Source organism: Acomys russatus, chromosome 29 (genome assembly GCF_903995435.1).
Source record: "Acomys russatus chromosome 29, mAcoRus1.1, whole genome shotgun sequence".
Classification (NCBI taxonomy): domain Eukaryota; kingdom Metazoa; phylum Chordata; class Mammalia; order Rodentia; family Muridae; genus Acomys; species Acomys russatus.
The window spans coordinates 16120618-16232677 of NC_067165.1; the positions used below are offsets into that span (position 1 = coordinate 16120618).

The window sequence follows — 112060 nt, forward strand, 5'->3', positions numbered from 1 at the left end:
AAAATTTTCTCACATCCATGTCATACGCTAAGTGCACATCAACAGAAAGCATTTAGAGAAAAGTAAACAATTTTTACCATCTAATATTGCTTTGTTTTTGTATTTTTGAGACAGGGTTTCTCTGTATAGCCTTGACTGCCCTGGACTCGCTTTGTAAACTGGGCTGGCCTCAAACTCACAGTGATCCTCCTGCTTCTGCCTCTAGAGTGCTGGGATTAGAGGTGTGCGCCACTATGCTGGGCTCTAATATTGCTTCTTAACTGAAAACATAATGCCACTATTTGGACATATTGTGAATTTGTCCTCACATTGGCTTGTGAACAAAATTTAGTTCATATATAGATGTGGTTTTTTATTTAAGTTGTTTATTAACACTTTTTTGAAACATCACACACTTATTGCTTTGTATATTAACATGAGTTGACCAGCTAGGATTTTGGCTGTATGAGAAGTATAGAGCAGACTTAGAAGTCCTGTAATTGCTTTTAAAAATAAAACCTTTTCAGGGGCTAGGGAGATGCTCACCAGGTAAAATGCTTGTCGTGTAAACACGAGGACCTGAATTTAGAACCACAGCATACCCACAGGAAAAGCTGAGTGTCTGGGTGTGCTGGTGCGCACTGTGATCCCAGTCCCGGGAGGCAGAGGCAGAAGTCCCCAGGGCCTTGCCTACTCAGCTAGCCTAGCCCAATTGATGAGTCCCAGGCTCAGTGAGAGACCTTGTGTGCAATTAAAGTGGAGGGCAATAGAGTAGTAAAGTGTTTGACATACCTTTGGCCTGTGCACATATAGGTGCATATGTCCCAATTCACATGTGCAAACACATGCATGTAACCACACACCTAAGCACATCAAAGAATAAAGCTCTTTGAGAAATTTCAACAGAGTGTGTAGGTCTACTAAAAGTATTTCCACCATCAGTTATAATTATATAATGAAAGCCATTCATAGAGTATGTCTTTCAGGTATAGTCTGTAAATATTATCTAATGACCTCAGAGGTCCTCTTGCTGTAGAAAACTTAGAAACTGTTGTTAAACAAATACCTATAGAACTATAAATTATCTTGTTAATTTCTTGTTCAATAACCCAGTCAGCAAATCCTCCAACTCTGAATTCTCAGATTTTTACCACTCTTGCAACTGACTTAAAGCAGTATTAATTAATGACAAAGCAACTACATTGAACAGGGCAAATCCTACTGTTGAGCCAATGTGTAGAGTTGTTTTTATGTTGACCTTGATAGTTCATTGTTACTCTTAACTTCTTGAGAACTGCTAGTTGAGTTGTTGAAATGATTTATCTTTATTTTTTCTACCTTTATTTTATTTTATTTGCTTAATTTAAAACAAGACAGATTGAATAGCTTTGTGATAGAACACTTGTTTGGCATGTATAAGGCCATGAGTCTGAGATCTGGAATGAAATGAAAGATGAGTTAAAACTTAACACAACAGTTTTCTATTAAATTCAGTGCAAGTTTTGAATATATTTATTTTGAAATGTAACTTCATTTTATTTATTAGAATGCATTGATTTTAACACATTGATGTGATATTTCAATACTGCAGTGTGTATAATCAAATCCAGCCCTTTTTTTGTCTAGCCAGCCCCCTTCCTCACCCTCTTGAAACCACTAGTCTATAGTTAAGACTACCATGTTTCCCTTTTCTTTGAGCCTCCCATAGATGAGAGAGAACATACAGTAATTGTCTTTCTGTGCATGTCTTATTTCACTACAGTCTTGTTTCATTTATCTTGCTGCAGATGACAGGATTTCATTCTTTTTCATTGCTTAAAAATAATCTATCCATATTCACACACACATGAGTGGATGGATGCATGCTGTCCTAGTTTAATTCTCGGTTGCTGTGATAAAACACTAATCAAAGCCAACTTAGGGGAGGAGAGGGTGTATTTCAGTTGCTAGGTTACAGACCATCTTTGAGGGAAGCAGGGGCAGGAGCTCAAGGGTGGAAGCCGGAGCTTAAGGTAAGAACTGAAACAGAGAGACCATGGAGGAATTCTGTTTACTGACCAGCTTGTCTTTTCGCATAGTCCAAGACCACCAGCCCAAGGGTAGCTATCCTGGACTGGGCTCTCCACATTAGCCACTAATCAAGAAAATGCTCCCCCAGACTTCCTGCAGACCAAGTCTGAGAGAGCCAGTGTCTCAAGTGAGGTTCCCTCAGCCCAGGTGACTCTAACTTACGTAAAGCTGACAGAAACTAGCCAGTCAGACACCATATTTTCTTTGCCCATTCATCTGATGGGCACCTCACTTGATTCTTTGTATTTGCTGTTGCGAATAGTGCTTCAGTGAACATAGACATGGAATCATCCCTATGGTAAGCTAATCACATTTCTTTCCAATGTGTTTCATATAGTAATTTTCAAAAGTATACATTGATTGTACAAAATAGCACATTGGTTATGACTGTTTCATGTGTGTATATCGTGTGCTTTGGTCATTTCCTTTCCCGTTATATCGTCTATCTTTATGTAGGTCCCCCACCTCCAGCAAATGGTACTCCTCCTATTCCATATCTTTTTAAACCTCTAGATTCTGTATATTAGAGGAACATGTGATGACTGTCTTTCTGTATCTAGCTTATTTCACTTAGTGTGATGAGAATTTCAGGCCAACTAGGGTGACATAGTCTGTCTCAAAAGAAAAGAAAAGCTATTCACATGTGGGAAAATGAAACTAGATTCCCGTTCCTCAGCTTCAAATGAATTAAAGACCTTAATGTAAACTCTGAAACTGTTAGAGGAAGAAGCACAGAAAATGATTCAATATATTGGCTACCCTGTCTGTCAACAGAGGAATTAATAAAAATTGTGATATTTATACATAATGGGTTTTTCATCTGTGAACAATAAGGGAGTTATGTCATGTGACTATACTTATTTATAACCCATAATAATTACACTTATTAATGTTCCCACCACAGTGTACAGAGTTCCTTTTTCTCTACATTCTCTCTCTCTCTCTCTCTCTCTCTCTCTCTCTCTCTCTCTCTGTGTGTGTGTGTGTGTGTGTGTGTGTGTAGGTCAGAAGGTAACCTCAAGTGTTGTTTCTTAGGAGTTGTCCATTCCCCTCCATCTTTTTTATTCTTAAAACGGGATCTTTCCTAAATAAAATTCCAAATCTTTTCTTCTAATGATTTGAATCTGGCACAAGTAAGCTCCTAGATATGTCCTATCCTGGGAGAGAACTGACTAGAACAGTTCTAGACAGAACTGTCTAAAAGGCAAGTTACCTGCTTGCAAGATACAGTGGTAGGGCAGTCACAGGATAGAGTTCCAACAAAAATGGGAGAAATCTTTTTATTGATTGTTGGGAAATTTTATATAATGTAACCCAATCTCTCACTCATTTCTTAGTCCTTCCATATCCACCCTCCATCCTGTAACCCTCTCTAAAAGAAAATAAGAATTAAAGAATATCTTGCCGACCCCTCTGGGCACAACCTGCTTCTCTGTCACTTGCAGCCTTCCCTCATAAAAGCTCTACATGACTGAAATTGTCATGTCTCCAGTTCTGCCATCCTTGTAGCATTCCACTCTTCTGTCTTTCCTGCCTCTCCATCACATACTCATTTGTTGCAGTAGCATTGGGAGCTGTGGTTTGTCACCTAGTATACCCTTGTACCCAAACAGCTTTACCTATGAATGTTTACTGCAATGAATGAGTCCTTGGTCTGGTTCAAAGCCTCTGGCATCAGCTAAACTATCAGGACTGGTTATCCTGATGCTGCTCAGAGTCATGGAGATCCTATGGTTATGGTGACACAGGACCCGTCACGTGCTCCAGCAGCTCCTAGATGGGGTAGATGTTGGGCCAACTCTAGGCCCTGGATCTAGGCCTGGGTGGTAGCTGAATTAGTCAGCTTAGTTCTCTGCCCTGTCTCCTCCCCCCAGCTCTCCTTATGCTGATCCATGGAGGGGTGGACCAGCTGTCCCTACCCCAACTGCCTATGCAATGGAGCTATTGAGCTCCCCGCATTTGCATCACTGCCTGTACTACCAGCTAGTGAGGGGCAGTGCTAGCACTCCCATGCCCACACCACAAGGGATGGGGCCAGCTCAAGGGAGAAGGTTTTTAAGAATAAAAGAGCCCCTAGTTTGGGGGTTGGGGAGTATTAGTATTGCTCAGTGGTAGAGCACCTGCATAGAGCATACTTGAAGCACTGGGATAAATTCCCAGCACCTTGGGGATAATGTATCACTAGTCTAGAGTAAGTTCTCAATTCTGCAGAAGACATTACATTCAATTCCAAGATAAGAGAATAGTACTTTGTGGTTAATTGTGTCTTCTGAGCCCTACCCTTTCATTCCAAGAAGATCTCATTGGCCTATGATTCTGCATCTGTGACTACCTTCAGAAGCTGTACACTTTTATAGTGTTCTACTTCTGTCCCTTTGGTCCAGTCTGGAGGCATTTCTGCTGGTGTGAGATTCTCAAAACCTTGTCAGTCTTCGCATGACATGTACTGGTATCCATGCCATTTGATGAGACTTCTTTACATATTTTTCCTATATAATGTATTCCTATATCTGACTTTTGCTGAGGTGCTTGAATAAATGGCACACAAATGATTGTCCAGCTGCATTTTTTACCTTGCTTTCAGAGTGCACTCTTTGAATGAGCACAGAATTTTCCAAGTTATCAGTTGATGGTTTCTTTTTGCTGACTGTTTTCTCAATTTGTATTTTGTCTTCTGTCTTCTACGGTTTCTTTTAATCATCAAGAAGACTCAAGATAAGCATCTCAGTTAATCACTTTTCCTTTCTAGAAAAATCCAGCTGCTAAACACAATTCAAAGTTTTCTGCCATTTTATTATAACAGAGTTTTCTCAAAGATGTCCAATAACTTGTATTTTATTTCCTTCTAAGGTCCCACCATAAATACCTTTAGTGTTCACAGTTTGTAACCACCTGTCCCATCAAGTTAAGGTGTTTTCTATTAAGGACCTTGAACTTCTTCCATCTCCTCCTCATAACTTAATTCCAGGATCAAGTTCTGATTTTTTAACTGTATTAAGCAGCATTCCATTTTTGGTAGAAACATCATTATTAGTTTCCTAGGGCTGCTAGAGCTGAAAGGCAAGGAGGGCTCTTCCCCTGCAGGCATTAGAGAGCACATAGCTTGGTGTCAGACATCAGCCACTGTAGCAGGGTACACTCTAGAGCTGCTACAGAGCACAGCAGCCCTGGGGAAAGCAAATGGGATTGTTATCTGGATGCTGCGCTCATCAGTGCAAGGCAGTGAGCACCAAGTTTAGAGGCCTTTGAGACTTCTGAGTCCTAGGTTGACAGGCATGTGCCACTATGCCGGCCTCCTTTGTCTGTCTTCATGAGAACCTATAGTTTTTGTGCCTTTTAAAAAAAAAAAATTATTGCTTTCTGAGACGCGGTGGTGCGTGCAGCGGAGCTCTGTTCACTCTGCTCCGGTCCTGACTCACCGCTGTTCGTTCCTGCTGAGGAACAAGTCGGTCAGGAAGCCGCGCCGCAGCCATGGCTTTTAAAGATACCGGAAAGACGCTCATGGAACCCGAGGTGGCCATTCACCGAATTCGAATCCCGCTCACCAGCCGCAACGTAAAGTCGCTGGAGAAAGTGTGTGCCGACTTGATCAGAGGCGCAAAGGAAAAGAATCTGAAAGTGAAAGGACCGGTGCGCATGCCTACCAAGACACCGAGAATCACTACCAGAAAGACTCCTTGTGGTGAAGGTTCCAAGACTTGGGATCGTTTCCAGATGAGAATCCACAAGCGACTCATTGATTTATTTACACAGTCCTTCTGAGATTGTTAAGCAGATTACTTCCATCAGTATTGAGCCAGGAGTGGAAGTTGAAGTCACCATTGCAGCCGCCTAAGTCAACTATCTTAATAGATTGGCTTAACCGGTTTAAAAAAAATTATTTTTAGTATTAACATCAATGTTGAAGATCTTTTAGAATACTATATAAATATTGTTTTCCACTAAGACTTATCCATGGTACTTCTGGTGGGAGAAAGCTCTAGTGATATGAAATGTTGGTTGCCAGGACCATCAGTTCAATTTACTTTACTTGCATTGAGCATATTCATAAATTGCCATGGTGGTAATATGAAAGTAACGAACCTTCTAGAGGCCAGCTGGGGCACAGAGCACCAACAGAGACCTGCACGGCAGCTGCCACTGTTGTGCACAATTCACCTAAAAGGTTTAAGGTTTCTGTCTTATTCCCTTTGAAACACATACTTTGCAAAATCCAAATACTGTGTTTTAGTACTGTGTGCTTCTAACTTTAAATTTTATTCAGTTTAAATTTTTTTAACTTATTTTTGAGAGAATTATAATGTGATTTACGCGCTCTAAGTGTGAGCCATATATAACTGTAGTATAGAAGAGAAATTCTTTACTAAGGAAAAGGAGTCAGGAGGGCTGAAAGAGAGGGTTCTCTAATTTCTAGGTTAAATTGTAAAGGATGAGTTTGGTGTATAGCAGATGAGTCAAAGTGTTACAAATCTTTTAGAACAGCTTGGAAGAAGAAAGGAAAGAGACAAGCTGAAGCAGAGTGTAAAACTTTGATAGGCAGTGATGGCGCACACCTTTCCTCCTCGCACTCAGGAGACAGAGGTGGGCAGGTCTTTGAGTTTGAGGCCAGCCTGGTCTACACTACACACAGAAACCCTGTCTCAAAAAAAGATTTTTTTTTTTTTTTGAATCTTGTATTGAAGTGATTATACATTCTGAAGAACACATTTAGAGTGGGAGTTTTTACATTCTAGTCTTTGCCTTTTACCCCTTTATGTAACTTTTAAGATGAATAAAAACAACATGGCACAATTTGGACCTAGTAGTCTCATGACTATCTCTGCAGCCATAGCTTCCATGCACAGAGTGGGGTGCTAAATGGAGTTTGGAATCTTAGTTCTTCCCAGCCTCTCTCCTCAGGAAAGTTGGACCTTTTAGTGCAGCCAAGTAATAAACAGGTTTTGTTTGTTTGTTTACTGTGTATGTTTAGAGATACTCAGCTTTGAATGATTTTTTTTTTCTAAAAAGCCCTGTTTGTGTTTTATATTACAGAAGTTCTTCCAGGTTTCTGGTTCTCTGGTGACACTCTTCCCTATTTCCAGCGCTATAATATACGTGTATGATATCTTTTAAAAATCTTTTGTCATTTCAATGCATGGCTTTTAAAAGGCTTTTAATCAGCTAGAATTTGCCTTTGTGTCACATAGATTTCCTTAATAAGTTGTGAAAACTGTATTCAGAAGTCTTTGTAAGGCTGAATTATAATCATGATTATGTTACTCAACTCCTTTCATCATGAAAGTACTTTTAAATAATCCTATCAAGTCACAGTGACTTACAGATATTAAAGTAGCCATCTTATTTTTGTTTAATTTTAGAAGGTTTTCATTAACTATTTTTCTTTCAGAAACCTATTCATGGTTTCTAATTACAATCCTTCTAGGTAAAATATTTTAAAAATTCAAACATGATTACTATGTTTATTCTTATCCTATTTTTTAAAAAAATTGTACCATTTTTCTTAGCTATTGGAGTACTTTCATTAATTCATAAATACTGTCTCCTTGGCGCCAGGCATATTCTAGGTGTTGAGATCTAGGACTGAGTAAATAGCACAGGCAAGGCCATGTTGAGAGAGGCAGATAAATAGAGGTAGAAATATTTCAATGGTGTTAGTAACAATGTAGATAACTAAACAATAATATAACAGAGAAGGTATGAATGACAACCTTTGCGCAAGAGGTCAGGGGAGGTTTCTCTGAGGAGCTTACGTTTAAACTGAGACCTGGAAAAATAAAAAGTTAGCCAAGTGAATAGAAGAATGAAACATTCCAGGTGACACAGAGATTCTTGGCCACTCAGTTGAGGTGGAGAAGACTCCTGTGGCTGGAGAATGGAGGGACTAGTGAGCTAGGGCATGGGATACAAGAGAGGCAGCTCATGGCCACATCCCATTGTACTGTGTAGGCCATGGGAAGGCACTTGCAGCCTTTGAAGATTTTAAGTGAGAGTGATCTGATCAAATTTACATTAATATATAATCAAGACACGACTATAAAATGGTCAGTACTGAGAACCTCTCATATGCAAAAGCAAATGCAAAAGATAGCATTTTCCACAAAGTAAAATAGAGTATTCTGGTTTTCTTGAAAACACTAAACCTTAGAGGTAAGAAATTTGTCCAGATTCTATTGCTTTTGAGTAAACTTGCACCGTTAACTAAATGTGTAAACTTGAACAAATTTTCAGACCTTTTGAAATGACTTCCTCAACTCTACTGTGAAAATAATAGCACTTGCCTTGTAGAGTAAGCACAGAATAAAATTAAACATTTTAATACATGTGAAATGTTTAGAGAAAATTTGGTACATAATAAACCTTAATAGATGTCTATTGCTAATATTCATTCTTTCAAGCTTTTGCCCCATAAGCTGTGCTCTTACGCTTTGAGCTATGTATTTGTTGGTATGGAATTATGTTTTATCCAAAACCAAAGGGGTTGTCTTCTCCTAGTGAGTCTTCAGAAGCATATTTGACACATCTGTTTTCCAGGTTCATGTTCTTCTTTCCTATTCCTTTGGACCACTTTTTCCTAACCTCTTTTTGTTTGTATGTATGTCCCATCCTATTGTTTCTTTTATATTTTCCAAGCTTTATGAACAGTTGAAACATGGGACCTATGGCATTCTACATTTAATCTAGCTTTATTTTTTAAAAAGCAATTCACCCTGCTGATCATAGTCAGTATCCAGATTGAGGTAACAAACATGTTAGAAACATGGGTTTCCTTCTGTCGTTTTTGAGGGGATGTAGAACAGCATAGAGATCGGAGATACTATAGTTAAACATAGTTGGAGAGATGCTGGAGATGTCACTCAGTGGTCAAGAGCACTTGCTACTTTTGCAGAGCACCTGAGTTTGGTCCCCAGCACTCGTATCAGGTAGTTCTCAACTGCCTGTAACTGTAGCTCCAGAGGATCCAACACCGTCTTCTGACTTCCACAGGTACCCACACACATGTTCATAAACACAAACACATGCAGTACATCAATAAAAAACAGGGCTGGAGAGATGGCTCAGTGGTTAAGAGCACGTACTGTTTATTTTTGGAGAAGACCCAAGTTTGCTTCCCAACACCCAGACCTACCTGTAACTCTAGGGAATCTGATGCTTCTGGTCTCTGCAGGCATCTGCACTCATACGCACATAACCAACACACATACACATAATTGAAACTAAAATTTTAGTACATAAACAAAAATGGCTTAAGTCACTTATGAAAAGGGATTTTTTTAAATAAAAAAATAAAATGAAAATAAAAATAAGTTTTTTTGTTTTAAAGAATATTGTTTGGGTTCAAATTCTGATTTTTCTTTTCTCCTTCCTTCTCCTCCTCCTTCTTCTTCTTTTTCATCTTCCTCTTCTTCCTCCTCCTCTTCCTCTTCTTCCTCTTCTTCTTTCTCCTCCTCCTCCTCTTCTTCTTCCTCTTCCTCTCCTCCTTCTTCTTCTCCTTCTCCTTCTGTTTTGGTTTTTCAAGACAGGGTTTCTCTATGTAGCCGTGGATGTCTTGAACTCACTCTGTATACCAGAATGGCCTCAGACTCACAGAAATCCATCTACTTCTGCCTCCCCAAGTGGTAAGATTACAAATGTGCACCACTGCGCTCAGCTAAATCTGATTTTTCTAACAAAAGAAAGTTAATTGACCTTTCTTGGTATCACTTCCTTAGTAGTAAAAGGAGATAATGATATTATGCCATATGGTGAATATTCAACTAGATAGTATCTGTCAGTGAAATACTTAGTATGCTACCTAGTATATTGTGGACACTTTAATGATAGCTATATAACATTAAGAATTAATATTAAGGGCTGGAGAGTTGGCTCAGAGGTTAAGAACACTGGCTGCTTTTCCAAAGGTCCTGAGTTCAATTCCCAGCAACCACATGTGGCTCACAACCATCTATAATGAGACCTGGTGCCTTCCTCTGGCCTGCAGGTGTACACGCAGGCAAAACACTGTGTACATAATAAATGAAATAAAATAAAGAATTAATATTAATATATGTAACAGTTTACAACTGATTTTTATAGTATCATATGCTGAATTTGTCCAAGCTTTCTTGGTTTCAGGAGTGGTCAGAATGATGTTTTATCACATTTAGAAAAAATGCTGCCATAGTCCTGTTGATATTTCAACCACATTTCTTTCTTTTAAAAATTTACAGTAATACATGCAAGTGTAGTGGAACGTGCATAGAATCCTACCACTTGGAAGCCTGAGAAAGTGGATTGTGAATTCAAGGCAAGCCTGGGCTACATACATATCAAGTCTGAGGCTTATATAGTGAAAATTTGTCTCAGAAAAAACAAGACAAAAAAACAAAACAAACAAAACAAAACAAAAAAAACCAAAAAACTTTTCAAAATTATCAAAATCTCTCTCTCTCTGTAATGTCCAATACAGTTGCTACTAACCCCTATCACTGTGATTTCATTTTACAGTAATTACCACCATATAAAATCTAACACCATGGTTGGAGAGATGGCTCAGCAATCAAGAGTACTGACTGCTCTTCCAGAGGACCCAGGTTCAATTCCAGCACCCACATGGCAGCTCACAACTGTCTGTAACTTCAAGATCTGATACCCACAGACTTATATGCAAGCAAAACACCAATGCACATAAAACGAAAATAAAATTTCAAAACCTAACTCCAAATACATTCAAATTGTGGGGTTAAGTTTTCAAAATATGTATAGTGGGAGTTTAGTTCATAACTCATATTAATAGGCTTTTGTGACTTTCGGATTTTCTGGCTTTCTTTGGTTAGTTGAAGACTGTTTATATTCAGTATTTGCATAGGAACAAATAAAGAAAACATCTTTACTTATTTCTATGAGTACAGAGTTTAGTTGTACTTGTGGCACTTTTTATAAGGTTGTAAATGGAGCTTTTATTCTCCTGTTTCCCTTGCTGTCTTGGAGGCTTACTGCCTCTGTCTGCCAACCTAGGTGTAGTCCTGGAAGCTTCTAGCCTCTGTACAATCTAACCTAGGCCTAGAATGTTTTCAATCTCTGAGATTTATAGTTTAATAAGCTCACTCTTTCTTGTTCTTACTGAGCTCTGGGCTGCTGGTTCAATGCCGCTGTTTGGCTCAAACTCCTCTCCCAGCTGACTTACTCAATCTGCTTTCTCCCTCATCCCCTGAATTGCTCTGCTTGGCCTCAAACTGACTCCAGCAATTTTTTCTAGTCTTCTGGCTCTTTCTCATTCTCTGGCCCATTCTGTTTTCATCTATGTCTAGCTTGTTCTCCTATTCAACCTTTCTCTGTAAAACTTTCCTGGTAAAACTGCTTCCTCTCTCTGTCTGCATAAGGTGATACTCTAATAACAATATATATATATATTATTTTTAAATGTATTTAAATGCGTTATTTTGCCAAGCAGTGGTGGTACACGCCTTTAATCCCAGCACATGGGAGGCAGTGGCAGAGGCAGTGGATCTCTGTGAGTTTGAGGCCTACCTGGTCTACAGAGTGAGTTCCAGGACAGCTAAGGCTACACAGAGAAAGCCTGTCTCAGAAAAAGAAAGGAAGAGAGGGAGGGAGGGAGGGAAGGAAGGAGGAAGGAAGAGAAAAGAAAAGAAAAGAAGGAAAGAAAAGGAAGGAAGGAAAGAAAGAAATGCATCTTAACACTGCAGCCCAGCATTAGCACTTACAGGTCTCACTGTAGGATTTTAATTGTCTTCTTTCTCTCCACTCCCTTTCTTTACAGATGGAGAAATTAACCTACAGAGAAACTGTCAGAGGTTAGAACAAGATATAGGTGGATCCAGGAATAAGTTCCAAGCCTCATCACTCCTTGCTTAGTTTTAGTCCATTGACTATGCAGCCTAGTGGTAAGTATTCACTCATGCTATCCTATCAATAAGTAGAATTAAGGAGACCTACAAAGGAGTAAGAAATTCCTTTTTACTAATTAGATTCACTATTATGTTCTACATACTTTATTTTTAAGTTTGGTGTATGCATCTGCATGTGGATTTGTACAAATGAGTGCAGGTGCCTATAGAGGTCGGAGGAGGGCATTGGATCCCCTGGAGCTGGAGTAACAGGAGCTACAGCCATCTGACTTGGGCATTGGGAACCAAACTCTGGTCTTCTATAAAAGCAGTAAATGTTTTTAATGGCTGAGCCATCTCTCTAACCTCCTTTCTCTTTCTTTATACCTATACTGGGTTTTGTTGTTGTTGTTGTTGTTAACAGAATTTTCCAAGTTGCGAAAGGAAATGGGAAGTTTTGCTTTTTAAAAAAAATTTATTTATTTATTATTATGTATACAGTATTCTGCCTGCATTTACACCTGCAGGTCAAAAGAGGGCATCAGATCACATTATAGATGGTTGTGAGCCACCATGTGGTTGCTGGGAATTGAACTCAGGACCTCTGGAGGACCAGTCAGTGTCCTTAACCTCTGAGCCATCTCTCTAGCCTGGAAGTTTTGCTTTTTAAATAGCTAAAACTATTTTTCTGTTTGGCCAGACTAGGGATTATTAAGGGGGAAAAAAAACAACCAAAAACCTAAACTCTAGTAAATTTCTTATCTGTGTGAACACCACATTCTAAGCATTTTATTTTAGATTTTTGAGACAAGGTTTCAATATGAGGTCTAGCTGCCCTGGAGCTTGATGTGTAAACCAGACTGGCCTTGAACTCACAGAGATTTGTAGCACTCATTTTTTAAAACTTTGGGGTGTTTAAGCCTGAACCTCCTTTCCAACCTCCCAGCCCTACATAGGAGAGAGAAAGTTAGTTGCGGGGAGGAGCCCCTTTACTTCTCCAGGCTGTTTAGGGTCTAAGGGTCTTTGGGGCTATACCAATCTCCATCAACAACAGACACAGCCAGCAGTCTCCTCTAAGCCATTGAGCCCAAAGCGTTTCTCTCTGCTCCAAACCACCATGCCATCCATCTCTAATCTCTTCAAACTGCTACACACCACATGTCAACACTGCAGGCCACACCACACTCTCTCTGGGCTCTCATTTGTATCCTCAGAGCCTAGACCATGCTTCCCCTGGTGCCACACAGGGAAGGCCTTACCAGCTGGCAAAAGCCATGCCTCGCATGAGACAATTAACAAGAGTGGACAAACTAAGCTCAAACTGAAATCCCACACTTGAGATTAAAACAAAGAACATAATTATATAACAACAACTGAGTTTATGAAGAAACCAAAACTTCCATTACAGATATTCATCTGCCTCTGTCTCCTAGGTGCTAGGATTAAAGGGTACTCCATCGCTCCCAGCCCTTCATGCTAACTAAGCACTTTGTTTCAACTTACTTAAATATCATTAAAATGTATAGTCATGCTTTTACACATAAGGCCTTATTCCCTGGCCACACTGAAGCACAGCTGTCCAACGTGGCATTCTCCAGCAGAAGACCAGTACAATAGCATATATAATTTAGAACTTTTCCATTAGTCACATTAAAAAGATAAGAAACATGGGAAATTATTTTATACTGTACTTGATTTTTCTATCTAAAAGATTATTTTGACATGTGACCAACATAAAAGTAATAAAAGGGTGTTTAGAATCTATTTAGCATATCTTAAATCAGGTCCTAGATTTTATCAGAAATACTTGAATTTGTATTTAGATTTTTAAAATGATTTCAAGCTGAAGAGGTGTGTAGGCTTAGATTTTTCACAATCCTACCATATTTAGGGTTCTTAAACCCTTCTATCTCCCTTCCAACCCCCAACCAGAGGTAGGAGAGAACACAGGTTAATAGGGGTGGGGGATGTGGACCTTTTTAGACATAGTTCCTTGCGCTAATTCCACTCTGCATTGTCAGGTTACCAGCTGTCCAGTCCAATAACAAACACCAAACAGCAACACAAATCGGCAGAGGCACCATCCACCAAAAATAGCAAGGCTCTACCAAATTAGTACAAGTCAGCGAAAACATCCAGAGTCAGCTGTAGTACCATGAGAAGTTCTCTGGAGCATTTCTCTCTGTGAAGGGAAGACCAGCAAAGCAATGTCAACTGTTGAAATGCGTAGCGATGCAAAGGCGTTGTCTCACTGTCCGTGGGCTTCTACTTATATTCTTTCTAAATATCACGCTCCCTCTCTTGTGTCTGTTTCAGCAAAACATCACACGCCCTCTCATAAGACAGCTTCCAGAAACACATCGCATGCTCTCGCACAAGAATGCTTCCAGCAAAATATCCAGTGCCCTCTCATGAGTCTGTTTTCCATTAACAAAGGTCACATGCGTCTCCGAGTCTGTTTTCAGGTGACCAAGATCATATGCCTCCTCACAAGTTTGCTTTCAACTGAGGATAAACACATTGCACAACCCACATTTGGGACCAAAACAAAAAAGAAACATCTGAAAGAAACCAAAACTTTCATTACAAGGTGGCTCACCAGTTGGGAGCACCTGCTGTTCCTGCAGAGGATGAAAGTTTGGTTCCTGGTAACCACACAGTGGCTCACACCATTTGTAGGCACACACATTGTAAAAGCATGCAGGCAAACTCTCTTGCACATAAAATCAATAAATCTAAAAGAGAAAAAAGATCACAGTTGGAAAAGTAAGTTCACATATCACATTTTGTTCCAAATATTAAGGCTGGCAGATCTGGGCCCAAGGGGGCCTGCAGTAACTGTTGCACCAACCAAGGACAATGCATGCAGTAAACCTAGACCCTTGTTCAGATCCAGCCAATGGTTGAGGAGAGAGCAGGGACTGCCTCTGACATGCACTCTGGTGCCTCCATCTGATCACTTCCCCTTGGTGGGGAGACCCAGCAGCACACAGAGGAAGGGGAAGCAGGCTATCCGGATGAGACCTGATAGGCTGTGGTCATATGGTGGGGGAGGAGGTCCCCTTCTGTCAGAGGTCTAGAGGAGGGGAATAGGGCAGAAGCGCGAGGGAGGGTGGGAATGGGAAGATAGATACAAGCGAGGGGATAGCAACCAGGTTATAATCTGAATAAACTATAATAAATTAAAATTTAAAAAGATTTTCTCAGATATACGAAAGTTTTCTCAGTAGCTGTAGTCAGTTTTTAAATTTAAATTAATAAAAAATACACAAAACAGCCGGGCGTGGTGGCGCACGCCTATAATCCCAGCACTCAGGAGGCAGAGGCAGGTAGATCGCTGTGAGTTCGAGGCCAGCCTGGTCTACAAAGTGAGTCTAGGATGGCCAAGGCTACACAGAGAAACCCTGTCTCGAAAAACCAAAAAAAAAAAAAATATATATATATATATATATATATATATATATATATATATACAAAACTGCATATTTACTTCTTCAGTTACCACAGCCACATTGCCAGTACTCAGTTCTTCACGTGGCCAGTGCCGCCATGTGAAACTGAGCAGTAATGCAGTGCTTCATTCCTTCTTGACTCACTTCACTTCGTGGCTTGGCTTTGCTGTCAGTACGCCAGCTCCAGCTCCAGCTCCAAGGCTCAGCACAAGTGTGTCTTTTCTTTAAATTCTTACTTCTTCCACCCCTGTTCTAGAAATGGCTCTTCACCCGTGTCTTCTCCTGAGTCCCCATACTTAGTTATAAAGTAATATGTGTAATACTTTAATGTGTTTATTTATGTGTTTTTCTCTCTTTACTAGACCAAAAAGTAGATGTCCTGTTATTTTTTGAGTTCTAATTACCTAACACAAGGCTGGGACCTATGTGGAATCAATGAATTTTTATTTTAAGCATGAAGGAGCAGTTTCCATAAGGAATTAGTAGACACTTTAGAGAATTATTTTGAAAATAGTAAGTTTGAAATTGAATTTAAATATAATACTGAATGACAGAATATGAAGGATTCGCTGTTTTTCTATCCATTCATTTCACTGAATGGATGTATGATATATGATAGAGGAGACGGCATAGTCTGTGTGGGTTAGTGGCTCTTAGTCGGGAGAGACACATGCTCTTAGATACAATTGGTACAAAATGTGTCATTGCCCAGGATGTTCTTTGGTTCTTAATGAAAGAGAATTCCAAGGTTTCCTAGGATCTTAGTAGTTTATTTAGTTACTTCCCTTGTCCAACCCATGGATTCCTTCTCAGCTCAGAAAGTTTTCCATATCCTTTGTAATAAGTGTTACCCAGCCTTTCTGATTGCCCATTTTTGGGTATGAATAATCACAGGACAAGTCTCATTATCTGAGTTTCTGACATGTACAATGAAGGTTCTTTAAGATGCCTCAAATAAGGGTCTGGGGAGATGGCTCAGCAGTTAAGAGCACTTGATGCTCTTCCAAAGGACTGGAGTTTGAATTCTAGACCCATGACATACGACTCGCAACTACCTGTAATTTTAAATCCAGGGGCCTAATGCCCTCTTTTGACCTCTGTAGGCACCCACATACATGTGTGTATACAGATACACCCGTGCCACACACATGCACACATACATTCCTATAACCCTGCATGCCTCAGCCAGACAATGGTGGCACAGACCTTTGATCCCAGCACTCTGGAGGCAGAGGCAGGTACATCTCTGAGTTCAAGGCCAGCCTGGTCTACAGAGTGAGTTCCAGTACAGCTAGGGCTAAACAGAAAAACCCTATTTTGAAAAACAAACAAACAAACAAACAGACAAAGATGCTGCTAATAAAAAAAATATGTTTTTTTGAAGTTCTTGGTGAGCACACCATATAATATTATCTGGAACAGGGCTCTTTATCTGCTTTATTCAGTGATAAATCTCAGTATTTAAAGTAGTGACTGATAAATAGCAGATGATAAATATTTGCTGAATGAATAAACCTACATAAGCATGGTTACAGGTGTTATTTCTATTTTTCTTATTCTTCAGTAGTTTCATATATGTATATAATTAATTTAAATCATTTTACTTCCATTTCCCTTGCTTATTTTCTCTCCCTCTCTTGCTAAATCCTTTCTTCTTCCTAAGATATCCCCTTTTTACTTTCATGTTGTTTATGCTTACATGAGCCTAAGTCAGGGATTTTTTAAAAATTATTTATTTATTATGTAAACAATGCTCTGCCTGCATGTATGCTTACAGGCCAGAAGAGGGCACCAGATCACATTATAGATGGTTGTGAGCCACCATGTGGTTGCTAGGAATTGAACTCAGGACCTTTGGAAGAGCAGCCAGTGCTCTTAACCTCTGAGCCATCTCTCCAGCCCAAGTCAGGGATTATTTACTGTAGTGTGGACAACTTTCCACTGAAGAAAATGACACCTCCCTCACCAGCACCCATTATCTGCCAATAGTATCTCAGGTAAAGGATGGATGGGAGCTCATGAACTTTTCCTCTGTCCATGGTGAAATGTTGACTGGCCCAATCTTGGCTGGTGTTCATCATATAACTACAGTGGCTGTGGCTCATCAATGTGTTGGCCATGTTGGCTTCTTAAGACTTTTCACATCACACCTCCTCATCCTCTGGCTCTTTTATGTTTTCTGTCCCCACTTCCATAATGTTTCCTGGGTCTTAGAAGTGGTAATGTAGATGTCCTGTTTAGGGTAGAGCACTGTCAGCTTATTCTTGTTGACAAGTTTGGATTTCTTCATTAACTGTTTCCAGCACCAATAAGAAGCTTCTCTGACAAGACTTGAAAACAGCACCAATCTGTGCGTATAAACGCTAATAGTTACAAAGCAATTTGGCAACTTGTTTATTTAGCAGAAAAATACCAGTAAGTTCCCCTGTAGGGCCTGTGATCCTCCCCAGTCATGGGCTTTTTACTAGGCTTACAGTACCAGCCACGGGTTTCCGTCTGTGGACTGGGCCTCAAATGACTCTCTTGGCAGGCTGCTTCTGGAGCTTGCAAGGTTCACAGCTGGGTAAGACACGTTGATTGCTTTTTTCTCATGGTAGTCTCCATCGTGCCCTCTGACACAATGAGAGCTGGCCAGCAGGAAGGAAGCTTCTAGCTCAGTTCTAGCTTGAGTTCTGTAAGTGTGTGGCTACATTTACAGGGTCCTCCCATCAAGTTCTCGTGGGTACCCAAGGACAGTGGCAAAAATCAGTATTCTAGCATCTGTAGGTGTCTCCTAACCAAATAGAGAGTTATCCTCCTAGGTATTATTTCAGCTTACCTGTGGATTAATTTTTTGTATAATGTTATTGTATATTTATCTTTCTTTGCTCTTGCCCAACCAATCCTTCTTCTTAATCTTACTGCACCCTAATTCTCACCTCTAAAAAGATACTGATAATGCCCGATATGACATATATGAGACAGTTTCTTTGGCCTAGGACATGAGTATAGTAGATGTTAGTTGAACCTGAAATGAAATTAATGCATAAATGTCTTAGCCTTCCTTCATCCCGAGATGCCCTGTCACCCTCCTGAGCAAGTTAACAGTCTTATAGCTAAGAACTGAGGATTTGTTTGCTATAGGTAGACTGTTTTGTGAGTCAGGCTCTGAAGGGATATGGAAAGCTAGCCCACGTGAGTAGTTCTGTGTGCTGACAGAGTACTGCATTAGATTCCACAGCATATTTCATAAGATTCTGTGTAGCTTGTTTTCTGAAAAGACATGGAGGAGATGAGGCAGGGCTTATTTCCTCTTGCTTGCTGTCTTAGGCTCTGGGTCACAGTGTAGATCTCTCTAGAACTCCTATGCTGCTCCTGCTAGCAATTTCCTGGTGGACAATTATACTGATCAGCTGGGTCTTTGACAGCCTACTTACAGGAACAGGCAAGGTTCACATACACGTGGGTCTATTAGTAGATGTTTGCTGGTGTGTACAGAAAACATTCGTCAGTGAGTAAGGGAGTTAGTGGGAATGTCTTAAAGCAGTAGCATAGCAGCCTTAGTTATTCTTCTGTCAACTATATTCTATTCATCCTCTCATGCAGACAGAGCTGCTAATCTGCAATCTTACCTGGAAGTTCTTAATTTGAACTTTCAAATCATTATAAGAAGCTTATCTTGTTTTCTACTTTTTATTCAGTCTAGGAAACCAGCCCATGGCATGGTACCTCCCACATTTGTTGGTGATGATGGAGTCTTCTCAACTTAACCCAATCTAGAAACCAGAAAGACATTCCTAGAAATTTTAAGTGATCCTAGATCTAGTCAAGTTGACAATAATAACTATCAAAAGTCTGTCCCTTGCCAGCTTGACATCCGAATACATCACTTTAAGCCTGTGCCATAGTCTCATGGCCATCTGATAAGGCAGGATGTGTTCAGTCCGACTTCAAAACAAAACAAAACAAAACAAAAACCTAGTCTTTAACAGATATAAAAGTATAAATGCAGCCTTTTCTGAGACTCATGCAGTCCCTAACTGTGAATGCCTATAAACAGCTTCTCTACATCCAATATTCAGTGGTACAGAGTACACACTCTGACTCCAAAAGAAGGGAATGGGAGTATGCCAAGGAAGAGCCAACTAGAGCAAGCCTAAGCACACAGAGGATACCAAATACTGAAACTCTTGCCTTTTTCTGTTATTACATAGAAAATCTGAACATTTTCCAGTAAAACCTTTTTTCTGTCTTTGTACTATTTCCTTAGAATGAAATCTCCAAGGTGCATTTCTTTGCTAAGAACTACTAATGCATACTGCCACAAATATTGCATCTTGTATTTTCTTTCCTCATGACTTACCCTTATCTCTCTCTGTGACAATAGGCTGGAGTGATGTGAGAAGACATAAAGATGGTCACCTGTCAGAGTCTGCATCTCAGTGTCAAGGTAAGAAAAACTATTTAGCATAAAAATTGTATTCAATAGTTTTTGCCAGTTCTTAGAGGTCTGTGTTTGTAGTTATTTGACTGGCTAAATCAAAAGCATATATTATCATTTATGGAGGTATTTGTCAAAAGCCATATATATTCTTTTGATCTGGAAATCTAGATTCTGAGTATAAATAATTGCAAACTAGTATTATTGCACTAGGCACAGTTGTTCAGCCTCTGTACTTCCATTTTTACTCACTTAGGCTCAGAAGGAAAGCAAAATTGAATGCTATGCTTCTGCAGTTTTTAATAAACATTTATTTATTTGTTTTTGTTTTGTTTTTCGAGACAGAGTTTCTCTATGTAACCTTGACTGTCCTGCACTCACTTTGTAGACCAGGCTGGCCTTGAACTCATAGCAATCTGCCTGCCTCTGCCTCTCGAGTGCTGGGATTTAGGTGTGTGCCACCACGCCTGGATTAATAAACTTTTAAAATGAAATAATTATACTAGATAAACTTTGATTCAACCTCCTATTTTTTATTCCATAACTTTATCTTTCTATCATTCAGTTACATATGACCTATTGTTAACATTTGTTTTCTTTAATAGAACCTGTTAACATCCTGGAGCTAGGTAAGATATTTTTCTTTTTCTGTTAAATAAGGGATTTAGCAGACCAGAGATCTGATTGTAAGTAGTTCTAATCCACTAGGAAAAGAAGCCCACGGGTCTTATTTCATAATCCATGGAATCGCTATTTGCCTAATTAGCACATAATAACCTAGATGTCATATCAAGTCCTACTTATCAGGAGACTATAGGCCAAGATAACATGGCTAATGATATGGAGTATAGGTAAGACAGGAAGCCAAACCAAACTGAGGGGAATAGGCAGAAGAAGGAGGGAGAGAATGGGAAGATAAGGGAAGGGATAACAATCAGAGTGTAATGTGAATAATAAATTATAATAAATAAAATACACATTTAAAATTTCTGAGTGCGTGGGGGGTGGGGGAGGGTGCATGTCACAGAGACTGATGGACCAACCAAGGACCATGCATGGTGAGGACCTAGACCCTCTGCTCAGATGTGCTAGACAGACAGCACAGTCTCCTTGTGGGTTCCACAATATGGGGAGTAGAGACTACTTCTGACATGGACTCTGGCCCCCCAGTGTTGATCACTTCCCCCTGGCAGGGTGGTCTTGCCAGGCCACAGAGGAAAATGATACAGGTTGTATGGACAAGACTTGATAGGCTGAGGTCAGATCTTAGGGGAGAAGGGCTCCCCTTTCTGAGGATTAGGGGAGGGAGGGAGGATGGGATTGGGATGAGAGAGGGATTGGGATGAGAGAGGGGGCTACAATCAGGATGTAAAGAATTCAAACTTAAGAACAAGCAGGTAACATATTGCTAATCCCACTGCATGGGAACAGCTCTGAGACTGGCTGACACAGGAATGTCTCTGCATAGACAAGGCTTCTTGTTGGTTGCAGAATCCCTGTGAGCTATTAGATGCCATTCTTTGTATGGCATGAATGAAGATTTACAGATGGAAGTAACTTCTTATCTACCAAGCCCAAGCTAAAAACAAGCCTCCATTGTCCATAATACATTTAGTGAGATTTTTCTAAAAGAAATTATTAATAGGATAGGTTGAACAAAAATTAAATGTAAAGATATCTTTCACTTATAAACCACAGAAAAACACATATACATGTAACAAATCATATTGATACTGAATTTGTTTTTCATCTTGCATAGTGTATTTCAGGACTAATATTTGGGAAATAAAACTAATACTTAGGTTCTCAGTCAGCTTTTAAGGTTTCTACATAAACACCAGTCTGTTTCCTAGTCCTGTGATGTCCTGTGTATCACCTATGTTGATATCCTTGTATCTTTACCAAATTTTGCTCAAGATTTTGATATATTTTGTTACTATGATCCCATGTTCTCAGCAGTATTATAGTTTTTGTCTGCTTTCTTCCTCTTGTCTTTTCTTCTATATTTCTGTCAATCCTGATACAGAAAATAAAATTGAAAACTAGAGAAAGAATCCAGCAGAATTCCAGTGTTGTGGAGAGCTGGCTCTCCCATTAGTCACTGTGTGACTCTGGCCCCTGGTTTTATCATTATGGAACAATGCCCTCACCCTGTGTGCTCGCTCACAGGCTTGGGACGATCACATGAGCTAGTGCATGTGAAAACATCGTAAACCTTCCTGTGCCTTTAAACTGGAGAATTGTACTGTTTTCATTCTTCTCAGCAGCTAAGCTTACTCTCTAAGTCCAGTCTGACATTGTTGAAGTGAAGCATTAAGAATGTGAGCTGAACAGTGAGTGACGTGAAATGATGAAGGGCAAAGTACCTGGGACTTGGTAAACAAGTGACAGACATTACTTTGTTCTTTACATTTTTCTGCAAGCTTTTATGGTACTAATGTGTAAATGGGCATTGAGATGGACAGGCTTGCTTCAGTTCCTACTCCCAACCCATCAGTTTTATAACTTCAAGCAAATTAATCTTTCTGGCATAATTCCTCATCTTTAAAATGAACATGAAACAGATGTGATCAGGCAAAAGGGGCACAGTCATAGCTGCTGATGATTTTGGTCTTGTTACTAACATTAATAGTGATAACAATTGTAGCTCACTTGACAGCCTTGGACATTATGTCAACAGTGTGTTTGTTGACAGGGAGTTTCTTCCTCATTTTATGCGAGGTGTATCAGTTAGCAATGGAGTTTATAATTTGAAAGTACAATTTTCCTCATGAGAGTAATTGGTGGCACGGGCATATTCTCTGATATATATTAAAGCTGTGTGACCTATTTTTTTTCCGTGAGAATTAAAAGTAGAGGATTTCTGGATCCTTCATTCTGAACAAGATCCTAAAATAATCTGCTTTGGAAGACTGGGCTATAACTCAGTGAGTTATAGAGTGTTTTCCTGGCGTGCTCAATGCCCTGGGTTTGATACTAAGAATAATAATTATTATTTGCTTTGGCGTAGCATTTCAAAAATTGACATTTCAAATTGCTTATTGAATGTCTTGAGTACCTCAAAGTGTTAGGAATTAAGTAGCCGCTTCAGGAAATTGCTTTATATTAGCTATCTATTGAGCCAAATATGTTTCTTCATAATTTCTGTTAACCACGTTATTTCAGGGCTATACAGAAGAGAGTTGGCTTTCTGGTTATTAGATGGTTGTTCTAGGGACCGCCTTCTCTCTGCCGCTCTGCCCCTTCCATAGTGCATCACTGTGGTTTCACACCTAGGTTTTTGGCATAGCTCCCTAACTGGTCTTCCAGCCTCCAGCCTCATCCCTCTCCAGTCCGTTTTTAATGCTGCACTCTAAACTTAGCAGTGTTCTATTTCCCACCAACGTGGTGAGTTAGTTCTTTGCCTTGATGCTGTAGCAAGATACTTGACAAAAGCGGTTTAGGAAGAAAGAAAGGTTCATTTGGTCTGGGTTCAGGGTTATGAACAGGGCATGCACAGAGCAGGACAATAGTGTTGTCGGGGCTTGAGACGGACAGCCGTGTCCACAACCGGGAGGCGGAGGGAGGTAAATGCCTCTGCTAAGCCAACTTTTCCCGTCTTCTGTAGTCTGGAACCTGCTGAGTGGTGTCATTCACATTTAGTTAGGTGTCAACTAACCTAATCTAGATAAAGCTCTTCAGACATGCCCAGAAATGTGTTTCTATGGTCCCTCTAGATCCTGTTGGCTTGACTGTATTAACCATGTGCTATAAAGAGTGCTTTGATGCCCAGACACTTTTTCTGTCTACAACCTCTTTTTGAAGCGTTTCTCTAAAACAGCTTGCTTTTGCTTTGACTCCTTATCTTATCCTTTTATACTTAGGAGCCCGAACGTTACTGCCTCTGGGAAGCCTTCCACAAACCTTCTGCCTGCTCCTACAGCACCCTCCACCTCTCCACGTGCAGCCCTCACTACACTTTTCCGCCATGGATCCTTTAGTTTCTGTCCCTCACTAGACTGAAGCTCCCAAGAACGAGGGCAATATTTTGATCATGGTTGCATCTCCATGCCCAGCACAATACTGTAAATAATTCTTGGAAGAATGGGTGAGGAAATGACTCTAAGAGTTTGCTTTCTTACTCATGATTAATGTTAATGGAGTGAATCTCTAGCACAAAGACACCATTTTTATTCTTTGTGTTGTATCTCTCTCTAGTCAAGCCCAGCTTACTGGCCACGTGTGATAGAAGGGTAGAAGTGGGACTTGTACGCTTCTTTCTTGCTTTCATTCAACCAGAAACTTGGGCTGAGCCTACACTAAGCTTCAAGGCTCTATGTTAAACAGTGAGAGTTAAAAAGGAATAAATAGTTCCCACCCATGAAGAATTTAAACAGCTCATCACAGTGATGGGATGGGATGAGTATGAAAGGATCGTAATGGAGATAAGGAAAACCAGAAGGCTTTGCAGAGAAAACAGTCTTTTTGTTGAGTGTCTGTTGATGTATAGTGGTGGTGTGGACAAAGGTACAAGACCGAAGTATCTAAAAGTTTGTTTTAGGAAACTGTTAAGCTTCCACCTACCTAAGTGCCATGATCCTGAGCCTGTGAAGCCTCTCCAACCCAGACCTTTTTCACTGCAGGTTCCCTGCCTGAGCTCTCCAGAAAGCTTATCATTACCCGAAAAGATCAGTAATGTTGCTTTAGATGCTTTATTTTTTTTAAATAATAATACCTCAAGTGACTTTTCTTTTCATTTTTTTTCCCTCACTACATTAAAATGTTATTCAGGGGCCTGGGGAGATGGCTCAGTGGTTAAGAGCACTGGCTGATCTTCCAGGGGTCCTGAGTTCAATTCCCAGCAACCACATGGTGGCTCACAACCATCTATAATCTGATCTGATGTCTTCTTTTGGACTGCTGGTGTACATGCAGACAGAGCACTTAAACACATACAGTATACATAAATAAATAGTTTAAATGTTTTATTTATGTATAATAATATAAATGTGTATGCCAAAAAATTTAAATCTTTAGAAAAAAGAAGAAAATGTTACTCAGTGTCACAGGCAAAACTTTTTGTTTATTTGGGCTCGTTTTGTTTGAGGTTTTTGTTGTTGTTTTAGGGTTGGTTTGGATATTTCGTTTGATTTTGCCCAACTTTCTGCTCTAGTTTTGTGGTATTTGATGAAGACTGTACACTCTAATAACACTTCTCTGTGCATGAATATTTTAAAGCCCCAAACCAGATGACTGGAATGTATATTAATGAACTCTATTGCATTGATTCTGGGAGTGGCGCTTCCACTTGAAACTTCCTCTTTTAGGCAGGGTATTTGATGAGCACTTCGCTTTTAACTAAGAGGTTTCTTTGTGGTATATTTGAAAGGACACTAGTAATATAATTTTGTTCCTGTTATTTGTTTTCAGAAATTGTTTTTGGTTAGTTTTTTATTTTTAGCTGTCCCATTAAAATAGCAAACTAATAATTTAAAAGGGTTTGGATGTTTTGAGAGAACCATTTAACATTAGACATTTTAGAATAAGTGGATTTTATTAGAGCTATATATGCTATCATTTATTAATCATATGAAAATGCCAAGAACACATAGTATGGAAGATATGAATTATTAAAAGAGCTCAGTCCAGCAAATTATTTAAGCTGGTTATAAAATTATATGGAACAGTGTTCCTGATGCAGGGGTAGACAGACTAATGAGAATGAAATGGCATCTAGAAATAGATCTAAGAACGTATAAAAAATTAATATAAGATCAAGGTGATTTCAAATCTGTGGAGAGAAGATGGCTATTCAGTAAATGACATTATTGGGCGGGGAGTTGCAAAAGGAAAGCTAGATGTTTGCCTCATTTATTTCATAAACTAAATTACAAAAAGATCAAATGCTTATGTATAAAAAACAAAACAAACATTCTTTAAGAAAACATGGGTTAATATTTTTATAATATTGAAGTGAGGAAAGTGTGGTATAAGAACCAAGAAGCCATAAAAGAGATGATGGAGACACATGAGGGCAAACCCTACCAAATAAGACAAGCATCTTAGTCATGCAGATGAAGAGCTAATATTAATCTGCAAAGACCTTAGAAGCTGTAAGAAATGCAAGTTTATGTTACCAGAAAGATGGCAAAAAATAAAAATTAGTTAATAAGCTTCTAAAGATCATCAACCTTATTACTAATTAAAGAACTGTCCAAGAAAAGTAAACACATTTAATTTTGTTTTGCATTGTTTTTGTTTTTGTTTTTTAGTGTTAAGATCTATCACATTTCCCAGCAGTTCGGAAGCTAAGGTGGGATCACTGCTAGTTTGAGGTCAGCCTAGATTAAATACCACGTTCCAGGCCAGACTGGGCTATATAAGTGAGACCTTGTCTCAAAAATATATATTAAAACCTAGAAATTGCCAAACCATAATTTTAGCAAAAGCATGAAATACATACACATATATACTTTGTATTTTTTATCTAATTTTTGGGAATTTCATATATGTATACAATGTGTTCTGGTGATATCTAACACCTCTTTATTCATATACTTGTGATAGTAATAGAAATTGTATACTCTTCCTAGAGACTATTCCAGCAATATATATTGTGTCAGAACTTAAAATATCCAGTTTGTCTATTAGGCCTACTCTTTGGTATTCCCTAGGAAGACTCTTAGTCAGACCTTCATCACTGACTAAAACCTGAGAGAGTAGGAGGCAAGAGAAGGCAGTGGTGGGACTACGATCAAAACGCTTTATATGGATACACAAAATACCCTAATGAAACACATTATGTATAATTAATACATGTTAGCATAAAGAGTTAAATAAATAATAAACAAGTACACAAGAGAATTTAAGGGAGGAAAGATTTATTTTGGGTTGTTGTTCCAGAGGTTTTTGTCCATAGTCAGCTCTATTGCTTTTAGATCTATGGGAAAGTAGATGTATCATAAAGGAAGGAATGAAACTGACTATCTCATTGTAAACAGGCAAAGAGGAGTAACAGAAAGGATCCAGAGACAAGACAACCCCTCAAAGGCACACACCAAGTAACTAGCTTCTTAGCTAGATTCCATCTTCCACACTTGGACCCCACACCTGGAATCCTTTGACAGTTTGAATCTATCAACAGCTTAAATCATTGATTAAGTCAAAGCCTTCCTGATGTATTCGCCTGTGGGAACGCCCTCACAGATGCCCAAGATGATGCCTTAATAATCTCCTAGGCTAACAACTAATATTAACCATCACAGTGATCATTTTAGAAGTACTCAAAGTATACACAAAGAAATGCGTTTTAAAAACTAGGCAATATTTAAATGACCATCACAAGTTGTTAGGGTCTACTAAGTTACAGTGTATATGCACAATGAAACAATGTTTAGACAGTAATCTTGGTGTAGAATTTCTAATCCAGACATTGATCATTATAGTTGCCCTCAAGGATTTTTCTTTCTAATCTAAGTAAATCAAAGTAGAGTTCTTAAAGAAGAACATAACTAGAATAGTAGCCAGCTAGAGTAGCTGATGAGAACATCAATAAGGTTGCCTCTTTGCTTGCTACATCTTCTTCCACACCACTTTATTCCTTTCAAATGCTTATCAACTTTTTTATTTCTGTGCTAATTGTGTCTTAACATGCACCAGAATGCAGTGTAAATTCCATAAGCTCTCCCTGTTAAACTGCCCACTCTATGAAACATGCTAGGTAAACATGTTTTACATAAGTAATTGAAAACTCAATTACAATATTTGAATGTTTTCAGTAATATGTTAACAATTTGAAACACTTGTTTTATATGTGCTTAAATTATAAAACATTGTATGTCTGTTAGTAATATTAGTTCAATGATTGCAGATCCTAAGAAGGAACTAAATTTCCATACCCTGAGGTTGGAGAGCTGGCTCAACAATTAAGAGCACTTGCTGCTCCTAAAGAGGACCACAGTTTTGTTCCTAGCACCCAGGTCAGGTGGCTCACCTGTAACTCTAACTCTAAGGGGATCTGAGGCCCTCTTTTTGTACATACTTAAACACTGACATAGCACACATAATTAAAATAACAAAAATGAAATAATTAAATTTTCCTGTACTACGCTCTCATAGTGATCTGTTCCACTTTGTTGACTTAAACTTACCTTGATTACAATAGTATTTGTGCAAGTAAGCTCAAGATTCTGCCTATATAGTAACCGAAAGTGTCATGATAACATTTAATGCAGTTCTTTATGCTTGAAAAGTCATGTTTATCGAATGAAAAATTGATATACAGTTGTATGTGTTATATATACAACTATCTCCATCTTTCAACTGATGCTTGGAAGGTTAAATTTGCCCCAGACATTTGCCATAAAAGCAACATTTCTTTTTTACTTTCGGTATATCTTCTAAAATTACCCGTAGTCTAAAAATACAGATTCAAGTACTCTGGTACTTGAAGCTACTGAGTGAAAACTTTTAACTGTGAAGAAATGACAGCACTTAGGAACATGGCTGTGGAATCAACAGTTTAGACCCTATGTTGTAAAACTGTGCTGTGCGTGGCCCATGCTGAGTCAGCTATCTGCTTTTGCCAAGGTTTCATAAAATACTGGCTTTCTCCTTCATTTTCCAATTGTTTGTTAGTTCTGTGACACTACCACAATGGCTGCGTTTAACAGCTGTTACATAGACTGTGTAGTTTGCAAAGTATAATAGTTCTTTTTTCTAAACTAATTCTTGATCTATACCTTGCTTACTACAATTTCTTTTGTGATTCTTTTAATGCTTGCAGATGCCAAAGTCATGATATCTGACTTTTTAATAAATATGAAATAATGTGTCTAAATAGTCTGATTAGGTTAATTAAAATGATCTCATTTTAAAATTTACCCAGGCAGTCATGTAGGGGAAAAAAGGTATGGTTCAAATCAGTCAACCATTCTGGTGGGTGGGCTGTTTTTAACATACTCCTCTTTACTCAGCAATAGATTTTCTATGTGGCATATGCCTGAAGTTTTTGGCCTTCTTACTTTACAGCATAGGAATTGATTAGCATGGTTGATAATGTGTAATAGGCAACTGTAATTATAATTAATGCTGCTATAATTCTTAAAACCAAAGTCTCTTGGGTACTTTTGATCAGAACTCATGCTAATAAAAGCAATTACCTAGAGTTGGCCAAGCTTTAAACCTAACACATTAGCTATGAGTCATATGCATATTTTAAAATTATTTGAAGTTAAATAAAATTTAGAATATAGTTCCTTACACTAGTCACAGTTAAAATGTTCAGAAGTTATATGTAGCTAGAATTATCTCATTAGAATAGCACGGATACATAGTTCATTTCTGTCTTCACAGAAAAGTTGAACTGGACTTGCTGCTTTAGATGGTAGAGAGCTTAAGGGTCTTAGTCCAGTGAAATCCAAGACTTAAAACTTGACTTAGATCTTTCTTTTGTAAAGATGTTATAGTAATTTGCAATGTTTTCTTTTTCTAATAAGCAAGTAATGATACATTATTCAGTCCTCAACTTAATAGTTATAACTAATAATAATAGTTATAACTAATAACTCAACTAATAGTTATAACTAATAATAATATCAAAATTAAATTTTTATAACCTCATTAAATCTTCACTCCAGAAAATTACCCTCTTATTTACTATGGACTGTCTGGTCCTGTTGTTAAATCATTGACTGGCTTGTGAAATATTTCAGAACTGATTGGGATTTCTGGCCAAAGCTATTTGCTTAGTTAAGGGTGGTGGGAAAGGGACCAATTTTAAAATAGAAGCTATTAAGTCAATAGAGTGTAAAGTCTTACCATCGTCTTTGTAGAGATTTAGATATCTATTCAGTGACTCATTTTTATTCCCAGCAGCTAGTGTTTTTTGCATGGCCCAAAGGGGCCCTGTGCTGCTCCACTACAGAGGAAACTTCAAGAAATGCTGGTTTTCTACAGTGTTTTAGCTTGTGAGAGTCTCTGGGACCTTCCCTGCTCCATCATGGGGTCACCTCTAGGTGGGTATTAGGGGGAAACTGTAAATTGCTATAACTTTGAAATAAAGAACTTGGTAATCTTTTGTGGTCCAATGGTATTTGTATATAACAGCCTATGCCTTTCCATATTGTCCTGGCCCCAGGATAGTGTTCCCTTAAAGAGTGCTGCTCAGGTTCATTGTTCGTTACACTTAGAGATAGTTTGGCAATATCAAGAGACTAAAGACTCTTTAGACAACCCTTCTTATCGTCAGAATTGCTTCCCAAGCCCTGCTTTGGGCTAAATTATCACACACTATATTCCATTCCTCAGTGCAGCATTTTGTAGCTGGAGTGGCAGGTTAAAAAGTGAGGACTAGAGCGTATTCACGTACGTTGCTCCCCGCCCCGAAGTCTTCTGGCCCATGTCTCTTTATACTTCCTAAGCCTCGGTGTGGGATCGAGCCATATTGGGTGGTAAGTTGTGTTATCTGACAGCAGTGCAGGGCCTCTCTAGGAGTCAGATTGTTCAAAATGAACAGTTCCCTCACTACCTTCTGCCTTCTCGGCTTTCCATGGGCTTCTGGGTGCTTTTTTGAGATAATATTATGCTCTACTCCAGAATTTTCAGTTAATTTAGGGACTAACATAAAAAACAATGTAAGTCATCTTAAGACTGATTTTAAAACATTAATTTAAGAAGATTCACCCATGGTACTTGGATTCTTCCCTCTAAGATTACCTTTGATTAAGATCAAATAGAAATAAAGGGTTTAAACCAGTCTACTAGTGCCTTGCTTGATGTTTAGTGCAGAGTACGTCCTAAAGCGTTTTTTAAGGAAGCTGACTGTGATAGAGATTTCTATTTCCTTTACAGGTCATTTTACCTGGGACAAATACCTAAAAGAAACATGTTCAGTCCCAGCGCCTGTCCATTGCTTCAAGCAGGTAATTGATTTTCAACATGGTAGTAGGTGGGAGGCAGTGTTTTCTGGTGCTTGAGTAATCAGAACATGAGGTAGGAGCCCTTTGACTTCTTACCTGAGGATCCCAAAATAAATTTGTATGAGAAGAACTCAAGAAAAAGTTGGTCACTGAGTTTTAGCATCAGCCATCTTTCCAACTTTCATTCCAAGAAATGCCTTTCCTCCAAGGTTATTATTCTGTTACTGAAGAAAAAAAAACTTTATTTTTTTTGTAGCTATTAACTCAGAGAGATAGGAAAGAAAACTGGGTGTGCTAGATGGTTCTTGAATGTGGAGCAGTGTTCCTTTTCCTGTGGTCAACACCTCTACAGCAATCTTACTGGGGGACATTTTTAAGACTGGGGGACATAAAATTAAGTGTCCAGACAATGTGCAGGTGTTGTTGCCCTGTCAGTGTGTAATAAGGTGGGTAAGTCAGCAAGGCGCCATTGCTAAACACCGGGTGCCACAGACAGTGTGCAGGTGTTGTTGCCCTGTCAGTGTGTAATAAGGTGGGTAAGTCAGCAAGGCGCCATTGCTAAACACGGGTGCCACAGGCTCTCTCTGTTGATCTTCCTTTAGTCACCAATTACTTCCTTATCAGTGTTTCACTTTGTTTCATCTATTTCTAAGAAAAAATTACAAATTTATGTTTATTTGAAATAATATAGTCTAAATTTGTACTTTTACCTAAAACATTCTTAAGTCAAATATACTAAGCAATCAATAGCTTTCAAGTCACCAAAGATGAGGCAACTGAACTGATCTGAGAAATGGGAAACAAATGGTCTAAGCCTGTGTGACTTGCCAGCTCACTGCCTGGATCCAGATCATGTCCCAAGGAAGGTGAGTGTTAGGTTGAGCCATCAGGCTCCCTAATTCAAGGATATGGAACTGAGAGTCCAGACACAGTCAGGTAACTAGAATTTATAGGTCAGTGTGTCAGAAGATGGATGCTTACCATAGCAAACCCCAACAGGTCTGCAGAGGATCATCTTCAGTTATTCAGGAAAGTACTGCTGTTGAGTGATGAGGAACCTACTTACAGCCAGTGGGAAAATCCATCTGAAAATATTAGAAGAGAGCCTGATAGTCACAAGACATGGGCATAGTTCCTGGAAAATCGCTTCATTAATTGGGCATTGGGAGAATACTCAAGAAGGCCCTTTAGATAATAAGAAATAGTCATACTCTGAACTCTGCTCCAGACTTGCCTTTAAAAAAAAAATCATTAGAGTAATACTTGAAAGGATTAAACTGTCCCTAGGAAATTTTATCTAGAACAAATCATAAGAAATCTTTAGCTGGGTGTCATGGCACATGCCTTTAATCCCAGCACTCAGGAGGCAGAGGCAGGCAGATCTCTGTGAGTTCGAGGCCAGCCTGGTCTACAAAGTGAGTCCAGGACAGCCAGGGCTACACAGAGGAACCTAGTCTTGAAAAAATTAAAATAAAAGGAGGGACTGAGGATATGGCTTAGTTATTAAAACGCTTGTTGCTCAAACATGAGGATCTGACTTCAGATTCCCTAGCACCCACATGAAAACCAAGTGTGATGGCCCATGCCTGCAGCCTCAAGCTCCAGGTTCAGTGAAAGGCCCTTTCTCAAAATAAGGTGGAGAGTGATAGCGGAGACGTCCTGATTTCAGCCTCTGACTTCCACATACACACACTCAGTAAGAAAGCAATTGAAGACATCTGGCATTGACCTCCAGCCTACACATGCATACTTATACATGTGCACACACATGCACAGACATGAACATGTACACGTGCATGCACCACATACACAAAAACACAGGAAAATTTCAGAATTATAAACTTCTGTTTTTCAAAAGCCATACCCAAAATTTGTAGAAGAATCAGAAGAGAAACAGATGAAGTAGATGCTGAAAGAAGAGTAACACGAATAACAAGCCTTAGATAGAAGAAGAGTGAGGGCCCAGGTGAAATTCCTGATGAAAGTGGAAACACACAGCTTAGACAACAAGAATTCAAAGAGTCTAGAAACTGTTTTTGAACCATATGCTAAAAACTTGGAAATTATAATAAAAATAGAAAATTAAAACCTGTATAACCTACCAAAGTTGAAACAAGATATTTTAAAGGCCAATACAAAACAAACAAAAAACAGAATGGGGAGCTGGGAAGATGGCTCGGTTGCTAAGAGCACTTGTATGAGGACCTGAATGCCTACATAAAAAGCCATGCATGCATGTGTGCCTGTAACTCTTGTAAAGCTTCAAAGTCAGTGAGAGACAGTCTCAAGAGTATATGACGGAGAAGGATACAGCAGGACACCCACTGGCATCTTCTGGCCGCTGTGGATGTATGCTTACACATATGCACTTACACCACAGGCATACCTGTACACACCCAAAAATGTAGATCAATAATACTGATAGATTGAATCAGAAATAAAGTCTCAATAAAAGCCCAGGAACAGATTGTTACTGAATTTAATGCAACTTTTAAGACATTTCCTTTCCTTTTTCTTTTTCTTTTCTTTTCCTTTTTTCTTTCTTTTTCTTTTTCTTTTCTTTTCTTTTTTTTTTTGAGGGGGTGCATAGTCTTATATATTCCAAGTTGGCCTCAAACACTATATAGCTTAGGATGACCTTGAACTTCTGATCCTCCTTCATCCACATCCAATTTTATGCAATATTGAGAGTTGAATTTCAGAACTTTATACACAGTAGGCAAGCACTCTACCAAGTGAACCACATCTCAAGCTCCTGATTTTATCCAAACTTTTAAAGAACACTAATGTGTCTCAAACCGTGAGAGAAGACAAGGATCATTGTGTGTGTGTCCACCACAAGGGAGCTGGGGTGAGAGGTAAAGAACAGCAAAAGTGTATTTTGAAAATGTTACAATGTTACCTAGCACCTGTGGGGGGATCCTTCTCAACATCTCAGTTGAGATTGAAATACCTGTTACCACAGCCTGACAACACAACAAAAGAAAACCATAGAACAATGACCCTGAATGACAAAAATGCAAGTATCCTCCAGAAAATAGTTATAAATTAAAATCAAAAGCTTGTCAGAAAAATCATACACCATGTTCAAGTTGATTTCTTTCCAGGGATGCAAAAATGGTTCAGAATATGCAAATAAAACACATATTATATAATGTATACATAATATATTACCTAAATGGAATAAATTATAAAAAAATCATATGATCATCTCAGTGGATGCAGAAACAGCAGTGATTTCATCCAGTATTATTCATGATAAAAGTTCTGAACATAGTAGCTATAGCAAGATTGTGCCTTAATACAATAAAGCCTGTATGTGACAGACAGTTAGGCAGCGTCCTACTGAATGAAGACAACTGAAAATATTTTCTCTCAGGCAAGAATCGGAAAACATCCTGCTAGTGTGGTTTATATGGCTCTTAGTATGTGTTAAAGTTTTGTATTGCCACAGGTCTTATTTAATATAATACTACAAATTATAACCAGAGCACTTAGGCAAAAGAAAGAGAAAAGTATATCCTACTCTTAGCAGATGATATAATTCTGTCATGGTGAGGGGACAGGGACATCTCTCCACACTGTTGCTCTCAGCAGCCTGAGGAGTTCCCTAATCTTTTAAGACCTTGACTCAAGACAGACTGGGATTCCTGGCTTTGATGAGAAGAGAATTTCAGAATTAAGTATTATGAAACAGTTGTGTATTTTCATTATTAAATAGTTTAATCTAGACTTTGTATGAAACAGACATACCTAAGTGAGGGTGTGGACTCTCCAAGAGAAAGTTGTAATTACTTTTCTTAATATTAGCCATATGTATTATCCAAAGAGGAAACAATGCAAATGTCTATCAATGATAAATAAGCAAAATGGAGTGTGTCCATACCAAATTAAGTAATAGTTTCTAAGGTCTTTGCAGAGAGGGAAATGGAAAATCACTCCTTGCAGTGATGGGGTTTCTGTTAGGATGGTGAAGAAGATGTTATGAAATAGGTATGGTATTTGTACAGCTATGGCTGTGCTAACAAGCATTGAGTTGTATGCTGTAAAGGAGTTAACTTCTGGTGTATGGCTTACACACAGATCCACCCACATCACCCAGCCAACCCACTGTTAGAAGTTTGCACAAGACAAAAAAAAAAAAAAAAAAGTGGCCTCCATCTGCAGATACTGTATCCGTAGATGGGATGAACAGCAGATCACAAATGTTTGGGGAAAGCCGGGTGTGGAGTTGTACATCTATAATCCCAATAGTGTGGAGGCTGAGGCAGCAGGACTGCAGGAATCAGGCCTGTCTAAGCAACACAGGTCTAGGTCCAGCTGGAGTACGGTTGAGATACTTATCTTAAAAGAAAAATGGGAGTGCGTGGGTAAAAGGGTTTCTGTACTAATGTATACAGAAGGTATTTGTTGTTGTTACCTAAACAATACAATGACAAATATGTATATAGATCTATTAGTTATTATAAGTAATGTACAGATGCTGAGAGCATGACATAGTAGCATTTGCCGTATTCTCAGCACTCAAGAGGATCATGAATTCTAACAGTCTGGACTGCATAGTGAGACTGAATCAAGAAAAACAAAAAAGTAAATGGCAGGATGTTCATAGACTACACACCAACACTGCACAATTTTATATGTGGGGTTTGAACATCTACTGGAATATTAATTCCTTGTAGATATGAATAGACTGTTGCATATTTCCATACAAAGATTTGTTTATGAATGTATATATCCATGGATTCGTAAGAGCCAAAACTAAACCAAATGGTCTTCTACTTATCAGTAAAAGAAAATGCATATCAGATCCAAGGTCATTAAACTTTTGAAATTGCAAGTGTTTTAATTTTGGAATATTTTACTATATAATAAAGTATACTATGGATATGACCCATCTAAGCATGCAATTTATTATTGTTTCTTACATGCCTTATGCCCATGGTCTAAAGGTAATTATTATACAACATTTTAATGGTCTGTATTTTGACTTCAACACATCATATAATGCTAAATACAGAATTTTCTTGTACCAGCATGTCAGTGTTAAATCATTTTGAATTTCATATTTTTAGATTAGGTATTCTCTACTTGTACTGACATAATCAATACTATTGAGAATATAAGAATAGTTATACTGACTAAAAAACTGACAGTAAAAACAGTACTCCTCTGTGGGTCTGTCTAAGACTAGAAGGGGAGGAGCTGGAAAAGGTAATTGCAATGAAGCATGTGAGAACTTGAAGATGATGGCATGTGCAGTGTTTTGATCATAATGGTGTTTTTAGGGGTAGATAGTACATGTGATGTCATGTCAAGACTTACCAACTATACAGTTTACTGTATGTCAGTTATGTTAGTTGATTTATGAGTTACTATTAAAGTAAGAAAAAGTGAACCCCCAGTAGTCTGTATGGTAGATGTAGAAAAGCAAATGAGCAGCAGACGCCATCAGACAGCTGTACCTTTTCTTGTACTGGTGTGAGTCAATGTTTGATATGTCAGAGGAAAGTAACTTTTCCCTTCGTCCCGCTTTGCCATGCTTCGTTTGTACAAAGCCTTTCTGAAACGTTAGGGGACAAGCAAGGCCGGTTGTTCTTGACCGTCTATAACCAATTTGAATCTAATGTATATATTTTCAAGTTCTCTTTAACATTCCTCTTTAAATAGAGTTCATGCTTAGTCTGCCTGATTCCCTTGGTTTGTTCTCCTCAGTCCTATACACCTCCAAGCAATGAGTTCAAGATCAGCATGAAATTGGAAGCACAGGATCCCAGAAACACAACATCCACCTGTATTGCCACAGTAGTCGGACTGACAGGTGCCAGACTCCGTCTGCGCCTTGATGGCAGTGACAACAAGAATGATTTCTGGAGACTTGTTGACTCCTCTGAAATCCAACCAATTGGAAACTGTGAGAAGAATGGTGGGATGCTGCAACCCCCTCTAGGTGAGTAACCAGAGCCTTGCTCTCCCTGGCAAATCAGGTAGGTTCCAAAAAGTATACATTGTAATATGGCAAAGCCTTGGAACACATGCCTACTGTTTCTTTTTCATAGAGTATCTCCTTAAAAGCCCACCTAAAATACGACGCTTTCTCTTTACATTAGTGTAGGGTGTCTAGTCCTCACACAGCCTTTTTTTAACTTAACAAGAAATCATACTCTTTCTCATTTATGGCAGTGCTCATTTATCCTGAAATTTAAAAATGGAAGGTAATTGTTTCATTTAACCTAACTCAAAAAAACATAAAGGCAACTAACTGCACACACACACCGTAAATCTCTTACCAAATTAAAAAAAAACAAAAGGCAAAAGACAAAAAACAAGAGAGAAAACTCTCCTGGAAGAAAGGATAGCTGCTAAAGAGTGTTTTATGTCCTCTCTCCCATTGTTATTTCTCTCCTAGTTCTTAGATGGTCCTTGGAATTTTCTCATTAGGAAGTCATTCTTAAAGAAGTCTATTCTTTGAGGTAAACTAATAATCATACTTCTCTTTCAGATCATAATCATCCTTTCCTGCCCCAATGACTGAGAAAATCAGGCCATCTTGTCAGTTATTGACAGTTACTATTGATTGCAATGAGTCTTCATGAGTGATAAGTTAAACATTTTGGGATGTGTTCCCTGCAGGATGCTGAACATTATTAATTTAGCTTAGGAGATATGTATTATTTAAGAGAACTTAACAATGTGTGGGAAAATTTCAAATATGTATAAAAGTAAAGAAAAATATATAATTACATCAGTCTATTGTTATAAGTATCAGTGTGTACTCAATTTTATTTTATCTATATTTGATTGTGCCTTAAAGTACAAATATAGTGCCACTTTATCATGAAATGGTATATCTCTCCCATGGGCAAGGATATTTTAAAAACATAACTATACCACCATTATCACATATGACTAAATTTTATTTGTTTATTTTTTTGTTTTTTGAGACAGAGTTTCTCTGTGTAACCCTGGCTGTCCAGCAACTTGCTCTGTAGACCACACGGGCCTTGAACTCAGAGATCTGCCTGCCTCTGCCTCCCAAGTGCTGAGATTAAAGGCCCATGCCACTACTGCCAGGCTTTTTTCCTCTCTGAGACAGGGTTTCTCTGGCTGCCCTGGAACTCACCCTGTAGACCAGGCTAGCCTTAATTAAAGGCATGCACAACCACTATCCGACTCAGCTTATTTCTTAATACCAGTAAATATTTGGTGTTTAAATTTTCTTACTACCATGCCACCTTTACTCCTTTCTTTCCTCCCCTTGTTTTGAGACTTACTGGACTAAAGAGGCAGAATCTACTTTTTTTTTCCCTTTCTTGGATAACATTCATTCATTTTGATGTATCCTATTTAAATTCATACTTGTCTACTTGCCTCTGTTGAATTACATCTTCTTTCTACCCTAATATAAACAAAGTAACTTGTTTTAGTCCACAGCAGCAGTGGGCTCAGACTCTTAGCCAGCTGTCACCTTTGTGACTATGGATACTGTTTTAGTTATTTGCATTTTTCTTAACTCTCAAGGCAAATGCAGACTGTAAGGTTATTTGGGTTAATTTTTTTCTGGCTGGCTGTGTCACTAACTTAAGAATTAAATTTCATTTATTTATATTGGAGAATCACTTTATTTTATTGGGTTTACAAACACAAAAGTATATCCATTTTAAAGTAAGGTTTATGAAACAAAGTATTCTTACAAAAATTCCTTCCAGTGTAGTTTTTCTTTTCGAATATGTAACCACTATACTTTACTTTATTGTTTTTCATTAAAAATATATAGCCTGAGGGGGTCTGCTCAACCTACTGTACCAACCAAGGACAATACATGGAGTAAACATTGAACCCCTATTCATATCTAGACAATGGAAAGGACATTCTCCACAGTTGTGTGGAGAGCAGGGACTGACTCTGACATGAACTCGGGTGCCCCATATTTGACCACTTCCCCTTGGTGGGGAGGTCTGGTGGCACCCAGAAAAAGAATAAGCAGGCTACAAGATGAGACTTGATAGGCTGTAACCATATGGTGGGGAAAAAGGTCCCCTTGTGTCACAGACCTAGGGGAAGGGAAAAGGGTGAAAGAGGGAGGGAGGGAGGAATTTGAAGATTAAAGTGAGGGGATAACAACTGAGAAAATCTGAATAAATTAATAAAATAAATTTAAAAGACTATAGCCATGAACTTGGGACATAGTTCAGAGATGGAACATTTGCCTATCATACACAAGATCCTGAATTTATTACCTAACACTGAAAAAGTATAATAGCAAACAAAACATTTAGGTAAATATATGTGTATACACATGTATGTAACTTACATATTAATATGTATATATTTGTGCAAGAAGCTTAATTACTATTAATAACTATATCAAGGATTAAAAGTAATGAAAATATGTCTATATACATATGTAAATGTGTATATACACGTTTGCCTAAGAAAGATAGCATACTTTACGTACTTGTCTTAGCTTTGTCTTTTTTTTGTTTACTGGTATGTCCTAAAGATGAGTTCACAGTGAAATAGAACTATTCCTGTTGCTTCTTACATGGTGCTGTGTTACTGTACTACTTCTGGGTAGCAGTGTAGAGCATCTTGCTGAGGATATAGCTCAGTTGGTAGGATGCTTGCCTAGCCTGCATGAGTCTCTGGGCTCAATCTCCAGCACTTCAAAAACAACCACAACAAAGCAAACAGCAATAACAAAAGGAAATTATTTTATGAACTGGGAATATAACTCAGTGGTAGGCAACTTCACACTTGCATACCATATATGAAACTCTAGGTTCAATTCCCAGCACAACAAAAAAAAGAAAAATCTTTAGTACTGAGAATGTAGCTCAGTTGGTAGAGAGATTACCTAGCATCTGTGATACTGAATCCTTGGTTCAACCCCAAGTACTGAATAAACTGGGTGTGGTGGGTCATATTATAATCTCAGCATTGCAGGAGATAGAGGTAAGAGGACCAGAAGTTCAACGTCATTGTTGTCTACATAGTGAGTTCAAGGCCAGCTTGGGATTCATGGGGCCATGACAAAACAATAGAATAGAAGCGTCTTCAGAGATTATTAAAACTATAAATTCTCAGTGATAATAATGAGTATCTAAATAAGATCACTTAAACCTATAAATCTGTATAAGAGAGCCTTTCTGAAACCCAGAATCCCAACAATCCTTCCCAAGTAAAAACAGACCTATAGTCTCCTCCTCAGCACTTCTCTTCTAGTTCTGTTTTTCCTTTCTTCCACTCAAGGTGAAATTTTGATAACTCCAAAGCAGGCTTGGAAGTATTGCTTTGGGTGAGTGTCCAGCCTGGCAAATAGAAAAACAGGGAAATGAAATGAAAGTCCATAGGACTAATAATGCCACACTTCTGTATGTACATTCATATGCGAGGTTCTTTAGGGAGGAGAACCTAGGCAAGGAGCCATGAAGACAATGGTAATGGTAGAGTGGAAGTGGACCCACCTATTAACTGTAGTGAATGGTATTCTATTGTGTGCCACTAGAGGGTACAAATTATAATTATAGTAGAGCTTTAATGGACCCTGATGTTAAGGTCAGAGTCTGGCATTATCGGATAGCCGCTGAGCTCAGTGCAAAAATGCTGGAGTCCCTTCCTCAGATGGGTTCCCTCTTCTCGGCCTGATCTGGGGAAACCTCAGATACAGGCCCAACCCTTTCCTGATAAGAAACCCATTCAGTGTGCACCTGGGGATTCCTGGAAATACTCCCCAGGCTATTGAGATGTCTTGGTACCTTAGCTTTCAGCCAATGACTTCTTTCCATCCTTCTAACCATACCTGCATCCTAGCCCCAGTGAATCAAACACATTCACCCCTAAAACCCCTCCCACGGCCGAAAGTTTATAATGTCCCTGATTCACAAAATAAACTCTGTCTCACTCTATTCCTCTGTCATGACTGTCTGAGATTCATCCTTTATTCTGTGGAAGGAATTGCTGGCTCCCCTCCTCCCTGAAGGATTTGTCGTGTCTTTCTCATGCTGCTCTTCCCACTGCAGTGCCCATCTGTGAAGGTAGACACCCATTTAACAAATGGAGGTCTTTTCCTTCAATAAAACGCTTATCACTCTTACTCTAGTTAAATAAAACATATATTAAGATTTATTGTCTTTTTATATTTTATTAGAATGTATTAATATGACATTTTCATACATGCATGTAGTATATTTTTATTATATTCATTCACTTTATTACCCCTCCCATTCCTACTGATCCACTTTCTCTTTCATACTAGTCCCCCTTCTGTTTTAATGTCTTTAATTATTTATTGGTGATACAAATAGTTTCGTAGGGATTGTGAATAAGCATGGGCAAGGGATTTATAAGGGGATGGGTACCTTACCAGTGGCTACACAACTAAAAAAACAAAATGATTTTCCCTCCCCCAGAAACCATTAACTGCTTATATGTCTTCAAAGAGGGGTTAAGCGTTATGAATGTCTTCCCATTCCATAACAGAATATTGACAGACCCAACCCTGTGTAGGTTCTATAAGTAGTACCGCTGAGATCCTGAGTATAGCATCCATGCTGTGCCACGGAGACAGTGCTGCACAACACTCTACCCTGCTTTCCTTCCTTTTGTGTGTGTCTGTCTTTTGAGACAGGCATTCTCTGTACAGCTGTCCTGAACTCACTCTGTAGATCAGGTTGGCCTTGAACTCAGAGATCCATGCTGCCTCTGCCTCTGCCCTGTGCCTCTTTGCTGGGATTAAAGGCATGTACCACTGCCTTTAATCTGGATCTTTTTTTTTTATCCCCTCTTTCACAGTGTTCCCTGAGCTTCAGATGGAGTAATATAGAGGGGATAGAAACACTAAGAATGCTGCATTAGGTTTACTCACTGTGAGTTCTTTTATGCATCTAACAGTTATGGAAGAAGGCAGCTAGTCAGGGCACAGGTCTGGGCTAGAGATAGAGATGGGCAGTCAAGTATGGGGACCAAGACATGACAAGACCAGTGACTGAGGTACTTTCACATTTAGAGGCTAAAGATCATTGTTTAACCTGAAAGTTTCATATTGTTTTTATCACATTTCTCTTCCCTGTTTCACAGCTTTGTAAACCCCAGCTCTTCTTACCAAGTTATGTGTGTGTGCTGATTGGTTTTTCTATCAACTTGATACACGCTAGAGTCATTTGGAAAGAGAGAACACCATTTGAGACGGTGCCCCCCCCCCCCGTTGGCCTATTGGCAAGCCTGTGGTGCATTTTCTTGATTGATGTAGGAGTGCCCACCTCACTGGGGGTAGTGCCACCTCTGGGCCTGTTACAAGAAAGCAGACTGAATAAGCCACAGGGTGCAGGCCAGTAAGCAGCAGTCCTTCATTCCTATCTCTGGTTTCCTGCCTAATTTCCTTTGACAATAGATTGTAACCTGAGAGTTGTAAGCGAGAATAAAGCCTTTCCTCCCCAAGTTGTTTTTGGTCATGATGTTTTATCACAGCAGTAGTAACCCAAACTGAGACAGTGTGGTAGAAGTAGTTAATAAAATCATTGAAGGTATTAGCATGATGGGTGGTGATGGAGACTGGAGATAGAAGGGCTGGGTTCACAGCCTGGCTTTCCTGTTTCCTAGCTTACTAACCTGATGTTTTACCCAGTTTCTCTAAAGCCTCAGTCTTCATCTCTAGTAATAAAAATAATAGTCATAATTTATTCAATACTATATGCTTGGCCCTATTTTATGTCCTTTTCATATATTAACTTAATACCTAGTTCTACCTTTATCCCACTTCATTAAGGAAACTGAGCTTAAAGAGGTATTTTAGTTTGCCAAATACTATATACCTAGGACACAGCAAGCTACACCTCAACTAGGCTATCTGCCACTAGAAGCAGGGCCACTTTTATAGTCTCTAAGTCAGACCTGTGTCTAGAATTAAAGGAGATCACACACTTAAAGTGCTTAGTAGTTCAGTGGAGCTTGACACATATATGTATAGTAAACATTACCTTTTGGAGCTAGCCTAGTGGGTGAAGGAGAGAGATAAGGCAGGGGGACCAATGAAGCTTCCTGGATAGCCGGTATAGCCAATTAGTGAGCTCCAGGTTCAGTGAGAGAGTCCCTGAGTCAAAAAAATAAAGTGAAGCGATTCCAACCTTCATATACGCATGAAGTCACCACGTTCACATGCACCTATACTCAAACACAGACACACACACACACACACACACACACACACACACACACACAAGTCCTAGGATTCCAGCAGAACAACAAGAGCAGCTTGAGTGGCTATGAAGAGTTTCTTGCCTTCTCTAAACTTTAGTTTTGTTTTCTACAACATAAAATCTTTGAGTAGCTCACCTCCAAGCTCCTTTTCAATGTAAAACTCAGATCTACGCCTTCCAAGAATATTGAAACAAATTACCTATTTTCTTGAATTTGGATGGGGAAATAGATCTACATCACCTTGCACGTCCTGGAATAAGACTCCTTACTATTGCCTTGCTGGCACGTGTATCTTGTCGTTCTACACCTAAAGGTGCTTGCTAGGAGGCAATGAAACAAAGAACTATAAACTACAGAGCTAACAAACATTAGGTGGAGCTTGATGAGTCCTGTAGAAGAAGGAAGGAAGAATTGTAGAAGAGAGGGGTCAGAGATACCAAAGAAAACCCTTAGAATCAACTAAGCTGGGCTCATAGAGACTGAACCAACAATCAGGGAGCCTGCATAGGTCTGACATAGGCCCTTTGCATATATGTTATGCTTGGGTAGCATGGTCTTCTTGCAGGACACCTAAGATTGGGAGCAAAAGCGGTCTCTGACTCTGTTGCCTGCCTTTCAGACCCTTTTCCTCCTACTAGATTGTCTCATCCAGTCTTAATATGAGGGGAGGTGCCTAGTCTTGTTAACTTGGCATGCCATGTTTGGTTGATATCTCTGAGAGGGTTGCCCTTTTCTGAAGGGAAACAGAAGAGGAGTCAATGGAGGGTGGGGGTGGGGGCAGACAACTGTTTGGAGATGTAATATATGAGATAACAAGTAAATTTTTAAAAAAGATACAGGGCAAACATCACATATTGAGATCTATCCCCACCACACTAGTATGACCTTGGACAACCTACCTCTCTCTTTCCATTTCATCTTCTATAACCTAGGGATAAATCATTTTGTTTGTCTTATGATATTTCAAATGTTTAATAGCATGTGAAGTGGCTAATACATTCAATACACATTGGCTATTGTGCTGATAGCTTTATATGATATATTGCTGAAAGGATTTTTAAGCTGTTCAAGTTCCAAGTGAGATAGAAGACTCTCAGTGACCCTTTCTTTAAAAATGAGGTTGAAGGGGCCTGGAGAGATGGCTCAGAGGTTAAGAGCCTGGCTGTTCTTCCAGAGGCCCTGAGTTCAATTCCCAGTAACCACATGGTGGCTCACAACCATCTATAATGATGAAATTTGGTGCCCTCTTGTGGCACACAGAGGAACACTATATGTAATTCATAAATAAATCTTTTTTTTTAATGGAATTGAATTACGTGGAGAACACGCTAGTTAATAGAAACTAAGGATATAAAACCAAAATTTCTTTTTCTTCTTCTTTTTTTTCGTTAGTTTTTCGAGACAGGGTTTCTCTGTGTAACCTTGGCTGTCCTGGACTTCGTTTGTAGGCCAGGCTGGCCTCGAACTCATAACGATCCACCTGCCTCTGCCTCCCGAGTGCTGAGATTAAAGGCGTGCGCCACTACCACCTGGCTCCTAAATTACTTAATTGTACAGGTGTCTAATTGAGTATGCCTCCATGCTGTCTCTTTTACACACACACCCTGAACTTCTGGAAGACTTTGATTTAAAAAACAAAAAACAAAAACTATGATCAAAACAAGAGTAGCAGTCTAAAACTTAGCTCAAGCCAGATTAGAGAAAGAAAAAAAAGGAGGCAAGAGTTATTTAACTATATATAAACAAGAAGGCCAAGAAATTATGTGGTGTTATGTCCGAACAGATTGTTTTAAATGCTTTAGTTCTCTCCATCCCTGGCCTGCTGTGGTCGTACGTGGGTATGTTTGCCACGCTGAGTCTATACATGTTCTCATAGCTGTGATCTTTCCTAGCATAGCTCAGATGATATCCTGTCCATACTTTGAAACCTTAAGTGGTGTGCTTTACTGTTGCCTCCTTCCTCGTCTATAGAATGAAGATAATATCTATGTCTTGAGCCTGTCTTAAGGAATCAACAGTCAGTGGAGAGTGATTGACACAGAGCTTCACACTCACACTCAATTGCAATTTCTCTCCATTAGTTCCATATGTGCAACTTCAACCCAGACTGTCAACCTTCTGACTGTGATGAGAAGCCTGAGGTTGAAAGACAGTTTTAAAACCATTTCAGGATAGGGTGTTGAAAGGCGGACTTGGGTATCAAATCATAAGACTAAGTTTAATAGTTATCTTAATTTTTACAACTCACTAATCCAATGGTACATTCTCACTGACTTTGTGGATTTTAATGAACAATGAAAATTTAAGGCCTCTTCTTTTTGGAAAATGAGTAATTTGGGGTAGAATGATCTTCAGTTTCATCATTCATTGTTCTTGTTATTTAAGAAGATATGGAAGAGCCAGGCGTGGTAGCACACGCCTGTAATCCCAGCATTCGGGAGGTAAATGCAGACAGATCTCTGTAAGTTCAAGGCCAGCCTGGTCTACAAAGAGTCCAGGACAGCCAGGGTTACACAGAGAAACCCTGTCTCGGGTGGTGGTGGGGAGAGATAAGGAAGTCAAAAAGTATATATGCATGTATGATTGTCTTCAGAGAGCCTGAGTGGTTTACTTGTGTATTAGACTTATAAATTGATTCAATCAACTTACTTTTCTTAAGAGACTATTAGATCCTCTTTTATAGTATACTGCCTAGATCACTTCCAAGTATCTGTTTATCCTATCCTATATCTGTCTTGGGGTTATGAACGAAAATGTTTGAGGAATTGTGGTAATATTTTTCTTAGAGTCAGAACATTATTTTGGAGACCCTGTTGTAGTACTTATGTGTTGCATTACCTAGGATAAATTTACATTCCCTCCTTCATCTGTCTAATGAGCCAGTTCTCCTGACCAGTTTTTTGTTTGTTGGTTTGTTGGTTTGGTTTTGGTTTGGTTTTGGTTTTTTGAGGCAGGATTTCTCTGTGTCACTCTGGCTGTCCTGGAATAAGTCTAGACCAGGCTGTCCTCAGGCTCACAGAGATCTGCATGCCTCTGCCCCGAGTGCTGGGATTAAAGGTGTGCGCCCCCACCACCTGGCTTTCCCATCCAGTTTTTAAACCCTTTTCTAGGGCCCACGACTTTGTGATTGTCTGGAGTAGCAGGAGTGCCTAGACTCCAGAGGGAGGGCTTGGTGTCCCCTTGCCCTTTGAGATCATTTTTTAACCTGTTCTCCATTATGTTTACTGCAGGATTTCGGCTGAATGCCTCCTCTTGGCCCATGTTCCTTTTGAAGACACTAAATGGAGCAGAGATGGCTCCCATCAAGATTTTCCATAAGGTATACTGTCCCTCAGCTCTGCCATCTGCAAGCTTCTTAAGATCAGATACTTGTCTTCTATCAGTAACTGAGCCTCTGCTATCTCTTCTATTTCTATGACATGAGAATGCTTCTCAAAAACTAGTTCAGTAGAAGGTTTAAAAACTTAGGAAGCAGATTTATCTTTAGAGAATTGTGTTAGACTAATAATGAGAGAGGATTCCTGGCTTGGGGATTCTAGCTGCCAGTAACAAGATAATCTAGTAAGATTTTATTTTATCTGAAAAATGAACTTTAACAGGCTTATTAAGAAACTAAGGTGTGAGGGCTGGAGAGATGGCTTAGAGGTTAAGAGCACTGCCTACTCTTCTGAAGGTTCTAAGTTCAATTCCCAACAACCACATGGGGGCTCACAACCATCTATAACGGTGCCCTCTTCTGGCCTGTAGGTATTATATGCAGGCAGAACATTGTATACATAGTAAACAAATAAATCTTTGGCCGGGCGGTGGTGGTGCACCCCTTTAATCCCAGCACTCGGGAGGCAGAGGCAGGCGGATCTCTGTGAGTTTGAGGTTAGCCTGGTCTACAAGTTAGTTCAGGACAGAAAACATGTCTCAAAAAAAAAAAAAAAAAAAAAAAGAAAAAGAAAGAAAAGAAAAGAAATTAAGGTATGTTTATTAGAACTATGAAATATAATACAAACCTAAAGGAACAATTCTGTAAGAATTGTTCTGTAGTCTGTGTTCTAAATAGGGAAAACTGAAGGAGACTTATTTAGTTATCTATAATATATTTGTAGCCTTGTACTTATTATCACATTTAATACCCACATCTGGAATACATATACTAGGAATTATTCAACTAAATAATTAAAGAAGCATACTTTAAATTGCATTTGTTTCTTTGTTTATGTGTATGAGTGTTTTGCCTGTAATAATGCATTTGTACACACGTGCCTGGTGCCTGTGAAGACCAGAAGGGGGTGTCAGATTCCCTGGAATTACAGATGGTTGTGAACCACCATGTGGGTGCTGAGAGTCAAACCTCAGTTGTCTGAAAGAGCATCCAGTATTCTTAACCTGCTAAGCCAGCACTCCAGGCCCCAGGAAGCATGCTTCTGAGTAAGGAACTTGCTGAGGGCCACAGCTAGTAAGGGACAGAACAGGAATGGGTAAACTGTGTTTGTTCTTTCTGTGCCTCAAAAACAGAGAATGTCAGCCTGCTAATAGTTGACTTCTCTAGGAGGTAAGAACTATTGTAGAGATGACTGAGTTAGGCTTGCCTTTGCTGCTAATTACATCTAAATCGTGAGAACTGTGGTTTCCAAGTATATTAGGCCACTTGAAACCTCTTTCAGTGAGAAATACCTCAAACTGTGAGGTAGGTATATGGGGAAGAGCCAGCAATCCTCTCTTCAGTGCTTTGTGGAACTTACTGGAAAGTAAGAAAAGCAACCATGTTAAACATTTGTGCTAGATGCTTAGCTGTCTTGGGTGCTCTGCCAATCTTACTTTATAGAACCTTGTTTTTATATACCTATGGTAAAACACAAGATGAGGCTTGGACCTATGCCAGGAGGAAAGTAGATTAGAGCCTGGCCAGCTCTGTTAATCTTTTGATTCTAAGTGAAAAAGATGATGAAATTTCTAATGAGGAGACTCTGGAGGGGTCGAGGATACAGACACCTTGGATTAGTCTTCCTCCTTTGGTTGGTTGTCTAGGGACCCCACATTGTATGACGGTATTTCTAGGTACCCAGCAGAAGCAAACCCAAAAGCTCTCAAGATGGTTTGATGCCACAGTAATTCAGTGAAGGTCGCTGAGAATGAGCACTGGGTTCTGCCTTAAAAAGCCCTCAGAAACTTTCAAACAAATCTTAGATGATACAGACATAACAAACATTACACACCCAAGTAGTTTCAGAGAGTGGAGATACCAGCTAAAGGCATAGCCTAAGTATTTTGCATGAGAAACTAGAAGAAGAAATATAAAACAACTTTTTTATTTTTAAATTTATCTTTATATATTTATTTTGTGGGGTTGCTACATGCCACAATGTGTGTGTGTGTGCGCGCGCACGCGCGTGCATGTGCATGTGCATGCGTGTGTGCATGGAGGTCAGAAGACTTAGAGGAGCAGGTCCTTTCCTTCTACTCAGGTTACAGATAGGACTTGAGTTATCAGGCTTGTCAGCAAGTTTCTTCACCACTGAGCCATTTCACTGGCTCAAAACATCATTTGTCAAATGCCACATTTCTAAAAGGACCAAACTAAACGTCTGAAATTAAAACTGAGAAATTTCAAACCTTTGACGTTAAAATATTGATTAATAGTGCATATGTAAGTTAAAGACATATATATGGAGCTTCTCCCCCCAAATGAAATCACATCCTAAGGAGAAAAAACAAGGAGACTTCATACATTGGAGAGCATGAAAACCAGGAAGACTAGTTAGAAAAAGTAAAAAGGGAGTAATATTTGAAAAGATCATTGAAACAAATGCACATTGTAAGAATAAGGAATTGTTATAACTGGGAAACTTAGGTCAAAGCAAAAGATCTGAACAAGTAATCAGCAGGATGCCTTCAGAGTAGTTACCAAGCTGCAGCACATTTCCCAACAGCAGTGGTTCAAGCCAAAGGCAATAGACTGTTCCAAAGTGCTACGTCATCGACCTTGAAGTCGACCTCCAACTGCACTGTCATTTCAGAATGAGGTGAAAATCAGACTGTCAAACAAGCCAGTGCAGGCAGAGCCTAGCGAAGTCGTTGAGTATGTTTCAGGAAGAAAGCAATCAAACCACAAAGTAGGAATGAGATGCAAGAAGAATTGGTGAGGAATTGGGTTTGATAACATGTAGATTAGTATCAACTTTAATTATAATAACAAAAGTGGTTAATCAGGAGTAAAAGCAACATAGGAACTAATTACTTATCCCTATATAGCCCAGGAGTAGGTAAAGTAGTCTAAAGTGCTTCCATTGTCTAGGACTATAAATAAAGATGGCTTAGACTTTGTATGTCATCTATACAGTTAATTGGTTTTTGGGTTGTTGTTTTTGTTTTGTTTTGTTTTGTTTTGCTTTTCAAGACAGAATTTCTCTGTGTAGCCTTGGCTGTCCTGGAACTCACTCTGTGGACCAGGCTGGCCTCAAAGTCACAGCCAGGCTCTGCCTCCTGAGTGCTAGGATTAAAGGCATGTACCACCACCACCCAGCTCTACAGTTAAATTCTTAGGGGAATTCACAAAGGAATTATAAATAGAATGATTTCTGAGTCAGTAAAGGAGAAAAGGGGGAGAAATTTTAATAAAGATGCTTTAGAATTTCTGTATCAGCCATACAGTTGAAGCCTTAAGGGAATCCACCAAACAGTTATAAATAGAATGTTTAACTTCTCAGTCAGTGAAGAGAAAGTGGGGGAAACTTAGTTAATTGAAAAGGTAAAAGATCCATAAATCAAACTTAATAGAAACACAGGCAGTATGATATTTGTAATAAATTCAGATGGGCTTAGCGGGGCCTGTTCAGCTTTTCAGGAGGTTGAGATGGGAGAATCCCTTGAGCCCAGGAATTTGGGTCAAAGTTGGGAAACCAATCAAACCACCTCTTTTAGAAATTGAATAAATAAATATCATATTATCCTGAGAAATGTTTTAGTTACAGAATATCATTTGTAACAGGCATTATTTAAACATAATAACATAAAAATATTGATAGTAGCCACTGGACATGGTGGCACAAACCTTTAATCTCAGCACTCAGGAGGCAGAGGCAGGTAGATCTCTGTGTACAAGGACAGTGTAGTCTATATAGCAAGCTCCGGGCCAGCCATGGCTCCATAGTAAAACCCTAATATATGGAGAGGGGTGGGGGGAGAGGAGAGAAAGGACTGTGTAAGTACCAAGCAAACTTTTATTAAGATGATATAAAGTATACTTAAGTCAAACAAATATTGATGCTAAAAAGCATTAAAGAAGTCACTAAGTGCTGATTAAAAAGTAACAAGTCACCAAGAAAACAAAGCAATCATAGTATGTGTGCTCCTGAAAATAACCTCAGAGTACATGAAGAAAAAGTGGTGATGCAGGAATTCTTTTCCTAGGAAGATGTGGCAAAGTCTAGCCTCTTCCTTATAAGACCCAGTGACAAAGCCAAGTTCAGCATAGGAATCCAGTGAGTTCATTGGGCATACCTACAGAACAGGGGTGACCTCACAGCAGCTGCACCGCAAGGTCTTCATCCAGCATAGACGATGGCTTCATAGACAGGCAGAACTCCTCTCTCCAGTTACTTCCCCAGCCTATGTACTCTGGTGCCTCAACAGGCCCTAAGACTGTGTGCGGCTATGGGAAAATTGCATCCAAATGACTGGGAGGCCCAGGAGGGAACAGCCAAGTCTCATGAGAGGGCCCTCTGCCCTCCTTCTCTGAGGGAGCAGCAGCAGGCTGCAGCTGCTCTGATGACCGTGGCAGCTGCTTGCTCATTTGACAGCACAACAAAACTTCTTCAATCAGTAGGAAATACTTCCATGGATTTCACTTGGAGATTTGTAAGTAAAGCAGGCAAAAATTCATGTATCAATGAGTATCATTGGTCAACTTTTAAAGCATCTTTCCTACTTTATAGACGCTAGTAGTTTGATAATAAAAATGCTTTAAATACCGTCCATGGTAACAGTGGAACACTAATATACCGAGGACAAATGTTAGTAAATAGCATGAGGGGCTGTTAAGATAGCTCAGTGGGGTAGGTGTTCACTGCCAAGTACCTGACAGCCTGAGCCTTGTATCCCTGACAGCAGCATGGGGGAAGGAATCAACTCTCATAGTTTGTGCTTTAACTACATGTGTGCCATAGCACATACACCACATACCCACACACAAAATAAATAAATGTAACAAAAATTTTAAAGCATGATCTATTTATAGAGGACATTTAAATTTTGCATAAAGGAGAAATCTGTATTAAACTTTTTAAATGGAGAAAGATGAGCATATGCATAGATAAGGTTTAATGTTGCCAGTAATAAAGGTTATTTCTTCCCAAATCACTATAAATGCATTACAGTTCCAGTCAAGATCCCATAAGGTTTTTATAACTTGAAAGGCTGATTAATTCATTTGAGAGATGGAGAAAGAATGCTGAAGAATGACAAGGTAGAGGGACACTTTGAACCAGGTGATCATTTCCTAGGAGAAAAGAGCAGAGTGGAGAGTGAATTTATTTAACGTCTGATCTGCCCAGCTGCCTCACAAAGTAGAGGTGGTCTGAACATTTGTCTCTCCTCTAGGAGCCACCATCACCTTCCCACAACTTCTTCAAAATGGGAATGAAATTAGAAGCTGTAGACAGAAAGAACCCTCATTTCATTTGTCCCGCCACTATTGGAGAAGTTCGAGGCTCAGAGGTGCTCGTCACTTTTGATGGGTGGCGAGGAGCGTTTGACTACTGGTGCCGCTTTGACTCCCGGGACATCTTTCCTGTGGGCTGGTGTTCTTTGACTGGAGATAATCTGCAGCCACCTGGCACCAAAGGTAAGGAGACACCTGTAGTCCCCGGAAACCAGAGCTTAGATGGTGAAAGAAATCCCCCAAGTCTATTGTGGTCAATGTGCCTTTACTAGCACGCCTCACTGTAAGCAGGGGAAGAGTGGGGGATGGCTCCTTAGAGACAAACCAAGGGCCTCCAGGGAGTAATCACTAACAGTGCAGAAGTCAGAGCGAATGAAGCCAGATACCTTCTAAATATGCCAACTTAGAACCAGGTAACTCCTACTTTTGCCCCTAACTCATTTAAAAGTTTGTCATTCTCAGGACAAATGTTTCCTCCAAGCCTTAGGAATTGGATAGTAAGCTGAGAAACACTATTAATGAGCATTTAAGAAATACTGCAACAGGATGAACAAAGTAGAGCCTTTGAAATAAGGCAGTTGAGGATAGGCTGTAGCTTTGCCTGTCACCAACAGTTAATTCACCTCTCTAAACCTCAAATTCCCATTTTTTTAAAATTTAAACTTATTTTTTTTTTAATGTATTCACTTTATATCACTGATTGTAGCCCTCTCCCTGGTCTCCTCCCAGTTTTCCTTCCCCCCAACCTCCCTTCCCCCTCCCCTAGTCCTCAGAAAGGGGGAGCCCTCCTCCTCTACCAACTGACCCCAGCCTATCAATTCTCATCAGGACTGCCCGCATCCTCTTCTTCTGTGGCCTGGCAAGGCCATCCTGCCAGGGGGAAGTGGTCAAAGAGCAGGCAACAGAATCATCCCGTTGCTCTTGCTGGGGACCCACATGGAGACTGACCTGCCTATTGGCTGCATATGAGCAGGGGGCCTAGGTCCTGTCTGTGCATGGTCCTTCGTTGGTGCATCAGTCTCCACAGGCCCTTCTGGGCCCAGATTTGTTGGCTCTGTTGGTCTTCTTGTGGAGCTTCTGTCCCCTCTGGGTCCCTCTATCTCCCAACTCTTCCATAAAACTCCCTGTACTCTGCCCAAAGTTTGTCTATGAGTCTCAGCATCTGCTTTGATCCCCTGCTGGGTGTAGTCTTTCAAACTCCTATTTATAAAGGAACACCCACTTCAAAAAATTCTTGAGAGAAATAAATGAAATCACTTGGACACAATGCCCATATCTGGAAAACAGCAAGCTCCAAGGCAATTTCTAATGTACTTCTGTGGCTATTGTTATAGCTGTATGGCATATTTATTGTTAGTACTAGATTACACACGTTATACTAGACTATTGCTGTGCTATATCATCGTTATTGTAATGCCACAAAATTAACCACTACAATTGGGGGAATATAGTAGCACCAGATACTAAATGAAACATAAACAATGCTTGTAATAATGATAGTGGAGGTCATCTGTTAGTCCCACAAATGTGAGAAGATCATTGACCCGTATCATGGCCAAATTAGTTAAAGCAAGCTTTTTAAATTCATGTACACACGCTGTCTCTTCTTAAAGGCAGGGTTCAAGAGATCAGCATTGGGGCTGGAGAGATGGCTCATTGGTTAAGAGCACAGGCTGCTCTTCCAGAGGACTCAGGTTCAATTCCCACCCACATGACAGCTCACAACTCTCTGTAACTCCAGTTCCAGGTAATCTGACACCCTTACACCAGTGCACATAAAATAAAATTAAATAAACTGGACATGGGTGAAATAAGGGATTTTTTTCTTTTTTCTTTTCTTTTTTTTTAAATTAAAAATAGATATTCTGATTGCTGTTGAGTTTCCCCCCAGATCCTCCCAAATTCCCTGCCCATCAGACTCCACACACTCCCTCTCTGTGTAACAACTATCTAAAAATAATAATAAAATAACAAAAATAATATAAGTATATTAGAATAAGACCTAGGATAAAACAAGCAAACAGAAGGAAGAGAGCCAAGGAAAAAGCACAAGAAACCCATACAGATGCAGAGACACGGACTGATGTATGTATGAACTCACAGAGACTACAGCAGAATGCATAGGGCCAGTATGCATATGCATAGGATGCATATGTCTGAGACAGACGGAGTTCTAGCAGTAAGAGGAGAGGTGGACACAAGCCTACATCCCTAACCCAGAAGTTAATGCCAATTTATAACTGCTCACAAACGAAAAATTAGTTTTCTCTGAGTCACACTGGTATACAAACTACTCTTAAGGGCAGGCCCCATGCCCAGCAGCAGATTGCCAACAAAAAACAAATACAGTTGCATTTTTTGGTTCTTCATCTCATAATGCTTTGCCAAGGAATTATCATCATCATCATCATTATTTTTCAGGTTCTTTGTGAATATTATAGTTTCTGTGAGTGCAAACGTGTGTGTCTCTGCATGTGTATGAGATAAGGGTTGAGGAGTAGTATGTTTCCAACTGGGGCATTTGACAGGCAAATAGGAGTTGTTACAAAAGTGAACATTAAGTTGGTCATAACAACCTCCTGAAACAAAGACATGGCTGCAAGGTGGGCATAACAAGGTAGTCATAACGACTTTCTGAAGCAAAGGCATGGTTGCAAGGTGATCATAACAACTTCCTGAAACAAAGGTATGGCTGCCATTTCCTGAAATAGGAAGTACAGAACAGTTTTTTGTTTGTTTGTTTGTTTTAAATGTAGAATCTTTTAATGAATCTTTAACTACAGATAATTTCATCAGTCCTTAAAAAACAATGTAAGGATTTGCTGTATTGAGAAATATTCATCAAACTTTAAAATATATGTCAAACAAAAAAAAAACCAGTTATTTCCATTAGGGATGATATATCTTCCTTACAATAATATTTTTAGACTTTGACTTAATGACATGTGGTTTCTATTATAAGTTCTGTTGCTAGATATAATTATTTTTTAAATTTTTTTATTAATTTATTCTTGTTACATCTCAATGGTTATCCCATCCCTTGTATCCTCCCATTCTTCCCTCCTCCCATTTTCCCCTTATTCCCCTCCCCTATGACTGTTCCTGAGGGGTACTTTCTCCCCCTGTATATGCTCATAGGGTATCAAGTCTCTTCTTGGTAACCTGCTGTCCTTCCTCTGAGTGCCACCAGGTCTCCCCCTCCAGGGGACGTGGTCAAATGTGAGGCACCAGAGTATGTGAGAAAGTCATATCCCACTCTCCACTTAACTGTGGAGACTGTTCTGACCATTGGCTAGATCTGGGTAGGGGTTTAAAGTTTACCGCCTGTATTGTCCTTGGCTGGTGCCTTAGTTTGCGTGGGACCCCTGGGCTCCACAGAACTGTTTGTAGTTGAAGTTACAGGTGGAGCATATCCTAGTCCTTGAGAAACCAAGAGTTAATTATAAACAGGAATGAATCGACTGTGTCTTTACTATAAAAAGGCTTTCAAGCTCAAGATGGAGGCAGGCTGGTTTATCATATCCAAGAAAGATTTCGAGAAAGATACTCTTAAGTAACAAAAATAATAACCCCATTATCTTAAGTCTAAAACATACCAGTGAATCTTTTGAAAGAACGGAAATTTACCTTATTGTTTCAGGTTTTTTCTAAACATTTATAAAATGCACTCATTAATTAAATATTTGTTAATTGCCTCACTGTAAGCCAAGCTGAGGACTCATCAGTGACACAAATAGACAGTCTTCTACTTTCATGGTAGAGTATGTGTCATAGCATGAGCAAGGTCCTGGCTGCAATATTCAACACATACAAAGAAGGCCATATTTTAAAAGTACATTTTGAAAATTTTTAATATAATAGGCATCCATGGTACCAGTACTGTCATCAAAATAATGAATATGTCTCTCATCTTTCAGAAGTTATCTGTGGAGAGGAATCTTCCTTACTCAGAATTTCTTCTCAGGAAAATTTGTCTGTAAAGTTTTAAATTGAAGCCTAGGAGATAAGAAGGCACCGTCTAGAAAAAGAGAATCCAGGCGCACAGACAGAAGCCCTGACACTGCCGCTAATGACATGCATAAGCAAATGAAGGCCTTCTTACTAGGGCATGCAGGGTTAGGGGAGGCTGCAGAGGCTGGCACTGGCCTGATCATGTGGGGTTTATAAGCCAGAGTGGCAGTTTGGGGCTCTGTTCTAAATTAATTGGGGAACCACATAGGGATATCAGTATTTATGCTAGGTTACATTCATAGCTGCCCTGGGACACATGCATCCTAGCCACAGGTCAGACATATCTACAAGGAGTGAAGAGACTGGGTTTACTGTTTGAAATTACTTTTCAAATATACGAGAACATTTATAGTTAAGTGGCAGAAAAGATAAGTAGCCCTGTGTGGTGGCTCACGCCTTTCATCTCAGCAGCGGTAAAGCAGCAGGGGCAGGCAGATCTCTGAGTTTGAGGCCACCCTGGTCTACGAAGCAGGTCCAGGACAGCCAGGACTACAAGAGAAACCCTGTCTCAAAAAAACCAAGAAAGAAAGAAAGAAAAGAAAAGAAAAATAACCCAACTTTACAATAGGCAAGATGTTCGTTAAAATGAGTAGATAAAAAGGTGTGTGTGTGTGTGTGTGTCAGAGGTGAGGAGAAGTTGTGAGGGGAGGGAATAAAGGAAACATGGCAATAATATAATACTTGTATCATAAAAACAGAAGGCATGACTGTTTGAGGGGTAAGGAAACTGGCAAGAGAGGATGTGAGAGTGCTGTGGGGGAGGGGTGAATAAGAAAAAAGTATAATTATATACAAGAATGAAAATGGCATACTGAAACCCATTACTTTGTATGCTAATTTATAAACAGGCAAAACATTTTGGCAGATATTTCTCCAGATAATATACAAATGTCCAGTAAGGCCTTGGAAAGGTGCTCAGCATCATTCCTCACTTGGGAAATGCTAATCACAGTGCAGTGCCACTTCACACCCTCTCATAGCTGTACCCAACACAGAGATAGTGATGAGTATGGTGTAGAACTATTAGACTCTCCATACATTTCTGGTAAGGTTATAAAATGCTGCAAACATATTAGAAAACAGCTTGAAAGTTATAGTAGCTGGATGTAGTTACTGTGTGACCCAGAATTTCCATTCAAGGTATATACTCTCCAAAAAACAGACATGTCCCTATAAAGCACAAGTGTCTTAGCAGCATTGTTCATTACAGCCCAAAAGTTGAAACAACTTTAATGTTCACATCCAAGGAACAGATAAATAAAATTTGGTATAGCCACTTAATAAAATCTTACTTGGCAACAAAAGAATGAATTGCTGATTTGCTTCAGCACAGCTATACCATACAGCTGTGTTACGTGCAATGAGAATCACTGGGTTTCAGTTAGTGATGCTCGGGTAGAGCGATCTTGGAGCAAGGTGAGAAGAAACAGGCTTTTTAAGCTCAACGACACTCTTTTATATGCTGCAAGAAACATGTCTTGATCAGTGTAAGAAATTTATTGCCATTCCTGAATGGTCTGCAAGGCTCTGCGAAGCAGCAAGTGCCTTGGAATTGTTATTGGAATCGTTTTTGCTTACTTAAGGTTAAAATCATATACACTCTATTCTCCAGGTTGTGTTCAGAAGTAGGTAGACTGATTTCATTCTTTCTTGTCTAGAAAGTTCTGTTCTGTTACTGGAAAATCTAAACCAGTCAGTCAGGCCACTGAGCCAAAAGGGCTGGGAGGTTGTATCCAGCCACTGCCAGCCACGCATCCCTTTCTGACTGCATCCATGCTGACAAGAAGCATGACTCACTGTGTGGCTGATGCTTTCAGGGGAGTGGACTGGCTGCTGGCTGCTTTCTTGTGTCTTTTAGAATGTTATGTGGCAGGTGGCCAGAAAGACCAGGCTCAGAAGACAGACACCACCTTCCATGTGTTCCCGCAATTCCTCTTTCTCTACAGTAATACTTCCCCTCCTCCCTGCCTCAGTAGGTCCCAAAGTGAGAGGTTCAGCGAGCTTCCTGCCCTAAGAAGCAAGTGACACATGTGGAAGGAATGTGATTATGCAATCCACTTCACAAAACAAGATGTTTCCTGTATATAAACCTGTTTGTTCTCCTTTTTGATTATGTCTCCTCCATTTTTCTGCCTTCTGGTCATTAGTATGCAACGTTTAAAATTTCAAAATAAAATAGGAATGTTTCTTGTTGTGGTAAGAAAAAGTAATGTTTACTTAATGTTCTTTCACACATACTGTTTCATTTTATTTTTCCTGTAACTCTAAGTTAGGCATAATTATTTTCAGATACATGTTACTTACAAGAAAACTGAAACTTGAAGTGACTTGGTATGTGACATATGAGTCTATAGGGAGAGACAGCTATCAGGGCAGCACCCTTATACATCACCCCCACACATCACCCCATACTCCGAACTCTTCTCCACAGGCCTGTACTTTTCTTTTCTTTTCTTATCTTTTTTTTTTTTTTCTCTTGAAACAATTCTTTAAATATTTAATAAACCATTTATTTGCAAGTAAATAATGTATGTATATCACACCTAAACATTTAGAAACTAATATCCCATAAGGATATAACCTTAGAACTGTAAATCGGAAATGAAGGCAACTTCACTGAGCTGGGATGCCAACGTTTTATCATGTGGGACCAGTGCTTTTTGTTTTTGATGCTTAAATCAACAATGTCAATACAAAATTATCCTTTGGTCACTCTAAACTTAACAGTCCAGATGATTTTATTTTCTATACTTGAACATGTAAAAAATACAAGGTCATTCAATCAAAGAGGAAGTTTCTTATTATTAATCAAGAGATTAGTCTATGTGGATGTAGAAGTTATTTTAAGATACTATGCTTGTTGGACTGGTTTCTAATCCTAGCCTAAGTGCAGGCCTGAAATTTAGGCAGCCATCAGGAACCATGATCTGAGGCCAAGAAGGTGCTTCTACAGGCCTCAAAAGTTAACCTGGGAGAACAGCGCAACGCTTGTCCCACACTCAGCAATGACAGAAAGCTGGAAAATATGGTGTGTGTCTTTACTTACATATTACAATTCATACCTTTTAAATAAGAACTGTGTTTGCATGTACCTATTGAGAGATCAGAGAACAACTCTAGGGCAGGTACTGCCTCTTTTGGAGCTCCAGGGATTGAGTTCAGGGAACCAAGGCCTGTACTTTTCAAAACTTCATCTGAGATCCAAGATTTGAGCTTCCAGGTCCTGGTAAGAAATATGAAAGAGTATTTATTTACAGACCCCTAAAGTAGATTCTAGGCTCAGTGAAACCACATACCTGTTTTGTCTTCAAGCAAATACTTGTGAATGAGAGAGACTTAAGTAGGGCTTTGAAGAGCCTTAGTCCCTAAAAGTCCCATGTATTAATAATCTTGAGGATAGAAAGCAATGACTCATGACTTTGTTTCCTACTTGATTCCAGACAGTCAGCTCCACTACGCCTCAGCTCTGCCTGTGTAAAGAGAATTGTACATGTGTTCACAGCCTCTCTTTCTCTCCCTTACTAAGCCATGTGTTGCCTGTTAGCTCCTAAACTCGTGGTAGCAGCTACCAAGTATCCAACTAATTCAGGATTCTTGGCTATAAAAAACAAAGGCTTTTATTTATTTTTTTAGTTTGTTTGTTTGTTTATTGGTTTTTTGAGATAGGGTTTCTCTGTGTAGCCTTGACTGCCCTGAACTCACTTTGTAGACCAGGCTGGTCGCAAACTCATAGTGATCCACCTGCCTCTGCTTCCCAAGTACTGGGATTAAAGGCATGCACCACCACCACCCGGCCTTAGTTTATCATTTTAAGTGACACAAAACTAAAATAGTGCGTGCTTTATTTTTAAATGTAAAAAGTAAAAGAAAGAATTCCTCCCCCATGGCATACTGGGATGCTAATCAGGCTTTCAGTCATCATAAGTTATTTGACGTCCCCTTGCTTTGATTTGACACCGGTTTCAATATAGCTTGGCCTCCTCAGTACTTTCATAAGAGGAGCTACATCATACTCGTATTTTTATTTAAAAATCAATATATTGCTATCCTGGATTGTAGTACGCATTCTTCTGGTAACTGAGGCTGTCTGTTCGAGTCCAGTGTCCAGTGGAGATACCACCCTTGAGCACGTTTGCTGACAGGCATGGTGAGCTAGGCTTCTATCTTCATACCTCAAAGCCCATTGCCTGTGACACACTTCCTCCAAGACCACACCTAATCCTTCTGGTACTTCCAAACAGTGCTACTCCCTGATGAGTAAGTATTCAAGTATATGAGCCTATAGGGGCCATTCTTACTCAAACCATCACACACTGCTACAGTTCCTTTCAGGTTCTAAAACACAAAGGAAGTTGGTTAAAATATAATCCTAGACTACAGATGGGAGAGCATAGTGATAAGATCAGCACAGCCAAGGCCAACCTCAGGTCATGCTTGAGTGTTGTTACTAGCTGGGGTATGGTGACCTTGCCTTCAGAGGTACAGTTTTCAGAATAAGGGGACCATTTGTAACTTTAGAGGCCCAGTGTGCCAAAGGACCTTTAACCTAGGTTAAGAGGACTGGAAGTTGAGGATCAAGACAGTTCCAGATTAAAGAACGACTAAACTAAAACCTGAAGAATGAAAAAGTAGAACAGAATTCTAGCTAGCAATGGAAACAGAGGAGTTAGAGGCTCAGAATTTTGTTGTTGGTGGTGGTTTTTTATTTTATTTTTTAAGTGTTTAGATATTTTGTCTTCATGTATGTCTGTGGACCATGCATATGCCTAGTGCCAGTAATGGCCAGAAGACAGCATCAGATATCAGGAGGTGATATTGCTAATAGTGTGAGCCTCCCATGTAGATGCTGGGAGGTAAACCTTGGTCCTGTAAGGAGAACAGCCAGTGCTCTTAACTGCCGAGCCATCTCTCCAGTTCCAGTGGTGGATCTTTAAGACAGGTTCCACTCTGTAGCCCCAGTTGGCCTGGAACCCACTGAGTAGTCCAGGGTGACCCAGAATTTACAACCATTTTCTTGCTTCCTGTGGGCTAAGATTACAAATGTACACTTCTCTACCTGGCTTCCAGGGTTTAAAACAATAAAATAAAGAAGTAAAGTTGAAGACAGAAAAAAAATGAATGTCCAGATTGTAAGAAGAGGAACAGAGCTGAAACTAATGAGGAAGGCACATGAAATGCAAAGCTTCTCATAGTTGGAAGACCTGGCCTTTACCCTACAAGCCTTGAAGACTGTTAAATGGTTTTAAGTGGCAAAGTTCAGGTGTCAGGTTCATTTTCAGGAGAATGAACTTTGGCAGCACAAGGATGGATGTTGTTCAGAGCTGATGGCATCAACTAGCAATCTTCTAATGTCACTGGTATTCCAGGTGACAGAGGAGAAACAGTTCAGAGAGAATGAGATAAGACTGGAGCCATATCTCTCTTTGTTAAGTATGCTAAGGCATAAGGTAGAAAGAGGTGTAGTTATTTTCACAACTGTTTAAGGGTAGTTTATATTTAAGAAACCATTTCTGGAGCCGGGCGTGGTGGCGCACGCCTTTAATCCCAGCACTCGGGAGGCAGAGGCAGGCGGATCGCTGTGAGTTCGAGGCCAGCCTGGTCTACAAAGTGAGTCCAGGACAGCCAAGGCTACACAGAGAAACCCTGTCTCAAAAAAAAAAAAAAAAAAAAAAAAAAAAAAAAAAAAAGAAACCATTTCTGTAAACTGAAATCATTATAAGTCTTCAGTATCACCAGCATTAATGAAGAGCTAAAATTCGCTCTTTCATCTCAAGGAATTTGTTTTTTTTTTTTTTTTAACCTGAACCTACATTAAATGGCACTAGTTTGTTAATGGCATTTTTATATCTGCAGAACACTGAGTAACTGTAGTTATTCAGTAATTTTGTTTGGTGAGATAAACTATACTACTGTACTTTCTAATCTCATCTCACCTTATCCTCATATGACATCATGATTCTGAAATTATTTACTTGATCACAAAAATGGCAGTACTAATGTTTATTGAAGTTGTGTGAGCAGATTAGAAGCCATTTTAACTAGTGTTCTTTTTCTGATTTTGGAAACTTGATGGCCAGCATTAGGAATGGCACACACCACCTCCATGTTTGTAAATACTTAAACACCTATACACCTAGACCACTTCCTGTTTCTGCTCAGCTTCCATTTCTAATGAGCTCTAAGGCATGGTCTGTTCAGCAAACTTCTAATAGTTAGGATGTTTGTCTGGGTCTCTTAAGGAAGCAGTCAATAACCATGCCAAAAAATATTTAAATCTTGGTTTCCCACTTAGCTTTTATAGTCCTGACACGTGGCATATCATAGCTAATAAACTAGTTGTCTCCACCATTTCCCTGAGCTAATATACTATTTCCTCCTTCAATTCACACAAAACACACAGTATGTCATTATTCCAGCTTTGGTCTTGTGATCTTATCACACCTAGTAAACTTGATATATTTCCTTCATATATTTCCCCAACATGTGTAGAGTGTGTATCTTATTAGCAATGTAATGTGAGACTCGGTGGAGTCTTTAGAGAATGTTTAAAGATACATTGAAATTTAAAATAAAAGGTGAGTTTGTAGATGCAGAACACCATAATAAATGGTCTGCTGTGTGATGATTATGTCTAAATTAAAATGCCCAGGCATCCTAATGAAAGGGAATTACAGTGCAGTCATGAAGTATTCAATTTTCATCAGAACAAAATATATATTGTTTCTGTGATGTGAGGTTTGTGCAATGGGCTACTGTTCCATAAATAATCCTCTCTTGATTGTATGCTTAAGGGTATAAATATGAGTAGAAATATGGGGAAATGAGATGTGGTATCCATTCTATATTGAAGCACAGAACCTGGATTTTCCTACTGATTCTACTTATATCTGCTCAGATAACCAACTCTTCTAATACCTTAAGCTGCCCCTCAGTGTTGACAGTCACCAGCTTCTCCCCTTGCTGATACCCAGGTGCAGCAGGTTTGGATATATGTATTAGTATCTTTCAGATTCCTGGAACAGTACAGTGTGATTTAAGCAGTTCACAGGGTTGATCAAAACTGCTGTTTTCCTGAAAATACGATTGACAAGCTTTTATTGAATCATTGACCAGCATCAGTACATACTGACTTATAACACCCCCTACTTTTAAATTTTTTATTTCATTAATTATTTCATAGATAGTATATCTTGGTCCTAACTATCCCTCACTTCCCTGTTCAACTCTTCCAGGGACCCCAGTCATATTTCCCTCCCAACTGTATGTCCTTGTTTTCTATTTGTTTGTTTGGTTGGTTGGTTTTCTACTTAATTTGACCCACTGAGTGCAACAGTGCTGCGTATACATGCATGAGCATGAGCCACCCACTGCAGCATAGGGAATCTAGTATGGAAAAACAACAACAAAAAACAAACAAACAAACAAAAACCTCTCCCTTCCCTAGTAGCCATCAGCTGCTAACAGTTCCTCAGCTGGGGGTAGGGTGGGGAGGCGTGGATGGGTGTTAGGGTACCCTCTCCCTGCTCCATGATGGAATTTTCTTTTTTAAGATTTATTAATGGGGGGGCTGGAGAGATGGCTCAAAGGTTAAGCGTGCTGGCTGTTCTTCCAGAGGTCCTGAGTTCAATTCCCAGCACTCATATGGTAGCTTACAACTGCCTGTCACCTCAGTTCCAGAGGATCTGACACCCTCTCACAGACATCCATATAGGCAAAACACAAATGCAAATAAAATAAGTTATTTTAAAAAAAGATTTATTAATGGGGCTGGAATTTTTAACCGGGTTGATTTTGTGCAGATCTTGTGTAGGTAACCACAGCAACTATACGTTCATTTGTCCAACAGCCACATCATGTCCAACAGTCGGTATTTCACAGCACAACCCCCATCCTATGGCTTCCAGTCTCCATCTCCTCTGTGGAGATGTTTCCTGAGCTCTGGGGAGGTGACAGAGCTATCCCACCCAGGCTGAGGACGACTCAGAGTTACTTAGACTTAGAGCTTAAACCGCCACCTCCAAATAAATTAGTCTTAGGAACACTCTCCCCACCCCAGTTCCCTAGATGATCTGGGAGAAAATATTGTAGTTACAAATGAGCATTTCTGGGTTTTAACAGTGACTGACAGGGGAAAATGTCAACATTTGTATATATCAAGAACACAAGAATTTAGCAAACTCTTAAACAAAGCAATCAAGCAAGAGGTTATGAGGAAAGTATGACACAAAGATAAGAGTTTGATTTGAACAACTCTGAGATTCCATCTTACACCCATCAGAATGGCTAAGATCAAAAACTCAAGCAACACCACATGCTGGCGAGGATGTGGGGAGAGAGGAACACTCCTTCATTGCTGGTGGGAATGCAAACTAGTACAGCCACTTTGGAAATCTATCTGGTGCTATCTCAGAAAACTGGGAATAGGGCTTCCTCAAGACCCAGCTATTCCACTCCTTGGAATATACCCAGAAGATGTTCCAGCACACAATAAGAAAATTTGCTCAGCCATGTTCATAGCAGCCTTATTCATAATAGCCAGATCATGGAAACAGCCTAAGTGTCCCTCAGTAGAAGAGTGGATAAAGAAACTGTGGTACATATACACTATGGAATACTACTCAGCTATTAAAAACAAGGAATTCCCGAAATTTGTGGATAAATGGATTGAGCTAGGAATTATCATAATGAGTGATTTAACCCAGAAGCAGAAAGACTTAAATGGTATATACTCATTTATATCTGCATACTAGCCCAAGGGGCATGTCCCACGAAAGCCTTCACTTACCAGGAAACTGGGACAGAGGGGAGGACATCCTATTGGGACTCTAGATGAGAGAAGCATGGGAGAATGGCAAAGTAGAAGGATCCAGAGGGTCCTAGAAACCTACAAGTAGAACATTATGATAGGCAGATTTGGGCCCAGGGGTCCCGCTCAAACTAAGACACCAGCCAAGGACAATACAGGCGGTAAACTTTAAACCCCTACCCAGATCTAGCCAATGTTCAGAACAGTCTCCACAGTTGAGTGGAGAGTGGGATATGACTTTCTCACGTACTCTGGTGCCTCACATTTGACCATGTCCCCTGGAGGGGGAGACCTGGTGGCACTCAGAGGAAGGACAGCAGGTTACCGAGAAGAGACTTGATACCCTATGAGCATATACAGGGGTAGGTAATCCCCCTCAGGAACAGTCATAGGGGAGGGGAATAAGGGGAAAAGGGGAGTGAGGAAAGAATGGGAGGACACAAGGGATGGGATAACCATTGAGATGTAACAAGAATAAATTAATAATAAAATTTTTAAAAAGAGAGTTTGATTTGATTGTGACAATTAAAACTCATTGTCCTGAGGTTGAAGCTATAGCTCCATGGTAGAGCACTTTCTTAGAACATAAAAGGCTCTGGGATGGGGACCCTTGGTGCCACATTAAAAAAATGATTCTTAGGCTTAGGAAAGCTGGAGTGTATTTATATGACTGTGGCCGAGCAACAGATGCCTCATCACAGTGTTGTCACAGCACCTCTCAGAATAGCCTGGATGGACTTGGACAAATAGGCTAGCAGGCCACCAGCAGTCTTTCTGTATTGCTCTTTTTACTTATAACTTGGGTCAGCTAAGTCTGTCATACCTTTGAGTTTTGGTAGCTTGAGGCTTTTGAAGTTGAGTTGTGACCCCATCATGTATGATTTTAGTTATCTTTCCACTTTTCCACTTAGATGTCTCTGGGAAAATGTGGTGTCTTTGTAGTTGTAAAGGTTCCCTCCCCAGGCTACAAAGATGAGAGTCAGCAGTATAAAATGGAGTCTGTTATGGAGTTCTGACGGGTCAGCTAGCTGGAAGCAGGGGGCAGCCGGCTTTATGCAGAAAACTGAAGTTCAGAGTAATAGAGTTTCAGCCTTGGCAGAGCCCAGAACAAAGCTAACAGAGAGCATACTTGTTACATCACTATACCAGGGCAATGAGACAGTCCTCCCCAGACAGCTTCTCCCCACTTCAGCTATTCTCATTTCACACACACACACATACACGCATACACACACATCTGGATTGTGTTACATTTTATTAATGTGTTTCTAATTCCATATGTTCTGTTGTTGCTGTAGAGAAGATAAAACTAACAACGTCTTCTCTGAGACAGCTATGGCTGCTAAGGATTATTTAGAAAAATATAGAAAGTAGTAGAATCCTAAAATCACTTATTATTGTATAGAGACATGTTTAATTCCTTTTGTTCAGTTTTATATACCATTGTTTCTTTTTAAGTAATGGTATGTTAAACACATTTAGGTATATTTTCTATGACCAATATTGGAGCCTGAAGTTGGGGTCACAAAAATACAAGACTGTCAGGGAAATAGAATATTTTTAAGAACCTTGGCTGCATGCAGACCAAATACTCTTATTTTTAAAATGTATCTTTCATGTTACCAAAACTCTATTAAAACCAACCTGAAAACAGTATCTAAGTTGCACCTTGCCTGCTACCATCATGTTTTCATATGAGAAGAAAAAAAATCCAGCTATCTAAGGGGCCAGTCGGCATTATATACCATACAGATACAATGTTCCTGACTACAATTATTACAGAACAGAAAGAAATAGGTTGGAGGGGGCTGGAGAGATGGCTCAGAGGTTTAAGAGCACTGACTGCTCTTCCAAAGGTCATGAGTTCAATTCCCTGCAACTACATGGTGGCTCACAACCATCTCTTCTGGCCTGCAGGCAGAATGCTGTATACATAATAAATAAATAAATCTTTAAAAAAAAAAAAAAGAAAGAAAGAAATAGGTTGGGGTTTTTTTGCGGGGGGAGGGGCGGGCAATTTTTTATTATTCTTTTATGGATGCTATTGTCCAGGCTTTATCTGGAATTGTGACTGTGGATCTCTAAATAGTCCCTAAGTAAGAGAGTATATGTAATCTGTCCAAAGCCTATGCCTAATGCTTTGGCAACTAAATGAAATGTAGATTAACCTCTGTTATGAGCTTATAATCTACTAAGGACATAAAACAAAGCGTTGGAAAAGTATTCAACATACGGCAAAACCCTGAAGTCAAACACTGCATTATATATTATAGCTATGCAACTAACGCCTACCATGGCTAAAATACAAGCTTAGGAAATGCAGGCAGCAGTGTTGTCCTTTGTAAGTTATGTTTCTCAGAATATAAACAAATAAGCAAGATACAGTTCAGAGTGTTGTGTTTGCCTCATGTGTGAAACCCTGGGTTAAATCCCCAGCACCACAAAAGAAGAAAAAGAGACAGTAATAATTTCTCTGAAAAACAGGCGGTGGGATAAAGGAGAGTGGGAAATAACTCTTGTCAGGTGTTTGGGAAACAGGAACATGGATGTTTATTTTATGTAAGATAATCATGGAAAGCTTCACTAAAAAGTATCATTTGAGCAGATATATTGATCCTTGTCGTTTAATAAGACTTTTCCTGGGGAGATATAACACACAGGTCTACTCACTCCAGATCGGAGATCCCACAACAGACCACCAAAGTCCAACTCGGCGAGCTGGTGAGTTTTATTGGGGTTGTTTACAGGAATATGGGTGAGAGGGTTACTTACCAGGAGCAGAAATGACTCAAAGACAGCAGCGTCACCAAAGCCCACCCCAGCTTGGGCGACAGTTCAACACCTGGAGACACCGCACAGCTTGTAGGCAGCTGAACAGGTTGGAGAGCATCTTTCCAAGTGACTCAGTTGGTCTAAACCTCTTCCATGCATCTGGTCTGGTCTCAGAGTCCTGTTCACGGTTTGGTTTCTCTGAGCCTCTCCTCTGAGAATGACTTTCGGGTGTCTATTGTTTATTCTGGGAGAGAGGAGTCTAGTAATCTGGTAGTTTGAGAGACTTCTTTGGAGCTATTTTGAGTTGTTTAGCTCCCTGCAAGGTGGAATGTTTCAGTCTCTTAGGAAACTGTTACACAGCACTACTTAGGAAAAATAAATTCAGCAACTTTCATGAAATATGTTAACATTTTTGTTAATTTCAAGGTGATTTATTTGGTACATCATTTCACTTTAAATTGGTGCATGTCTTTGCCAGTAACGTTTGTTTCATGCAGAAAAGAGTTTGGCTCTTGTTTTTAATTCAGTCAGCTAGCCTCCTGAATCTTTTAATTGAAGAACTTAGACATTGAAGTTTATTGTTAGGAGGTGTTCACAGATTCCTGTAATTTTATTTGTTCGAATATTTGTCCTTCTCTTACTTCCTTTTTCATCTTAGAAGTTTTCTGGTTAACTGAGTAAGCCAAGTTTTATTTTTTCCTACTCCTCATATGTTTATCTATTTCTATGGATATTCTTTTTTAATATTTATTTACTTATTAAATGTAAAGTGTTTTGCTTGTATGTACACTTGCACACCAGAAGAGGGCACCAGATCTCATTATAGATGGTTTTGAACCACTGTTTTGTTGAGAATTGAACTCAGGACTTTTGGAAGAGCAGGCAATGCATTTAACTTCTGAGCCATCTCTCCAGCCCTGGGTATTCTTAGTACTATTGAAATTTCAAAGTAAAAATCTTTTAATTCCACCTTAACAGAAAATTTGTAGCAGAAATACAAAGAATTTTCCTACAGCTTTAACCAAGATTCCCCTCAAATTAGTGTTGCAATCTATATGCATCATCAGACTCTCAATATATAATGCATATTTTTCTTGATATCTCCATTTCATCACTGCATATAGCAACTTTAATTATTTCATTCAGGCTCTGTCTACCAGTTTTCTTTACTACAGAGTTGTTTTTTCTCCCTTTTAATTACTTATCTTGTGGGAAAATACTTAGAGATTATAAATGTTTTGCTTTTCTTTTTCATTATTCTTTCTTAAATTTTAGTTAGCATCCAGAATAGTAGGTTCCATTATTTGCTTCCATATCTATATGTTATTGTACTTTAAACTTAAGTTTAAATCTAAATGCCACAATTGAAAGAGAACATGCAATATTTGTCTTTCCCCAATTATCTTTTTTTTTTTTTTTTTTTTTTTTTTTTTTTTTTTTTTTTTTTTTGAGACAGGGTTTCTCTGTGTAACAGCTCTGGCTGTCCTGGAACTCACTCTGTAGTTCAGGCTGGCCTCGAACTCATGGAGATCCACCTACTTCTGCCTCCCAAGTGCTGGGATTAAAGGTATGCACCACCACCACCCAGCCCAATTATCTAATTTTTAATCACATTTTTACCCTACAGTTTCAGCTTCTATTAGTAAACCTTGCTTGAATCAATTATTTAATTATCTCCTAATTTTTAATTTTCTGATTTTCTCATTTTATGCATAGTAATTAACTAAAATGATCCCCATAAGAAAATTATTGCTGATCACGCTGATTAAGCCAATTAAAGTTTTCAGTCCTTTTATTAATGACCAGAACAAGGACAGCCACATAGTTTTGAAAAGTCTCATAGTGCCCAAGCTCAGAGGCACAGCATTTTAAAAGACAAATTCCTAATTGTATCAGTGTTTGAAGAAGGGTTAGGGGAGGGACTTGGGGGCATGGTAGCTAGTAACATCTATTGGTTTTGTTTTGTTTTGTTTTGTTTTGTTTTAAGCTCAGTGGTATATTCTAGACACTACATAATACATTTGGACCACGGTCAAGGTCATGGACAGTCCCAGAAGCATTGCCCAGGCAAATGTGGCTGTTAGGGGTGGGAGGCTGAGAAGTGACCAGGAAGGCACACTGTTTGGATAGGATGGCATCTGCAGGGGTGTAAACATGTGCTTGTTTTGATCCCAAGTGTAGAACATGAAACACTTGTGTGAGGGTGTGCCGTGTTTGTCCACTGCAAACAGATTTGTGAGAGAGCACATGATACTTGTCTACTGGAAGAGAAACTGCCTCTTGAAGGGACATGGTCTTTGCGTGATAAACATCCTAGTACAGACTCTGAGAGGATATATATAAATATCTCCCCAAAGCAAGAGGCCTGGCTTTGGTTTTGGCATTGCTGTCTATCATTTGGCTGTTCATCGCTCTGCTTCAAGACTGTCCTAGAAGGAAACACTCCAGAGAATGTTTTGAGGTTCTGGGATCTGGCTGCTGTGGCTGCAGTCAGTCACCTTTGCTGAATTTCTGTGTTGCTGTTTAATGGATCTGCTGGAATCCTGACAACAAAGAATGGAATCATTTCAAGGAACTGAGTCTTGAAAAGGTCTACTTCTCCTGTTCCCATTACCTCATTTCTCCCATCTAGGGTAGGTGGGTTGGAAGGGAGGTGGGCGCATTAAACAGCCCCAAATAAAGTTGGTTTGTAAAAGTTCAAAGCCTACAGGCATCACTTTAGTCATTTCTCTAACCTGAATTATGCAGGAAGAAAGAGCGTCTCTTCCCCCATTTAGTTATTTAATTACATCAGTGTGAACTCATGGATTTTTACTTTATTTAACTAGTTATAGTTTGTAACAGACCGCCATTTGGTAAGTGTGTTTTCGAAGCGTGGCCTCATCCTTCTCCCGGTAATCTCGTTACTTTCTGAGCAAGATGTCCAGGCTACCTTGTACCTTCCACAGGCACTGAATTGTTAGACAGCATTCTTCAGTTTTCTTGAGACTACTCCTCTGGGTCACACTGGGCTGGGCTGGATTTTTTTTTTCCAGTGAGAGCTTTAATACCATTTACTACATTCTCAAAAGTTAATGTGGTCAAGTTAATTAGCACATAAATTACTGCTCTCAGGGCTTCCGTAATGAGAAAGGTATGATGTTGAGAGGAGCTGTTGGCAGAAGTGTGCGGCACAGCAGTCAGGAGCAGAAATAAGAGTGCTGGTGCTCACTGGCTCGCTCCCTTTTATTCAGAGAAATATTTCTTCTAAGCTCCATGACAGAGTACTAAGGACTAGAGCCATGTCCAGCTCTACCCTTTCACTTGATGCAGCTTGCTCTGCTCATTTGTTAGAGGAGGGTCTACCGGTCTTCACACCGTTATCATGAAGGCCAGTGAAACCTCAGGGGTGTCAGAACTTACATATGGTTGATTGACCTCAGCAGCATCAAAATGTGTTGGACTATTAGTTATGTCTTTCTTCCTTCTATGAAATAAGATAGTCATTAAAGTGGTTAATCATTTACATCTAGAAAAGTGAGAAAAGATTGTGTTTAAATGACAAATTCAAGGTCACATCACAAGGGACAGAACTAGAATTGGATTCCTAGTCCCTTGATATCAGGGCTTTGGTTGTGGGTTTTTTGTTTTTTTATTTTCCCCAACCAGGATAAGTTAGAATGTGGGAAGGCATGTTGGGGCTTTTTAACGGGAAGGACTTCCAGTTCTTCCCTCAGGATAACATCTTCAAATCTAATTATTAAGAAGCTGTTAAATTAGCCTAAAGCCTCATCTCAGTGTTGCTCACAAAAGACACACATAACCTGATTTTTAAGAACTGTCCAGTATAATCTGTCTTGAATTTTCAATCCATTGAAGGCAACTTCCTCTTTAGTTCAGAGTTGTACACTACTCTGTGCTTAGCCTTCAGGAAAAAAGAAAGGCGAAACTGTAAGAATTGCTGAAAGGAGCTGGGACAGAAGACTGTTCATCTCCTGGTATCGGGCTTCATTTCCATTCTACAGACATGTACTAAGTCCCAACTAAAAACCCTGTTTGTCGGGTGATGGCAGAAACTCCAAAGTGATTCATTACTTCCCTATCCAGCTTAGGTTCACGGTCTGTCACTGTCTTAGGACCCATAATACTCAGATTAAGGTGAAGCCATTTGGCTTAATCAGTTACTCAGGCTAAGGTATAAAATAAGAAGAGCGCCAACTTTAATGAGAGTTAAGTCTTTTTCTATGCAAATGTGTTAGAACTTTCTTACAATATTACTGTTGATAAGGGGCTCTAATATTGTAAACCTTAGTAGTATTGATATGTGCTGGGCTGTTCTGTGGGTATTTATATTGTATTACATTTCCTGTTGTGACCTAGCAAAAATGACTCAGGGAAGGGTGGGTTTCCCTTGCCTCACAACTTGAAGGCACAGTAGTCCATCATGGCAGGGAAAGTGGTGACAGAGTGATTCTAGCTTTTGGCAAGAATGTGAGGCTTATTGTATCAGCAGTCAGAAAGTGGAAAGAAATGAATGCTGGTGCTCCACTGGTTTTCTACTCAGTACTTTTTGTTTGGTCTATGATCACAGCCCGTGGAATAGTACCACCCACATTCAAGGTAGATCTCCTCTCTCCTTAAAACTCTCTACAATCACCCTCACAGACACACCTATGGTTTGTCTTCTGAATGACTCTAAGTCTTATCAGATAGACAAGATTAACTATCAAATATATTCTTAGACTTCAAAGGAATTTTATGTGTTGTATCTTCATATCATAGAACTTTTAAAATATATTTTAATTCATTGGTTCTACTTTATATGTGTGAATGTTTTGCCTGCATTTATGTCTATGAACCATGTGTGTGCCTGATGCCCAAGGTGGCAGGAAAGGGTTTGGATCCCTTAAGACTAGAGTTGCAGACAGTTATGAATTACTATGCGGGTGCTAGAACAGTAGCTCCCACACAGGTGCAGATCTTCTGAAAGAGCAGCCAGTGCTTTTAGTTGATGAACCATTTCTCCAGCCCCACACAGAACTTTTTAAAGCAGGAATATACAAGAACATACTCAATGGAAGCAAACCAAGTCAGTGCACAGATGGAGAAATTGTGGCCTATGTGGACAATGACGCCAGCGTTAATGAAAAGACTGGGGTGAGCGGAAGGAGAAAAGAATGAGTAAAGAACAGGAATGTGAGTGTCACTTGTAATAATATGGACCAACCTGGAGGGCCTTTTACTAAATGAAATAAGCCAAACACAAAAGGATAGTACTACATGATTCTACTCATGAAGTATCTAACTAGTCAGATGTATAGAAACAGACTAGAAGGGCAATTGCCAAAGGGTAGGTAAGAGAGAGATGCTGAGGTGTTACTCAGTAGGTATAAAGTATCAGAGATGCAGCTGGGCAGTGGTGGTGCATGGCTGTAATCCCAGCACTTGGGAGGCAGGGGGATCTCTGAGTTCAAAGCCAGCCTGGTTTACAGAGCAAGTTCAAGACAGCCATGGCTACACAAAGAAACCCTGTCTTGAAAAACCAAAAAAAATTTTTTTCAGAGATGCGTGATAAGTTACAGAGACCTACTGTACAACGTAAGCCTATATATACTGTGTGCTTACGGCTTTATTAGAAATTTGTCTTTCATGCTACAATAAGCCTCACATTCTTTCCAATTTATCTTTCATGCTTTCATTCATAACTGTCTGCAACTCTAGTCTTAAGGGATCTAAACCCTTTCCTGGGTTTCATGCTAAATGTTCTTAACACACACAAAGGGAATTGTTGGTGAATAAGGAGCTTTTAGAGGAGCTGACAGTGTTTTTTAACTTGATTATGGTGTCATAGGTTTGTGCATGTATCCAAACTCATCAAACAGTGTGCATTAAATATTTATATACAAAAGAAATATATTTTTATTTTATTTTTATGTGTGTGTCTTTTCATGCATGTATGTCTGTACATTACATGCATGCCTCATGTCCACAGGCCAGAAGGCATTGGACCCTCTGGAACTGGAGTAATATATGGCTATGAGCTGGAAGAGCAGCTAGAGCTGTTCACCCTGAGCAGTCTTTCTAGCCCCCAGAAAGCTGAGTTTTTACATGTTTAGTAATGTATAAATATAGCTCAAGAAAAAAATACACACATGTTCCGTTACTTGTTGGAACAATGATGCCACAAAGTAGCCTCTGGAAAACCCCACCATGAGAGAATGAGTGTGAAAAGGAAAAGTAATTTGATCACCATTAAAAAATAATTTGGACTTTATAGACTCTCAAAGAGGATTTTTTTCCCTTTTTGTGTATGTGTCTGTGTGTGTGTGCATGTTCATGTGTACAGGTAAGCATATGCATGTATGTACATTAATTTGGAGGCCAGAGGACGAACATGGGTATGATTCCTCTTCAGGCACTATCTATCTTGCTTTTCAGAGACAAGGTTTCTCATTGGCCTAGGTCTTATCTGATTATCCTAGGCTGGCTTAGTAGCCAGCCCCAGAGATTCATCTATTTCCATCTCCTCAACACTGTGGTAAGAAGCATGTGCTGTCATGCCTGGCTTTTTATGTACATTCTTGGGATCAAACTCAGACCCTCATGTTTGGGCAGAAATCACTCTACTGACTAAGCAGTCTCCCCAGAAATCCCCAGACCACACTCTGAGAACTGCTATTTTCATAACTTTTTTTTTTTTTTTTTTTGAGACAAAATCACATTCTGTAGCTTAGCCTGACCTTGAATTCACTGCAATCTAACCTGCCTTGGCTCCCGGAGTGCTTGTGTTATAGATGTAAGCCGCCATTCTTAGCTTAAATATGTATGTGTGTTGTAGATTAAAGCCAGGACCTATAAAGCTCACAGGCACATGCTCTGCCAGTGCCCAGCCTAAATACATTTTATTAATAGTGTCCATTTGTATCATTTCAACTTTTCAGTATTTAAATAATATAAGAGGGCCATATCTGGGTCCATAGACCTATTGTGGCCATGGCCCTTCTTACCACCAAAGGCCATGTAGATACCCATGGTTTTGTGCCACCACCTGAAGCCATGTTGATGTCCATATGGCCTTTAATGCCACCAAGGAGCATGTTGGGGTCCTTGGTCCATGCTGCAGCTGGGGGTCCTGTTGATGTCTATGCCCATGTTACCACTGAAGGCCAGGTGGATGTCCTTGGCCTGTGCTGCCACCAAGGGTGTCCATGGCCTGTACCATGGCAGAGGGCCATGTTGATGTCCATAGTCTGAACTGCCATTGGTGGAAACCATGCTAAGGTCAGTAGCACAAGCTGATGCCAGAGACCATGCAGAAGGAAGCTGTGTTCCCGTAGGTAAAGGGGGGAAAAAAACTTTTACAGTAGTATCAGTGACTGCAGTCTCATGCTTGAGAAAGAGGGACACTGAAGCTTCTCTGACAACCCCTACCACCCACCACCACCACCCAAAAAAGTAGCAGTTTAGAGAGAAAGCCATTGAATTAAAAATTGTGGTAAGGATGCTGAAATGTAGCTCTCCACAACTGATAGCTTCTGGCAGGGGTGTGGGTTGGAAAGAACTAAGTTTTCTTTAAGGGCTGGTGGCCACGGGGAGTTTAACTGTGCTTCAGTGAGTATATGAACAACACAAATTTAACAGCTCCTCTTCCTCCTCCTCCTCCTCTTCTTTTTCCTCTTCTTGGGGGAAGGGACCCACAATGGGGAAGGGAATACCTGGGAGGACTGGGAAGTGAGAGTGATTGGGCTGTATGATGTGAAATTCCCAAATAATCAATGAAAATATTATTTGCGAAAAATACTAATATGAGCATTTTATACACATGCTGATATACAGGTGCAAGAATCTGCCTGGAGTTTATACCTATGACTGTAATTGCTAAGTCCTAGAGTAAATATATTCTCTGATTTATCCAGTAATGTATATGATGCCCTACCCTTGTGTGACTCAGCAAGCCACACTTGGCATCAAAATGTATATTCCCCCAGGCTCTGATATACATTGCATTAACTGTATGTCACTTTCACCTTCAGAACAGAGTAGTTTCTGTATTTTTCTCTCTGTAACATTGACAAGGCCAGCTGTTTTGTTAACTGAGCCTCAGTTTTGGTGTGTCTGACCCTCACGAGAGTTGATGTGAAGCAGAGATGATGCATATGTGATTTCTCAGTCCACCACATTAGAAGATAAGCTGGGTGTGTTCTGGCTGGGGTGATGTTCGCTTTGATCACTAGGTTGAGGTGCCGCCTTTCCCACTTTCCCTGGGCTTCACACTCATTTTTTTTGGATTCATGTTAAGGCCACTCTTCAGTCTTCTTTGCTAGGTCTCATACTCTCTAACTGATACACATTAATGTGTCTTAGAAATAATCTTTCTTTCCTCTTTTCTTGATTATATATTCATACTCGACAAAATCTCATTTAGTCTAATGGTTTTACATATCAGTAAACACACTGATGGTTCTCAAATTTTTATCTTCAGATCCAGCATCTCCTTTGGATTCCAGACTCAGATATATAACTCCCAAATTAACATTCCCATATTTTAACATCTAAAAGGCAATTCACAAGAAACAAGTTTAGAAACTCAATTCCCGATCTCTTTCTCCAGTGTTTTCCATCTCAGTAAAAGACATCATTGTCCCAGATGCTCCAACTAATAACATTGCATCACTTAGAACTTTTTCATTAGATATGATTGATTTTAATTGAATGTGTTAGTATATTTTTGTAGTTTGTTTGCTAATTTTTGGCTACATCTAATTAAGTGTATGTCGCTTTTATGTGAGTACTGGGGTTCTGAGCTTAGGTCCTCATTCTTGTGTGCCAAGCCCTGAGCCTTCTCTGCTCTGTTTTGCCTTCTCTGTTTCTTTTATTCTGATACAGTTATTTTTAAGCATCCAGAAGATTCCCTCATAGTATCCAGTCCCCTCAAAGGAATTCTGTCAATCTAGATGACTTCTTTCTGTTTTCAAACTTCACAAATTGTATATTCTGCCTTTTTAATTATTTAAATTTTTTTGGTTTCTTTCATGTAGCATATTTCTATGAGGCCCGGCTATATTGTTTCATATAAAAATGGTTAGTAGTCATTCTTTTGTGCTTCTTTTAGTATCCCTCTGGATGAATATACTACCTTTTTAGAAATCTGGCCTCCTGTTTGTCATTTGGGTTGTTTTGAGCATTTGCCACATGAGCAATGCTGTGATAAATATTCTTCCAGCACATGCCTACTGATGACCATATTGTTCATTTCTTTTGTTGGGTCATAAGGTATACAACTAAATAATTTTCCAAAATGATTCATGCTCATACCAGCAGGGTTGAATTCTAATTAGTTCATGTCCTTCACCATTGTTAGGAGTGGATTTTATGCCTTTTAATTTTGGAAATTTTGATGGGACATAGTAGATTCAAGTACTTTGTATGTTTTGTGTGCTGTATTTGAGTGCTGGAAATTTGAATTCAGATGTGTCCACTTGTACAGCAAGCACTTTACTGACTGTACCACCCCTCAGCAGCCCCCACACACCCTGTTTTATGAGATAGGGTCTCTTATTGGCCCACTTTAACCAGGTAGGTTAGACTGGATGGCCAGTGAGCCCCAGTATCTTCCTATCTCTGTCTTTCCAGAGCTAGGATTACACTCACACACCACCACACCCAGCTTTTTTTGATGGATTCTGGGTTCGGACTTACATCTTTGTGCTTGCATAGCAAGAAGTTCAGTGGCTGAGCTATCTACCCAACTTGATCTAGTCAATCTTACTGCTGCTCTTCTCTAACCTAGTCTCCACACTGCTAACTCATGGCCAGCTATGCTAACTTGAAACACTAACATGTTCCCATGAGTGGAAACCATGTTCTGTTCTGTTCACTGTTCTAGCCCCAGGACTCAATACAGTATATAACCTATTGTAAGAGCCAGAATAACTATTTGTGTGATGAATTAGGTATTCCTTATCTCTAAATATTCTCAATTTAAGAAGATGAACGATTGGCATAAAGTTGAAGAGTCCTGTAATGCAGACGTGCACAGAATAGTTAGAAGTACTGACTTAGTGGGGGCCTGGTTAGGCTTTGAGAACTGAGTGTTGACGCATGTCTAACTACAAATAGTAAAGAGCTCAGCATACAGGTCAGTTGACTACAAAGGCAGATGACGCAGTATGACATCAGGCATAGCTAGAGTGCAAGGCAGAGGCTAAAGCCCATGCTTCTTTGGAATCATGATAAAGAGTTTAGACTTTACCTTAAAGTTAATAAAGAAAAAACATTTTAAGTGAAGGAGAATTTATTTTCATATCCATCTTTTACTCCCCTCACTGTAATAATCATGCTAAAACCTCAATTGTGTTTATGTAGCCTTAGCTGTCAGGGCTCAGTTTGAAAACAAAAGTTCTTGCCTCACTGAGTAACCTAGTAGAGGCATCACTTCCTCTTCTATTAAATCTTTATTCTCACAAGAAGAAGGTTGCAGACTCCTGAGATCTGCCCCAGTTCTGCCCCTCTGGTTCTAGCCACATGCTTCACCTTGAACTTGGGTCACAATGCTTCTCTAAGATACTTATGGAATTTTAAAATATTTTCCTGCATCTACTAGAAATAATAATAATTTTTTAAAACCTTTCTCTTGTAGCCAAAATAAAGTCAATTTATTGTAATTGTGTAAGCACTCAGTTAAATGCCAAGAAACTAGGGTCCTGGACAAACTCTCGAGACAGAAATGTAAGTTATTTTTCCTTCTGTCTGGGATGGTGTGCTGGCTGATCTTATGTCAACTTGACACAAGCTAGAGTTATCTGAAAGGATGGAACATCAATTGCGGAAATACCTCCATAAGATCCAGCTATGAGACATTTTCTTAATTAGTGATCGAGGGGGGGAGGTCCTAGCTCATTGTGGGCGGTGCCATCCCTGAACTGGTGGTCCTGGGTTCTATTAGAAAGCAGGCTGAGCAAGCCATGGGGAGCAAACCATTAAGCAGCACCCTCCATGGCCTCTGCATCAGCTCCTGCCTTGCTTCCTGGCTTCCTTCAGTGATGGACTACAATGTAGAAGTGTAAGCCCAATACACTTTCTCCCCAACTTGCTTCCTGATCATGATGTTTTATTGCAGTAATAGAAACCCTAACTAAGACAGATGGGAATGCAGGAGGAGGGATGATGGAATGCATCTTTTTCTTACAGTTGTGATTCCAAAGAATCCTTCCCCTTCGTCTGATGTGAACACAGAGAAGCCCAGCATCCACAGCACCAAAACTGTCTTGGAGCATCAACCAGGGCAGAGGGGGCGCAAACCAGGAAAGAAGCGGGGCCGAACACCCAAGATTCTTATTCCCCATCCCACCTCTACCCCATCCAAGTCAGCTGAACCTTTGAAATTTCCAAAGAAGAGAGGTCCCAAGCCCGGCAGTAAGGTAAGTAAAAACAGGTTTCCCAGAAAGAGGTACAGGACAGCAGAGAAACATTTATTCATACATTTCATGTGGAAAAGGAGTACATCCAGCCATCTTGTCTAGATTGGCATTCCTGTTAGCGTTTATCTGGAGTTTGCTAATATTACAGATAGGAAACAAATTTTGATTTTTGAGAGATTGAATCCAATGTTTTCCATACATAAATGGTCCAGCCCTTCATTAACCTTCCCAAAATAGATCTCTAACAATAATTAATAATAATAAATGAAGTATATTAATTCTGTAAATGTATTTATTTTGTTATTCCAACCACTTCTTTTGAAAACTTCACTTAAAGTTGGGCATGGTGACACACACCTTTAATCTCAGCACTCAGGGAGGTAGGGACAGGCAGATTGCTGTGAGTTCGAGGCCAGTCTGGTCTACAAAGGGGTTCCAGGACAGCCAAGGCTACACAGAGAAACTCTGTCTCAGAAAACAAAACAAAACTTCACTTAACTATATAATGTTAGACCATAGTAGATGCTATTGCATCCATACAACAGTCATCACAAAGCTCTGGGAGATACTATCAGCATTATTTTATTATGGAGTAAATTAAAACTTAGACATATGAAATGCTTTAAGAATGCATTGATCAATCAGTTCCTAGACTTAGTTTCAAGATCCAGATGATACACACACACCCTTCTATACCTAAGAGGCATATACTTCCTCTAATATGGAAAAGTACCAAGTCAAGCTTCACTGAGCATGGTTACTGAAAATCTGACCTCTTAAGTCATTCCACATTGTCATGGATATCTTCTCTAGCAAAGCAGTGGTATGAAAAGGCTTCTCTGTGGCCCCTGCTACACCTCCACTCGATTCCTAATGATTGAGGACTTCTGAGAGCCTTTCTCCTGAGTTTGATTGAGTCTCCCTGGTGAAATAATGTCCTGTTCTCCCTGGACCTCTATTACAGTCCCATATTTCTCCATAGTTGATTATTTGGTTGATTTATTTGCTATGCTTGTTAGTAACTCTAGCTAACCTTTGTCCTTATAGAATGTAAGCTCCTCAAAGTCAGTCACCTAATCCTTATCTTCTCTTTTCCTCCTGCAGTGCCTTGTATCTCTGTCTCTTGGGAGATGTTCTGTATATGGAAGATAGATGGATTGATGGGTGGATGAATAAATGGGTGAATGGAAGGATGGTTGGATGGATGAGTGGGTGGATGGATGACTTTAGTCATGATATTACCACTCTTAATTGTCTCTTTTTATTGGATTTGAATTCTCAATGTCACTCGATACAGTATTACTTTATTTCATTCTTCTGTTTCTTATGTTATGGAGGAGAGGCTGAAGGCTGAGGATGCCAAGGCAAGGGAGCCATGGTTTGGATTATGTGGGCATATCCTGAGGGCCATCAAATGAGGAATGTATGTGTCTAAGAACTCCAAAGACAAAATAAGAGCTAGTAAATGGAAATTCAAGCAGAAAATCTTATGTTTAAATAAATAAGAAGCTATTTCAAAATAATAGTAAGCCCCTGTGGTTGTCAGTGATTTATCAGGGACTAGTTGGCTTTGCAAGAGGACTATTTCAGAAAGAGGAAGACAGATATATTGAAGAGGATTATACTAAAAGAACTTTAGGGTCCTTTGAAAACCAAGATCTATGTTATGATTGCCTATGCTCTGCCCCTCACGAAGTCTAAAACATAGTAGCCAATGTCCTCTTTCTATCCCCTTGAAAGTCAATATTCACATAATATTCTGTGTTTAGTGTCCTAGCATCTGATCCTAATTCCACCTTTTTGTTCTTTTGCATAATTCTATAAAAGTATGTGCCTTCCATGTGATGACACCATTTCTTTTTTAAACAAAAAGGAAGTCTTAGAAACCAGACAGATTTAGGCTTTGGTCTCATCTCCATTTATGGCTATCTATGTGATTTCAGAATGGCTTCTTTCAGTGGGGTGCTGAGCTCCCTTCTCCTTGTAAAATGGAACTAAGTTAATGCATGGATCTGTGTAATGTGTAATGACACCTATCTAAAATGATAATGATAGCTTCCATCTGTGTGCTTTCTTCTACAGCATGTGGGTACTCAACTTACCAGCCTGCTCTCTAAGGGACCCTTGAAAGCATAGCACCAACTCATTGACGTTGAACTAGTATTTACTTCCCTTCTCTCCTAACAACTTACATGGAATTCTACCTCCAGGAGTATCTGATAATATGAGCATGTGTCTATATTTATTTGGTTGTTTATTGGGTTTTGTTTTGTTTTTTGAGACGAGGTTTCTCAGTGCAGCTCTGGCTGTCCTGGAACTCCACTATAGACCAGGCTGGCCTCGATCTCAAGAGAGCCACCTGCCTCTGCCTCCTGAGTGCTGGGATGAAAGGTGTGTGGCAACACAGCCTGGCTCACGTGTCCTTTCCTAATGAGAGTTTTGCATAATGGCTTTCCCACGTGAAGCCTTTAGATGTATGGGCGCTGCTGTCAGCAGATCCCTCTAGATTATGTGTCCTAGAAGTCAAACACACTTATACAGCTTCTAGCAGTGCACCTTACACAAGCACTTTGTGAAAGAGGATTTTGGATTTTGGTAATGGTTGTTTTCCTTGTATTCTGAAAGACTTTTAGAAACTATTTCTGGAAACCTGCTCCAGCACAAAAGAAATAGGTTTCTCTCGGGTCTTCTTAATTACCCCCTTATTGGTGATCTATACTATATGCTTCATAAGAAACATTTAATACTTATTTTATGTCAAGTGCCATATGAGGGTTGACACTCAGACCCTTTAAGAGCCCTAGGTTAATAGAAGGCATCGGTGTGTAAGCAGGCAATAATAGTATGTGGACAAAGTATGGCATTAGGAAAAGTAAGAGAGCTTCCTAGATACACAGAAATGTATAACATAAACAAGAGAGAATGTTTCTTGTTGAAGAGAAAGATTAAAATTTTAGGGCTGGAGAGATGGCTCAGAGGTTAAGGGCACTGACTACTCCTCCAGAGATCCCGAGTTCAATTCCCAGCAACCACATGGTGGCTCACAACCATCTAGAATGAGATCTGGTGCCTTCTTCTCACCTCAGGTGTACATGCAGCCAGAGCACTGTATACATAATAATAAATAAATCTTTTTTTAAAAAGATTAAAATTGTAAAGATGTAAGGCACATTTTTTAGAGATGTGTGATTAGGGAATGTTAGATTATTAAGGGAAGGAACAGCAGGTAGTGAGTTAAAGGGGGGAAGGCAGAGGAAAGCAGATGGTGGTAGTCAGAAGATTCATTTCCATTTATAACATGAAGCCGTACCATGCTTTCCTTGCTGTAGCATCTGGAGTTCTTATGGCACTGACTCTAGCAGTGTCTTTCTCTGAAGAAGACCAAAATCATGTCTTATATGATACATTCATACATTCAGAAAATGCTTACTAAGTACTTTCAATATGTACAACTTTGGGGCCAGTTACTAAGTAGAAAATAAATATGAAGTGTGGTTATAGTCATAAATATGTTTAATAGAGGAATGAAGGGAAGTTACCTTTCCTGGATAGCAAACTTTTTCCCATCCATTTTAACAGAGGAAACCTCGGACTTTGCTGAGCCCTCCGCCCACCTCACCAACAACCAGCACCCCTGAACCGGATACCAGCACTGTTCCCCAAGATGCTGCCACCATCCCCAGTTCAGCCATGCAGGCCCCCACAGGTAAGGGCAGAGGACGGAACTAGCTGCATTTCCTCTAGTCTTCTACCAATAACTGGCCCTGTCCACTTGTAAACCCAGGTAGACTCTGTTTTTTTCTTTAAGATTTATTTATTTATTATGTATATAATGTTCTGCCTGCACATGCGCCTACCCACCAAAAGAGGACATCAGATCACATTATAGATGGTTGTGAGCCACCATGTGGTTGTGGGAATTGAACTCAGGGCCTTTAGAAGATCAGCCAGTGCTCTTAAGCTATCTCTGAGCCATCTCTCCAGCCCTTTTTTGGTTTTTCAAGGCAGGGTTTCTCTGTGTAGCCCTGAGTGTCCTGGACTCACTTTGTTAACCAGACTGGCCTTGAACTCACAGAGATCCATCTGCCTCTGCCTCCCAGGTGCTAGGATTAAAGGTGTGCGCCATCACACCTGGCCCTAGGTAGAATCTTTTAAAGAAAACAAAAACCAAAAAAAACCTTCTCTTTGTCATTTGAAATAGTCTTAGAGAAACTTTGATTTTGTCAGAGAGGAAAAAAAAAAATGGGGTAATTGTTCTATGAACTCAAAAAGCTGTGGTACTGGAGCTGACCTTGTTTAGTTGGGTCAGTCCCTTACAGCATTCCAGTGAGGCTGCCACCATTCAAATTTGGATGAAAACCTTCTGAGTTTTAAAAAGCAACCATTAATGAAGACAAAACTTGAAACAGTGAAAGTGAATTTTACTTTGGACACCGGCCAATGAATGATTGATTCAAAGCAAAATCTCGTAGCTGATAAGGATGGATGATCAACCTAGGATGGGCGGGCATGTCTGTAAAAGCCACACATTTCTATCCCCGTTCTCTAAAGCATAAGGCAACTAAAGTGCATATGCCTTTAACTTTAAAGTCTATGCGTGCCTTCTCAGTGGGGTGATCTAAAAGTGCTCATTTGTATGTGTGCATTAAGATATTTATGTGAAAGCTTACTCTATAATTACCCTATCTTCCTCATGGATGTTTAAAAAATTAAAATGCTCTCCATGGCTATTAGAGAGATCTTCCTCTTAGAGTGAGTTAAGTACGTCTCTTCACAAGCCCTAAAATGTTAGAGACAGAGTTTCCTCTCCAGATACCTTCAAAATGCAGGGCTCTCCTGTAGCATGTACAAGTTTTGTGTTTGGTTATTGTTTGACATTTGGTTGTGGAAAGGCTGACATTGTTCAGTTGTTCCAACACAATTTGTTGAGGAGTCTGCCTTTACTCCTCCAAAAACAAGGTGACTTCCTGTGAGTTTACTTGTGGGCTCTGCCATATCATGTCTGTCTGCCTGTTCCCTGGCCAGCACTACACTGCCGTGGATGCAGTGGCTGTGTATTACGTTTTGAGGCCATGGAGTATCATGCCCCCCACTTTGTTCTTCGGCTTTCGTCCTGTATTGGTTAGTCTGGGTCTTCCACCTCTATGCAAAACTCAGGTTCCATTTGTTGCTATCCACAAAACAAACCCGCTCTGGGACTTGCTTTGGTGTGTGTCTATGTGTACCACACATGCACAGGTGCCTGTGGTGGCCAGAGAGAGCACCACATACTTGGACCTGGAGTTACAGGCAGCTGTGAGTCATCCGGTGTGGGTTCTGGGAACCTAGCCCCTGGGATCCTGCAACAAAACCACCACCTCTCTGGGGTTATGACTGGTATTATGTGGACTCTCTAGATCACATGGGGAAAAAGTAATTTCTCATCAGTGAGCAGTACTGTGCTCTCTGTTAATATGGTACTTTGATTTTTCAAAATGATGTAATTTTACTAATAAAATCTCATGTATATTTTTATGAGGTTTATACCTAAATATTTCTCCTTGGGTACTATTGTGATATTGTATTTTCATTAAACCGTTATTAATATAAAGCAAAGTGATTGACTTTTAGATATTAACCTTCTATTCTGCAGCCTTTTATAATTTATTTTTTAGTTCATGTTGGTTTTGTGTGCTTTTTTGGTTGCTTTTTTTAAAATCAATTTTCATATTCGATATATGTAGACTGTCATTTGTGATCCAAGATTTTTTAATTTCCTAGTACATATACTTTTATTATCTTAACATTATAGTGCATTATCTAGAACTGCTATGATGAGAGAGATATCCTTGCTTTGTTTCTCATCTTAATAGAAATTCTCTTAGTTTTTCACCACTAAATATGCCAACTGTAGGAGTTTTATAAGAGTTATTTAACAAGTTAGAGAAATTCCCTCTTTTTTATTTTTTGCTTTTATCGTGAATGAGTAGTGTATTTCTGAGTATATGTATGTTTTTTAATTTAGCCTGTAAATATGATGATTGAGTTGTTGTTGCTGCTGTTGTTGTTGAGACAAGCCCTTGCTGTATATAACTCAGGTTGGCCTGCAACTCAGTATGTATCCTAGACTGGCCTCAGATTCACAGTCCTTTTGTCTCAGTCTCCTGAGTGCCAGCGTTATAGATGTGAGCTGCCAGAACCAACTTATATTTATCCAGGTGTGTGTGTGTGTGTGTGTGTGTGTGTGTCTGTCTGTCTGTCTGTCTGTCTCTGTTTGTGTGTGTGTGTGTGTGTGTGTGTGTGTCTGTGTGTTTGTGTGTTGGATCACTCTTCCAGACTTGGGATAAACTGTTTGTTTATGTCATTCAGTCCTTTCTATACAGCATTGGACAAGGTTTTCTGATGTTTTGTTGAAGATTTTGGCCTCCATGTTCATGAGAGATGTTGGCCTACAATTTTCTTTTATTGTTTTATCTTTGATTTGTGTATTAAAATAATGCTGGCCTCATGGAATGAGTTTGATAAGCATTTCCTCTGTTTTTGTCTTCTAAAAGAGATTGTAAAGAATTTGTATAATTTGTCCCTTAAATATTTGGTAGAGTTTGCCAGTATTTAGTTTGTTCAATAGATAAATGCCTGTTCTGATGTTATTTTCCTTTTTTGTTAAGAGAAAGTAGCTCATTGTTTTGTCCAGACTGACCTGAATTCCTGGGCTCAAGCAATCCAAACTCAGCTTCCTAAGAAGCTGATTGCATCCTATACCATTACGCTCAGCATTATGTCTTTCCACTTGACTGAGTCTCAGGAGATTGACTTTCAACAAACTGCTCCATTCATCTAGGTCAATTAATTTGTAGGCATTAAAATTTATTCATAATATTCTTTTTTTACTTCAGTTTTTATATAATATACTTTGATCATACTCTTTACCCTCCCCCAACTGTTCCCAAATCCTTCCTCCCTGCTCCCATGTTCTTTCTCTCGCTCTCAAAAACCAACAGCCAGTGGTGGGGCACGCCTTTAATTCCAGCACTCAGGAGGCAGAGACAGGTGGATGGCTGTGAGTTTGAGGCCAGTCTGGTCTACAAAGCTAATGTAGGACAGCCAAGGCTACACAGAGAAACCCTGTCTCCAAAAACAAACAAACAAAATGAAAATCAAGACAAAAAATAAGACCAAATATATGACAGAAACACACACACACACAAATATGGAGACCTTTTATGTCAGCCAACTACTCCTTGACACAAGGCCTGTCCTGGAGTATGGTTGCTGTATCCAGTGTCTCTCCATTAGAGAAAACTGAGTTTCCCTCTTACAGCAGGTAACAACTGCAGATAGCTTCTTGGTGTCCCCTTCTCTTGGGTGAGATTTTTGTCTGATTTGAACTTGTGTAGGTCACAGTCTCTGAGTTCAAATGAGTTATCAGCCCTGTTGTGTCTAGAAGACACTATTTCCTTAAAGTCATCTACCACTTTTAGCTCTTACAAGTTTCTTCCTTTTCCACTTAGATCTTTGAGCCATTATGGCGCAATGACACATGTCTATAATCCCAGCACTCTGGGAGGCAGACACAGGGCCAGCCTGGTCTACAAAGCACAAAGTGAGTTCAAGACAATTAAAACTACACAGAGAAACCCTATCTCAAAAAAACAAAGGGCAGGATGGGTGCTCAAATTTCTCCCACTTTGCTCATTGTCCAGTTGTGGATCTCTGTGTTAATTCCCATCTACTCCAAGCAGCAGCTTGTCTAATGAGGGCCGAACTGTGCACTGGTCTATAGGCATAGCAGTATGTGTCAGTAGGAGTCATATTCTTATTGTATTCCTTTAGCAGAATAATGGGAGTAGGTTTTCCCTAAGGCCCGTGACGTACCTAGTCCCATGTTCTTAGCCACTTCCTCAGTTTCACATATGGGTTCCATCTTATAGAGTAGACCTTCAGTTCAGTTTTTTCAGAAGCTGGTCACTTTCATAATAAGATATACTATTGCACCAGTATATCTTGCTGTTACAAGTCATAGGGTTTATGGTTGGGTGATGTGGATTACTATTCTCTGGTAGAATGCAAAGTCCCTTCCAGGACACGAATGTTAGTCAGTAGTGATAAAACTTCTAGTTGGCCATCAGCTCAATTTCTCTATATTCAATGACATAAATAAATGGTGTGTTCAGCAATAGGGCCTTAGCAAAATGTGTGAAGGGTAACCAATAGCCTTGATAACATCCTGTATGATGTTTGGGAGAGGCCCTATGGGACCCTTTGGTCAACAACTCAACAATAAGTAACTCATCCTGGCAAGTATGAATACAGGATGAGCAAGAATCTCTAGAAAGATAGAGTCCTTAGGGCCAATGGGTGACTTTAGCTGTAGTAGTGTTTCTTTATGACATTGGGTGCCCTTGTATTTGATAAATGCATCTTTAGAGTGATAATAGCCTATTGGTGGTTTTGTTTGTTTGTTTGTTTGTTTTTTAATCTAATGAGTATGTAGTGTCCTTCTCTATCTCTTTAGAAGAGCAGACAATGCTCTTACCTCTGAGCCATGTCTCCACACACACCCCCATCTCTTCTAATTAATTTTTGTCTCAAAGGTCTACTGGTCAGATTATAGTCTGCTTGCTTATTTGTTCCGCTTGCTTGAAATACTGCTCTCCATCCCTTTACCCTAAAGTGATGTCTGTTTTTGATAGCAACATCTGGTTTTATTGTTTGGTTTGGTATTTTTTTGGTTTTTCTGTTTTTGTTTTTGTTTTGTTTTGTTTTTGATACAGCAGAAAGATGGATCCTGTTTTCTTTTTTTTTTTTTTCAAGATAAAAAAATTTTAATTTTATTATTCTAGTCAGATTACAACTCAATTGTTATCCCATCACTTGTATCCTCCCATTCTTCCCTCCCTCCCCGCTTTGACCCTATTCCCCTCCCCTAGGTCTATGACCGATGGCGACCTCCTCCCCGACTCTATGGTCATAGGCTATAATACAAAATCCTAGAAAGAAAATATTTTGTAAGTATTACATAACTCATTTAGTATATAAGGACTTCAAACTTGTTTTTAAAGTAAAACTAAAAGAGTATGGAGTTACAACTAATTGAAGAATACTAACTTTAAAAAAATTTTTTTAGGATCCTGTTTTCTAAACCAATCTTTTTATTAAGAAAATGAGAGTATTGATATTGAGAGACACTATTGAACAATGTTTGCTAATTCCTATTTTTTGTTATTGTGGTATGTTTTTATTCTCTCCTCTTTTTATTGACTATTCTTGGATTATTTAATTATTATGCCCTCATTTGTGTAGTTTCGTACTGAAGTTTCCTTCTAGTGCCTTCCGTAAAGCTATATTGGTAGACAAAAAATGTTTAAATTTGCTTTTATCCTGAAATGTTTTTCTCTCTCCATCTATTGTGGTTGATAGTTTTGCTGAGTATAGTAGTCTGGGCTGGTATCTGTAGTCTGAGTTTGCAGAACATCTGTCCAGGCCCCTCTGCCATTCATAGTCTCCATTGAAAGTTCACGTGTCATTCTGATGGGCCCGCCTTTATCTGTGACTTGGTCTTCTTCCCGTGAAGCTTTCAGTATCCTTTTCATTGTTCCGTGCATTCGGTGCTTTGGTTATCCTGTATTATGGAAGTTTTCTTTCTGGTCTTGTCTGTCTGGTATTCTGTATGCCTCTGTACCCTGATAAATACCTCTTACTTAGGATTGAGGAAGTCTCTTCTATATTTTGTTAAAAATGCTTTGACCTGGGTTTCTTCTTATTCTTGTATTATTCACAGATTTGGTCTTTTCATAGTATCCCAGATTTCCTGGGATGTATGTTTGTTTGTTTGTTTGTTTGTTTGTTTGTTTCGAGACAGGGTTTCTCTGTGTAGCCCTGGCTATCCTGGACTCACTTTTGTAGACCAGGCTGGCCTCGAACTCACAGGGATCCGCCTGCCTCTGCCTCTCAAGTGCTGGGATTAAAGGCGTGTGCCACCACTGTCCGGCTGGATTTTTATACTTAGCATTTTCTATGACTAAACGATCCATTTCTTCTGCCTTGTCTTCAAGACGTGAAATTTTCTCTTCCACATCTTTTGATATGTTGATGAGGCTTGTCGTTTGACTTCCTGAATTTTTCATTTTGAGTTTTATTTCCGTTTATCTTTCCATTAGCAATTCTATTTCTTTGCTAAATTCTACTTTCATGTCTTAAAGTGTTTTCATTATTTCATTCAACTACTTCTGTTTTCATGGTCCTCATTAAAGCATATATTAATATCCATTTTAGGAACTCAGATCCTGCTATAGTAGGGTTTCTGTGTTCTACTAGACACATATTGTCTTGGTTGTTCATGTTTGTGTTTTTGCTGGGGTTGGAGTAACGACGTTTGAGATGTTTGTTGGTATAAATACCTAATCTTGCCTTTGATGGGTGGGTATTGTGTTCTTCCATTGCCTTTGCCACATTCTGGGTTCTAGTCAAGTGTGGCAGCTGTGGGCCCTGGTGGAGAGTGGCCCTGAAGGCCGGCAGGGCGTCACAGAGAACGCAGACAAGCTGGGTGGAAAGACCGAAAGGAGTGAGAGACTGAGGGCTTCCTGGGCCACTGCACAGCCGTGTACAGGAGGTTCGTCCTACTCCTCATCATCCTGTTGCTGACCATGGGACGTGCAGCATGGCCTCCTTTACCACCTCTGATAGGAGCAGTTTGTGTCCTCTCTATCTTTTCACAAAACCAACTTTTGATTTCACTGGAACTTTCCTAATTTTTTTCTTTAAATTTCATTAATTTCTCCTCTGCTTAGTCTGGGTTTAACTTTGTTTTTTGAGTTTCTTTTGGTGTAAGCTTGTATTACTGACTTTAGATCTTTCTTTTCTAAATCTGTGTTCATTGCTGTACTTTTCCCTCTTCACACTGCTTCTATTGTATCTCACAAGTTTCAGTAAAGTATTTTGACATTTGAGTAGCATCAAGATTGACTTGCGCAGCCACAGCAGCAGGTCTCGAAGATGAGCCTTCTCCGCTTCGAGCCTCCTCTGTAGCTACAGGTAACGGCAGCACCTGAAGAGCGTTAGTAATTAAAAAGAGGCCATGAATTTGAGAGGGAATAGAAGGAGGAAGGGAAATGTATGTAATTGTATTTTAATTGAAATATTTTTAAAAGAGAAAAATTAGTCTTGTTGTATAATGAAGAGCCCGCCAACATTCCTATGGAAATCCTGGTCTGAAGGAAATCTAGGAAGCACATCCTTAGATCTTTCTGACTCTGGTTTGGATTTTTGGGACAGGGTCTCACTGTGCAGCTCTGATTGGACTGGTACTCATAATGTGGGCTCAACTGGCCTCACCCTCAGAAATCCACCCTCTGATATGAACACTGGGATAAAAGACACGTGCCACCACGCCCTACCTGCTTTCTCACCCCTTAATAAAGGATTTTCTTTCATCTTATATTTTATCCTAAGTAGTGAGAAAGCAGGTAGCACTTTGATGGCTTTAAAAAATCTTAGCTAGTCCATTGAGCTCCTCAGGTACGTTGCCTGTTCTGTGCTGTTGTGGGCAACAGTCTATCAGACTTTTGGTCCCTTCCTTGCACATGCTCATCCTTCACCTTCCGGTCACATGGTCTTCACTTTCTTGTAAACTCTTAGTGACAGCCTCCGGGCAACGTTAAGCTTCCATTAAGTGGGCTGGGAGTGTAGCTCAGTGCTAGTAGCTAAGCACTTGATTAGCTTGGATGAAGCCCTGGATTTGAGAAATAACGCAGAGTCTGAGTCTGCACTAGTTCTTTGCTGTGCTTTCTGCCCCTGGTTCCAAAGTCAGCACTGTGTGCTTGACATTTGTTACTAAAACAGCTTGTATCAGAATCTATCTTGATACACTTTTTGGGGGTTTTGTTTTTGTGTAGCCTTGGCTGTCCTGGACTCCCTTTGTGTAGACCAGGCTGGTCTTGAACTCACAGGGATCCACCTGCCTCTGCCTCCCTGAGTACCGATATTAAAGGTGTGCACCACCACACCGGCTCCTGATAAGATTTTGCTATGTGACAGACTACTGCAGAGACATAGTTGAAACACTAAGGGCAGGCTGTGGGGAGACAGCTCATGTCTTGAATACAGTGCCAGATAGGGAGCGGAACTGGCTTGGTTTGGGAATCCCTTGCCCACACGGCTAGCATATTGGTTCTGCCTGTTTCTCCACATGAACCTCTCCACAATCTTGTTTTCCCACACATAGTAGTTGGGATCCAAGAGTAAATATCCCCCCAAAAAAGGAAGTGGAAGCTGCCGGTTTATTTATCCTAGGCCTAGGAATTAGCAGTGTCATACCTGCTGCTGTCTGTTAGTCAGATGTGACAGAGATCATAAGAGGCTGGTCAAAGGCTTTCAGAGAGCCATGTTCTAAAACCCACAATCTTTTAAAGGTTCATAGTTTGCTCTTTGGTATTTTACCACATGGCCCATGTAGAATTAATTTTTAATCAATATTAGAACAATTATACAAAATTTACATCAGTGAAATATACAAATCTTAGCAAGTCTGTTGTACACTCATCTACAGTCTGAGTTTTAATGTTGACAACTATGTAAACCCTCCGTCCCTCCCTCCCTCCCTGATCAAGGCATAAAACAGTTCTGCCACCCCAGAAGTTCCATTAGGCTCCTTGCAATCTGCCTCTACGCTGACTATGATATTTTTGCCATAAATGAGATTCCCTAATGTGTTCGTTCTCCTGATGACACCTAAGCTGGTTCTAATTTGAGGTTATTGTAAATAAACTACTATGAACATTTGTGTTAAGTGTCTTGTCTGAGTTCCTCCATTTTTAGTGATTTCAATACAAAGGCCACACTGCCAAGCATGAAAATCTTTTTTCTTTTTTTTTTTAACTTTTTGCTTTTTGTAATTGTTGTCTGTTCTCTTAAATTTTGGTGGGGTTGTTGTTTGTTTTTGAGTCTACTTAATATCACCTCAGCACGACTTGAACTCGGAATTCTGTCTTAGCATTCTAATTGTTGGATTACTATGTTCACTGCCACACTCTTTATTTTTATTTTCTTTTTGCATGTATATGTATGTGGGGTGTGTGTGTGTGTGTGTGTGTGTGTGTGTGTGTGTGTGTGTGTGTGTGTGTGTGTGTGTGTGTGTCATTTTCCTCAGTCTCTTTCTACCTTATTCACTGAGGCAGGGTCTGTCAGTTAAAGCAAAGCTCACCAATATGAGATAGTCTATGTAGCTAGACAGCTGCAGGGATCTCCTATCTCTGCCTTGCAAGTGTTAGATTATAAGTGATCCACCATGCCTACCTAGCATTTACACGGATTCCTCAAATTTGTACAGCAAGCAGTTTATCTACTAAATATCTCCACAGTCCCCTGGTGTCTATTTCTTAGCAGACCTAGACTGACCTTTTTTTCATAGCTTTACCCCCATAGGCATGTTTGTTCTGCCAATTAGGTGTCTTTAAATTAGGAGAGGAAGCAATTCTGTTCTTGTCAGTCTCTTCCTGCTTTAGGACACTCAGTTTCTTGGAGTCTGCTAGGTCAGTGGCTACTTCTCCAGGCTGCTGTCTAGTTTCCATGATACTATTGGCCATCTCTTCACTTCTCATCTGGCTCACCTTAGAGAGTTCTGGGAAAGAAGAGAGTTTACATTTTCTTTTCAGGGACCAGAAAACAAAACACAAGTCCTGTGCCTTGATTTCTGTTCTGAGTTGTTCTCCTAATAGGCTGTGTCCCCAGAGCTCTTGGTTGTGCAGCTTGGACAGGTGGCAACTAGGCACAGGATTTTCCAGCCCTTCTCCCTTTATTACCCACAGTGTTCTGTGGTGTAGTAACAGGGAATCCCAAGGGGCCAGTTCCAGAGTTTATCAGATGAAGGGAGCTGCTCCCTGACTTCTCCCTCCAGGCATACTGTAAGGTTCTTGGGTGCTTTGTTTCCTGTAGTGTGTATCTACCTGAACAAGAGCGGCAGCACAGGCCCCCACTTGGATAAGAAGAAGATCCAACAACTCCCTGACCATTTTGGGCCAGCCCGCGCCTCTGTGGTGTTACAGCAGGCTGTCCAAGCTTGCATTGACTGTGCTTATCACCAGAAAACTGTCTTCAGCTTCCTCAAGCAGGGCCACGGCGGTGAGGTCATCTCAGGTAAACACCTTTGGGCTAGTTTGTCCATCTAACCAGAGTGACAAGCCTGTGATGAGATATCTTAGTGCTGGGTTTATAATTATAGCCTCTGGGAAATGCAGAGTACCGCATTCTTGAGTCTTCACGTCCAGCCCCCAGGCTCTGCTGAACCATGTGCCATATAGTATATGCCACATATCTCTGCCAAGAATAGCCGAACAGACCAAACAGAGTCCTCTCCTTCCCCGACACAGAACTATGAATGTGCGGCTTTTCCAGAGGAAAAATAGATAGGGGTCATGTTGTTGCAACAGGAGAATTTCCCCAGCTGGCTTCAGAGGACCTCTGACCTCCTCTCACCCTCTGCCTCCTCAGCTTCTGGGTCTATAGATTCCATACCAGGAAGCTGACTCCTGGAACAGAGGGAAAATGGGAGCTTGACTTAACAGCCTGGTACTTTTTGCTGCAACTTAAGATACTTTACTGCTGTGCCCTGTTTCTGTTTCCATTTTCTTAAGTCCATAATGTTATTTTTACCCACCAAGCCTACAATGGCTTGACCTACAGCCTTTCAGGCTTTACTCTAATGCTGCCTTAAAGTCCCCTCCTTTTCCTCCTTAGTGAGCTACTGTGGCATTAGGGAACCAGGAGTATAAACAGTCAAACAGTCCTCTTAGCAAACACCTGCTGAGCCTTTACTGCGGGCAGAGAGTTCTTCCTCACACTGGCTAGGACAGGGAAAACAGAAGTTGTCAGGCTCAGGTCTGCCCTGTGGAAAACAAAATCTAAGTAGTCTGTGGAAGGGCGGCAGCAGAGAAATGTTGTAGAGCCAGGTCTAGGCAGTGATAGGACGCATGGAGGATGGGAACTGCTGATCCTTCAGAGCCCGTGGCCTTCCAAGGCCCAGACTGCTCTCTCGCCTCTCCTGCACAGCAGTCTGCAGGGTCTGAGCCTTCCTACTGCCTGGAGTAGCTCTTTATCTCTATTGCCTAGAGTTCTCCCTCTTCAAACCTTCCATGAGGGTGATTTATCTCCCCAGGTCTCCGTTTCCTTACTTCCCTCAAAGACATTACATGAGCCTTTTGATTTTTAAAAATTATGCCAATATTTTGATAGTAATAGATTGTACATAAAATAAGAACAAGCATGAGATATTTCCGAATGTTGCCCATTTTCAGTGTCCTGATATAAGTTGGAAATTGTATACATAGACCAGTGCTAGCAATGGCAGTATTCTTTTCTTCTGCATAGCTTTCCTGTTGTTGGGCAGTTTTCTTGTTAAAACAGCACTCTGGGTGAACACATTTCCTGAAAGAGGCCAAGCCAGGTGATGAGCAGATAGCATTATGTTTATAGTTGTTTTCACAGGTTGAGTGAAATCAGTCCAGGGCCCTGGGGGTGCAACAGACCTGGCCTGGCACTCCCATGATTGCACACCCTTTGGAGTTAGAGACAAAAATCAAAGCCCTTGGGCAAGGGAGGGCAGCAGGAGGAAGACAGGCAGCCTGGCATACCTCTGTGTACCCAGCCCAGCCCAGCCCAAGACATGCAGTGAGCTAGACTTCTCCAAGCAGCACTGCATGACTGCACAACTGATTTGCTTTGTTTACTTAACTCCACAGCCGTGTTTGACCGGGAACAGCACACCCTCAACCTCCCAGCAGTCAACAGTGTCACCTACGTCCTCCGCTTCCTGGAGAAGCTCTGCCACAACCTTCGGAGTGACAGTCTGTTTGGCAACCAGCCCTTTACACAGACGCACTTATCACTCACTGCCACAGAGCACAGCCACAGCCACGACAGGTACCTACCAGGTAGGAGCTGGGATGGGGCCTGAGCTGAAGGGGGCTGGGCAGCAAGCAGCACCTACAAGGGTCCAGGGGCAGCCCTCAGGGCCTGCAAGCCTAGCACCCACTGTCCAGAGAGCTGGTTTTCTGACCTTTGCCCTTGCTACATCTGGGTCACATCTAGGGGTTGGTGGTCTTCCACCATCTTAACTCTTCAGAATTTTGCTGTCACTTTAGAATTTCTCTTTCCTCTGGGCCCCCGTCTCTAGAAGTTGCCCTATGATTTCCTTCTGGGCTCCAGACCCATGTGCAGCCCATGAAATCCTAGCACATCTCCCAGTATGAATCCAGCATCAAAGGCCTCATATAGCTCTCCTTTGCCAGCAACAAAGCTTAGTCTTTTGGCTAGAGATTGAGAAAGTTGCTCCATGTTGATTGGCCACTCATTCTTTTCTTTGGCACGTGGCCCTAACTTCTAGCACTGCCAGTCTAACAAGTCAGTTCAAGTTCCTGCTGTTTCCAACTAGGCTGGAAAATAACTTTTTAGTTAACATACCAGCCCCACAATGAGAAAGCGGATGCCACGTGGCTGGGTCAGTGACTAAGCACTTCCAAGAGAGCTTGAAGAGTGAGTGGAGCTCGGCATCTCTGATCTGGAGAACAGGACGCAGAACCGAGGGAGGGAGGAAAGCTTGGTTCGAAACATAGAGAGGTAGGTTGCTGTTCAGAGGGAGGAATGGTGCCTTGAGCACAGAGGAAGTGCCATCACCCTGGACTGCTCTGTCTGCTGTGGGTGCATGAGTCTGACAGGGGCTCTGGGGTCCTCTACATGAGAACCAGTCCCCCACTTCCTTCCCTGTTGTCTTTTCATTGACTCTTAATGGAATGACTTCTGACTGAAGTATCACTTTTGGAGAGGAAGTGACCACACACCCAGTCTCCTCTGACTCCTCTGTACTTCTGCAACCAACTGAAATTGCTTATGTGGCTTGTGGTAAAAAGATATTATATCCCTCATATGCCTGCATGTAAACGAAACACCTGGTCACCGCAGCTGTACCATGCTCCTCGGCTGGTTCTTTTCTTCAAAGGGAACTTTAACTACCTGCTCTAGATTGCTTTTTTTCAACATCAGAACCTGTAAGAGCAGCCCTACCGTTAGCGTTAGAATGCTGTACTGGATAGGGTGGAGTTGTTACAGACAAATACAAAGTGTTACATCTCCTCAGCCAGTGTCCTTCCGGAGCCCTGGGGTCTATTTTCTCTAATGAAAGGCCTAGCTGGAAGTCTGAAAGAGAAAGTACCCAATAGGGCAGCTGCTCAAAGAAACAGAAACTGAGAATTCTTAAATACAACACCGCCCTTCAATAACTAGGGAAAGTACATTGGCAGCAGTGCTCAGAGGCTGCTGGGGACATGCCCACCAAGGGCCTCCAGTCATGAAGGTGGTTGGGGGTTGGCACATGGCACAGCCTTCTTGGGACTTCTCTTTTGGTTTTATCTAATTCAACACCAGATGAAAAAGCAACTCCATCCAGACTCTTTCCTGCCTTGCCAGCTAAAAGAGAAGACAAAGAGCCAGGATCAGCACTTTCAGCTGTTGGCTGTGTCCTGTTCCTACCCCATTTCCAGGCAGACGGCACCAACTCTTAGCCTCTGCTCACCACGCTGTTTCTCATGCAAGGCTTTCAGCACATTATCTGCTTCCATCCTGGCTTCTGTCTGCTTCTCAGAAGCAGTTTTAACTGTGCCCAGGCAAGCCAGGGCCTTGTCTGGACTCCTCTACTCTGTAGCTCATCTTCCGTGCCTGCCTTTGCTCTGACCCTTTGCTCTGCCTCTGATACCTCATTATCCACCCTCTGCAGAGCGCTCCATCAGTACCCACAGCTTTCTTTTGATTTTCCTTTGAACCTGTTTTTGCAATTCCCATCTACTGAAGTGACATCCATGGGTCCATCTGTGTTGGCTGGATTGTTTATTGGAGCCCTTTCCACACTTCCTGCCTTGCCACCACATTGCCCTATCTTGTGGACTTGCCTCAGCTGACAGTGTGCTTACAATGCAACACGTAGCCATCAAATGTTCTTATCCATTTGAGCTGCTTTACCTAAATTGAGACTTACCTTTTTCACTGCTTTATTTTGGAAACTTTCAAACCTACAGAAAAATTGCAACAACAACAAAAGTAAAATGACTCTTTCACCAAAAGTCACCTTTAACTTTTTTCAGTATTTGCTGTCTTTCTTTCTTTCTTTTTTTCTTTTTTTGGTTTTTCGAGACCGGGTTTCTCTGTGTAGCCTTGGCCATCCTGGACTCACTTTGTAGATCAGGCTGGCCTCGAACTCACAGCGATCCGCCTGCCACTGCCTCCCGAGTGCTGGGATTAAAAGCATGCGCCACCACGCCCGGCCGTTTGCTGTCTTTCTATTCATACATATGTTTGTATCTATATATTTAATGTATATGTGTGTGTATGGCTTTTGTTTAACATGTAAGAGTTAACTGCAAGTAAACATTTCAGTGTTTTTGTTTTGTTTTTCAAGAGAGGGTTTCTTTGTGTAGCCTTGACTGTCCTGGAACTAGCTTTATAGACCCAGGCTGGCTCGCAGAGATCCACCTGCCTCTGCCTCCCAAGTGCCACCACGGTGGCCCAGTTAACAAGTGAAATATTTTTGGTACATATTTTTTTTTAAAGAGCATAGAACATAGGCAAGTACCTGTAATCTCAGCCCTTAGGAAGTTGAGGCAAGAGGTTCACAAGTTAAAGGATAGCCTGGGCTACACAGTGAAACCCTATGTCAGAAAGAGAGGGAAGAAAGGAGAATGGGGGACAAAAGAGTGGAAGGGCAAAACAAAGGACATTATTCTTGCGTTCAAGAAATTTAATGTCAATAAAATACCATCCAGATCAGAATTTCCCCAGTTGTTCAATAATGTCTTTTGTAGCTGTTTTTTGTTTTGTTTTGGTTTTCTCTAATTTAGGATCCAATAAGAGATTGCTTGGTGCCTTTCACTGTCCTGTCTCCTAAGCTTCCTTTATCTAGAGCTCTTCTCCGCTCTTTTTGTCTTCTCTGACTACACTGGCATTTTGAAGGACCCAGTCCAGGCGTTTTAGCTTTAGGTCATCAAACATGTATTAAATCCTTACTCTTTGACAGATGCTATACTGGATTTTGGGAGACAGGGTAAGACATACTGAACCCCTGCACTCTGAAAGCTAAGAGGGAAGAGGCATATGTCTAAGAGCATGGAGCAGAGATGCTCTGGCCCAGCCACTTGTGATCAGCAAAGAAGAATGTGAAGGAAGTGGCTGAGAGAATTCCTGGGCTAGGCAGCATAACAGCCAAGTCCCTTCTACAGAACTACTTGTGTTCTGAATCAGATAACAGGCTTGTGGGTGCTAAAGTAAGGAACTCCTTTGGACCCCCTAAAAAATTGGTAATATGAGGCAGGAAATCTTTTAATTCGGCTAGTTACTATGGATATTAACATTAGCTATAATTGAAATCTGCCTAGCATTAACCTCTAGATCTGCTCTTTTGCGATTTCCTGGCTGTTAGCTGCTAAGGGACGTTGTGCCTTTGTTCCAGGACTCAACAACTTGAGTTCTGTTTCTAGCATTATCATTCATCCACTGCCATTGCCCTTTGTCTGGGAGTCAGCTCGCGTATCTGTTCAGATGGAGCTGGAAAGTCTCTAACCTCCAGGTCAAGGTTGTAAGTGCAGAAGGAGGGTGTGCTCCTGCTCTAATGGACGTCTGTGGGCGTCCCTATGCACATAGGCCCTTGCCCTATGCACACACCATCAGTAAGAGGCAGCTCTTCTCGAGATCTTACTGCAAAAAGCCGCTCTACAAGCATTCTCAGTGGAGGGTAGCCCACAAGGGAGTAAGGAAAAGGAGTATGGAGAAAAGCCACAACTAACAAATACTCCCAGGGCAGCCAGGGAAAGCAGGAAAGCCTCGAGTTCTTCTGGAGTGCAGAGAGTAGAACATGGGGAAGGGTTTGTAAGAAGATGGATTTCAGCTTTAAAAAAAAAAAAGGTGGGCACGTTAGCCATCACAACTCTCACCAATAAAATCATTGCCAAAAACCCCTCAAGAGAACAACCAGTCACTGAGGTCTTTATCAAGCAGAAGTCAGACACCCACTGAACCCAGAGAACATTATGCTCCACATGGCTTGTTCAACTGCTTCCTTATACAACCCAGGACCACCAGCCCAGAGATGACCACCCACAATGGGCTGCCCCCCACCTCAGTCACTAAGAAAACACCTCACCACTGGATCTTTTAAGATTTATTTATTATGAATACAGTGCTCTGGCTGCATGTACACCTGCAGGCCAGAAGAGGGCACAAGATCTCATTATAGATGGTTGTGAGCTATCATGTGGTTGCTGGGAATTGAACTCTGGACCTCAGGAAGAGCCCTTAACTGCTGAGCCATCTCTCCAGCCCCTCACCACTGGATCTTATGGAGGCATTTTCCAATGATATTCCCTCCTCTCAGATAACTCTAGTTTGCTGTTCTTGGTGGCCTTCCCATGGCACTGGCATCTCCAAAAGCAACTGGGCTGCACTTTCTCCAATATCTTCTCCTAGGCTCTCTTTCTCATGCCAAGCCTCAACTTCTCTGCATGACTCCTTGAGTCCTGAGCCTTCAACTGCCACTGGGCTGCATCTAATGGCCTCTCACAGTGCCAAGAGTCAGCTGTTGTCCATGACCTCATCATACCTTCCAAACCACTACCAACTGGGTGCCTCTTACATCAGCTGTCATGTGAAGGTGGCAGTTGAAGGCTCAGGACTGAAGTAGTCATGCAGAGAGGTTGAGGCTTAGCACCAGGAAGAGAGCTTAAGAGAGGCTACTGGAGAAAGTGCAGCCCACTTGTAGCAAAAGACCCAGCATTTTGAGATGGCAGTACCATGGGATGACCTCCAAGAACAGCAAGCTAGAGTTATCTGAGAGGAGAGACTCTAAAACTGCTGTGTGCTTTCAGGGAAACACTTGCCACAAGATTTCACCTCGATGATGCTGGCCTCTTCTTAATCACCACTAATTTCTCAGCTCAAACTAACCAGCATTGAGTATCCCAGCAAAACAAAGGTTTCACTTTAGCAATTCTGGTATGTTAATTGCAGCTGATGTTGAGCCACAGCTAACCAGGACCATGAATTTGCTACACAGAGAGCCCGAGAGAGCCTGAGAGAGCCTTTGTTCCCCGTCTGACCTCACACAGGGCAGGCCTCCATCACCTGTGTTGCTCTCAGCACTAGCCCAACGTGCCAAAGCCCTTCTTCCGTACTCCCACAAACACGGCCACGTCTGTCGCAGCAATATCCCGTTATCCTGATACCAAATTGTCTTAGTTAGGGTTTCTTTCTTTCTTTCTTTTTTTTTTTTTTTAAGATTTATTTATTTATTTATTTATTATGTATACAGTGTTCTGCCTGCATGTGCACCTGCAGGCCAGAAGAGGGCGTCCGATCACATTACAGATGGTTGTGAACCACCATGTGGTTGCTGGGAATTGAACTCAGGACCTTTGGAAGAGCAGGTGGCGCTCTTAGCCACTGAGCCATCTCTCCAGCCCTAGTTAGGGTTTCTATTGCTGTGATGAAACACCATGACCAAAACCCAAGTTGGAGAGGAAAGGGTTTATTGGGCTTACGTGCCTACATTGTAGTCCATCACGGAAAGGAACCAGGGCAGGAACTCAGAGGGCTAGAACCTGAAGGCAGGAGTTGACGCTGAGGCCATGAGGAGTGCTGTTTAGTGGCTTGCTCCACATGAGTTGCTCAGCCTGCTTTCTTATAGAACCCAGGACCTCCAGCCCAGGGATGGCACCACCCACAAAGGTCTGGGCCCTCCACATCAATCACTAATTAAGAAAATGCCTTACAGCTAGGCACAGTGACACACACCTGTAATCCTAGCCCTGGGGGAGGCAGGGAAAACAACAACAACAACAAAAGGAAAAATGAAAATGCTTTTCACATCACAAAATTTGAAAATGGCACAAATAAGGCCTGTCTTCCTTTTTTTTTTTTTTTTTTTTTTTTTTGAGACAGGGTTTCTGTATGTAGCTTTGTCTGTCCTAGACCAGCTGTTTGTAGACCAGGCTAGCTTCGAATTCACAGAAATCCACCGACCTCTGCCTCCTGAGTGCTAGGATTACAGGTGTGTGCCATGATGCTCATCTTAAAGCCAGATCTTATAGAGGCATTTTCTCAATTGAGGTTCCTTTTTTTTTTTCCCCCCAGATAACTCTAGTTGTATCCAGTTGACCTAAGACTAGCCAGCACACCATCCTAAGTGTTAGGTTCCATGATGTGGTGCCTGAGTTCTACTTCCTGATATTAGCCATAGAGGTGTAGAATTGGCATGAGATTCCCTTCCCAAAGGCTTTCAGATGTTCACAGCTTCTTGGGGTATGGACAGACTTCTTCAGGATTTCCCACAGTGTAGTGAGAAGCATTCTGCTGAGTGACAGAGTCAAGTTCTTACCCTGATCCTGGTGCCTGTGCAGCTTCCTTAGACTGTTTCTGTAAAACAGTGTCAGTACAGGTGACTAGAGGCACTGAAGAAACGGGCTGCCTGCAGACAGGCCTTTAACCAGCTGTCATGGACTATTTCTGAGATGTCCTGCTGGTAGACCAGTGTCTGTTTCTAAAGAACCCTCATGTGAGGGCTGGGAAATGACTCGGTATTTAAGAACACTAGCTCTGAAATTGTGAGGACTTGAGTTTGAATCCTTGGTACCCACATAAAAACTGGGCATGGCTGTATGTACCTGTAAACTCCAATATTGGGAGTTGGGACAGGCAGATCCTAGGATCTCACTAGCCAACCAGGCTAGCCAAAACAGTGCATTTCAAGCTCAGTAAAAGACTCTGTCTCAAGGGAATTAGGCAGAAAATGATAGAGGAAAACACCAAGTGTCCTCTGGCCCACATGCTGGGCATGGGCACACACATACAGAGCATGCCCATCCCTTCCCACCACGCTTTACCCCTCTTTCTAGCATCTATGACTAAGGAATGCCACTTAAAGTTGCTCTAGGTTTTTGTTTGTTTGTTTGTTTTTAAGTTGTCTTTATCCAGAAAAGGCCACCTAAGTAAGTATGCCAGGCCAAGAGGAACAGTCTGGAGAAATCAGAGTCCAGAGAGAAATCCAAGTCCTGAGCTCCCAGTGAGAGCCAGGAGCCGTGGTTGGTACATATGCAGCCTTCTGTCCTTGTGGGGCTTCATGTCGTGCTGCCTCTGTTCCCTGCAGGAAGGTACCTGGAGCCAGTCCTTCCAAGCCAGTGCTGCCTTTAACCCTAGTTTTATTATTTTCCAGGTGAGACCTTTGTCCTGGGGAATAGCCTGGCCCGGTCCTTGGAGACACACTCAGACTTGATGGACTCTGCCTTGAAGCCTGCCAACCTTGTCAGCGCCTCCCAAAACCTTCCAACTCCTGGGTATCGGCCCTTGCTTCCGTCCTGCGGCCTGCCATTGAGCACTGCCTCTGCTGTGCGTAGGCTCTGTTCGAGGGGTAAGCTGATCAGGGTTCTGTTGTCCTCAGGCCTCCTTGCCTTTTCTCCTTCCCTTGCTCCTGGCTCAGGAGAACAAAGAGGAACTCTTGTTGCTGCCCTGCTACCTGGGGCTGGGGCTGTGCTCCCTCCTGTGCCTTGCCAGGCATCTGGGATGTGACTAGTGTTCTGGACGTGCTTGAAAAGAACATAACAGGAACAGGGAAGGAGTTGTTCTTCCAGCTTGTAGCCACTTACCTGAATACCGTCTGTATTTTGTATGGGGATAATACAAACCACTTCTTTAAAATGTCCTATACAAGAGATACACTTTTAAAAGATACGTAGAAAGCAATAAGAATACATAATTAGTAGTATGAAATTGCAGGAAGGGACACCTAATCCCAGCTATGCCTTCAAGGCTCTCTTCCTTGGAAAGTGACACCTTGTCTGAAACAAGATGGCCATGTCTCAGCTGAGGAAGAGGGGGAGTGTTCCAGGAAAAGAGGATGGGCTAAAGGTAGACAGTAGAATGTGTAGAACCAGGACTGTGTGTGCTTTGGTATTGCTGAAACATAATGTCAAAGATCAGGGCTTGTATTATTGAAAACTTCTAAAGAGTTTCGAGTTGATCATGCTGGCAGAGTTAGGCCTCTAGTGCTATCCAACCAGAAGCAAGGTGCAAACTGAACTATGTTTGAGTACCACAGAGTGCTGGATTGCACCGGCTTGAGGGTCAAGACCAGAAAGAATGGGCCAGACCAGAAGAAAGGACAGTGTTAGATGTGAAAGTCCTCACTAGATTAACTTAGAAAACCTGAAGATAATGAGGAAGGAGGAAGTGGAGATTCTCCCAGGTTTAGATGGAAGTGCAGCTGATGGCTGAACAGGGTGCCATTCACTACAAAAGACGAGGGATGACAGGGAAGAGGTGCTGGGAGGAGTCAGCGTGGAGACAGATACACAGCAGAGAGCAGCTCCTGCATGTCCAGTTCACAGGAAAAGGGCAAGGCTGAAGTGGAGTGCTTGGGAGTCATTGGTATATGAATTGCTGTTGAAATTTTATAGTGAATGAGTTACCAGAAATCAAGGTAAAGTGAAAAGAGCAGTTTGCCAAAGATGGATGGTGGTAGGCAACGTTCAAAAGGTGGGAGCAGGAACAGGGACTTACATAGGAGGAAAGGCTCTCAGAGTGAGGAGAAAGAAAGTTGGTCAGATGGTGGTTGGACACTCCAAGAATGTTTAAGTAGCACCACACCTGAGGAATACCTGTACAATAATTGGTAGGTATTTGGTGATCTTATCGAGAGCCATAGGAAGGGCAGATTGCCACGGGTTGAGCAATCAGGGGAGAATTTGATCAAAATAAAGACAGATGAGAGAGCCTGTGAGTCAAAAGAACTGTTACCCGTAGAGCATGACCGTCAGCAGACAACTGAACTTCTGAGAAGTTAAGGATGTGGCGGAGAAGAAAGGAATGGTGGGAAGTAGTGGGGTCCAGAGTGCAGGAGATGGATTAGGAGATACATCTTCTCTGGCACAGGAAGAAGACTGCCTTCAGGAAGTAGACAAAGGACTGAGTAGGGAAGACTTTGGCGTGCTAAAAGGTTAGACCACTCTCACAGAAGATAAGCTCATGATCAAGAAAAGAGTGTCTACATGAAGCTCCAGGGGCAGCTGTGGGTAGAGACTAGTTTGCAAGAGATAGTTTTCTTTTGTTTCTTAAAGTCTTCTATATGAGGTGAGAGAAGACAGTTTGGGAATTAAGGCTTTATGGTAGGCTAGTAAGACAAGACCAGGAGGGAGGACAGCACAGAAAGAGATCAGTGGAGCTGCAGGGAGAGCAGAGAGGATGTTGACAGCTGAGCATTGGAACAGAATAGCTCTGGGGGATAAGGCTCCAGAGAGCTGGAAAGATGAGCAGTTGGTGTCAGAGAAGGGCATGCTTAAAATTCTCAAGCAGTTTGTTCCAAATGCTGATAAGCACCAGACAGTGGCCTTAGCGGTTGGCATCTGAAGCAGAGCAGAGGTGACAGTCACTGGAAATGTGATAGTTGAGTGGATTGCCTCCACTGGTAACAGCAGGAACTGTAACAGGGTGGAACAGAAAGTGGTGAGCTAAGTACCAAAAAAAGTCTTCATTTTAATAAGGGAGCACAGCACAGAGATCTATTGATAAGTAACAGTGATGAGAAAGAGCAAGATACAGGCTTAGCCTCTGAAACCTGTGAGTGTCACAGGAGGATGATCTGGAAACACCGAGAAGCCAGGAGGACACTGTCCTCAAACCCCAGCCTCCCCAGCCCAGCGTGTGAGTGTAGAAAAATAAAAAGATTACAGCAACAAGAAGTACAAGATGGCTTTGTAAGAGAGCTTTCAAGAAGACCGAGACAGAGGAAGAAGTCTGTGTCCTACTCCAGCCCTTGTGAAGGGCAAATGAAGTAAAAAGAGCTGTCAGGGAGAGGCGTAGCCTAGCGCCCTCAGTCTCCTCGCCTTGAGACTCGGTAAGTGTTCCTCATGAAGAATGGAACTTCTCATATCAACCTGGTCTTTTCACAGGAGTGTTAAAAGGAACAAATGAAAGAAGAGATATGGAATCATTTTGGAAACTGAGTCATTCCCCAGGTATGTGGAGAGTTATTGTGATTTTCACCTCCGCCAAGGCAAGGTCTAGTTCTGTAGGGATGCACCATTAAAGGCTCCTCTCCTGCTTAGCCCAGATGGCACCGTGGTATCACTTCTCCCCTCTTTAAACACATCATGAGTCTTTGTGCCAGTCATACTCAAGACTTTTGTCCATGAAGAACCTCTAAGGCTAGAGGATTCTATCTGATGAGCTCTAGATTGCTTGTCTCAAAAACAAACAAACCATCAAGAATTTGAGTCTATCCTCTTTCTTTCTTTGTTGATCTAGAATATCAGAACAAGTATGGAAACCTGGCCCCTTGTAGAGGCTCTTTACCTGACCCAGTCATCCTCAGACTGGTACAGTCGGCCTGCCCTGAGTGTGGAGGTGAGGACTCTAGGTCAGCTCTTCACAGAAAGAGGAGCAGAAGTCCAGGATAAGGCACTAACTCTTCTCTTTCCTAGCTGGGCAGCCTTAGCTAGTTGCTTCACCTCCCTGGCCTTGTTTCTACCTTTCTATGCTGAGGATGGCTTTCAAGGGCCATTTCAGAGGTCGTAGGAACTGAGAATGGCAGGAGTCCTGTAACTTGTAGGCTACCCTTCTTGCATCCAGCTGCGTTCCTGACTACCTCTGCAGTGCATTTTGCGCTTGTCTATTATCTAGGCTCTCCATGCCCAGCACCAGTTCTCACCAGACTGTGTAAGTGCGCCTTCTCCTAGGTTGGTGCATCACTTGTCTGCGCAAACCTACCTGAGCAAAGTCAGTAGTTGTCAGTGATACACAAGGTTCGGACTCTCTTCACCACCCTTCCCCTCTCACTAACCTGAAACATGCCGCTGCTCTGCTGCTTCAGGTCTTTGCTCCAATGTCACTTCAGGAACGCCTCTCTGACCATTACATAAAGCAAAGCTTCTGCCACCCACCCTTGTTGAGTTTATATTCTAATGGCTGCCAAACACATAAATACATAATAGCATTCTATATGTGAATTGTTAGCTCATTTTTACTGCTATAACAAAATGCTATAATATAGGTTTCTTACAAACTGCAGAAATTTATTATCTCCCAATTCTAAAAGCTGGAAAGCCAAGATGAAACTGTTGATATCTGTTATCTAATAAGGACCAGCTAGCCTCACTCAACCTAAAGACTGGGTGGAGGTTCCCCCCCTCAGGCCTCCTTTATAAGAAGAGCACTGATCTGTTTATTAAATCTGGGTTCTGCCCGAACTCCTAGTATGATCACCTTTGAGAATCAGGAATCTCAACATATGGATTTTGGGGCAAGCACCATGCAGGGGTGTGGGTGTGTGTGTGTGTGTGTGTGTGTGTTTTCCCCTTATATGCATATGTGTGTAAACCTGCATATGTATTTATATGTGAACAAACACACACTTCCTGGCCCCTCATTAAAGGCATTAGCTAGATGGTCCAAAAAGGACACGCTGACACACTTACACTGCCCTCTCCAGAGTATCTGCAGCTGGTTCACACTTTTGCCATCACAGAGGACTTTTAGTGAGAAGTGACTAGCTCCCAGCCCCATCCTACCTCCAGTCTTCTCAGCACCTCTAACACCCCTGAGGGTGTCTATGCCTCTGATCATCTGCCTGCTTAGCACTTGTGCCCTTGTCTGCTCAGTGCCTGACCACAAGCTGGAAAGATTTGCTGAAGCTCTGCTAACCTCACACAAAAAGGAAAGGTCAGACTGGACCAGCTGGTGTGCTTTTAGCCCCAAGACCCAGAATGAAGGAAGGCAGGAGGAGATTGTCAGCCTCTTCAGGAGATAGATAAGTAAAGAACACAATTCTTTACCAATGTACCTTAGCTCGGCCACCAGGTAGTTATGACAGGGTATCTGCAGGTGCTAAAGATAACACACATGTGCAAGGTAAAGCCCCTGCCTTCAACAGAGACATGATGTGGTGGGGGAAATAAAAATACACATGTGATGGCATGATCACTTAACACACTCCGGCATCAATTTGGCAGAGCAGTTACTCCTTCATGTGTCAGGAACAGGACAAGGAGCATGGTACTACTTATATTCTATGTCGGGGACATAGGTCATACACACCAAATGAATGAGTGCATGGAAGTGTAGTGGTTTGATATGTGCCCAGGGTAAATAGACTGAGTGACGAGATCCAAAATGGTTGATAGTTGAGAAAAATGCAAATGCTGAGTCAGATTAGAAAAGCCAGACAAGTCAGAAGACAAGAGCTTGGCTTGTTCCTGAGTGGGTAAGCAAGGGCAGAAGACCAGTATGGAGTGTGATGTGAGTCTGGGCAGGGTGACTGAGAACCTCCTCACTCTACTCCATCAGCACTGTGGGGATTCAGATGCCATTTCCTGGACAATTAGGAGGCTGTGACAGTGAGTCATAGGGTACTGATAGGATCCCATGCTGCTTTTTAAAGATTCTCAGCCTCTTTATAGAGCACAGATCACTGAAGTCATGGGATGGAACAACTGTCTGCAGAACAGGTTGTAACCAATACAGGAGATCCTTTGAGGGACCATTTATTTCAGCATTGAGACAGATCTGGTTCTGGGAGCCAATGCCTCCTTAGATAAGCTGAAGTTTGCCTGAAGAAACAGAGAGATTGAAGGAAGGGAAAGGAAGACATCCAACCAGAGGGAATGTATGAGCAAGGGAATCCTCACCAGTGGATGACCAAAATAATCAGATCCCAGATCACACAGGGAAAATAGAAGAGCTGTGTTTCAACTGATGGAGAGAAAAGCTATAAACAGGGCCCTAAATTAGTACTGAGATTCCTGGCAGCCAAGGCAAGCCACCCTCCCCCTCCTTTTTTTTCCTCTATTATGTGAGACTAGGAAAGCTCTAGTTTCACGCAAATACCATTAAGTTCTCTGGTCCCCAGAGTAAAGGCAAAAGTAAATACATACTCCTTCCTGCCCACCAAAAACCAAGTAGCCTCCTTACATTGATACCTGCCTGGGGTTCCGTGTGCATCACTGCCCCAGGGTAAAATTTCCATAAGCTCAGCCTGCATTACAGAATGAAGCTGTGACTTCTCTTTATGGAAACAGTCTTCCAGTCATCTCCTAGCACTTGAATGTTACTGTGGGCATCGCTCTGAGGCCATGGAGTATACCAGGAGAGTAGTAGGGATGGACCAGCAGTCATTGCAGGCATGACGGTAGGTACCCTCCTGTCCTTCAGGGTCAGAGCGCTATCTGGAGAGTCGAGAACCCCCTCGCCTAAGTGGCCGGGACCCCTCCTCATGGACAGTGGAGGATGTGATGCAGTTTATCCGGGAAGCCGATCCTCAGCTTGGATCCCATGCTGACCTCTTCCGCAAACATGTAGGTATCTCTGTCTTCTTGTGTGCTGCAGCCTATGAATCTTAGAGGGCATGGCCATTGAACATAACGTAAGTGATGCCATCTTAAGCAGGCCCACTGCGTTTACCTCACTCTTAGCGTAGGTTCTCATTGGCTGCATTCCCACCAGGCTTGTGGCCTTCGGCTCAGTTTGAGGTCACAGAGATCTGTCTCTTTCCCAAGGGTGCTTTCCTCCTGCCTGCCTTGATGTTAGTTGACTCAGGGATTTCAGCTCAGGTTAGAGTCTATGCAAGTGGCCCTGCCTGCCCCTCCTCTGCTGACCTGAGCCCAGTGCTCCTTCAGGAGACCATCTGATCCCATGACCAGGCATTGCTTTTGCCCTCTGGCTCTGACCAGACCTCAACTTTAGGGTTCAAACCCATTTCCCTACCTCTGCTGTTGCTTGGTGCCATTCTTCTAGTGGTTACAGAGACAAAGTCTGCCCCCTGTCACTGACTATGGGAATCTTTAGAGAGGTGGGTTTGCAAGGGCTCTAGAGCAGGCCTAAAAGCCACCACCACCCCAAGAGGCCTTGGACTCAGTGCATTTTGAGGGTCAGTGTCTACCCAGCCTATACAGGTGTAGTGATTGCAAGGCTTCTCAGGGCTTAGGACAGGAAAACAGAGAAAAGCAAGGTGGAAGGAGCCTGTCCTGTAGTGCTTGCCTGGGGAGAAGTGCGTAGAATGCCAGGGAGGGGGCAGGCAAAGCTTCAGGATCCCAGCAGCCTGACCACACTGTCAACACTGCTCTGGGTAGTCTCTGATTGGCTCCTGAGGCAGTCAGACCAAGCGGACTTCTGATGGTGGCTCCTCCCATCCCCAGGAGATCGATGGCAAGGCCCTGCTCCTGCTGCGCAGTGACATGATGATGAAGTACATGGGCCTGAAGCTGGGGCCCGCCCTCAAGCTCTGCTTTCACATTGACCGGCTGAAACAGGGCAAGTTCTGAACAGAAGACATTCTTCTCCCAGAAGCCACCAGCCAGCTCCCAGGCACCTTAGTAGGGCTCTGGGTGACCTCAGGACTCTAGGAAGCTGGAGAACCACCACTGCTGCCCCTCCTGCCATGACGTGTCCTTCCATGAAGGACTGAGGAGGGAAGAAGTGGGCCCAGGGCTGGTGCTGCTCTTCCCCTTAGCCTGCTGTGGCTCCCAGGCCCCTTCTATTTATTTCTCAAGGCTAGCCAGCCTCTTACCAGAAGTTTAGACTGGGCACCTTGCAAGAGATGGAAGAAGCCAACCCTAGGGCTTTGAAAGGCCCTGGCACCAAGGCCCTTACCACTTCCTGGGCGTGGTTTAGTGTCCCTTGGCCCCCAGCTCATGCCTTCTCAACAGATCCCCAGACTCTGAACTTATGGTGCAGAATTTTTTTTAAGATCATTTCTTACTGCTAATTTATTGCTTCTGGCACTTGGATTTAATGCTTTTCTTGCACCAGACATTTTTGGGAAGGGGGAGACCACCCTCTGGTCCAGAGAAGTGTGTCCCTATTTCAGAGGACACTGCCCTAGGGCACTTTCTCTCTAGAATGGCTGGAACTATATGGCTCCCTGAGCATGGAACAGTGAGGGTCCCGCTTCCCACACTGGGACCTTTGTGGCCCCAGGCTCTATCTCTAATGGAGTTCCCCTCTCCCCTGCCCCCATCACAGCTCCCTGCCCTGGTCAGAATTGCTGCAAAAGATGGGGCCTAATGCCTTTAGGCCACAGGGCCCCAATAGTGGGAGGGAGGACCTCAAGGCTGGAGGGGTTTTGCCTTCTCCTAGCTCCTGTGCTTCTTCCTAAGCAAGTCAGCAGCACTGCTGCCCCACTGCCATTTGAACTATTTTATGTCAGTTTGTTTATAAATAAAAAACAATACAAATGCCCGTGTCTTTTTAACCAGTTGACTTCCAAATCACTCAGCAAGCAGGTAACCCCTTCACTTAGCCTTGGTTTTCACACACACAAAACAAGGAGCCTGAGCAAGATTATCTAGCCCTAGGAACTCTTCTTCCTCACAGTCCACAAGAACAGGTCCATGGCACCCAGCACCTTGCAGGCCCCAGGCACAACCCTAGCTGCTTGCCTCTGTCAGGTAGACAGATATTAGTACTACAGTTTCATCAAGCCAAGAAGCAATCCAAGAACCAACAACTCCCAGAAGCCTCATTCTCCTCATGGGGTGAGAAACGAGGTAACACAGGTCTGCGTGGTACCCACTGCACTGACCAGGGCCTGGTACCCAAGCCCAGGGTCATCCCGCCTGTTGGCTTACAGTGGGAGTGGGTTTGCAGAAGGTGGAGAAGGCTGTCTGGAACCACAGCATAGCACAAGACTACCAGAGATAACAGCCAGGGAGCACATACCTCACTGCTGCTGTGACTCAGAGCTGTGGTCAGCCAGAGCAGACATGGCTGCAGTTGCCAGGTCTTCACAGAGCCGCATTTGGCCACCCTGTGTGGTTGGGCCTCTCCTTGCTGTACACCATTGCCTTATATTTCCGTCAAGATTCTGCCTCCAATCCTACAAGCAACAAAAGTCCAGGCATGCCTTTGAAATGGCTGCCTACAGGAAGCCTTCCCTGTGGTCTCCCACTTGGTCCCAGTAATCAGGACTACTAGGAGAGGACGAAAGTGTATAATGACGTCTTTACCTGGGAGCTGACAGGACGGCTCAGCAAAGGTGGTTGCTCTGCAAGCCTGGGGGCCTGCATTTGATCCCCAAAATTTAAAAGGAGAGAACCAACTACAGAGTTGTCCCCTGGCCTCCACCTGTGTGTCATGACACAAACATTCCTTTCCCCCACATCATACACGTAGTAATAGATCATTTTTAATACTCACTAAAGTCCTTTCCTAAGCTATGCCCTGCCCTCAAGGAACTAGCTGCCACATTGGCTGAGGCGGCATGTCACCCAAGCAGCAGATAGCACTATCCCTTGAGATGGCTAGCCAGTTTTCAGGTCCTTCCAGATAGCAAGAACAAGAAATGTCTGTGTTTGGCACAAAGAGGAATCTTGTACAGGGGAGCCCTGGACTGTACCCTGTACACTTTGGTTCATCCTGGGAGCAGCTAGGCCCTGTCAAGAGCTCAGTGGAGCTTGGGGTTGGAGACCAAGGAAGGAGGTGGAGACTTCAGACAGCAGAGCCAAAAGAGATGGTAACAGGTGGCTTGTGTGAGCACTGAGGGCTGGAGAGGTAGAGTAGAGGGAAGAAGTGTCCTCAGGCCCTCAAGTCTAGAATCTGCTCCAAGCCATGGCCAAGCTGCATGGTGGGTAAACAGCTGTGTCTGCTTAGTGTCTAGCAGAGACTACGTTGAGGACTGTCCTTGCTCAGCATCCCAACCCTATTTGTTGTCTGTGGCTGAGCCAGAAGGCATTGTTGGCCTCCATGAGATCACAGAGGCTATTGCCCCGCCCACCCCTAGATCCTGTTCTCTCTACCTCCATGCCAAATCCTCGGTGTCCTGGATCAGGGAGCTGTGGGAGCTCAGGGCTGGGCACTTGCCATGCCCCTGTAGGAGCAAACAGGACATGAAGACCATAGGCCTCCTCTCTCTTCCTCTTCCTACTTGCCCTGAATACCCCCACTGCAGCTGTGGTGGCTCTCAGACTCTGACTACCTCAAGGACCCAATCTGAAAAGATGCAGGCTGGCAGTGCCTGCCACCCAAGCTGGAGGCTGGGGTCATGGGGGTGAGTGGAGAGCTTGTGTGTACACCTGTGGCACTGCCTGTAAATGAGCTCTCAAGCCTAGGGTGAGGTGCAAGGGCCCAGTTCTATTTCCTGAGCCACTTCAGGTTGCAAAGGCCCTTTTTATGGGGAGGGACCATAGCTGTTGTCAGTGCCAAAACCCCAAGAACCTGCCAATCCAATCCTAACCAGCTCCAGTGACCCAAACTAGCCTTCCAGCACATTTTTAGAATAGGTAGGAGGAGCAGTGATGGGGCCACTGACCAGCACTCAGTTTGGGACTATGGCCTCTTCTCCGAGGCCCAATTTAGTCATGTTCCTAGGGCCTGGAATTTTTTTTTTTTTTTCCGAGACAGGGTTTCTCTGTGTAGCCTTGCCTGTCCTGGACTCACTTTGTAGACCAGGCTGGCCTTAACTCACAGGGATCCACCTGCCTCTGCCTCCCAGAGTGCTGGGATTACAGGCATGCGCCACCATGCCTGGCAGGCCTGGAGACTTTTAAGAACCTTCTGGAAGTCAGGAAACCCCAGAAACAGCAGGT

General features: G+C 41.1%; 1 protein-coding gene and 1 pseudogene across 6 annotated transcripts; both read left to right on the forward strand.

Moving 5' to 3' along the window:
- The first annotated feature begins 5408 nt into the window (after positions 1-5408).
- LOC127211796 (40S ribosomal protein S20-like) lies at positions 5409-5911 on the forward strand (annotated as a pseudogene).
- Positions 5912-20103: 14192 nt separating this feature from the next.
- Positions 20104-110374, forward strand: Scmh1 (Scm polycomb group protein homolog 1). Of its 6 annotated transcripts, none has more exons than XM_051171840.1 (14): positions 20105-20374; positions 29598-29740; positions 30576-30646; positions 36359-36593; positions 46072-46160; positions 51434-51677; positions 78253-78482; positions 82062-82188; positions 92394-92594; positions 94196-94387; positions 101704-101898; positions 104435-104500; positions 107691-107833; positions 108674-110372. In XM_051171840.1, exons 2-14 carry the CDS (start codon positions 29665-29667, stop codon positions 108797-108799), a joined length of 1995 nt encoding a protein of 664 aa, XP_051027797.1. In that variant the 5' UTR covers positions 20105-20374; positions 29598-29664; the 3' UTR covers positions 108800-110372. The 6 variants fall into 6 exon arrangements, with proteins under 6 accessions (XP_051027799.1, XP_051027797.1, XP_051027795.1 ...); XM_051171838.1 differs by having other exon boundaries at positions 29601-29740; XM_051171837.1 differs by lacking the exon at positions 20105-20374 and adding an exon at positions 22404-23832.
- The last annotated feature ends 1686 nt before the right edge of the window (positions 110375-112060 follow it).

Bases quoted from the DNA above. Each gene is read 5' to 3' on its own strand.
- Scmh1 (XM_051171840.1), top strand. From the start codon at position 29,665: ATGCTGGTTTTCTACAGTGTTTTAGCTTGTGAGAGTCTCTGGGACCTT. The intron at 29,741-30,575 runs GTGGGTATTAGG...TTTCCTTTACAG, and splicing joins CATCATGGGGTCACCTCTAG to GTCATTTTACCTGGGACAAA. The intron at 36,594-46,071 runs GTGAGTAACCAG...TGTTTACTGCAG, and splicing joins GATGCTGCAACCCCCTCTAG to GATTTCGGCTGAATGCCTCC.